The sequence below is a fragment of the Phyllobates terribilis genome, unplaced genomic scaffold (genome assembly GCF_046119375.1).
Source record: "Phyllobates terribilis strain yellow unplaced genomic scaffold, ASM4611937v1 Scaffold_8__6_contigs__length_399053987, whole genome shotgun sequence".
Taxonomy (NCBI): domain Eukaryota; kingdom Metazoa; phylum Chordata; class Amphibia; order Anura; family Dendrobatidae; genus Phyllobates; species Phyllobates terribilis.
The window spans coordinates 181,861,431-182,005,609 of NW_027362768.1; the positions used below are offsets into that span (position 1 = coordinate 181,861,431).

The 144,179-nt window shown below is 47.7% G+C and overlaps 1 long non-coding RNA gene across 1 annotated transcript; it reads right to left on the reverse strand.

Annotated features, from left to right (window-relative positions):
• Nucleotides 1-7,612: 7,612 nt before the first annotated feature.
• Nucleotides 7,613-89,757, reverse strand: LOC141156476 (uncharacterized). Its single transcript, XR_012247633.1, has 3 exons — nt 89,666-89,757; nt 15,883-16,034; nt 7,613-7,732 (listed from the first exon to the last, which is right to left on the reverse strand). It is a non-coding gene; the product is annotated as an uncharacterized lncRNA (long non-coding RNA).
• Between the last annotated feature and the right edge of the window lie 54,422 nt (nt 89,758-144,179).

The following is a 144,179-nucleotide window of genomic DNA, read 5'->3' on the forward strand; positions in this document are numbered from 1 at the left end:
AGTTGTTTCACACTTTTTTGTTAAGTATATAATTCCACATGTGGTAATTCATAGTTTTGATGCCTTCAGTGTGAATGTACAATTTTCATAGTCATGAAAATGCAGAAAAATCTCTATAAATGAGAAGGTGTGTCCAAACTTTTGGTCTGTACTGTATATATATATATATATATATATATATATATATATATATATTGTTGCTTGATCTTTAAAAAAAAATTGCAAAAAAAATTGGCTTCAATCATCCCATTATACAGTGGTGTGAAAATGTATTTGTCTTCTTCCTGATTTCTTATTCTTTTGCATGTTTGTCACACTTAAATGTTTCAGATCACAAAACAAATTTAAATATTAGACAATGATAACACAAGTAACCACAAAATGCAGTTTTTAAATTAAGGTCTTTATTATGAAGGGAAAAAGAAATCCAAACCTACAGGGCTCTGTGTGAAAAAGTGATTGCTCCTCCCCCTTAAAACATAAATTAACTGTGGTTTATCACATCTTTAGGAGAAGGAATTCACTTTCCCTAGCCACACACAGGCCTGATTACTGCCACATCATTCTCAATCAAGAAATCACTTAAATAGGACCTGCCTGACAAAGTAAAGTAGACCAAAAGATTCTCAAAGGCTAGACATCATGCTACGATCCAAAGAAATTCAGGAACAAATGAGAAGCAAAGTAATTGCATTCTATCAGTCTGGAAAAGGTTATAAAGCCATTTCTAAATATTTGGGACTCCAGCGAACCACAGTGAGAGCCATTATCCACAAATGGCGAAAACTTGGAACAGTGGAGAACCTTCTCAGGAGTGGCCGGCCAAACAAAATTACCCTAAGAGCACAGTGAAGACTCATCCAAGAGGTCACAAAAGACCCCACAACAACATCCAAAGAACTGCAGGCCTCACTTGCTTAAGTTAAGGTCAGTAAGGTCAGTGTTCATGACTCCACCATAAGAAAGAGACTGGGCAAAAATGGCATGCATGGCAGAGTTCCAAGATGAAAACCACTGCTGAGCGAAAAGGACATAAAGGCTCGTCTCAGTTTTACCAGAAAACATCTTGACGATTGCCAAAACTTTTGGGAGAAGACTCTGTGGACTGAAGAGACAAAAGTTGACATTTTTGGAAGGTATATGTCCAATTACATTTGGTGTAGAAGTAACACAACATTTCAGAAAAGGAACATCATACCAACAGTAAAATATGGTGGTGGTAGTGTGATGGTTCTTTTGCTGCTTCAGGTCCTGGAAGACTTGTTGTGGTAAATCGAACCATGAATTCTGCAGTCTCCCAAAAAATCCTGAAGGAGAATGTCCGCCCATCCGTTCGTGACCTCAAGCTGAAGCGCACTTGGGTTATGCAGTAGAAGAATGTTCCAAAACACACCAGCAAGTCCACCTCTGAATGGCTTAAAAAACACAATTAAGACTTTGTAGTGGTCCAGTCAAAGTCCTGACCTTAATTCAATTTAAATGCTGTGGCATGACCTTAAAAAGGCGGTTCATGCTCGGAAACCTCCAATGTGGCTGAAGTACAACAATTCTGCATTCTGAGCGGCCAAAATTCCTCCAGAGCGTTGTAAAAGACTCTGCCAGTTACCGCAAACACTTGATTGCAGTTGTTGCTGCTAAGGGCCCAACCACTTATTAGGTTTAGGGGGCCATATTTTTTTTTATTTTTTTGGCTAATAGAGTTGAACAGGAGCTTGTATTTTTGTGGGGAGAGCTGTAGTAATTTGCTTTACAGATAAAATGGGGATCATTTAAACTTTTACATTTTGCATGTATTAGAAATATTTTTACTTTTTTTTACATGCTCCATTAGTCTCTTTTGAGGACTTGAACCTATACAACGCACTGTTATACTAGGCTTTATAGGAGCAGTAATATGGCGGACTCAGGGGCAATCGTCACTCTGCATGTCAAGAGTGGGGTGAGTGGGGGGGGTCTCAAGACATTGGAAGAGACCACCTCTACCAATGCTAACCTCCTAAATGTCACTGCCACAATTACCACTGGCACCTAAGGCGTAAAAATGTTGCAGTCGGAGCTGGCTAGCATTATACAGCCGACACCCACACTGTATAGATCAACCTCAGCTCCTGAGCCTGCTCCATATAGTGGCGGCACACTGATGGGATTTATGAAGGGAAATATTAAATTTGATAAGACGAGAGCAGTAGTATAAAAGGGGCATTATAGATGGGGGTCCTGGTGTATGTTTTGCATTGGGTCCAAGAGGTTAATGTTGCCCCTCTAAATCCAGGTAGAACAGAAGCCATATTATGAATACTTGTATAGCCATAATGGAGAGGAGCAGTAGAGAGAAGCATCTCTCCAATCTGCACTACCCAGCTGAATTATGGACTACCAGTGCTTGGTATCTGGCTGAAAGGCTTCTAGACACCACCAGATGCTACTTCTCATTCCTGATTTATATTTTTGAGTGACGAGTGCTTCTCTTTCTGACACAGAGCACCAAAGCCCCTACAACTACCACTAGACGAAGCGTAAGAGCTCAGTGCGCACTGCATGACCATTGAGCAGAGATGCACAAATCCATCCATGGCTAATCAAACTATTTGCAAAAATTTCAGATTTTGGAGTATTTTTGGAATTCAATTCGCATAACCCGCCGGCTGCCATTTTGATGTCCACTTTAGAGGGCCGGGAATGGGGTTAAAATAATGAAGCACATTATACTCACCTGTCGTAGGTTCTCACCTCTCTTTCTCCACTTCCACTGTCTTCTGCTCCAGTCTTCAGTTCTTCCATTGATTCCTCTTTGGCACTAAAGCCAGTGATAGTTCTGGCGCAGTCATGTGGGAGATGATGCATGTCATGATGTGAGTCACCCCCACCCTTCTCCATCCATATTTTATTATTTTTTAACCCCTTCCATCCCATTAATTAATTATGCTCTGGAGAGATTTCAGAGCATACTATCGTCTTTTTACAAAAATCGAGGCACTTTTGATTTGGACGGAATCTAACCTGAAGGCCAAATTGAGTGAATTTTTCCCTAAACAAATTTCTGGTAATTCGCTCATTATTCAGTATAATATGTATGCAGTAAGCTCATAAACTCCCCCTAGTGGTGACTGAAGGAAGACAGAAATGTATCAGTATATTTAGTATAATATGTATGCAGTAAGCTCATAAGCTCCCCCTAGTGGTGACAGAAGAAAGACAGAAATGTATCAATGAACTCTATGGAGATGCAGGGGATTTGACGCTCCGTTTTAGAAAAAAGATAAACCTAAAAGATACATTAAGAAATGAATCCGGACGTGTTTTTGTATTTATTCATATTCTAACCTATTATTTACCTATAAATAATCTACAGAACTGGAGCCAAAGCAGCAAGAATAATTATCAGGGCAGACTTAAAAATAACAATAAATGGCTCAATATTGTTTTTTTTTCTGAAATATTGAGCGGTTTTCACATCTTGGTTGATTTCCAAACTTCATAAATTGTATCAGAGCAGAAGAAAACTGGTTCTAATCTATATTGTGCTAATCACGGCGTCTGTGCACGTCTCCTTCATTGACAGAGAATATTTTGCACCATATGCTGCGATTATCCACGTTCTGGCATTGTCCATACAATGGTTATGGGATCAGTAAATAAATTGCATTTTGAACCCAATCCAATTTGTGCGACAGTCTGACCTGAAAGGATTAAGATTTGGGAAGCTAAATCCGCAGTAATTACTTTGAGTTGTTTTACCTAGTTATTTACCAGAAGTCGAAAACATTGAAAACATGCAGATGTCCTTCAGCACCAACTTATCATAATCCCCCCAGTGATGTGAGGGGACGAGAGGACGGTACTGGAAACTGGACATGAAATTAGGCTCTGGTAGAAACTTTCTATGCTTTTATCGCTCTTCTAATACAGTTGAAACCATTAGTTTCCATCCACTATATAAAAGACACATCTGCAGGTTTTTCTCAGTATCTGACATGAAATCAGAATAAACCTTTCCCGTTTTAGGTCAGTTAGGATTACCATAATTTTTAATATTTGCCAAATGCCAGAATAATGAGAGAGAGAGAATGTTTTAAGGCATTTTTATTACTTACTGCAAAGTCAGAAGTTTCCATACATTTCATTAGTATTTGGTCCCATTGCCCTTAACCTGAATGACTTGGGTCACACGTTTGGGATCTCTTTCCACAAGCTTCTTACAATAGTTGGTGGAATTTGGGCCCATTCCTCCTGACAAAACTGGTGTAACTGATCCAGGTTTGTAGGTCGTCTTGCTCGGCGCTCGCAGCCTTTTCAGCTTTGCCCATAAATTTTCAATAGGATTGAGATCAGGGCTTTGTGATGGCCGCTCCAAAACATTGACTTTGTTATCCTTAAGCCACTTTGTTACCATTTTGGCAGTATGCTTCGGGTCATTGTCCGTTTGGAAGACCCATTTCGGCCCAAGCTTTAACTTCCTGGCTGATGTCTTCAGATATTGCTTCAGTATTGCCACATAATCTTCTTTTCTCATGATTCCATCTATTTTGAGAAGAGCACCAGTCCCTCCTGCAGTAAAACAACCCCACAACATGATGCTGCCACCCCGGTGTTTCACAGTTGGGATGGTGTTCTTAGGTTTCCAAGCTTCTCTCTTTTTCCTCCAAACGTAAGGATGGCCATTATGCCCAAAAAGTTCAATTTTAGTTTCATCAGATCACAGGACATGTCTGCAAAAATTAAGTTCTTTGCTCCTGTGTGCATTTGCAAACATTAATCTGGCTTTTTTATGTTTCTTTTGGAGTAATGGCTTCTTCCTGGCAGAGTGGCCTTTCAGCCCATGTTGGTACAGTACTCGTTTCACTGTGGATATTGACACAATCTTACCAGCTTTCGCCATCATCTTCACAAGGTCTTTTGCTTTTGTCCTTGGGTTGATATGCACATGTTGGACCAAAGCACGTTTGTGGCACCCCAGGGGTCTGGTTGCCACAGTGATAGAAATATCACGTCTGAGAGCAAGTGGGAGGTTCCCTGGTCAGGAGCCCTTGAACATGCAACACCTCCTGTCCCAGACCAGATAGGGGAGGAACCTGCCCTATATAAACTGGATCTGGGGCAGGGTTAGAGCAGAAAGAGTGAGACAGGGAAAGCAACAGCTAGGAGCTCTGTAGGAGCAGGAGCTGAGTGCCAGGGACTGGAAGCAGATATTGCTCGTCCTGGCTGAAGACACTACGACCGGACAATGGAGTCCAAGGCTGTGAGGACCTCTAAGTCCAGCAGCAGAAACCAGCCGGCAGGGGATTCCAGGTCCTCTGGCCATAGAAGCCCGGAGGCTCAGTCACAAGCAAGGGACCAGCACCGCCATCGAGGAGCGGAGGCTATCAGAAGGCCCCAAGTCGCCAGCCATACGGGTGAGCACTACACGGTATACTCAGGGACGTGGGCTACTTCCACTCGCTTACAGCAAGGTAGCCAGGAAGAGTGCAGATAGACGGGGAGGCCTACAACTCCACCTGGCCAGGGGAACTCCAGTTTGCTCACAGACTGACCAGGCCTCTTATGCTAGCCAGTACTCCCGGGAGGGTCTGCCTTATCATCATCAGTAAAGACCCTGAACTGCACTGCAAAGCCTCTGAGTCGTTCCTGCTGCGCCCGTGCACCATCACTCCCAACATCCACATTCCCTTCCCTGAGGCTATACTCTTCCCGTGGGGAGTTATCCCATCCATTGCTGCGCACACCACACCAGCCTCAGCGGTCTGCCTCGCAGCGGCGGTACACCCTGACCGCAATCCACGGGTGGCATAGTCGGACATTAAACCATAAAAACCCTATAAAAGACTGCCATTAGTCTGACCTCCCTGAGCCACGGGACCGGGTTGCCACTACTACCCCCCAGCATCGTACAGAGGCCCGGTTACGGGTGCCCCACGGCCCAAGGGGCGAGTCACGTTCATCTCTGGGACACAGAACCCGTCTCCTTCCTGAGCGGTATGATGGCTGGACATTCCCATCTTGTTTGTACTTGTGTATAATTGTACAGATGAAAGAGGCACCTTCAGGTATCTAGAAATTGTAACCAAGGATGAGCCAGACTTGTGCAAGTCCACAATTCTCTTCCTGATATCTTGGCTGATTTCTTTAGGCTTTCCCATTTTGCTACACAAAGAAGCAGTGTGATTCAGGTGTACATTAAAATACATCCACAGGTGTGTCTCTTATTAACTCAGATGTTGCCAAAAAACCTATCAGAAGCTTCCAAACGCATGACATCATATGGGCAGTCCAGAATTGTTTAAGGGCATAGTAATCTTAGTGTATGTAAACTTTTGACTTTGCAGTAAGCAATAAAAATGCTTTAAAACATTCTCTCTCTCATTATTCTGGCATTTGGCAAATATTAATCATTATGGTATAATCCTAATTGACCTAAAACAGGAAAGGTTTATTCTGATTTCATGTCAGATATTGAGAAAAACCTGCAGATGTGTATGCAAACTTCTGGTTTCAACTGTAGATATGTGTGACGCGCCCCTGGGCCTGTGTCGCGCTGCGTTGCGCACGCGGGAGCTTACCCGGAGCCGGATCTGTTGAGGGTTGTAGTCTCGTGGCGGTGACCCGGTCCGTGCCCAGGGAGTCAAACTGAGCGGCGATGTATCAGCGGTAGATGTTGGACGACTACGCCACCCGTCGAGTACAGCTAAGGAGCTGCTGCTGCAGGGCAGACCGCTGAGGCCGGTGGTAGGATTGTGCAGCGTGATAGTATAACCCCCAATGGGAGGGGTATGGCCTCAGGGCAGCCGACGTGGATGATGGGGGTAGCAGGAACCACTCGGAGACGGTACGGTGTAGTTCAGGGTCTTTACTGGTGACAAAGATAGACCCTCCCGGAGTACTGGCTAGCGATTGGGGCCTGGTCAGTCCTTGAGCAGATGGGATCTCCCCTGGCCAGGCGGAGTTGTAGGCCTCCCAAACTAACTGTACTCTTCTGGCTACCTTGCTAGAGGTGGGTATAAGTAGCCCACGTCCCTCAGTGTACCGTGTGGTGCTCACCCGTATGGCCGGTGACTCGGGGCCGTCAGGTTTCTTGGCCAGAGGACCTGGAATCCCCTGCCTGACGGATTCTGCTGCTGGGTAGGAGTTAGTCCCCACAGCCTCGGACTCCGGGTCCGGTAAGAAATCTTCTCAGTCAGGGCGAGCTCTGCAGCTGCCAGCCCCTGACTCCTTGTAACACTGCTCCCACAGAGCTCCTGATGTTCTGTTCCTATATTTGCTTCTTTTCTCTGTCTCTACTTCTTCTCTACTCACTAACCCTGCCTCAGCCCTAGGTTTATATAGGGGAAGTTCTTCCCCTCCCAGGACTGGGCAGGAGGTGTGGCATGCATAGGATTCCTGACCAAGAGACCTCCCACCTGCTCTCAGACGTAATATCTCTATCACTGTGGCAACCAGACCCCTGGGGTGTCACATTCCCCCCTAGTGAAATTTAGTACTCCGGGACTAAACATATTTTAGAAAAACATAACAAGATATAACAATAACAATACAATAAAGAAACACATAAAGGTGGTCACGGCATGTCCGTAACCGGGTGCAGTCTTTGAAGAAAGCAAGGTGTCCATTTCACCAAAACAGGGAGACGTAACCAGGTAGGGGTCTGTCCTGCCCCGAGTCCTTAACAGTCTTTAGTCCGTCCTGGGTTACGCTCCAACTATGTACACAGGATTCCCGGTAAACCCACCAAAGACTCCTATAAACAAATAGAAACACATAATTATACACAAGCAACAAGAAAAACAGGTAACCACAAATAAAACAATTTATACACTTCAAATCCTCCAACGTGCGGGTAACTGGCCTCTAGTGGCCCTAGTGGACCTACGGAGCTGACTGTCTGGCCCTTAACTACAGGGTGTAGGAGCTGTCAAGGGTAAATTGGGCAGCTGTCTACGGGCCCCTTGGCTCACTAGGGATATGGCAGGCTCACTGCAAGCAGAGGGTTGATCCTCCTGATCTGCTGGTGTGGGGTCTTCTGCCTCCTGGACCGGCTGTTCTTCCAGCTCTACCTGTTGCTCCGTAGGTGCTTGGGATGCTGGTTGGAGGAAGGTGAGTACGGGTACCACAACTGCACCATTGACTTGAGTCCAAGACCGAGGGAAGTCTCCAAGCACAGTACTAACCATATCTTCCCTTTCCTCTACGGGTCGATGGTCTTCTTGTTCCTCTTCAGGGTTCCGTAGCTGTTCAGGACACTTCTTCAGGTGATCCCGGGATACAATGGCTGTGGTCTCCCCTCCGTCTTTACTGATGGTACAGACCTTCGGGTTCTCGTGGCTTGAGGGCAGTACGGTGTACGGGTCCTTCTCCCACTGGTCGTCCAACTTGTGGAGCCGTCTTTTCCTCTTCAAGACCTGCTCTCCGGGCACCAGGGGAACAGCGGGAGCATACTGGTTGTAAGTTTTCTCTTGTCTCTCCCTAGCCTGACAGAGACTTCGCTCCACGCTCTCCTGTACTTTCCGGTACTGCTGCTGCCTCTCTGTGTCCCAGTCTGCTTCTGGTGAAGTGTCCTCGGGTGTCAGGACTCCCATTTCCAGGTCAACAGGTAACTTACCAGGTCTCGCCCTCATTAGGTAAGCCGGGGTACAGTTGGTGGAACCTACCGGGATGTGGTTGTATAGGTCCACCAGATCGGGCAGCTTCTCAGGCCACAGACTGCGTTCTTCCAGGGGCAACGTTTTCAGAAGATCCATTACCACCTGGTTCATTTTCTCACAAAGTCCATTAGTTTGCGGATGATAGGGTGTCGTCCTTATCTTCCGGCAGCCATACAGATTGCAGAATTCCTGGAAGACCTCCGCTTCAAAGGCAGGTCCCTGGTCCGTCAGCACTTGGTCCGGGTACCCGTGTGGACGGCAGAAGTGCTGCTGGAAGGCTCTAGCTGCTGTTTGAGCCGTTAAGTCCTTGACGGGGACGACAACCAAGAACCGGGAGTAATTATCCACGATGGTTAACGCGTAGACGTAGCCACTTCTGCTTGGGGTCAGTTTTACATGATCCAAGGCTACCAGTTCCAACGGCTGCCGGGTGACGATGGACTGCAGGGGAGTCTTCTGGCTGGCACGGTCCTTCCTCCTCAGGTTGCACGGGCCACAGTCTCTGCACCACCTCTCGATGGTTCCCCTCATGCCTACCCAATGGAACCGCCCGCGCAGCAGGAACTCCAGCTTCTTCCATCCGAAATGCCCAGCTCCATCGTGGTATGCCTCCATCACCATGGCTGCGTCTCGTCGTGGCACCACTACTTGCCAGATTAGTTCATGCGTCCGGGAGTTAACCATCCTGCGGCACAACTTCCCCTTGTAAAGGAACAGTCTACTCTTTTCTGCCCACAGTTGCTTGGCTTCCTCCGGAGCGTCTGGGTCAAGGCGAGCCTCTGGCCGAGTCAGCATCTCCTTCACCAGCCGGACGGCAGGGTCACTGTCTTGCGTTTCCGCCCAGTTGTTGTGAGGTAAGGGGTTAAGCGTAGCGCCTTGCTTACTCCTTACCCGATGGGAATACTGGATAGTCCCATGACGGTGAAACGCGGGGAGTTCGACTTCTTCCAGTCCCTCTGGATCTTCTCCTACGTCCGGTAGGTTTGGCATCCTGGACAGGGCGTCCGCGTTGGTATTGGAGCGTCCTGCCCGGTATTTGATGGTGAACTCGTAGTTGGACAGGCGGGCCATCCATCTCTGCTCTAGGGCACCGAGTCTTGCCGTGTCCAGGTGTGTCAACGGGTTGTTATCCGTGTACACGACGAACCGGGAAGAAGCGAGGTAGTGCTTAAAGCGTTCGGTGACTGCCCACACCACTGCCAGGAACTCTAGCTTAAATGAGCTGTAATTCTCAGGGTTTCTTTCGGTGGGTCGCAGTTTTCGGCTGGCGTAAGCGATTACTCGCTCTTTCCCCTGCTGGATCTGGGACAGCACGGCTCCTAGCCCGATGTTACTTGCGTCGGTGTAGAGGATAAAGGGCTGGCTGTAATCCGGGTACGCCAGGATTTCATCCCCCGTGAGGGCCATTTTCAGCTGGCGGAAGGACTCTTCTTCCAACTTCTCCCATCTGAAGGGCGGCTTCTGGTTCTTGGCCTTCCGGGACTGGCCTATCAGGAGGTCCTGCATAGGAGCTGCCTTTTTGGTGAAACCGGGGATGAACCTGCGGTAGTAGCCTACCAACCCGAGGAACTGCCGCACTTCCTTTACACTGGAGGGACTTGGCCATTCCTTAATTGCGGTGATCTTATCAGGGTCGGGAGCCACTCCGTCAGCGCTCACCACGTGTCCCAGGTACTGCACCTTTGGTTTCAGGAGGTGACACTTGGAGGGTTTCACCTTTAGGCCGTAGCTTGCCAGAGCTTCGAACACTTCCGCCAGGTGTTTCAGGTGGTCCTCATAAGTCTTAGAATATACGATGACATCGTCCAGGTACAACAGGACCGTCTCGAAGTTTCTGTGGCCCAGACAGCACTCCATTAATCGTTGGAAGGTTCCTGGTGCGTTGCAGAGTCCGAACGGCATACAGGTAAACTCGCTAAGTCCCATCGGGGTGGTGAATGCGGTCTTCTCCCGGTCCGCCTCTGCTACAGGAACCTGCCAGTACCCACTAGTGAGATCCAAGGTAGAGAAGAAGTTAGCAGATCTTAAAGCAGCCAAAGACTCCTCTATCCTTGGTAAGGGGTACGCATCCTTGTGTGTGATACGGTTGATTTTCCGGTAATCTACACACATCCTCATGGTGTTGTCTTTCTTTTTGACTAAGACTAGTGGAGCTGCCCAGGTGCTACAGCTATCCCTGATCACCCCAGCCTCCTTCATGTCTCTAAGCATCCCCTTGGCGTGTTGGTAGTGTGCAGGGGGTACGGGTCGATACCTCTCTTTTATGGGAGGATGGTCTCCCGTGGGGATGTGGTGTTCTACCCCCTTGACTCGCCCGAAGTCTAACGGGTGTTTACTAAACACTCTCTCGTACTCTTGAACCACCCGATAGATTCCCTGTTTCTGGTGTGAGGGAGTGGAGTCAGTACCCAAATGTAGTTGCTGACACCAGTCCTCCATTGTTTTCTTAGAGCCGTTACCTTCCTCCGGGTGAGATGGAGGCAAGGGTTCCACAGATTGTATAGCATTTTGGTTAATGGTATATAATTTGGCTAGCGTGGCATACCGGGGCAGGTACACTTCCCTCTTCCTGATATTGATTATGCGAACGGGCACCCTCCCATGGCGTACATTAACCACCCCCCGTGCTGTCAAGATGGTGGGCCTACTGTCTGAGTAAACTGGTTCTACCATTGCCTGGTAATCTCTACCTCTCAGACCAATAGCTGCCCGGCACCAAATCATCATTTCACTTTTTGGGGGCATGGCAATAGGGAAAGGGTCACACATTCTCACGCTACCAATCTCACCGCCGGAGAGTTCCACCTGTTGCCGTCGCATCAGTGCCCGGATCTCTTTTTGGAGCACTCGCTGCTCGCCGGAGCTGGCGTTCTTGGCAACCTGCTGTAAAAGGAAAATCACCTCTGCAAGACAATTTTCAATTACATTAGTTCCTAGAGTTATCTTTGGGTGACTCTCGTGTTTGTCAATGTCTACAATGATCAGTCCCTGTGCTGCCAGTTCGACTCTACCGATTTTAATGGTCACCTCTTTAAATCCAATCTGTGGCACGGGCTGACCATTGCTGGCGATGATACTCAAGTCGTCGTCAGGGTAGCGGGTGATATCCGAGTCATTCCAGTACTGCTTGAAGAGCACGTACGGGATGGTGGTGACCTGTGACCCGGTGTCCAGTAGGGCACTCATAGGAATGCCATCCAGTACCACGGGTAAGACTGGACGTCCTCCCACATATTTGTCGCGCCAGTTCGATGGGCCTGGTGATCTTTTTCCTGGGGGTTGGCCCTCTACCCCAGGTTGTGCCAGTTTAAAGGACAGTACCTTGCCATATGTCCGGGTTGATTGCAGCGGCGGCAGATGGGTCGTCCGTCCTCGTTGTATCGGTCGCTGGGTCTTCCTCTGGCCGGTGGGGTCCTCCTTGGTCGACGCCACGGGATGTCCTCCGGTCCGGATGCCAGCTGGATCTTCCCTGGAGTGGAAACCTGTAAAGACTGCACAGTTCGGGTTAGCGCAGCAACGCTTTTAGCTAGCTCTTGGACCTGATGGTGCAGGTCTGGAGCCGGGTCATTGTTCAAAGCCTGCGCATCAGCTCCCACAGGCCCTGCCGACAAGGGCGCCGCCTCCTGGTGGTAAGTGGTAGTGGGGCGTCTGGGGGTCACAACGCCACTTGGTGCCGGTTCTCGAAGCACCCGGATGGCTCTGTCCTTGAACTGTGCAAATCCCAGATGAGGGTCCTGTAAGGCCATTGCCCGCAACTGGGTTCGGTGGGCATTGCAATATAAACCCTCTATAAATTGTTCAGTCAACAGCCTGTCCTCGTCTCCCACGCCGTCAGGGTCGGTCTGCTTAATGGCTCTCAGGGCCTCTTGTAGGTTCAGGGCATAGTCCCTTATACTCTCGTGTGCTCGCTGCTTGCACCCGTAGAATCTAAGCTTGATCTCGGCTGAGGTGCGGCTATCAAAGGTGTCCCTCAGCCGGGTTAGTATCCCTGCGACAGTCCTCCCCCCAGGTGGCCAGGACTTTACCTCCCTTCGGGCTGCCCCAGTTAATTGGGCCACCAGGATGCTCACTTTTTGCTCTTCTGTGAGGGGGTACACCTGGAAGAGGCTATCCAGCTTTTCTCTAAAGTCATGCAGGGTATGTGACTCCCCTGAGTACTGGGGTAGCCAGGCCGCTCCCGGGATATAGGGCATGGTGAAAGGCATGACTGCAGCAGCGGTGGCGCTGGCGGGGGTTGAGGCAGTGAAGCTCTCCTCCGTATCCGACATCCTCCTCCCCCCTAGTGGACCGTGGCCTACCTTGCGATGATCCTCTTCCGTAGGCCGCGGCTCCGCAGTAGATCGTCAGCGTTGAGGACCTTCCGTCGCGCTCCTGTGACGTCGGCGTCTGCTGGGCTCCTTCCAGGACCTTACGCGACGTCCGGACGTGAGGCGGGGCTTCAGTTCTCGCGCGCTTTCGGAGTCCACGCCCCTCTTCTTCCCGCGCGACGTCTTCAAGATGGCGTCCAACGGCGGGAAAACTCCACGGAAGGCGGGAAGAAGGCTGAAAATGGCGCCGGATGGCGGGAATCTTCACCGATGGCGGGAAGAAGGCTGAAGATGGCGCCGGATGGCGGGAATCTTCACCACAGGTAAGTTTGAACAGTCTTTTTCAGGCACGCAGTACCCGGTGGTTGCGGGCACGAAATCCTGCCGACTACGCCAAAAGTTGACGCGCCCCTGGGCCTGTGTCGCGCTGCGTTGCGCACGCGGGAGCTTACCCGGAGCCGGATCTGTTGAGGGTTGTAGTCTCGTGGCGGTGACCCGGTCCGTGCCCAGGGAGTCAAACTGAGCGGCGATGTATCAGCGGTAGATGTTGGACGACTACGCCACCCGTCGAGTACAGCTAAGGAGCTGCTGCTGCAGGGCAGACCGCTGAGGCTGGTGGTAGGATTGTGCAGCGTGATAGTATAACCCCCAACGGGAGGGGTATGGCCTCAGGGCAGCCGACGTGGATGATGGGGGTAGCAGGAACCACTCGGAGACGGTACGGTGTAGTTCAGGGTCTTTACTGGTGACAAAGATAGACCCTCCCGGAGTACTGGCTAGCGATTGGGGCCTGGTCAGTCCTTGAGCAGATGGGATCTCCCCTGGCCAGGCGGAGTTGTAGGCCTCCCAAACTAACTGTACTCTTCTGGCTACCTTGCTAGAGGCGGGTATAAGTAGCCCACGTCCCTCAGTGTACCGTGTGGTGCTCACCCGTATGGCCGGTGACTCGGGGCCGTCGGGTTTCTTGGCCAGAGGACCTGGAATCCCCTGCCTGACGGATTCTGCTGCTGGGTAGGAGTTAGTCCCCACAGCCTCGGACTCCGGGTCCGGTAAGAAATCTTCTCAGTCAGGGCGAGCTCTGCAGCTGCCAGCCCCTGACTCCTTGTAACACTGCTCCCACAGAGCTCCTGATGTTCTGTTCCTATATTTGCTTCTTTTCTCTGTCTCTACTTCTTCTCTACTCACTAACCCTGCCTCAGCCCTAGGTTTATATAGGGGAAGTTCTTCCCCTCCCAGGACTGGGCAGGAGGTGTGGCATGCATAGGATTCCTGACCAAGAGACCTCCCACCTGCTCTCAGACGTAATATCTCTATCACTGTGGCAACCAGACCCCTGGGGTGTCACATGTGTATATATGTATATATATTATGTATAGTTCAGGACATGCAATGTTTAGAGCAAAATTAGGGAAAATGGTTCCAAATTACGAAGAATGAATCTGACAAAATTTGAATTTGACGATTGGCTTGAATCAGGTCAGGAAATTTTGATTCACACTGAATCAATTTGATGTAATTTTTTTTTATGTTTTAAGATCTCTCTAGACCCCAGAACATAAAAATATGTGAAACAAAATAAAAAAAATATTCTCAACTAACCATCATCTGCCTCGGGGGAAGCAGCTCTTGTCTGGTTCAGTTGTATAAGGCTACTGATGCATCTTTGGCACCAACAGTGTTGTGCAATGTCTTCACGTGGAGGGGCGATGCAAGTACGGACATGACTGGTTCTACTTAGCACCATAGATGACAAAGTTCCCTTTGAAGAGACCACACTGAAGAATACGACCAGCCCAGACCATCGTTGGCAAAATTGGAGAGGGACAGTTGAGTATAACGTTTTAATTCCTACCTGAAAATTGACTGTCTTGTGCCACATGCTGGAACTGGTCACCCTTTAAGTCAGTGTTGACCCTATAATGATCCTTAACAAATGATATAGGATAATCAGCCAAACCAGTAACCTACCAGTATCGTCATGAGTGGCTAGACCCCAAAACAACTGTTTGCACATGGAGGTCTTATCCTGGTTCACCCGGATATCATAAGTGACATGGCAAAGACTCATTATAGGGTCAATATTGACTTATAGGGTGGATATGTCCAACAGGTGGCACTAGACCGCCATCATTTATGCTCCTGGAAAAGACCTATTTGCATTTTCCTTTTCTCCAAGGTGAAACCTATTTGTCTCTCTACGCCAACCTGGTGTTCTGCTTAAGAAGAAAATTTAGCCCCTAGGACCTTTTTTTTAAAAATCCCCAATTCCACATGTTTTCCAGAAATGTTTTGAAGGTATAAAATAAAGATCCAATCCCACCTCTTACCATAAACAATCCAATATCAATGTATCCATTTCATTACAAACCTATTTATCTAGCCTCATCTTACAGGAAAAAGAAAACAAAAGGAGAAAATAAATATTACGTCTCGATCAGTTTTCGAAACTATCGCTCCGATCTTCGTGATTTGTGATTCTTTTTCTAAAAAATAAAAAAAATAAAAAGCTAAAACTGTTCAAATGAGCTTTTTTTTTTTAACAAAAGCATCTACTTTCACTGAACAGAATGTTTCCCGTGTTCCTCCTATGAGACTGTGATCATTATTAAATGCTCCTTCTCGAGTGCACATTGTATCTGCTGGCGGAGAGATCTACTGTTACATTATCTCCACGATATTCTGAAGATGTACACAACCTAAAGCAAAGAAAATCCAGCCAGATGGCACAATAGAACATTGCAACCTCATTCTTTCCATTATCCTAAAGATACAAAGTAACATCACTTATCTTCAGGAATATTGTGATACTGAACAAAAAAAAATCAAAAAACATTTGTCAGCCGAGCCAGATAATGCAGAGCTCTGCTACTCCGCACACAGATCAGCAATCAAACCTCCTTTACTAAAGCATCACACAATGAATGAAACATCTCACAAACCTTGATTTATATTTGGCGCGGCCGGGCATCCAGACGTCCACACAGAGGTATCCTACCGATCACAAAGAAAGTTATATTTTCTGCTATCGACCTCTGACCTTTATTTTGTTATATTTTCTTCTGTGATAAAAAATACCCCTCGGATATAACTTCTGAAGGAAAAAAAAAAAGGTTTCCACAATATATCTTACTGTAAAAGTTAGGGACAAAGGCTAAATTACAGATGTATATACAGTGAAGGAAATAAGTATTTGATCCCTTGCTGTTTTTGTAAGTTTTCCCACTGACAAAGACGTGAACAGTTTATCATTTTAAGGGTAGGTTAATTGTAACATTGAGAGATAGAATATCCAAAAAAAATCAAGAAAGTCACATTCTATAAATTAGATAAATCGAGGGATCGGTGGCGGCGATAGCGGCAGTAGATGGCGGCGGCGGAGCCAGCAGGCGGCGGCAGCAGAAGAGGTATCTGCCTGGGAGAAGGGGCCTTGCCTGGTACCAGGGCCGGTTTCTTGATGTGAGCGGCGTGAGCTGCTTCCGGTGCGCGTGGCCATCTTTCTGAAGTTGATCTACAAGAAAATGGCCACCGGAGCCGGCACATGCGCTCTGCTACGCCGGCGGCCATTTTCCTGTAGATCTCAGCTTCAGAAAGATGGACGCGAGCATCGGAAGCCGCTCACGCCGCTCTGCCACGCTACTCACAGCAAGACAACGGCCCCGGTATAAGGCCCCAGGGCCCCAGCCACCTCTCACCCAGGCCACAAACCCCAAGCCCCCAGCCACCACTCACCCAGGCCCCAAACCCCAGCCACCACTCACGCAGGCCCCAAGCCCCAGTGCCAGCCATCACTCCCACAGACCCCAAGCCCCCACTCACCCAGGTCCCAAGCCCCCAGCCACCACTCACCCAGGTCCCAAGCCCCCAGCCATCACTCCCCCACGCCCCAAGCCCCAGTGACAACTATCACTCACCCAGGTCCCAAGCCCCCAGCCACCACTCACCCAGGTCCCAAGCCCCCAGCCATCACTCCCCCACGCCCCAAGTCCCAGTGACAACTATCACTCCCACAGGCCCCAAGCCCCCACTCACCCAGGCCCCAAGCCCCCAGAGCCAGCCACTACTCACCCAGGCCCCAAGCCCCAAGCCCCCAGAGCCAGCCACTACTCACCCAGGCACCAAGCCCCCAGCGTCAGCCACCACTCACCCAGAGCCACCAGGTGCTCAGTGCAGGCCACCAACACCAGGCACCCAGGCCACCAGGCACCCAGCCCCAGGCCACCAGGTGCTCATTAGAGGCCACCAGCACCAGGCAGCCATGTCACCAGGCCCCCAGCCCCAGGCCACCAGCGCCAGGCACCCAGGCCACCAAGTGACCAGCGCAAGCCACCAGCGCCAGGCCCGGCTTCCTGAAGGACCTTGCCTCCTGTGCCCCAGCTATACGGCCCATCCAGGTAAGATACCTATTCAGACTATAAGATGGACCCCCATCTCATGAAAAAATTTTTTTTCCTATTTTCCACCCCAAAATTTGGGGTGCGTCTTATGGTCCGGTGCGTCTTATAGTCTGAAAAATACGGCAATTTATGCAATGTGATTTTCTTGATTTTTTTGGGGACATTCTATCTCTCAATGTTAAAATTAACCTTCCCTTAAAATTATAGACTGTTCATATCTTTGTCAGTGGGCAAACTTACAAAAACAGCAAGGGATCAAATAATTATATCTTTCACTGTAGATATTTTGGACTAAATATAATAGAACAGTAGTCATCCCCGGAAAATAGCTGCAATGTCATCTGCTGTACAGGTGTATCATTGCAAAATAAAAAGTAGGATGAGTTTGTACCTGTATTTAACATTAATTATCCTGTACTGACCCTGAGTTATATCTTGTATTATACTCCAGAGCTGCACTCACTATTCTGCTGGTGCAGTCACTGTGTACATACATTACATTACTGATCCTGAGTTACCTCCTGTATTATACTCCAGAGCTGCACTCATTATTCTGCTGGTGCAGTCAATGTGTACATACATTACATTACTGATCCTGAGTTACCTCCTGTATTATACTCCAGAGCTGCACTCACTATTCTGCTGGTGCAGTCACTGTGTACATACATTACATTACTGATCCTGAGTTACATCCTGTATTATACTCCAGAGCTGCACTCACTATTCTGCTGGTGCAGTCACTGTGTACACACATTACATTACTGATCCTGTACTGATCCTGAGTTACATCCTGTATTATACTCCAGAGCTGCACTCACTATTCTGCTGGTGCAGTCACTGTGTACATACATTACATTACTGATCCTGAGTTACCTCCTGTATTATACTCCAGAGCTGCACTCATTATTCTGCTGGTGCAGTCACTGTGTACATACATTACATTACTGATCCTGAGTTACCTCCTGTATTATACTCCAGAGCTGCACTCACTATTCTGCTGGTGCAGTCACTGTGTACATACATTACATTACTGATCCTGAGTTACATCCTGTATTATACTCCAGAGCTGCACTCACTATTCTGCTGGTGCAGTCACTGTGTACACACATTACATTACTGATCCTGTACTGATCCTGAGTTACATCCTGTATTATACTCCAGAGCTGCACTCACTATTCTGCTGGTGCAGTCACTGTGTACATACATTACATTACTGATCCTGAGTTACGTCCTGTATTATACTCCAGAGCTGCGCTCTCTATTCTGCTGGTGCAGTCACTGTGAACATACATTACATTACTGATCCTGAGTTACATCCTGTATTATACTCCAGAGCTGCACTCACTATTCGGCTGGTGCAGTCACTGTGTACATGCATTACATTACTGATCCTGAGTTACATCCTGTATTATACTCCAGAGCTGCACTCACTATTCTGCTGGTGCAGTCACTGTGTACATACACTACTGATCCCGAGTTACATCCTGTATTATACTCCAGAGCTGCAGTCACTATTCTGCTGGTGCAGTCACTGTGTACATACATTACATTACTGATCCTGAGTTACATCCTGTATTATACTCCAGAGCTGCACTCACTATTCTGCTGGTGCCGTCACTGTGTACATACACTACTGATCCTGAGTTATATCCTGTATTATACTCCAGAGCTGCAGTCACTATTCTGCTGGTGCAGTCACTGTGTACATACATTACATTACTGATCCTGAGTTTCATCCTGTACTATACCCCAGAGCTGCACTCACTATTCTGCTGGTGCAGTCACTGTGTACTTACACTACTGATCCTGAGTTACATCCTGTATTATACTCCAGAGCTGCACTCACTATTCTGCTGGTGCAGTCACTGTGTACATACATTACATTACTGATCCTGAGTTACATCCTGTACTATACCCCAGAGCTGCACTCACTATTCTGCTGGTGCAGTCACTGTGTACTTACACTACTGATCCTGAGTTACATCCTGTATTATACTCCAGAGCTGCACTCACTATTCTGCTGGTGTAGTCACTGTGTACATACATTACATTACTGATCCTGAGTTACATCCTGTATTATACTCCAGAGCTGCAGTCACTATTCTGCTGGTGCAGTCACTGTGTACATACATTACATTACTGATCCTGTACTGATCCCGAGTTACATCCTGCATTATACTCCAGAGCTGCACTCACTATTCTGCTTGTGCAGTCACTGTGTACATACACTACTGATCCTGAGTTACATCCTGTATTATACTCCAGAGCTGCAGTCACTATTCTGCTGGTGCAGTCACTGTGTACATACATTACATTACTGATCCTGTACTGATCCCGAGTTACATCCTGTATTATACTCCAGAGCTGCACTCACTATTCTGCTTGTGCAGTCACTGTGTACATACACTACTGATCCTGAGTTACATCCTGTATTATACTCCAGAGCTGCAGTCACTATTCTGCTGGTGCAGTCACTGTGTACATACATTACATTACTGATCCTGAGTTTCATCCTGTATTATACCCCAGAGCTGCACTCACTATTCTGCTGGTGCAGTCACTTTGTACATACACTACTAATTCTGAGATACATCCTATATTATACCCCAGAGCTGCACTCACTATTCTGCTGGTGCAGTCACTGTGTACATACATTACATTACTGATCCTGAGTTACCTCCTGTATTATACTCCAGAGCTGTAGTCACTATTCTGCTGGTGCAGTCACTGTGTACATACATTACATTACTGATCCTGAGTTTCATCCTGTATTATACCCCAGAGCTGCTCTCACTATTCTGCTGGTGCAGTCACTGTGTACATACACTACTGATTCTGAGATACATCCTGTATTATACCCCAGAGCTGCACTCACTATTCTGCTGGTGCAGTCACTGTGTACATACATTACATTACTGATCCTGAGTTACCTCCTGTATTATTCTCCAGAGCTGCACTCACTATTCTGCTGGTGCAGTCACTATGTACATACATTACATTACTGATCCTGAGTTACCTCCTGTATTATTCTCCAGAGCTGCACTCACTTTTCTGCTGGTGCAGTCACTATGTACATACATTACATTACTGATACTGAGTTACCTCCTGTATTATTCTCCAGAGCTGGACTCACTATTCTGCTGGTGCAGTCACTATGTACATATATTACATTACTGATCGTGAGTTACCTCCAGTATTATACTCCAGAGCTGCACTCACTATTCTTCTGGTGCAGTCACTGTGTACTTACATTACATTACTGATCCTGAGTTACCTCCTGTATTATTCTCCAGAGCTGCACTCACTATTCTGCTGGTGCAGTCACTATGTACATACATTAGATTACTGATCCTGAGTTACCTCCTGTATTATTCTCCAGAGCTGCACTCACTTTTCTGCTGGTGCAGTCACTATGTACATACATTACATTACTGATACTGAGTTACCTCCTGTATTATTCTCCAGAGCTGGACTCACTATTCTGTTGGTGCAGTCACTATGTACATATATTACATTACTGATCCTGAGTTACCTCCAGTATTATACTCCAGAGCTGCACTCACTATTTTGCTGGTGCAGTCACTATGTACATACATTACATTACTGATCCTGAGTTACATCCTGTATTATATTACAGAGCTGCACTCACTATTCTGCTGGTGCAGTCACTGTGTACATACATTATATTACTGATCCAGAGTTACATCCTGTATTATACTCCAGAGCTGCACTCGCTATTCTGCTGGTGCAGTCACTGTGTACATACATTACATTACTGATCCTGAGTTACATCCTGTATTATTCTCCAGAGCTGCACTCACTATTCTGCTGGTGCAGTCACTGTGTATATACATTACATTACTGATCCTGAGTTACATCCTGTATTATACTCCAGAGCTGCACTCACTACTCTGCTGGTGCAGTCACTGTGTACATACATTACATTACTGATCCTGAGTTACATCCTGTATTATACTCCAGAGCTGCACTCACTACTCTGCTGGTGCAGTCACTGTGTACATACATTACATTACTGATCCTGAGTTACATCCTGTATTATTCTCCAGAGCTGCACTCGCTATTCTGCTGGTGCAATCACTGTGTACATACATTACATTACTGATCCTGAGTTACCTCCTGTATTATTCTCCAGAGCTGCACTCACTATTCTGCTGGTGCAGTCACTGTGTACATACATTACATTACTGATCCTGAGTTACATCCTGTATTATACTCCAGAGCTGCACTCGCTATTCTGCTGGTGCAGTCACTATGTACATACATTACATTACTGATCCTGAGTTACATCCTGTATTATTCTCCAGAGCTGCACTCACTATTCTGCTGGTGCAGTCACTGTGTACATACATTACATTACTGATCCTGAGTTACCTCCTGTATTATACTCCAGAGCTGCACTCACTATTCTGCTGGTGCAGTCACTGTGTACATACATTACATTACTGATCCTGAGTTACATCCTGTATTATACTCCAGAGCTGCACTCACTATTCTGCTGGTGCAGTCACTGTATACATACATTACAATACTGATCCTGAGTTACATCCTGTATTATACTCCAGAGCTGCACTCACTATTCTGCTGGTGCAGTCACTGTGCACATACATTACATTACTGATCCTGAGTTACATCCTGTATTATACTCCAGAGCTGCACTCACTATTCTGCTGGTGCAGTCACTGTGCACATACATTACAATACTGATCCTGAGTTACATCCTGTATTATACCCCAGAGCTGCACTCACTATTCTTCTGGTGGAGTCACTGTTTACATACATTACATTACTGATCCTGAGTTGCATCCTGTATTATACTCCAGAGCTGCACTCAGTATTCTGCTGGTGCAGTCACTGTGTACATACATTACATTACTGATCCTGAGTTACATCCTGCACTATACTCCAGAGCTGCACTCACTATTCTGCTGGTGCAGTCACTGTGTACATACATTACATTACTGAACCTGAGTTACATCCTGTATTATACTCCAGAGCTGCACTCACTATTCTGCTGGTGCAGTCACTGTGTACATACATTACATTACTGATCCTGAGTTACATCCTGTATTATACTCCAGAGCTGCACTCACTATTCTGCTGGTGCAGTCACTATGTACATACATTACATTACTGATCCTGAGTTACATCCTGTATTATACTCCAGAGCTGCACTCACTATTCTGCTGGTGCAGTCACTGTGTACATACATTATATTACTGATCCTGAGTTACATCCTGTATAATACTCCAGAGCTGCACTTGCTATTCTGCTGGTGCAGTCACTGTGTACATACATTACATTACTGATCCTGAGTTACATTCTGTATTATTCTCCAGAGCTGCACTCACTATTCTGCTGGTGCAGTCACTGTGTACATACATTACATTACTGATCCTGAGTTACCTCCTGTATTATACTCCAGAGCTGCACTCACTATTCTGCTGGAGCAGTCACTGTGTACATACATTACATTACTGATCCTGAGTTACATCCTGTATTATACTCCAGAGCTGCACTCACTATTCTGCTGGTGCAGTCACTGTGCACATACATTACAATACTGATCCTGAGGTACATCCTGTATTATACTCCAGAGCTGCACTCACTATTCTGCTGGTGCAGTCACTGTGCACATACATTACATTACTGATCCTGAGTTACATCCTGTATTATACTCCAGAGCTGCACTCACTATTCTGCTGGTGCAGTCACTGTGCACATACATTACAATACTGATCCTGAGTTACATCCTGTATTATACCCCAGAGCTGCACTCACTATTCTTCTGGTGGAGTCACTGTTTACATACATTACATTACTGATCCTGAGTTGCATCCTGTATTATACTCCAGAGCTGCACTCAGTATTCTGCTGGTGCAGTCACTGTGTACATACATTACATTACTGATCCTGAGTTACATCCTGCACTATACTCCAGAGCTGCACTCACTATTCTGCTGGTGCAGTCACTGTGTACATACATTACATTACTGAACCTGAGTTACATCCTGTATTATACTCTAGAGCTGCACTCACTATTCTGCTGGTGCAGTCACTGTGTACATACATTACATTACTGATCCTGAGTTACATCCTGTATTATACTCCAGAGCTGCACTCACTATTCTGCTGGTGCAGTCACTATGTACATACATTACACTACTGATCCTGAGTTACATCCTGTATTATACTCCAGAGCTGCAGTCACTATTCTGCTGGTGCAGTCACTGTGTACATACATTACATTACTGATCCTGAGTTTCATCCTGTATTATACCCCAGAGCTGCACTCACTATTCTGCTGGTGCAGTCACTTTGTACATACACTACTAATTCTGAGATACATCCTATATTATACCCCAGAGCTGCACTCACTATTCTGCTGGTGCAGTCACTGTGTACATACATTACATTACTGATCCTGAGTTACCTCCTGTATTATACTCCAGAGCTGTAGTCACTATTCTGCTGGTGCAGTCACTGTGTACATACATTACATTACTGATCCTGAGTTTCATCCTGTATTATACCCCAGAGCTGCTCTCACTATTCTGCTGGTGCAGTCACTGTGTACATACACTACTGATTCTGAGATACATCCTGTATTATACCCCAGAGCTGCACTCACTATTCTGCTGGTGCAGTCACTGTGTACATACATTACATTACTGATCCTGAGTTACCTCCTGTATTATTCTCCAGAGCTGCACTCACTATTCTGCTGGTGCAGTCACTATGTACATACATTACATTACTGATCCTGAGTTACCTCCTGTATTATTCTCCAGAGCTGCACTCACTTTTCTGCTGGTGCAGTCACTATGTACATACATTACATTACTGATACTGAGTTACCTCCTGTATTATTCTCCAGAGCTGGACTCACTATTCTGCTGGTGCAGTCACTATGTACATATATTACATTACTGATCCTGAGTTACCTCCAGTATTATACTCCAGAGCTGCACTCACTATTCTTCTGGTGCAGTCACTGTGTACTTACATTACATTACTGATCCTGAGTTACCTCCTGTATTATTCTCCAGAGCTGCACTCACTATTCTGCTGGTGCAGTCACTATGTACATACATTAGATTACTGATCCTGAGTTACCTCCTGTATTATTCTCCAGAGCTGCACTCACTTTTCTGCTGGTGCAGTCACTATGTACATACATTACATTACTGATACTGAGTTACCTCCTGTATTATTCTCCAGAGCTGGACTCACTATTCTGTTGGTGCAGTCACTATGTACATATATTACATTACTGATCCTGAGTTACCTCCAGTATTATACTCCAGAGCTGCACTCACTATTTTGCTGGTGCAGTCACTATGTACATACATTACATTACTGATCCTGAGTTACATCCTGTATTATATTACAGAGCTGCACTCACTATTCTGCTGGTGCAGTCACTGTGTACATACATTATATTACTGATCCAGAGTTACATCCTGTATTATACTCCAGAGCTGCACTCGCTATTCTGCTGGTGCAGTCACTGTGTACATACATTACATTACTGATCCTGAGTTACATCCTGTATTATTCTCCAGAGCTGCACTCACTATTCTGCTGGTGCAGTCACTGTGTATATACATTACATTACTGATCCTGAGTTACATCCTGTATTATACTCCAGAGCTGCACTCACTACTCTGCTGGTGCAGTCACTGTGTACATACATTACATTACTGATCCTGAGTTACATCCTGTATTATACTCCAGAGCTGCACTCACTACTCTGCTGGTGCAGTCACTGTGTACATACATTACATTACTGATCCTGAGTTACATCCTGTATTATTCTCCAGAGCTGCACTCGCTATTCTGCTGGTGCAATCACTGTGTACATACATTACATTACTGATCCTGAGTTACCTCCTGTATTATTCTCCAGAGCTGCACTCACTATTCTGCTGGTGCAGTCACTGTGTACATACATTACATTACTGATCCTGAGTTACATCCTGTATTATACTCCAGAGCTGCACTCGCTATTCTGCTGGTGCAGTCACTATGTACATACATTACATTACTGATCCTGAGTTACATCCTGTATTATTCTCCAGAGCTGCACTCACTATTCTGCTGGTGCAGTCACTGTGTACATACATTACATTACTGATCCTGAGTTACCTCCTGTATTATACTCCAGAGCTGCACTCACTATTCTGCTGGTGCAGTCACTGTGTACATACATTACATTACTGATCCTGAGTTACATCCTGTATTATACTCCAGAGCTGCACTCACTATTCTGCTGGTGCAGTCACTGTATACATACATTACAATACTGATCCTGAGTTACATCCTGTATTATACTCCAGAGCTGCACTCACTATTCTGCTGGTGCAGTCACTGTGCACATACATTACATTACTGATCCTGAGTTACATCCTGTATTATACTCCAGAGCTGCACTCACTATTCTGCTGGTGCAGTCACTGTGCACATACATTACAATACTGATCCTGAGTTACATTCTGTATTATACCCCAGAGCTGCACTCACTATTCTTCTGGTGGAGTCACTGTTTACATACATTACATTACTGATCCTGAGTTGCATCCTGTATTATACTCCAGAGCTGCACTCAGTATTCTGCTGGTGCAGTCACTGTGTACATACATTACATTACTGATCCTGAGTTACATCCTGCACTATACTCCAGAGCTGCACTCACTATTCTGCTGGTGCAGTCACTGTGTACATACATTACATTACTGAACCTGAGTTACATCCTGTATTATACTCCAGAGCTGCACTCACTATTCTGCTGGTGCAGTCACTGTGTACATACATTACATTACTGATCCTGAGTTACATCCTGTATTATACTCCAGAGCTGCACTCACTATTCTGCTGGTGCAGTCACTATGTACATACATTACATTACTGATCCTGAGTTACATCCTGTATTATACTCCAGAGCTGCACTCACTATTCTGCTGGTGCAGTCACTGTGTACATACATTATATTACTGATCCTGAGTTACATCCTGTATAATACTCCAGAGCTGCACTTGCTATTCTGCTGGTGCAGTCACTGTGTACATACATTACATTACTGATCCTGAGTTACATTCTGTATTATTCTCCAGAGCTGCACTCACTATTCTGCTGGTGCAGTCACTGTGTACATACATTACATTACTGATCCTGAGTTACCTCCTGTATTATACTCCAGAGCTGCACTCACTATTCTGCTGGAGCAGTCACTGTGTACATACATTACATTACTGATCCTGAGTTACATCCTGTATTATACTCCAGAGCTGCACTCACTATTCTGCTGGTGCAGTCACTGTGCACATACATTACAATACTGATCCTGAGGTACATCCTGTATTATACTCCAGAGCTGCACTCACTATTCTGCTGGTGCAGTCACTGTGCACATACATTACATTACTGATCCTGAGTTACATCCTGTATTATACTCCAGAGCTGCACTCACTATTCTGCTGGTGCAGTCACTGTGCACATACATTACAATACTGATCCTGAGTTACATCCTGTATTATACCCCAGAGCTGCACTCACTATTCTTCTGGTGGAGTCACTGTTTACATACATTACATTACTGATCCTGAGTTGCATCCTGTATTATACTCCAGAGCTGCACTCAGTATTCTGCTGGTGCAGTCACTGTGTACATACATTACATTACTGATCCTGAGTTACATCCTGCACTATACTCCAGAGCTGCACTCACTATTCTGCTGGTGCAGTCACTGTGTACATACATTACATTACTGAACCTGAGTTACATCCTGTATTATACTCTAGAGCTGCATTCACTATTCTGCTGGTGCAGTCACTGTGTACATACATTACATTACTGATCCTGAGTTACATCCTGTATTATACTCCAGAGCTGCACTCACTATTCTGCTGGTGCAGTCACTATGTACATACATTACATTACTGATCCTGAGTTACATCCTGTATTATACTCCAGAGCTGCACTCACTATTCTGCTGGTGCAGTCACTGTGTACATACATTATATTACTGATCCTGAGTTACATCCTGTATAATACTCCAGAGCTGCACTTGCTATTCTGCTTGTGCAGTCACTGTGTGCATACATTACATTACTGATCCTGAGTTACATTCTGTATTATTCTCCAGAGCTGCACTCACTATTCTGCTGGTGCAGTCACTGTGTGCATACATTAAATTACTGATCCTGAGTTACATCCTGTATTATACTCCAGAGCTGCACTCACTATTCTGCTGGTGCAGTCACTGTGTACATACATTACATTACTGATCCTGAGTTACCTCCTGTATTATATTGCAGAGCTGCACTCACTATTCTGCTGGTGCAATCACTGTGTACATACATTACATTACTGATCCTGAGTTACCTCCTGTATTATTCTCCAGAGCTGCATTCACTATTCTGCTTGTGCAGTCACTGTGTATATACATTACATTACTGATCCTGAGTTACCTCCTGTATTATACTCCAGAGCTGCACTCACTATTCTGCTGGTGCAGTCACTGTGTGCATACATTAAATTACTGCTCCTGAGTTACATCCTGTATTATACTCCAGAGCTGCACTCACTCTTCTGCTGGTGGAGTCACTGTGTACGTACATTACATTACTGATCCTGAGTTACATCCTGTATTATACTCCAGAGCTGCACTCACTATTTTGCTGGTGCAGTCACTATGTACATACATTACATTACTGATCCTGAGTTACATCCTGTATTATATTACAGAGCTGCACTCACTATTCTGCTGGTGCAGTCACTGTGTACATACATTATATTACTGATCCAGAGTTACATCCTGTATTATACTCCAGAGCTGCACTCGCTATTCTGCTGGTGCAGTCACTGTGTACATACATTACATTACTGATCCTGAGTTACATCCTGTATTATTCTCCAGAGCTGCACTCACTATTCTGCTGGTGCAGTCACTGTGTATATACATTACATTACTGATCCTGAGTTACATCCTGTATTATACTCCAGAGCTGCACTCACTACTCTGCTGGTGCAGTCACTGTGTACATACATTACATTACTGATCCTGAGTTACATCCTGTATTATACTCCAGAGCTGCACTCACTACTCTGCTGGTGCAGTCACTGTGTACATACATTACATTACTGATCCTGAGTTACATCCTGTATTATTCTCCAGAGCTGCACTCGCTATTCTGCTGGTGCAATCACTGTGTACATACATTACATTACTGATCCTGAGTTACATCCTGTATTATTCTCCAGAGCTGCACTCACTATTCTGCTGGTGCAGTCACTGTGTACATACATTACATTACTGATCCTGAGTTACATCCTGTATTATACTCCAGAGCTGCACTCGCTATTCTGCTGGTGCAGTCACTATGTACATACATTACATTACTGATCCTGAGTTACATCCTGTATTATTCTCCAGAGCTGCACTCACTATTCTGCTGTTGCAGTCACTGTGTACATACATTACATTACTGATCCTGAGTTACATCCTGTATTATACTCCAGAGCTGCACTCACTATTCTGCTGGTGCAGTCACTGTGTACATACATTACATTACTGATCCTGAGTTACATCCTGTATTATACTCCAGAGCTGCACTCACTATTCTGCTGGTGCAGTCACTGTATACATACATTACAATACTGATCCTGAGTTACATCCTGTATTATACTCCAGAGCTGCACTCACTATTCTGCTGGTGCAGTCACTGTGCACATACATTACATTACTGATCCTGAGTTACATCCTGTATTATACTCCAGAGCTGCACTCACTATTCTGCTGGTGCAGTCACTGTGCACATACATTACAATACTGATCCTGAGTTACATCCTGTATTATACCCCAGAGCTGCACTCACTATTCTTCTGGTGGAGTCACTGTTTACATACATTACATTACTGATCCTGAGTTGCATCCTGTATTATACTCCAGAGCTGCACTCACTATTCTGCTGGTGCAGTCACTGTGTACATACATTACATTACTGATCCCGAGTTACATCCTGCACTATACTCCAGAGCTGCACTCACTATTCTGCTGGTGCAGTCACTGTGTACATACATTACATTACTGAACCTGAGTTACATCCTGTATTATACTCCAGAGCTGCACTCACTATTCTGCTGGTGCAGTCACTGTGTACATACATTACATTACTGATCCTGAGTTACATCCTCTATTATACTCCAGAGCTGCACTCACTATTCTGCTGGTGCAGTCACTGTGTACATACATTACATTACTGATCCTGAGTTACATTCTGTATTATTCTCCAGAGCTGCACTCACTATTCTGCTGGTGCAGTCACTGTGTACATACATTACATTACTGATCCTGAGTTACCTCCTGTATTATACTCCAGAGCTGCACTCACTATTCTGCTGGTGCAGTCACTGTGTACATACATTACATTACTGATCCTGAGTTACATCCTGTATTATACTCCAGAGCTGCACTCACTATTCTGCTGGTGCAGTCACTGTGTACATACATTACATTACTGATCCTGAGTTACATCCTGTATTATACTCCAGAGCTGCACTCACTATTCTGCTGGTGCAGTCACTGTGTACATACATTACATTACTGATCCTGAGTTACCTCCTGTATTATTCTCCAAAGCTGCATTCACTATTCTGCTGGTGCAGTCACTGTGTACATACATTACATTACTGATCCTGAGTTACATCCTGTATTATACTCCAGAGCTGCACTCACTATTCTGCTGGTGCAGTCACTGTGTACATACATTACATTACTGATCCTGAGTTACATCCTGTATTATACTCCAGAGCTGCACTCACTATTCTGCTGGTGCAGTCACTATGTACATACATTACATTACTGATCCTGAGTTACATCCTGTATTATACTCCAGAGCTGCACTCACTATTCTGCTGGTGCAGTCACTGTGTACATACATTATATTACTGATCCTGAGTTACATCCTGTATAATACTCCAGAGCTGCACTTGCTATTCTGCTGGTGCAGTCACTGTGTACATACATTACATTACTGATCCTGAGTTACATTCTGTATTATTCTCCAGAGCTGCACTCACTATTCTGCTGGTGCAGTCACTGTGTACATACATTACATTACTGATCCTGAGTTACCTCCTGTATTATTCTCCAAAGCTGCATTCACTATTCTGCTGGTGCAGTCACTGTGTACATACATTACATTACTGATCCTGAGTTACCTCCTGTATTATACTCCAGAGCTGCACTCACTATTCTGCTGGTGCAGTCACTGTGTGCATACATTAAATTACTGATCCTGAGTTACATCCTGTATTATACTCCAGAGCTGCACTCACTATTCTGCTGGTGCAGTCACTGTGTACATACATTACATTACTGATCCTGAGTTACCTCCTGTATTATATTGCAGAGCTGCACTCACTATTCTGCTGGTGCAATCACTGTGTACATACATTACATTACTGATCCTGAGTTACCTCCTGTATTATTCTCCAGAGCTGCATTCACTATTCTGCTTGTGCAGTCACTGTGTATATACATTACATTACTGATCCTGAGTTACCTCCTGTATTATACTCCAGAGCTGCACTCACTATTCTGCTGGTGCAGTCACTGTGCACATACATTACATTACTGATCCTGAGTTACATCCTGTATTATACTCCAGAGCTGCACTCACTATTCTGCTGGTGCAGTCACTGTGCACATACATTACATTACTAATCCTGAGTTACATCCTGTAGATCTTTTATTATAAAAATGAAAAACATAACAAAATTAATAACCAGAAAATAAACAATGTAATGAACTGGTCCAGCCGCTCCCTCTCTCCTCACACACATATTATACATATATACACAATAATAACTACCTACACTGTGACATCTGGTTCGGTTACCAAACAAATAATAACAATATAATAAACAATAACCGACAAATTATATACAAACTAATATATACATTCTTTTTTTTTTTTTTTTAATTAATATAAAATAAATACTAACTATATAAATATATACAAGACAAAACAAAACCCCCCACACTCGAGCCCACCAGTCCCTCCCCGGCACTGACCTGAGAGCTGGTCCTGCGTCTCATGCCTCAGTCCATGTCCAACGTCCATAGGCCAGATCAGGCAGTGCCAGTTTTTCACCCAAATAACCAGTGTCCCACAAGATGAACCCACCTCCCCCCTTTTCCCTCCACCCAACCTAACACCTACACCCAAACCCATATATACAATATATACAGAAACCAACAATACAATAATCACAACTGACAAAGCCCAAGTTCGGCGCCTGCAGCCCTACATCACTGTCTACTGATGAAAACAAAACAAAAATCTATGGTGTCAGCAGCAGCCCACCACCAGGAGAGGAGATGACCAGACTAGGGCACACTAAAAGAAAAGCCCCTCCAGAGGAGAGCGGCCCTCCGTGTACCCAGTCTCTCATACTCCAGAGAGCGCACCTTCACCAGGTCACCGAGTATGGTCCTAAACACATCGTCCACTGGGAGGATTTTCCGCTGCGTCGATACTAAGCACCGTGCGTTCCACGTGTGATACCTAACCACTGCGCTAACTAGAAATAAGGTGCAGCGGTCCCGACCACCCAGGTCCCCGAATGCTCCATAGGCCCATTCCGCATAAGAGAGACCGGCCAGCCGGGGCCAGCCAATGGAGGCGCCCACCCTGTTGTACACCTCTGTGTTAAAGGGACAACGAAGCAGGAAGTGGTCCATGCTTTCAAGCATGGTACCACAATGCTCCCGAGGACAGTTCCTGTCCTCAGAGCTCCTACACTTCAGATTGTCCCTCACACACAGTTTCCCATGGAAGCAGCGCCAAGCCAAGTCCCAAATCTTCGAGGGGATCCTGATAGAATTCAAAAGATGCAGACCCACCCCAAGATCCCGACTTGGGCAATCTCTGAGCGCCAGAGGCCTCTGAAAATGGGTCAACAGAACCCTTTTGTCAAGGAGCTTCCTTGGCAGAGTCCTGACCTCCCACATTCCCAGACCCCACCGGCGAATTACCTTCAGAACCACGGTAGCGTAAGCCGGGAGATGTCCATGCGGTGTGCGGAGATCCTTCACTTGCCCTCCTGCCTCCCATTCCTGGAAGAAAGGCTGAAACCATCCCTTACAGGAGAATACCCACGGAGGAGCCCTCTCTTTCCAGAGGTCTGCAATATTGATCTTAATGAAGGTATTCACAAGGAATACCACAGGGTTGACCATACCCAACCCTCCTAGTCTCCTCGTACGGTAAGTAACCTCCCTCTTGACCAGGTTCAGTCTATTCCCCCATAACAGTTGGAAGAACAAACTGTAGACCCGAGTCCAGAGAGGCTCCGGCAAGATGCACACACTGCCCAGATAGATCAGCAAAGGGAGCAGGTAAGTTTTGATCAGGTTTCCCCTTTCCCTTAGGGTCAAAGACCAACCCTTCCATTGGTTCACCTTCTGAGTGGCGATCTCTAGCCTGCTGTCCCAATTTTGTTTGGGGTAATCCCCCTGGCCAAATTCGATGCCAAGAACTTTTGCAGAGACTTTGGGTTCTGGAAGGGTGTCCGGGAGATCAAAACCAGGATCTCCTCCTCCCAGCCAGAGACTCTCACACTTATCCAGGTTGATCTTAGACCCGGATGCCTCCGAGTAGCGATTTACCTCTGACATCAGCCATTCTGCCTCCCCATCAGAGGAAACAAAAACGGTGACGTCATCGGCATATGCCACCACTCTCAGAGTGGCTTCCGGTGCTGCCCGGTCCATCCCGATCCCAGCCAACGGTCCACGCTCCACCCTCCTAAGAAGTGGGTCAATCGCAAACACGTACAGTAGCGGGCTCAAGGGACAACCCTGGCGAACACCACACCCAACCTCAAAAGAGCTGCCAATCCAACCGTTCACAAGCGGGAAACTCTCTGCCCCAGCGTACAAGGTCTTAAGCCAATCAACGAACCCCCCCAGCAGGGCATACCTCAGAAGGACAGACCAGAGGTACTCATGATTAACCCGATCAAACGCTTTTGCCTGGTCCAATGACAGCATGTACCCCTTCCAGTGACCAGCCCTACCCTGCTCCACCGCCTCTCGGACACAGAGTACAGCACTAATTGTACTGCGGCCCGGAACACAGCAATGCTGGGCCCCCGAAAGGAGTTGGGGCGCAAGTTTCACCAGCCGATTAAACAGCACCTTTGCCAAAACCTTCCTGTCTGCATTGAGAAGCGCTATGGGACGCCAGTTCTCAATGCAAGATGGGTCCTTACCCTTTGACAAGATGATCAGGGCAGACCTCCTCATTGACTTTGGCAGAGTGCCCGAGGAAAGACACTCATTGAATACCTCAGTCAAGAGGGGAACCAAGGCGTCCTTAAAGGTCTTATAGAATTCAGATGTTAAGCCATCTGGACCGGGAGATTTCTTTAGGGCAAGCCCTTCAAACACCAACTTAACTTCCTCTTCCCTGATCATCTCTGTCAAAACGCCAAGAGAGGGATCTACCCCTGTTTCGGGGACGGCTTCAGCCAGAAAAGCCGACATCTCATCCCAATCCAGATCCCTCTTCCCCAAGAGGTGCGAGTAGAAGGATCTGACGACCTCCAGGATCCCTGATCTGGATCTTTTCAGGGACCCCGCAGTGTCAACCAGTCCTGTAACAACTTTACTATTCACTGACATCTTGCAGTTTCTGTAAGGGTCGGGCGAGCGGTACTTCCCGTAATCCCTCTCAAAAACCAAAGATGCGTGTCTATCATACTGACACCTCATTAGCAAAGATTTCACTCTGGAGATCTCCTCGCGGCTACCTCCAGTTGAGACAAGATGCTCGAGTTTCCTCCTCAGGCCCTGATACAGGCGGTACCTGTCCAGGCTCCTGAGGCTCGAGAGCTGGCGGAAGAATCTCGCCACCCTTTTCTTAAACATCTCCCACCACTCTGACTTACTACTACAAAGATCCAGTAAGGGTACCTGGCTCTGAAGAAAATCCTCAAAGGACTGTCTTATCTCCGCTTCTTCCAAGAGAGACGAATTGAGCCTCCAAAAGCCTCTTCCCATTCGGGGGGTCTCTGTAACATTCAGGGAAAACAAAATCATACAGTGATCGGAGAACTCCACCTCAACAACAGATACTGCTGAAGAGACGGCTTCCTCCTTTAAATAAAACCTGTCTATCCTGGACCTACAGTTACCTCTATGATAGGTGAACCCCTCGTGGCCTGCGGTGTGCCGGATGTGGACATCCACCAGGCGAGCCTCACTAGCTATACTATTAAGGGCGACGCTATCATAAGTCAGCTTGTCTCTCTAACCTCCTCTATCCCGGGGCCTCGTGACAGTGTTGAAGTCCCCTCCAAAGACGACCTGCCGACTCGTAAAAAGGTAGGGCTTGATCCTCGTAAAGAGACACTTCCGGTCCCACTTAGATTTGGGACCATAGATGTTAATGAGCCGGAGCTCTTGTCCCTTCATGAGGACATCTAATATCAGGCACCTCCCCATTTCTAACACAATAACCCGTCAGCATTCTACCGGTGCGGTAAAAAGGACCGCCACTCCGCTATACGGCTCGGCCGCAAGAGACCAATAGGAGGGCCCGAGTCTCCACTCCCTCTTAGCTATAAACACCTTTGCCATATTTGGCAGCCTGGTCTCTTGCAAAAAGAAAATGTCAGCTTCAATCCGGCTGAGAAAATCAAAGGCCGCAAATCTAGCCATATTTGACTTAATGCTGGTGACATTAATGGACGCCAGCGTCAACGGAGTGGGTACCGCCATCATTGGTGATTAAGTTAGACAGCTTTCTTCTTCCCACTCCCCTTATCCTCTGCCTCAGACGAGGAATCCTTCCCCCTCTTTAATGACATAGAGGTGTCCATTTCAGCATTTTTCCTTCTTTTCTCGTCCTCGTCTCCGGACTCTGGGCCAGTCCCTCCCCCCAAGGACCTTGCATCCCCAGGAGAAGGAGACTCGGCGCCCCCTGTAAGCTCCGCTGAAGCCGGAACCTCACCCTCAGCCTCCTCCTCAGAGGAACAGATGTTATCAAGGGCTTGGAACCGGTTAGAAAGACCAACCAGAGGGGAGTCGGTTTTACCTTCCTTAGGTACCTTGGTCAGAGCGGGAGAAGATGTTTTATCTCCCTTCTTTTTCTTCTTTTTGGTGCCGAGCTTACGCTTGTTCTCTAGCCACCGCTTATTATCCTCATCCATACTTTCATAATGGGAGGATTCTGAGGCAGAGGCAGTTTCCTCCCTGTGGATCCTCCTGACCTCCTCATCCAACTCATCATCCCTCGGGGCCTCAGCAGCAAGACTGGCATCCAGGACAGGGGCTGCCCCGGTAGTCTGGGGCTCGCCCCGCTCCCTCTCCTGTCTGCGCTTGTCTAGACGCCTCAGCTGGGCAGGCGTCTTTTTATTGCTTTTCTTCCCTGGCCCCTCAGCTCCCCCACCCCTGCTAGTCCCCTCCCCAGCAGAATCGGCCTCACGGCTTTCTCCCACCGGGGTCTCGACTGCATTAGCGACGGAGCGAGGACAACGGCTGAATGGGTGACCTAACTCACCACACAGGTGGCACCTAATCTCCACACAAGAGGCAGCAAGATGGCCGACACCCCCACACAACGCGCATTTCTGCACAGTGCAGTTTGCACTGAAGTGTGTGGGGTCGCCACACCTGTGACAGAGCTTCGGTTGCCCCTGGTAGAAGACCAGGATACGATCCCTACCCAGGAAGGCAGACGATGGAATGTGGGCAACCGTACCACCTGAACGCTTAAGTTTTACCATAAACATCCAGGCCCCTGACCAGATACCAAACTCGTCGCGGTTTTTCTTTGGCATCTCCACCACCTCTCCATACCGACCAAGCCACGTCATGATGTCATAGCAAGAAAGCGACTCGTTACGAGTCATCACGGTCACTTTCTTGATCTGGTTTTGGCGAGACACTGCCTGAACGGCAAAGTCTCGCCAGCCGGGCTCATTTTTTGCCAACTCATAATTCGCCCAGAAGAGCTCAAGCCCCTCCGGCCGAACAAAGCTGACATCAAACTCAGGCATGGAATAGGGATGTATCAAGGCGTAGATGTCAATCGCCTTGAAGCCCATCCTCAGCAGGAGCTCCACAACTTTAGACCTTGGAGGACATGCATCACTGCCACTCCACCAAAGACGTACCACATTCCTACGCACACTGCCTGGCCCGGCTGTTGGGAGGGACCACACTGTATCCCCCCCTTTTTGCTCTCGGAAGGCCCCGAGGCCATGCCTCTCTATCCAGAAGGATAGATCAACCTCTCGACCCTCTACCATTAGTGATCTCTCCCCCTTCTTTAGAGCCTCCAGAAGGCGCCGTTGCAACATGCCATCTCCAAAGCCCGGAGACCAGGAGGATGCCCTATTTGCCCCGGAGGTGACACTGGCATAACTCTGGACAGGTGTTGCCACCCCCGGGGGGGCAACCGGACCAGTGACCACATCAGCCCCAACAGCATCACCATTACCCACCTCCATCTCACCCTCCACCAAACCAGCAACCACACCACTAGACAATGAATTAGCCTCATTCACCCCCACCACCACATTCATTCCTGCTGGACCAGTAACAATGGCAGATGACATTTTGACCTCCGCATCAGGCACAAGGGGCTCAGTCACCTCCATAGAACTGGAGACGACCTCACCCCCGGTCTTATGTGTGCCCTCCACATCATTGGTCGGTAATTTCCGCTGTTTGTCATTCGGTATAATGTGCCGCTGATCTTTAGCTGCTGTTAGGCGCCGCTGATCTTTAGCATCAGGATCTTCCGGACCAGCGACGCCAACACAAAATAGCACTTTGGTGGGAGGACCGGAACGCTCAGCCCCGACAGCCCCCTCACACTGCCGCCGCTTCTCAACTAAGTGATCAGCGGCAACAGCATTCAGAGGTGCCGAGGCTACCGGAGCTGCCCCTGACACTGGGCTGCTCCCCCCTCCCACTGAGGAGTGCACCACAGCATCGTGGCCTGATGGAACGCCCGCCGCCTGGCCGCCCTCACTGTCCAGCCTCTCGGCTGATGCACCTCCTGCTACGTCCCCACTACTACAAGCAGAGACGGAGCTCTGCGCCTCACTACCGCGCTCTGTAATCTCCCCGCGCCTTTGCACCGGATCCACAGCAGAACCCGGGCTGGGCTGGGCAACGGGGCTTATACAGCGAGCTGAGCCTGCCGCCGACTCAGGGGGTACAGGGAGGGGGGCATATACGTTTCTTACCGCTTCCTGCAGCTTTGGCTTGGTCTTCTTTGCCTTTTTGTGGCCCCCAGGTGCCTCTTCTGGTAGATCGTCACCAAGATGGAAGTTTTGGAGGCACACTGGGGACTCCAGGAGCTTAATCTCCACCATTAGCGCCCCTCCCTGGCCGCTGCTGTCACTGTCCTCCCCAGAGCCAGTAGAACTGCGACCGGATGTCACTGTCGCCTGTCCTGCCGGGAGCTCGCTGCACGTGGCCTGCGGGTGACTTTGCAGGCTGCCAGGTGGGGCTTCCTGCTGGTCATCATCACTCTCATCACCCACCTGGCTGTCAGGCTGCAGCCCCATCTGCGTTTGCTCTCTGGTATCAGCCATTTCTCTGTAGCGGTCTTCATTTATTAGTTTTTCTTTGAATGGACCACTCTGCTCTCTGATGGTGGCTTTCCTTATTTCCAGCAGGTGAATCTCACTGGTCAGCCTCTTTACTTCAACCTGGAGCTTGGCCTTCCTTGGTTTGGAGGCCCCTGCAGCTTTTGCGCTTGTGCAGCGCAGCTCCTCCCGGAGCCTCCTGATGAGCTTACTGGCATCTTCATACTCACGGAGGTGGATCATGACCCGGGAGGCATAGGTGGACACAGACTCCCGGGGTCCCTGCAGCGCCCAACCCCCCTCAGAGAGGTCGGCCTCACCTCCATGAGCACTCAGCTTTCCTCCGGAAGGAGCGCCATCGTGCACGCCGCTGTCAGGCTTTTCCTCCATGCTGGAAGCCTTGCGGCTTCTAGGGGTCTCCACAATCCCGGGGGGAGTAGGAGCCACATTGCTGCGACTCCTGGTGCAGCGTCTCACCCCCGAGTCCTCTGATGTGCAGGCCGGTTGCTGGTTTCTTCTGCCCCCCGCCAGCCTGGTTCGGGAAGCAGAAGCCTGGGACTTGGCTCCTTCACTCATCCCAGAAACCCGCTCTCTCTCTGGTAAAGAGAGAGAGCAGGTCCCCAGGTGGAGAGGTGTTGGTTTCTCAGAGATCAGGAGCTCACAGCAGGATCTGCAGCCACCACACCCGTAATCAGCACACTGACTAGCAGCTGATCAGAGCTGCACCCAGTATGCTGCTAGTGGAGTCACTGTGTACATACATTACATTACTGATCCTGAGTTACCTCCTGTATTATACTCCAGAGCTGCACTCACTATTCTGCTGGTGCAGTCGTTATGTTCATACATTACATTACTGATCCTAAGTTACATCCTGTATTATACCCCAGAGCTGCACTCACTATTCTGCTGGTGCAGTCACTGTGTACATACATTACATTACTGATCCTGAGTTACATCCTGTATTATACTCCAGAGCTGCACTCACTATTCTGCTGGTGCAGTCACTGTGTACATACATTACATTTCTGATCCTGAGTTACCTCCTGTATTATATTGCAGAGCTGCACTCACTATTCTGCTGGTGCAGTCACTGTGTACATACATTACATTACTGATCCTGAGTTACATCCTGTATTATACTCCAGAGCTGCACTCACTATTCTGCTGGTGCAGTCGTTATGTTCATACATTACATTACTGATCCTAAGTTACATCCTGTATTATACTCCAGAGCTGCACTCACTATTCTGCTGGTGCAGTCACTATGTATATACATTACATTACTTTTTTTGGAAGATTCATCAAACAACAGTTGCTCAAAAATGTTACGACTTTTGGCGCTGTCACATTTGGTCCGATCAAGTGGGTAGAGCTTCGCCAGTGGGGGGAGGGGATGACGGAAATGTCATAATAATTTACATATGAAAAGTGGCATAAACTATGATAGTAACATATTCAAATATATTTGGTGATGCACAGCAGCAGAATGTTGCACCTCTGAATGGATTTGGAGCATCTATTTGCCATGCGTATATTATTATTATTATTATTATTATTATTATATTTTTATCAGGGCTTTGTGGATCGATCCTGAGATACATTTACATCTATGTATCTTTCTCATTTATCTCCTGTTTTTTTTCAGTGATCAGAAAGAAGCACTAAATAGATTTATTTTTTTACATTGACCAGTTGGAGATGCAGCTTCTCCGGGGGGAGGACACAAGCCGGGACGTTCTGATTCTTGGTGCGGAGAAGCACAATGTTTGTACGCAGCATTAATGCACGAGATAAAAGCTGACAGCTGAAGAAGAAACACTGGAGGCAAAATCTTCTGCGGAGTCTCCTGGTCATCAAGTCTCATCTATTATTCCCTGGTACGTCACCCACTGCTGTAAAGACAATGCACGGAAACTACGGCGTCTGTGCAGCGCGTAATGTAATGTATGCTGGTGTGTACAGGAACGGCCACAGTCCAGGCTCTGGTTGAGTCCCCCCAAGCACATGTGACTTGCACACTTACTCACACTTAGTCACGTACTGACGAGCTGCTCTCCCTAATTCTCTCTTCTAATTGCATATGAGTGAAGTGGCCATGTGATGACTGAAGGAACCTGCAAGCAGAGCTGAATCCTGACAGTGAGGATATTACACGCCGTTAGGATTGGCTACAGGGCTTCATTTTACAAATAAAGGGCTCGTCCAGGTTTGAGATGAAAGTCTGCAGTAACTCTATGTGACTGCAGGCTTCTGAATTCTCACAGCGCATGCACTACACACTTTTAGGACTCTGCCAGTGACAATGGACGGTCATGTCAGCACAAGTATGTGATTTGTATACTTCACATTGCTCAGTTCATTGTCATTGAGTGAGGCCACACATGTCTAGTCGGCATGTGACCGCATGTATGCAAATCACCGACACCAGAGAATCCTGACAGCGTGCAGTGCGCACAGTGAGAATTCAAAAGTCTGCAGTCACATAAAATGACTGCAGACTCATCACACTCCCCCCTCCTTGGCATATTGTTCCCTCCTTGCTGTGCCCTTACACTGTACTCCCATGCTACCCCCCACCACACTACTCAGTCTTTATTCTGTGCCCACTCACACTTTTCTCCCCCTATACTGTCTCCACACTATTCCCCTCAATAGTCTCCTTACACATTTTGCCCTCCCTCCTCATACTGTCTGCTTTCACATCCCCCCTGTTAACCATACTGTCTCCTCTTATATTTACCCCCACACTCTCCATACTACCTCCTCACACATGCCATCGAGTCTCCATACTGTGTCTGCACACATCCCATCACCCTTGCTCCCCATACTGTGTCCACATACATGTTTCCTCTCACTACTCATACTGTGTCTGAACCCATATCCCCACTCGCTCACTCCCCATACTGTCTGCATACATTCCCCCCCTTTACTCTCCATACTGCGTTCGTACCCATCCCCCCACTGACCATACTGTGTTTGCACTCACCCCCCCACTCATCATACTGTGTCAGCGCCATCCCCCCATACTGTTTCCTCATACATGCCCACCATTCCACCCCTTGCTCCTCATTTTGTGTCTTCAATTTTCTCCAGCTCCCAATATTGTGTCTGCACCTGTTCCTTCCTTGCTCCCCAAACTTGTGTCCTCAAATCTTCCCCACTCCCATTACACTAACTCTCCACCAACCCTCCACCCACACTAAATCTCCCCAACACATTAAATACACCCATCCCCACGCTAAATACCCTCATCCCCACACTTAATCTTCTGTGTCTTTAGCTCCAATGGAGCACTTACCACTAATGCGCCCCTCTGCAGTGTCGGTGAGTGACGTCAGCAGTGTGATCACATGACTTGATCACGCTGCTGACGTCGCTCTGACCCAGTGTTCACAGCTTCAATTTTACTCTCGTCTGAAACACACGAGTACAATTGATCACTGGGAGCCGGCGCACTGCATGTTCTGTGAGCTGGTTCAGAGAATGGCTGACTCCCAGTCCGGGGGGGGGGGGCATCAAAATGCAGCAGCCGAGGAGACACTTTGAACCGCCGCATTAGGTGGCCCGTCGTCGCCCCCCTGCTGGCTGCACCAGGGGCATGTGGTCCCCCCCTAGATCCGCCTCTGCTCCATCCAGTGTCAGTTGCAAAGGGCATGTGCAGTGAGCAGAGTCCATGTTACTGAGCAGTGGCTACAGATGGGTAGTGGGAACATCTTGGAACTGTGTTGCACCAGGTTACAGAGGGAAGACTGCTTCTGTGTCTGTCCCGATAGTGAGTGTAACACTGATCAGGGGTATATATAGAAATCATGGGGTCCCATAGCAGAAGTCCTAATCATTGCCCCCCCCCCACAAAAAAAAAAAAATTAAAAATAATATTCAGTGGGGCCCAGCCAGAAGAGCAGATCTCACAACTCTGCAGCCCTTGCAGAGTAATTTTCCTCCTATTGAAGCCCTAGATTCCCATTTAATATCCCCCATAAAGTTTGATGCCCACAAAAGTGCCTCCCAAACAGTATGATACTCCTTCAGTGAACTCCTACACAGCACCCTCCAGATTCACAGTATGATGACCCTACTGTGATCAAAACACAGCCCTCAACACAATATGATGGCCACACATAGCCCTTAATATAGTATAATGGCCCCCACACAGGATGATGCACCCCACACAAACCTCCACACTGTATAATGCCCCCAACATAGCCCTCCAAACAGTACGATTGCCTACACATAGCCCTACAAATAGTATAATGGCCCCTACATAACCCTCCACAGAGTATGATGGACCCCACACAGTATAATGGCCCTCAAACAAATCTCCACATTATATAATGGTTCCCGCATAGCCCTCAAAACAGTATAATGGCCCCTACATAGCCCTATAAACTGTATAAAGGTCCCTACATAGCCCTACAAACTGTATAAGGGCCCCGTCACACTAAGCGATGCAGCAGCGATCCCAACAACGATACGACCTGTCAGGGATCGTTGCTGCATCGCTAATACATCGCTGGTGAGCTGTCAAACAGGCAGGCTCGCCAGCAATCAGGGGAGCAGCGATATCGTGGAAAGAATCGTTCCACGATGTCCTGCTCCCGTTACCAGCCTGCTGCAAGCAGGAGCAGGCTGGTAACTATGGTAAACATCGGGTTACTAAGTACGCGTGTGCCCCTAGTAACCCGCTGTTTACCATGGATACCACTCTGCTACGGTGCGCGGGAGCCTCCGCGCACCGTAGCAGAGTGGTATCCATGGTAAACAGCGGGTTACTAAGTGCGCGTGTGCCCCTAGTAACCCGATGTTTACCATAGTTACCAGCCAGATCGTTGGTCCCGCTGGTCACACACAGCGATGTGTGCTGGCCAGCGGGAGGCCAGCGACCAAAAAATGGTCCAGGACACTTTGCAACGATCGGCGACCTCACAGCAGGGGCCTGATCGTTGCAAAGTGTCACACACAGCGACATCGCTGGTGAGGTCGCTGGTGAGTCACCAAAACCGTGACTCAGCAGCGATATCGCTAGCGATATCGCTATGTGAGACGGGGGCTTTATAGACGACACATAGTCCTTTAAACAGTATGATGGCCCCCACATAGCCCTCCAAACAGTATGTTTGCCAACATATAGCCCTGCAAACAGTATAATGTCCCCCACATAGCCTTCCAAACAATATAATGTCCCCCACATAGCCTTCAAAAAAGTGTAATGGCCCCACATAGCCTTCCAAAAAGTGTAATGGTCCCAAATAGCCTTCCATATAGTACAGTGGGCTTATGTAGCACCCCGAGGGCTCGGCTGCTACAGGGGTATTGCACCTCAGTCCAGAGGTGTGATATTCCACTCCCGGGTAAGGATGGAGTGTGGACCGGGGCTCAGTAGGCTGCATGCACCACACACACCCCATTTCCGAGGAACAGACCAACGGTGCTCCCACTAGACAGAGTGCAGGCACGACAGCTTCTGTTCCTGGCTGGAGTGGGGAGGGGGAGGAAAACCCAGTCGTGTAGGAGCAGATAGGGGTGGGTTTCTGGGCATAGGTAGGAGCCCATTGGTTGCTAGTCACCTGGGCTCGGGTGTCAGAAGGAGGTATATAAGGTGGGCACCATCTTAGGTCAGTGGTCAGTTCAGAGAGGAGCTCAGCCAGAGAGGGCTGACAGGGAGCTGTGGCTCAGTCTGGGCCCAGCTCCAGAGCCAGGCCTGGAGTAGAGGCCTGAGACAGCAGAGAGGGAGAGAAGAGAAGGAACAGCAAGGAGAGTAAGAAAGGAACTGAAACAGAGGAGAAAGGAGGCGAGGAACACAGAGAAGCTGGACAAAGGTGGGTCACTGGTGAGGACGGCCAGTAGAAAGGAAGAGAGGGGAGCTCTGAACCGCACTCTGGAATTGCCTGGGAGTTGACCGAGTCCCTCACCTGGTGGACGCAGCACGGCTCGGGCGGTCACTGCTGGCCGAAGTGATCTGAACAACAACAGTGAGTAAAGCTTTGGAAACTGCACCTCCCGTCTCTGTGATTCCTTGCCGCTCTTGCACCATTAGCACTGGGACCCTCGCACCATCACTCCCATCATTATCCACACTAGCTGCCCTGAGGCAATACTTCTCCCGTGGGGAGTTATCCCATACTCGGCTGCGCAAACAACATCAGCCTTAGCGGTCGGCAGGGCAGCGGCGGTCCCCACTGACCGCAATCCACGGGTGGCGTAGTCGGACATTTGCTATTACATTAAGACTGCCACTGGTTTGACCACCCTGGGCACGGACCGGGTCACCGCCACGGAGAACTACAACCCCCAGCGATCCGGCTCCGGGTATTCCCCCTGCACCGCAGAAGCAGCACAGGCCCAGGGGGCGCGTCACTTACATAGTCCTCCATATAGTATAATGACCCCAAAGTGCCTTCCATATAATATAATGGGCCTTACATTGCCATCCACATAATGTTATGGCCCCACATAGCCTTACATATAATGTAATAGCCCCACATAGCCTTCCATATAATATAATGGTGCCACATAGCCTTCCATATAATGTAATGGCCCCACATAGTCTTCCATATAATGTAATTGTAGCACCCTGAGGATTCGGCTGCTACAGGGGTATTACACCTCAAGCCAGAGGTGTGGTATTCCACTCCCGGGTAAGGATGGAGTGTGGAACTGAGCTTAGTAGGCTGCATGCACTACATACATCCCATTTCCGGGGGACAGATCAACGGTACTCCCACCAGTATATGTGCAGGTACGACAGCGTCTGTCCCTGGCTGGAGTGGGAGGGGGGTGGAACATCCCAGTAGTGTAGGGGCAGATAGGGGGAGTAGTCTGGGTAAATGTAGGAGCTCATTGGGTGCTGGTCACCTGAGCTCACACATAGAGGGAGTATATAAGGTGGGCACCATCTTAGGACAGGGTCAGTCAGTCAGTCAGTTAGTGAGTCTGCGAGTCAGCAGTACTCCAGGAGAGGAGAAGGAAGAGGGACCCAGAGGCGCAGGACGAGAGGGGACCCCAAGAGCCCGTATGAGAGCTGATAAGGGTGAAGGGTCGGCAAAAGGGTACCGGATCCCAAGCTGGCGGAGGCAAAAGCAAACCTTAGCCAGGAACCGGAGGTCGTGGGCAAGATTTGCCACGACCCTCACCAAATCCACCAGAATGGCACACCGAGCATAGGGTCAGGGAAGCCAGAGAAGGTTCAACCACCAAGAGACCCGAGGGAGCCGGACACAGGTGGATCCCTGGTGGGAACAGCCAGAGAGAGAGAGAAGAAGGGAGCTCAGGACAATACTCAGGAATTGCCCGGGAGTTGACCGAGTCCCGCACCTGGTGGACGCAGCACGGCTTGGGTGGTCACTGCTGTACAGAGTGACCCGAGCAACACCAGTGAGTAAAAACCCTGAACTGCATTTCATGCCTCTGAGTCTCCTTGCTGCACCTTCACAACCACCATCCTCTACGTCTGACCCCCTGAGGCTATACCCCTCCCGTTGGGGGTTATACTACCACAGCTGCACACACACCACCAGCCTCAGCGGACCATCCTGCAGCGGCGGCCTTTTGACCGCAAATCAACGGGTGGCGTAGTCGACACTAAGAACATCTGCAAGGACTGCCGCACACTGAGTTTGACACCCTGGGCACGGACCAGGTCACAGCCACTCGGAGACTACAACCCCCATCTGATCCGGCTCCGGGTATCCCTAACAACATGGCCCAGGGGGCGCGTCATAATGGCCCCACATAGTCTTCCATATAATGTAATGGCCCCAGATTGTGTTCCATATAATGTAATGGCCCCACATAGCCTTCCATATAAAGTAATAGCCCCACATAGCCTTCCATATAATATAATGGTGCCACATAGCCTTCCATATAATGTAATGGCCCCACATAGTCTTCCATATAATGTAATGGCCCCACATAGCCTTCCATATAATATAATGGTGCCACATAGCCTTCCATATAATGTAATGGCCCCACATAGCCTTCCATATAATGTAATGGCCCCACATAGTCTTCCATATAATGTAATGGCCCCACATAGCCTTCCATATAATGTAATGGCCCCACATAGCCTTCCATATAATGTAATGGCCCCACATAGCCTTCCATATAATATAATGGTGCCACATAGCCTTCCATATAATGTAATGGCCCCACATAGCCTTCCATATAATATAATGGTGCCACATAGCCTTCCATATAATGTAATGGCCCCACATAGCCTTCCATATAATATAATTGTGCCACATAGCCTTCCATATAATGTAATGGCCCCACATAGCCTTCCATATAATGTAATAGCCCCACATAGCCTTCCATATAATGTAATAGCCCCACATAGCCTTCCATATAATATAATGGTGCCACATAGCCTTCCATATAATGTAATGACCCCACATAGCTTTCCAGATAATGTAATAGCCCCACATAGCCTTCCATATAATATAATGGTGCCACATAGCCTTCCATATAATGTAATGTCCCCACATAGTCTTCCATATAATGTAATGGCCCCACATAGCCTTCCATATAATATAATGGTGCCACATAGCCTTCCATATAATGTAATGGCCCCACATAGCCTTCCACATAATATAATGGTGCCATATAGCCTTCCATATAATGTAATGGCCCCACATAGCCTTCCATATAATGTAATGGCCCCACATAGCCTTCCATATAATGTAATGGCCCCAGATTGCGTTCCAGATAATGTAATGGCCCCACATAGCCTTCCATATAATGTAATGGCCCCACATAGCCTTCCATATAATGTAATGGCCCCACATAGCCTTCCATATAATGTAATGGCCCCACATAGCCTTCCATATAATATAATGGTGCCACATAGCCTTCCATATAATGTAATGGCCCAACATAGCCTTCCATATAATATAATGGTGCCACATAGCCTTCCATATGATATAATGGCCCCACATAGCCTTCCATATAATGTAATGGCCCCCCATAGCCTTCCATATAATGTAATGGCCCCCGATAGCCTTCCATATAATGTAATGGCCACACATAGCCTTCCATATAATATAATGGCCCCATATAGACTTCCATATAATGTAATGGCCCCCCATAGCCTTCCATATAATGAAATGGCCCCTCATAGCCTTCCATATAATGAAATGGCCCCCCATAGCCTTCCATATAATGTAATGGCCCCACATAGCCTTCCATATAATATAATGGCCCCACATAGCCTTCCATATAATGTAATGGCCCCACATAGCCTTCCATATAATATAATGGTGCCACATAGCCTTCCATATAATGTAATGGCCCCACATAGCCTTCCATATAATGTAATAACCCCACATAGCCTTCCATATAATATAATGGTGCCACATAGCCTTCCATATAATGTAATGGCCCCACATAGCCTTCCATATAATATAATGGTGCCACATAGCCTTCCATATAATGTAATGGCCCCACATAGCCTTCCACATAATATAATGGTGCCACATAGCCTTCCATATAATGTAATGGCCCCACATAGCCTTCCATATAATGTAATGGCCCCACATAGCCTTCCATATAATGTAATGGCCCCAGATTGCGTTCCAGATAATGTAATGGCCCCACATAGCCTTCCATATAATGTAATGGCCCCACATAGCCTTCCATATAATATAATGGTGCCACATAGCCTTCCATATAATGTAATGGCCCCACATAGCCTTCCATATAATATAATGGTGCCACATAGCCTTCCATATGATATAATGGCCCCACATAGCCTTCCATATAATGTAATGGCCCCCCATAGCCTTCCATATAATGTAATGGCCCCCGATAGCCTTCCATATAATGTAATGGCCCCACATAGCCTTCCATATAATATAATGGCCCCATATAGACTTCCATATAATGTAATGGCCCCCCATAGCCTTCCATATAATGAAATGGCCCCTCATAGCCTTCCATATAATGAAATGGCCCCCCATAGCCTTCCATATAACGTGATGGCCCCACATAGCCTTCCATATAATATAATGGCCCCACATAGCCTTCCATATAATGTAATGGCCCCACATAGCCTTCCATATAATATAATGGTGCCACATAGCCTTCCATATAATGTAATGGCCCCATATAGCTTTCCAGATAATGTAAAAGCCCCACATAGCCTTCCATATAATATAATGGTGCCACACAGCCTTCCATATAATGTAATGGCCCCACATAGTCTTCCATATAATATAATGGCCCCACATAGCCTTCCATATAATGTAATGGCCCCACATAGCCTTCCATATAATGTAATGGCCCCACATAGCCTTCAGTATAATGTAATGGCCCCACATAGCCTTTCATATAATATAATGGCCCCACATAGCCTTCCATATAATGTAATGGCCCCACATAGTCTTCCATATAATGTAATGGCCCCACATATCCTTCCATATACTGTAATATAATGGTGCCACATAGCCTTCCATATAATGTAATGGCCCCACATAGCCTTCCATATAGTATAATGGTGCCACATAGCCTTCCATATAATGTAATGGCCCCACATAGCCTTCCATATAATGTAATAGCCCCACATAGCCTTCCATATAATTTAATGGCCCCACATAGCTTTCCAGATAATATAATGGCCCCACATAGTCTTCCATATAATGTAATGGCCCCACATAGTCTTCCATATAATGTAATAGCCCCACATAGCCTTCCATATAATATAATGGTGCCACATAGCCTTCCATATAATGTAATGGCCCCACATAGCCTTCCATATAATATAATGGCCCCACATAGCCTTCCATATAATGTAAAGGCCCCACATAGCCTTCCATATAATATATTGGTGCCACATAGCCTTCCATATAATGTAATGGCCCCACATAGCCTTCTATATAACATAATGGTGCCACAAAGCCTTCCATATAATGTAATGGCCCCACATAGCCTTCCATATAATATAATGGTGCCACATAGCCTTCCATATAATGTAATGGCCCTACATAGCCTTCCATATAATGTAATGGCCCCCCATAGCCTTCCATATAATGTAATGGCCCCCCATAGCCTTCCATATAATGTAATGGCCCAACATAGCCTTCCATATAATATAATGGTGCCACATAGCCTTCCGTATAATGTAATAGCCCCACATAGCCTTCCATATAATGTAATGGCCCCCTATAGCCTTCCATATATTGTAATGGCCCCCATAGCCTTCCATATAATGTAATGGCCCCACATAGCCTTCCATATAATATAATGGCCCCACATAGCCTTCCATATAATGTAATGGCCCCACATAGCCTTCCATATAATGTAATGGCCCCAGATTGCGTTCCAGATAATGTAATGGCCCCACATAGCCTTCCATATAATGTAATGGCCCCACATAGCCTTCCATATAATATAATGGTGCCACATAGCCTTCCATATAATGTAATGGCCCCACATAGCAATCCATATAATATAATGGTGCCACATAGCCTTCCATATGATATAATGGCCCCACATAGCCTTCCATATAATGTAATGGCCCCCCATAGCCTTCCATATAATGTAATGGCCCCCGATAGCCTTCCATATAATGTAATGGCCCCACATAGCCTTCCATATAATATAATGGCCCCATATAGACTTCCATATAATGTAATGGCCCCCCATAGCCTTCCATATAATGAAATGGCCCCTCATAGCCTTCCATATAATGAAATGGCCCCCCATAGCCTTCCATATAACGTGATGGCCCCACATAGCCTTCCATATAATATAATGGCCCCACATAGCCTTCCATATAATGTAATGGCCCCACATAGCCTTCCATATAATATAATGGTGCCACATAGCCTTCCATATAATGTAATGGCCCCATATAGCTTTCCAGATAATGTAAAAGCCCCACATAGCCTTCCATATAATATAATGGTGCCACACAGCCTTCCATATAATGTAATGGCCCCACATAGTCTTCCATATAATATAATGGCCCCACATAGCCTTCCATATAATGTAATGGCCCCACATAGCCTTCCATATAATGTAATGGCCCCACATAGCCTTCCATATAATGTAATGGCCCCACATAGCCTTTCATATAATATAATGGCCCCACATAGCCTTCCATATAATGTAATGGCCCCACATAGTCTTCCATATAATGTAATGGCCCCACATATCCTTCCATATACTGTAATATAATGGTGCCACATAGCCTTCCATATAATGTAATGGCCCCACATAGCCTTCCATATAGTATAATGGTGCCACATAGCCTTCCATATAATGTAATGGCCCCACATAGCCTTCCATATAATGTAATAGCCCCACATAGCCTTCCATATAATTTAATGGCCCCACATAGCTTTCCAGATAATATAATGGCCCCACATAGTCTTCCATATAATGTAATGGCCCCACATAGTCTTCCATATAATGTAATAGCCCCACATAGCCTTCCATATAATATAATGGTGCCACATAGCCTTCCATATAATGTAATGGCCCCACATAGCCTTCCATATAATATAATGGCCCCACATAGCCTTCCATATAATGTAATGGCCCCACATAGCCTTCCATATAATATATTGGTGCCACATAGCCTTCCATATAATGTAATGGCCCCACATAGCCTTCCATATAACATAATGGTGCCACAAAGCCTTCCATATAATGTAATGGCCCCACATAGCCTTCCATATAATATAATGGTGCCACATAGCCTTCCATATAATGTAATGGCCCTACATAGCCTTCCATATAATGTAATGGCCCCCCATAGCCTTCCATATAATGTAATGGCCCCCCATAGCATTCCATATAATGTAATGGCCCAACATAGCCTTCCATATAATATAATGGTGCCACATAGCCTTCCGTATAATGTAATAGCCCCACATAGCCTTCCATATAATGTAATGGCCCCCTATAGCCTTCCATATAATGTAATGGCCCCCCATAGCCTTCCATATAATGTAATGGCCCCACATAGCCTTCCATATAATATAATGGCCCCACATAGCCTTCCATATAATGTAATGGCCCCACATAGCCTTCCATATAATATAATGGTGCCACATAGCCTTCCATATAATGTAATGGCCCCACATAGCCTTCCATATAATGTAATAACCCCACATAGCCTTCCATATAATATAATGGTGCCACATAGCCTTCCATATAATGTAATAGCCCCACATAGCCTTCCATATAATATAATGGTGCCACATAGCCTTCCATATAATGTAATGGCCCCACATAGCCTTCCACATAATATAATGGTGCCACATAGCCTTCCATATAATGTAATGGCCCCACATAGCCTTCCATATAATGTAATGGCCCCAAATAGCCTTCCATATAATGTAATGGCCCCAGATTGCGTTCCAGATAATGTAATGGCCCCACATAGCCTTCCATATAATGTAATGGCCCCACATAGCCTTCCATATAATGTAATGGCCCCACATAGCCTTTCATATAATGTAATGGCCCCACATAGCCTTCCATATAATATAATGGTGCCACATAGCCTTCCATATAATGTAATGGCCCCACATAGCCTTCCATATAATATAATGGTGCCACATAGCCTTCCATATGATATAATGGCCCCACATAGCCTTCCATATAATGTAATGGCCCCCCATAGCCTTCCATATAATGTAATGGCCCCCCATAGCCTTCCATATAATGTAATGGCCCCACATAGCCTTCCATATAATATAATGGCCCCATATAGACTTCCATATAATGTAATGGCCCCACATAGCCTTCCATATAATGTAATGGCCCCAGATTGCGTTTCAGATAATGTAATGGCCCCACATAGCCTTCCATATAATGTAATGGCCCCACATAGCCTTCCATATAATGTAATGGCCCCACATAGCCTTCCATATAATGTAATGGCCCCACATAGCCTTCCATATAATATAATGGTGCCACATAGCCTTCCATATAATGTAATGGCCCCACATAGCCTTCCATATAATATAATGGTGCCACATAGCCTTCCATATGATATAATGGCCCCCCATAGCCTTCCATATATTGTAATGGCCCCCCATAGCTTTCCATATAATGTAATGGCCCCCCATAGCCTTCCATATAATGTAATGGCCCCACATAGCCTTCCATATAATATAATTGCCCCATATAGACTTCCATATAATGTAATGGCCCCCCATAGCCTTCCATATAATGAAATGGCCCCTCATAGCCTTCCATATAATGAAATGGCCCCCCATAGCCTTCCATATAACGTAATGGCCCCACATAGCCTTCCATATAATATAATGGCCCCACATAGCCTTCCATATAATGTAATGGCCCCACATAGCCTTCCATATAATATAATGGTGCCACATAGCCTTCCATATAATGTAATGGCCCCACATAGCTTTCCATATAATATAATGGTGACACATAGCCTTCCATATAATGTAATGGCCCCACATATCCTTCCATATAATATAATGGTGCCACAAAGCCTTCCATATAATGTAATGGCCCCACGTAGCCTTCCATATAATGTAATGGCCCCACATAGCCTTCCATATAATCTAATGCCCCCTCATAGTCTTCCATATAATGTAATGGCACCACATAGCCTTCCATATAATGTAATGGCTCCACATAGCCTTCCATATAATATAATGGTGCCACATAGCCTTCTATATAATGTAATGGCCCCACATAGCCTTCCATATAATATAATGGTGCCACATAGCCTTCCATATAATATAATGGCCCCACATAGCCTTCCATATAATGTAATGGCCCCACATAGCCCTCCATAGAATGTAATGGCCCCACATAGCCTTCCATATAATATAATGGCCCCACGTAGCCTTCCATTTAATATAATGGTGCCACGTAGCCTTCCATATAATGTAATGGCCCCACATAGCCTTCCATATAATGTAATGGCCCCACATAGCCTTCCATATAATGTAATGGCCCCCTATAGCCTTCCATATAATGTAATGGCCCCACATAGCCTTCCATATAATGTAATGGCCCCACATAGCCTTCCTTATAATATAATGGCCCCACATAGCCTTCCATATAATGCAATGGCCCCACATAACCTTCCATATAATGTAATGGCCCCATATAGCCTTCCATATAATATAATGGCCCCACATAGCCTTCCATAAAATATAATGGTGCCACATAGCCTTCCATATAATGTAATGGCCCCACATAGCCTTCCATATAATGTAATGGCCCCCCATAGCCTTCCATATAATGTAATGGCCCCCCATAGCCTTCCATATAATGTAATGGCCCCCCATAGCCTTCCATATAATGTAATGGCCCCACATAGCCTTCCATATAATATAATGGCCCCACATAGCCTTCCATATAATGTAATGGCCCCACATAGCCTTCCATATAATATAATGGTGCCACATAGCCTTCCATATAATGTAATGGCCCCACATAGCCTTCCATATAATGTAATGGCCCCACATAGTCTTCCATATAATGTAATGGCCCCACATAGCCTTCCATATAATGTAATGGCCCCACATAGCCTTCCATATAATGTAATGGCCCCACATAGCCTTCCATATAATATAATGGTGCCACATAGCCTTCCATATAATGTAATGGCCCCACATAGCCTTCCATATAATATAATGGTGCCACATAGCCTTCCATATAATGTAATGGCCCCACATAGCCTTCCATATAATATAATTGTGCCACATAGCCTTCCATATAATGTAATGGCCCCACATAGCCTTCCATATAATGTAATAGCCCCACATAGCCTTCCATATAATGTAATAGCCCCACATAGCCTTCCATATAATATAATGGTGCCACATAGCCTTCCATATAATGTAATGACCCCACATAGCTTTCCAGATAATGTAATAGCCCCACATAGCCTTCCATATAATATAATGGTGCCACATAGCCTTCCATATAATGTAATGTCCCCACATAGTCTTCCATATAATGTAATGGCCCCACATAGCCTTCCATATAATATAATGGTGCCACATAGCCTTCCATATAATGTAATGGCCCCACATAGCCTTCCACATAATATAATGGTGCCATATAGCCTTCCATATAATGTAATGGCCCCACATAGCCTTCCATATAATGTAATGGCCCCACATAGCCTTCCATATAATGTAATGGCCCCAGATTGCGTTCCAGATAATGTAATGGCCCCACATAGCCTTCCATATAATGTAATGGCCCCACATAGCCTTCCATATAATGTAATGGCCCCACATAGCCTTCCATATAATGTAATGGCCCCACATAGCCTTCCATATAATATAATGGTGCCACATAGCCTTCCATATAATGTAATGGCCCAACATAGCCTTCCATATAATATAATGGTGCCACATAGCCTTCCATATGATATAATGGCCCCACATAGCCTTCCATATAATGTAATGGCCCCCCATAGCCTTCCATATAATGTAATGGCCCCCGATAGCCTTCCATATAATGTAATGGCCCCACATAGCCTTCCATATAATATAATGGCCCCATATAGACTTCCATATAATGTAATGGCCCCCCATAGCCTTCCATATAATGAAATGGCCCCTCATAGCCTTCCATATAATGAAATGGCCCCCCATAGCCTTCCATATAATGTAATGGCCCCACATAGCCTTCCATATAATATAATGGCCCCACATAGCCTTCCATATAATGAAATGGCCCCCCATAGCCTTCCATATAACGTGATGGCCCCACATAGCCTTCCATATAATGTAATGGCCCCACATAGCCTTCCATATAATATAATGGTGCCACATAGCCTTCCATATAATGTAATGGCCCCATATAGCTTTCCAGATAATGTAAAAGCCCCACATAGCCTTCCATATAATATAATGGTGCCACACAGCCTTCCATATAATGTAATGGCCCCACATAGTCTTCCATATAATATAATGGCCCCACATAGCCTTCCATATAATGTAATGGCCCCACATAGCCTTCCATATAATGTAATGGCCCCACATAGCCTTCCATATAATGTAATGGCCCCACATAGCCTTTCATATAATATAATGGCCCCACATAGCCTTCCATATAATGTAATGGCCCCACATAGTCTTCCATATAATGTAATGGCCCCACATATCCTTCCATATACTGTAATATAATGGTGCCACATAGCCTTCCATATAATGTAATGGCCCCACATAGCCTTCCATATAGTATAATGGTGCCACATAGCCTTCCATATAATGTAATGGCCCCACATAGCCTTCCATATAATGTAATAGCCCCACATAGCCTTCCATATAATTTAATGGCCCCACATAGCTTTCCAGATAATATAATGGCCCCACATAGTCTTCCATATAATGTAATGGCCCCACATAGTCTTCCATATAATGTAATAGCCCCACATAGCCTTCCATATAATATAATGGTGCCACATAGCCTTCCATATAATGTAATGGCCCCACATAGCCTTCCATATAATATAATGGCCCCACATAGCCTTCCATATAATGTAATGGCCCCACATAGCCTTCCATATAATATATTGGTGCCACATAGCCTTCCATATAATGTAATGGCCCCACATAGCCTTCCATATAACATAATGGTGCCACAAAGCCTTCCATATAATGTAATGGCCCCACATAGCCTTCCATATAATATAATGGTGCCACATAGCCTTCTATATAATGTAATGGCCCCACATAGCCTTCCATATAATATAATGGTGCCACATAGCCTTCCATATAATATAATGGCCCCACATAGCCTTCCATATAATGTAATGGCCCCACATAGCCCTCCATAGAATGTAATGGCCCCACATAGCCTTCCATATAATATAATGGCCCCACGTAGCCTTCCATTTAATATAATGGTGCCACGTAGCCTTCCATATAATGTAATGGCCCCACATAGCCTTCCATATAATGTAATGGCCCCACATAGCCTTCCATATAATGTAATGGCCCCCTATAGCCTTCCATATAATGTAATGGCCCCACATAGCCTTCCATATAATGTAATGGCCCCACATAGCCTTCCTTATAATATAATGGCCCCACATAGCCTTCCATATAATGCAATGGCCCCACATAACCTTCCATATAATGTAATGGCCCCATATAGCCTTCCATATAATATAATGGCCCCACATAGCCTTCCATAAAATATAATGGTGCCACATAGCCTTCCATATAATGTAATGGCCCCACATAGCCTTCCATATAATGTAATGGCCCCCCATAGCCTTCCATATAATGTAATGGCCCCCCATAGCCTTCCATATAATGTAATGGCCCCCCATAGCCTTCCATATAATGTAATGGCCCCACATAGCCTTCCATATAATATAATGGCCCCACATAGCCTTCCATATAATGTAATGGCCCCACATAGCCTTCCATATAATATAATGGTGCCACATAGCCTTCCATATAATGTAATGGCCCCACATAGCCTTCCATATAATGTAATGGCCCCACATAGTCTTCCATATAATGTAATGGCCCCACATAGCCTTCCATATAATGTAATGGCCCCACATAGCCTTCCATATAATGTAATGGCCCCACATAGCCTTCCATATAATATAATGGTGCCACATAGCCTTCCATATAATGTAATGGCCCCACATAGCCTTCCATATAATATAATGGTGCCACATAGCCTTCCATATAATGTAATGGCCCCACATAGCCTTCCATATAATATAATTGTGCCACATAGCCTTCCATATAATGTAATGGCCCCACATAGCCTTCCATATAATGTAATAGCCCCACATAGCCTTCCATATAATGTAATAGCCCCACATAGCCTTCCATATAATATAATGGTGCCACATAGCCTTCCATATAATGTAATGACCCCACATAGCTTTCCAGATAATGTAATAGCCCCACATAGCCTTCCATATAATATAATGGTGCCACATAGCCTTCCATATAATGTAATGTCCCCACATAGTCTTCCATATAATGTAATGGCCCCACATAGCCTTCCATATAATATAATGGTGCCACATAGCCTTCCATATAATGTAATGGCCCCACATAGCCTTCCACATAATATAATGGTGCCATATAGCCTTCCATATAATGTAATGGCCCCACATAGCCTTCCATATAATGTAATGGCCCCACATAGCCTTCCATATAATGTAATGGCCCCAGATTGCGTTCCAGATAATGTAATGGCCCCACATAGCCTTCCATATAATGTAATGGCCCCACATAGCCTTCCATATAATGTAATGGCCCCACATAGCCTTCCATATAATGTAATGGCCCCACATAGCCTTCCATATAATATAATGGTGCCACATAGCCTTCCATATAATGTAATGGCCCAATATAGCCTTCCATATAATATAATGGTGCCACATAGCCTTCCATATGATATAATGGCCCCACATAGCCTTCCATATAATGTAATGGCCCCCCATAGCCTTCCATATAATGTAATGGCCCCCGATAGCCTTCCATATAATGTAATGGCCCCACATAGCCTTCCATATAATATAATGGCCCCATATAGACTTCCATATAATGTAATGGCCCCCCATAGCCTTCCATATAATGAAATGGCCCCTCATAGCCTTCCATATAATGAAATGGCCCCCCATAGCCTTCCATATAATGTAATGGCCCCACATAGCCTTCCATATAATATAATGGCCCCACATAGCCTTCCATATAATGTAATGGCCCCACATAGCCTTCCATATAATATAATGGTGCCACATAGCCTTCCATATAATGTAATGGCCCCACATAGCCTTCCATATAATGTAATAACCCCACATAGCCTTCCATATAATATAATGGTGCCACATAGCCTTCCATATAATGTAATGGCCCCACATAGCCTTCCATATAATATAATGGTGCCACATAGCCTTCCATATAATGTAATGGCCCCACATAGCCTTCCACATAATATAATGGTGCCACATAGCCTTCCATATAATGTAATGGCCCCACATAGCCTTCCATATAATGTAATGGCCCCACATAGCCTTCCATATAATGTAATGGCCCCAGATTGCGTTCCAGATAATGTAATGGCCCCACATAGCCTTCCATATAATGTAATGGCCCCACATAGCCTTCCATATAATATAATGGTGCCACATAGCCTTCCATATAATGTAATGGCCCCACATAGCCTTCCATATAATATAATGGTGCCACATAGCCTTCCATATGATATAATGGCCCCACATAGCCTTCCATATAATGTAATGGCCCCCCATAGCCTTCCATATAATGTAATGGCCCCCGATAGCCTTCCATATAATGTAATGGCCCCACATAGCCTTCCATATAATATAATGGCCCCATATAGACTTCCATATAATGTAATGGCCCCCCATAGCCTTCCATATAATGAAATGGCCCCTCATAGCCTTCCATATAATGAAATGGCCCCCCATAGCCTTCCATATAACGTGATGGCCCCACATAGCCTTCCATATAATATAATGGCCCCACATAGCCTTCCATATAATGTAATGGCCCCACATAGCCTTCCATATAATATAATGGTGCCACATAGCCTTCCATATAATGTAATGGCCCCATATAGCTTTCCAGATAATGTAAAAGCCCCACATAGCCTTCCATATAATATAATGGTGCCACACAGCCTTCCATATAATGTAATGGCCCCACATAGTCTTCCATATAATATAATGGCCCCACATAGCCTTCCATATAATGTAATGGCCCCACATAGCCTTCCATATAATGTAATGGCCCCACATAGCCTTCCATATAATGTAATGGCCCCACATAGCCTTTCATATAATATAATGGCCCCACATAGCCTTCCATATAATGTAATGGCCCCACATAGTCTTCCATATAATGTAATGGCCCCACATATCCTTCCATATACTGTAATATAATGGTGCCACATAGCCTTCCATATAATGTAATGGCCCCACATAGCCTTCCATATAGTATAATGGTGCCACATAGCCTTCCATATAATGTAATGGCCCCACATAGCCTTCCATATAATGTAATAGCCCCACATAGCCTTCCATATAATTTAATGGCCCCACATAGCTTTCCAGATAATATAATGGCCCCACATAGTCTTCCATATAATGTAATGGCCCCACATAGTCTTCCATATAATGTAATAGCCCCACATAGCCTTCCATATAATATAATGGTGCCACATAGCCTTCCATATAATGTAATGGCCCCACATAGCCTTCCATATAATATAATGGCCCCACATAGCCTTCCATATAATGTAATGGCCCCACATAGCCTTCCATATAATATATTGGTGCCACATAGCCTTCCATATAATGTAATGGCCCCACATAGCCTTCCATATAACATAATGGTGCCACAAAGCCTTCCATATAATGTAATGGCCCCACATAGCCTTCCATATAATATAATGGTGCCACATAGCCTTCCATATAATGTAATGGCCCTACATAGCCTTCCATATAATGTAATGGCCCCCCATAGCCTTCCATATAATGTAATGGCCCCCCATAGCCTTCCATATAATGTAATGGCCCAACATAGCCTTCCATATAATATAATGGTGCCACATAGCCTTCCGTATAATGTAATAGCCCCACATAGCCTTCCATATAATGTAATGGCCCCCTATAGCCTTCCATATAATGTAATGGCCCCCCATAGCCTTCCATATAATGTAATGGCCCCACATAGCCTTCCATATAATATAATGGCCCCACATAGCCTTCCATATAATGTAATGGCCCCACATAGCCTTCCATATAATATAATGGTGCCACATAGCCTTCCATATAATGTAATGGCCCCACATAGCCTTCCATATAATGTAATAACCCCACATAGCCTTCCATATAATATAATGGTGCCACATAGCCTTCCATATAATGTAATAGCCCCACATAGCCTTCCATATAATATAATGGTGCCACATAGCCTTCCATATAATGTAATGGCCCCACATAGCCTTCCACATAATATAATGGTGCCACATAGCCTTCCATATAATGTAATGGCCCCACATAGCCTTCCATATAATGTAATGGCCCCACATAGCCTTCCATATAATGTAATGGCCCCAGATTGCGTTCCAGATAATGTAATGGCCCCACATAGCCTTCCATATAATGTAATGGCCCCACATAGCCTTCCATATAATGTAATGGCCCCACATAGCCTTTCATATAATGTAATGGCCCCACATAGCCTTCCATATAATATAATGGTGCCACATAGCCTTCCATATAATGTAATGGCCCCACATAGCCTTCCATATAATATAATGGTGCCACATAGCCTTCCATATGATATAATGGCCCCACATAGCCTTCCATATAATGTAATGGCCCACCATAGCCTTCCATATAATGTAATGGCCCCCCATAGCCTTCCATATAATGTAATGGCCCCACATAGCCTTCCATATAATATAATGGCCCCATATAGACTTCCATATAATGTAATGGCCCCACATAGCCTTCCATATAATGTAATGGCCCCAGATTGCTTTTCAGATAATGTAATGGCCCCACATAGCCTTCCATATAATGTAATGGCCCCACATAGCCTTCCATATAATGTAATGGCCCCACATAGCCTTCCATATAATGTAATGGCCCCACATAGCCTTCCATATAATATAATGGTGCCACATAGCCTTCCATATAATGTAATGGCCCCACATAGCCTTCCATATAATATAATGGTGCCACATAGCCTTCCATATGATATAATGGCCCCCCATAGCCTTCCATATAATGTAATGGCCCCCCATAGCCTTCCATATAATGTAATGGCCCCCCATAGCCTTCCATATAATGTAATGGCCCCACATAGCCTTCCATATAATATAATTGCCCCATATAGACTTCCATATAATGTAATGGCCCCCCATAGCCTTCCATATAATGAAATGGCCCCTCATAGCCTTCCATATAATGAAATGGCCCCCCATAGCCTTCCATATAACGTAATGGCCCCACATAGCCTTCCATATAATATAATGGCCCCACATAGCCTTCCATATAATGTAATGGCCCCACATAGCCTTCCATATAATATAATGGTGCCACATAGCCTTCCATATAATGTAATGGCCCCACATAGCTTTCCATATAATATAATGGTGACACATAGCCTTCCATATAATGTAATGGCCCCACATATCCTTCCATATAATATAATGGTGCCACAAAGCCTTCCATATAATGTAATGGCCCCACGTAGCCTTCCATATAATGTAATGGCCCCACATAGCCTTCCATATAATGTAATGGCCCCACATAGCCTTCCTTATAATATAATGGCCCCACATAGCCTTCCATATAATGCAATGGCCCCACATAACCTTCCATATAATGTAATGGCCCCATATAGCCTTCCATATAATATAATGGCCCCACATAGCCTTCCATAAAATATAATGGTGCCACATAGCCTTCCATATAATGTAATGGCCCCACATAGCCTTCCATATAATGTAATGGCCCCCCATAGCCTTCCATATAATGTAATGGCCCCCCATAGCCTTCCATATAATGTAATGGCCCCCCATAGCCTTCCATATAATGTAATGGCCCCACATAGCCTTCCATATAATATAATGGCCCCACATAGTCTTCCATATAATGTAATGGCACCACATAGCCTTCCATATAATGTAATGGCTCCACATAGCCTTCCATATAATATAATGGTGCCACATAGCCTTCTATATAATGTAATGGCCCCACATAGCCTTCCATATAATATAATGGTGCCACATAGCCTTCCATATAATATAATGGCCCCACATAGCCTTCCATATAATGTAATGGCCCCACATAGCCCTCCATAGAATTTAATGGCCCCACATAGCCTTCCATATAATATAATGGCCCCACGTAGCCTTCCATTTAATATAATGGTGCCACGTAGCCTTCCATATAATGTAATGGCCCCACATAGCCTTCCATATAATGTAATGGCCCCACATAGCCTTCCATATAATGTAATGGCCCCCTATAGCCTTCCATATAATGTAATGGCCCCACATAGCCTTCCATATAATGTAATGGCCCCACATAGCCTTCCTTATAATATAATGGCCCCACATAGCCTTCCATATAATGCAATGGCCCCACATAACCTTCCATATAATGTAATGGCCCCATATAGCCTTCCATATAATATAATGGCCCCACATAGCCTTCCATAAAATATAATGGTGCCACATAGCCTTCCATATAATGTAATGGCCCCACATAGCCTTCCATATAATGTAATGGCCCCCCATAGCCTTCCATATAATGTAATGGCCCCCCATAGCCTTCCATATTTTGTAATGGCCCCCCATAGCCTTCCATATAATGTAATGGCCCCACATAGCCTTCCATATAATATAATGGCCCCACATAGCCTTCCATATAATGTAATGGCCCCACATAGCCTTCCATATAATATAATGGTGCCACATAGCCTTCCATATAATGTAATGGCCCCACATAGCCTTCCAAATAATATAATGGTGCCACATAGCCTTCCATATAATGTAATGGCCCCACATAGCCTTCCATATAATGTAATGGCCCCACATAGCCTTCCATATAATGTAATGGCCCCCCATAGCCTTCCATATAATGTAATGGCCCCCCATAGCCTTAAATATAATGAAATGGCCCCACATAGCCTTCCATATAATGTAATGGCCCCCCATAGCCTTCAATATAATGAAATGGCCCCACATAGCCTTCCATATAATGTAATGGCCCCACATAGCCTTCCATATAATGTAATGGCCCCCCATAGCCTTCCATATAATGTAATGGCCCCCCATAGCCTTACATACAATATAATGGCCCCACATAGCCTTACATATAATGTAATAGCCCCACATAGCCTTCCATATAATATAATGGTGCCACATAGCCTTCCATATAATGTAATGGCCCCACATAGCCTTCCATATAATATAATGGTGCCACATAGCCTTCCATATAATGTAATTGTTACAACTCTCCTGTTAGTTTTTTTTTTAGTTTGCTTGTCACATGACCATTTTACCTATTTAATCCGGCCCCGCCCTCCTGGTTTTGCTGGACTTCATTTGTATTTACTACTGTTGAGCTAGCTTGTTGCTCTGTTGCCGTTCTCTGTTAGTTTTGCTAGGTCTTCTGACCCCTATGCCTTTTTGTTGTGTGTTTGTCTTTGACTGCTACTATTTCTGCTAGGAGGTGTCCAACTTTTCCCAGTCCCTAGATCTTGTAGGGATCCCTCCCTCACATCTATAGGTCTGCATTCAGACTAGCCGAGGACTTTAGCGGGTCTGATCGCAGGATCAGGTTCCCCGTTACATCGTAGGGATCTAGTTTAGTTCTATTGTAGGGACAGATCTCCTCTCTTTCCTTAGTCTCTGTAGCAGATCATAACAGTAAGTCCAGCCATAAAAAAAAAAAAAAATTCTAAGGAAAGACCTCCAGTTTTCCATCATGGTCTCGGTGCAAGATTTGGCTCAACTCTTGCAGGGTGTTATGCACACGCCCGGACTGACTGGCGTGTGCGGGTGTTGTGGTTCCACTGGACCATGGACCGGAGAGTGCCTGGAGGGGAGTGACTAAGTATCTGGCCGATCCGACCAAGGTGGCACGACGGCATACGACGCCAGTGCACCAGGGAGAAACCGGGCAGAGGGACCAGGTGCTACTCCAGGTCAAACTCCGGACACGGGGGTTGACCCACACTGGGATTACTGGAACCGGCAGGTTAGGCTGGCACAGACTGGTGGATGTAAGCAAACACGGCAGGTATGCAGATGGGTGGATACAGGTGAGTATGCAGGCAGGGAGGTACTGGCCGAAAGGACGGGCTGGAGCACAGAGAGGTTAAGACCCAGTACAGACTGGGTCACAGAACCGCAGATGCGGTAGACAACCACAGCAGAGAGGGAACGCCCGAAGCGGTGGGCAAGAACAGAGCAGGACGGGGCTGCAGGAGCAGCGAGCACAAGCAGGGCAGGACAGGACTGCCGGAGCAGCGGGCAGAAGCAGGGCAGGGCGGAAACCGCAGAAGCAGTAAGCAAGATAAGAGCAGAGCAGAAACCGCAGGAGCGGCAAGCAAGGCAAGAGCAGAGTGAAAACCGCAAGAGCGGCAAGCTAAGCAGGAGCAGAGCGGACACCGCAGAGCGGTAAACAAGGCAGGAGCAGAGCAGAAACCGCAAGAGCGGCAAGCTAAGCAGGAGCAGAGCGGACACCGCAGAGCGGTAAACAAGGCAGGAGCAGAGCAGAAACCGCAAGAGCGGCAAGCTAAGCAGGAGCAGAGCGGACACCGCAGAGCGGTAAACAAGGCAGGAGCAGAGCAGAAACCGCAAGAGCGGCAAGCTAAGCAAGAGCAGAGCGGACACCGCAGGGCGGTAAACAAGGCAGGAGCAGAGCAGAAACCGCAAGAGCGGCAAGCTAAGCAGGAGCAGAGCGGACACCGCAGAGCGGTAAACAAGGCAGGAGCAGAGCAGAAATCGCAAGAGCGGCAAGCTAAGCAGGAGCAGAGCGGACACCGCAGAGCGATAAACAAGGCAAGGGGATAGGACTCTGTTCACAAAGAACAGACGGAGAAGGAAAGGCAGAACCAGAAGCACGCACAGTACTTACATAGAAGTAGCGAGCGTACACTAAATTCACAACAGAGGTACAGAGACGACGAGAAGGAATTTAGGAGCGGGTTCAGACTCTGCAGAAAGACGCAGAAAACAGACATAGAGGGAAAAGGGAGACAAGGTTAAAGTAGAAACGAGGCACAGACAACAGGGAACAGAGGAACGGGAACAGAGACAGCAAGGCAGGAACACAAACAGGACTCTGTTCAGACGGGAACAGATACCGCCAGGCAGGAACACAAACAGGACTCTGTTCAGACGGGAACAGATACCGCAAGGCAGGGACACAAACAGGACTCTGTTCAGACGGGAACAGATACCGCAAGGCAGAGACACAAACAGGACTCTGTTCAGACGGGAACAGATACCGCAAGGCAGGGACACAAACAGGACTCTGTTCAGACGGGAACAGATACCGCAAGGCAGAGACACAAACAGGACTCTGTTCAGACGGGAACAGATACCGCAAGGCACAGACAGGCAGATCTAGGAATACGGCCCCTAGAAGGCGAAAGAACAGGCAAGAAGCGTGTTCACAAGAACAGACCACAGTTCAGACACAGAACTGGAAAACAGGCAGGAAAACAGGATAGGACCTGGCATGTCAGAGACAAAAAGCCAACTGACAAGAAACAATGCTCAGGCTCCATCTTGAGGAAGAAGGTGGTATAAATACCCAAAGATGGACAGCAATAGGCTGAAGGTGCAACAGGGGCGTGTCCGCAGCAGGTACAAGAAACAGGAAGTTCAGCGGGCGTCGCCCTATGCAGCCAAAGTGGAGCAGAGCAGAGCACAAGGAAAGAAGCCAGACCAGGAAGCTGGGCGGGAGATGAAGTTTGCGATCTTGCATGATGAGAGATGGAACACCATGCAAGAACGCCGCCAGGTATGCTACAGTACCCCCCCCCCTTACGCCCCCTCTTCTTCAGGCCTGCAAGGATCTTCCGCAGGGAATTTGGGGGCCAATCCCTCTCTTCAAGGAGAATACTTCTATTGTCCACAGGAGGAGACAAAACTGGTCTTATAATCTGGATGGCTAGGATGCGACTTCCCATCCAGCCATCTTCAGCAACAGATGAAACGGGTGAAGTACCAGAAACAGCACACAAAAAAGTCTCTCTACATTTATTTTTAGGCAGCACCCCAAAAAGTTCAGGAGACAACTGGAGGTCCTCTGCCGGGTTGGAGGGGTGCAGAGACTCGGGGGTAGCCTCTGCTTCGGGGTACATCTTGTCAAGCTCACAGGATGAAATGGGCAAAGTATCAGGTACAAGGTGTAGAGAAGACACTGCCTCTTTGTTATGTGGTGGTACCCCGGAGGATTCAGGAAACAACTGGGGGTCCTCCGCCAGGTTGGAGGGATACCGAGACTCGAGGGTAACCTCTGCTTCGGAGTACACAAGGTCAGACTCACTGGAAGAAGCGGGCGAGGTATCAGGTACCGAGTAAAGGAGAGTCTCTGTCCATTCGCTATCAGGTAGCATCCCGGAGGGTTCAGGAGACGACTGGAGGTCCTCCGTTTGGTCGGAGGGGTGTAGAAACTCGGGGGTAACCTCTGCTTCGGAGTACACTAGGTCGGACTCACTGGAAGAAGCGGGCGAGGTATCAGGTACCGAGTAAAGGAGAGTCTCAGCCCATTCGCTATCAGTTATTACCACAAAAGTTTTTTACCAGGATATATAAAGATTACCCAGTAAAACATGAAGTACCAAAATAATTTTAAAATAAATATTTTATTTAGACATATTAAAATCAGAATTAAATCATAAAAAGAGAAAGGTACCAAACATGAGGAGGCAGGAGAAACAACACTGAAATCTTAGGAAAGTTTGAGCAGTCTTATAATAATTTGATTATGCTATGAATGAAGCACTAATCACAAATGAAAAGAGTGTAGTGGTGTAATATATAGCAGCATAGGATGTCAAAAAGAAATTAATTCATCATGCCACACATTGGATCAAATCAACAGGGCAGCAGTGCTGTGGCATACTAGTGCTCTCGTGCATACAGATGTATAGACCCGCATTATTCATTAATTGCGTGGACAGCACCTGCGGCCGAAGTGATCGATTCAGTGCATATAAATAAATAAGAGATCTCCTGCTGTCACTAACACCTAATACTAGATGGATATATTCAATACATAAGCATATCTAAACAATGAGATGTAAGAAACTTATTCCATACCAGTGTGGATGCTCCTGCTTCCTGCCCCGACGCGCACGTTTCGCATTAGCTTCTTCGGGAGGCGTGTCACACTGAAGGGTGTGCTCGTTTTTTATATGGCAATCAGCCAATGGGGGGATAGTGGGCGGAGATAAAACCAATGCTGCTAACAGCGTGGACCCAATGGCGCGTGCGAAGACTGAGGCGGCGTCCTTGAAAAGAGTCCCGTGACCAGCGGTCACATGCTGGATGACGCTCACGCCCCCACCAACCAGTGAAAGCGAGGCGTGATCCGCATTAAAAGACCACGGTATTCAAGACTCGGGGCCGCAACAGTCCGCGCATGCGCACTCACCACAAAGAGAGCAGATCATGGATAGAGACGATGAGGAATGAAATGAATGAAGTAAAAGTAAGAACAAATGAAAGAAAAGATGATAAATGAATAAAAGGGAAATAACATGAGGCTGAATGGATGTATGTGTAGAAATGAAAGATGATAGAAAGAAAGAAATAAGGAATAAGATGAAAAGAAAAAAATATATAAATATAAAATATATGAACTCAAACAGAATACAGGTAAATACTAATATCGCAGATGAAAGTGTAATGATTAGCAGATAATAACCCAGCCAATAAATTAATAACACAGTCAGTGGTATGAAGTGACAATACCCACTAAAAAAGTATAAAATAAGTGCTAATGTCATAAAGTGCATGTATATAAATGTATACTTAAAAATCAAATGTTATGATGACATAAAGTGACTGTGCATTACTGACATGGAATCACCATTATGAAGTGGCAATGTGTTACTCATAATACTTAGACATTATAAGGTGACAATGCAAAATAAATTAATTAAAAATGGATAATATAAAGTGGCAGTGCAAGCACAAACAGATAAATAAATACTGGCATTGTGATATGCCTATGTATACTTTTACACTTAAAAATAAGGTGCAATAACAATATAAAGTGACTGTGCCATAATTACATCACATAGACATTATAAGATGATGATGCCGAGAACGTCAGTAAAGAATATAGTAGATAGTCCAAAAAAGGATTATAATAATTATTCCATCCGGATTCTTCATCATTTCGTACACCAACCATGATTGGCATCTATCCATCACGGTCTCATCTCCATCCATATGTACTAGACCCCGGGTACCAAATACTAAAAATTAAAAGAATAAAAATTAAAATCAAAACAAAACGGCACACATCAAATATACAGTTTCAAATCTCATATGTCTCAAATAACTCATATAACTCACAGAAAGACCCCAAACCCAAAACTCTCATTTAAGCCTTGAGGGGCCAGAGAACCCAACCGATATATCCATCTACTCTCGGTTTTTGCTAATCTTTTGTGTAAATCACCCCCTCTGATGCCCATAGTGACTACATCAATGCCCCTAATTTTTAATAAATGAGGGTTACAGTTGTGATATCTCTTAAAATGTTTGGGGATCGTTTTAAGAAGAGAGTCATTGGTATTAGTTTTGGCTTTCTCAATGTCTAGGCAGTGCTCACGAGTCCTTACCTTGAGTTCTCTACTGGTCATTCCAACATAGATTTTATTGCAGGGACATTCGGCCAGATAGATGACACCCTTGGATGCACAAGTGATGTGATGGCGAATTTCAAATGTCCGAGATCCATCATGGTTTCTGAAGTTTGTTGTTTTAGTTAAATTGCCACAAGCTTTGCATAGACCGCAAGGAAAAAAACCATTTTTGTATTTAGATGTCTTCTGGGTCTTTGGTTCATAATGGCTGTGGACCAAAATATCATTTAGATTACGAGAGCGTTTAGCAATAATCTGAGGTGAATCAGGTAGGATTTGTTTGAGAATTGGGTCAGTGGAGAGGACATCCCAATGTTTCAAAATTATATTTTTAAATTCCGTCCATTGAGAGTGGTAATTGGTAATCAGGCGTACTTGATTGTCAGCCACAGATGCTTTTTTGCTGAGTTGATTATTGTAGAGCAAAGAATTCGTAGGAGTGATTTTGGCCCGTTGATAGCCTCTCCTAATAGCTCGATGGCTATATCCTCTGGCCCTGAACCGTTCCGATAGTTCATGTGATTGAATTTCAAATTGTTCCTCATTTGAACAAATCCTTTTAATACGTAAGAATTGTCCAATTGGAATGCCATTGATGGTGGATTGTAAATGTGATGACGATGCATGAAGCAAAGAATTTGTTGCTGTGGATTTCCGGAACAAAGTGGTGGATATCTGGCCATCTGGGTTAGTAGAAATTAGAATATCTAAGAATTCAGCAGTTCGGCCAAATTTATATGTGAGCTTGATATTGTATTCATTACAATTCAGGCTATCCATAAATATTTTCAGTTCCTCACTGGAGCCCTCCCAAATAAACATAAGGTCGTCAATATAACGAAGCCAGTTGTGGATTTTGTCGATACCAGGTCTTGTCTCATCTTGCAATATTTGACGTTCCCAAAACCCCATGAATAGATTGGCGTAAGCAGGAGCACAAGATGCCCCCATGGCGGTCCCCTGTAGCTGTAAATAAGTTTTATTGTTGAAAGTAAACACATTATGAGTTAATATGAATTCCAGCAAAATCAAAATGAGTTTAGTTAGAGAACGATCAATATTGCTGGATTGAAGAAACCAAGAGACCGCTATGAGGCCATCACTGTGTCTTATAGAGGTATACAAGGCCTCTACATCTGCTGTCACAATCAGCATATTATCATTTAATTGTATATTGTCAAGGCGACGTAGGACCATGGTGGTATCCTTAACAAATGAAGGTAATTCAGAGACAAGTGGTTTAAGATAAAAATCCACAATCTTGCTTATAGTCTCACAGAGACTTTCATTTCCGGAGACTATCGGTCTCCCTGGAGGATCCAACGTATCTTTATGTATCTTAGGAATCAAGTATAGTGTAGCCAATCTAGGGTTCAGATTCCTATACAGATCCAGAAGTTTTTTGGGGATAATGTGGTCCTCAAAGGCTGATGACAAAAGGCCAATAAGTTCAGAGTGAAATGCGCTGGTAGGATTAAAGGTCAATTCTTTGTAGCATTTACGATCACCAAGTAATTTATTAGCTTGTTTCTCATACATTGAGTTAGGCCATACCACCACATTACCACCTTTGTCAGCCATTTTGAAGACCACATCATCCCAATCCTTCATTTCATCTATAGCTTTTCTTTCTCTGAAACTCAAATTAGATTGGCCTCTAGATTCAAGGGCCAGTTTTTCAAGATCACGTGATACTATTTTAGTAAAAACTTCAACAGCCGGTACAAGAGATAGAGCCGGGAATTTTTTGGTTTGACCTACCAGATGTATAGGAAAAGCATTCACATCTGCAGAGCTTTCTTCAGCTAAAGATTGCAAGGTAGCCAAAGCCTCCTGTTCTTCCATACTTGGAAACATATCAAAAACATCAGTTTTGTAGTGAAATTTCTTCAGAATTAATTTGCGGGCAAATAGATGTATGTCCTTTATGGCCGTAAATGTGTCTAGATGAAATGAGGGAGAGAACGTTAAGCCTTTCTGTAGGACAGACATTTGAGTATCAGATATGGAATGAGAAGACAGATTAATTACCTTCAAAGAATCCTCACGGGAGTTTTTATTATACGTTCTCGTATTCGGTCTCCTCTTTTGAAATTGTCTTAGATTAGATCCCGTTTCAGAATCAGTTTCAGAACTAAAGTCCCCCGAATGGGAGGACAGAGACTGACTAGATAGGTTTCTAGATAAATTCCTTTTGTTCGTATTTTTCCTTAACTGCCATTTAAAGATAGTACCACTCTGAAAATCATTAATGTCCCGTTCATACTTTTTGTGCTTATCCAGACTAATATTTTTCTCCCATTTTTCAAAGTCCTTGTCTAAGTTTTTTAGGATTTCCTGAAAAGTGTCGCTTGACATCTCTTGTTGTAATTTCCGTTGAAGAGTCTCAATCTCTTCCTCGATGGATTTAATTGTTTGATCATTTTTATCAATTATAATTTGGATGAATTGTGAAGAACATGTGTTGGCCGCATTAATCCATCTTTGGATGAGGACCTCATCATCAAGATCAAAAGCAGGAAAGGTGTGAATCCTCAAGCCTCGCGGGATTATTTTTTGATCTAAATAATTATGTAGTGACGTCCTCGTCCACCATAGTTTGGTCTTTCTGTAGAGTAAATTCTTATATTTTTTGAGATTCTCCTGATTGGAGTGTGAAACAGAGCGTGACTCAGGACTAGTACCTTTCCTGAATATATTAGTAGCTTTAGCTAACCAGGAAATTTCCTTGGCTTTAAAATCCATATTGAGGACAATCTGTTAGGATAACAGTAATAGTAAATTTCACAAGAAGTATCCAGATTAAATTAATAGTACTTCCGAACATTCAATTATTACCACAAAAGTTTTTTACCAGGATATATAAAGATTACCCAGTAAAACATGAAGTACCAAAATAATTCGCTATCAGGTAGCACCCCGAAGGGTTCAGGAGACGACTGGAGGTCCTCCGCCTGGTCGGAGGGGTGTAGAGACTCGGGGGTAACCTCTGCTTCGGAGTACACTAGGTCGGACTCACTGGAAGAAGCGGGCGAGGTATCAGGTACAGAGAATAGGAGAGTCTCTGTCCTTTCGCTACCAGGTAGCACCCCGAAGGGTTCTGGAGACAACTGGAGGTCCTCTGCCTGGTCAGAGGGGTGTAGAGACTCGGGAGTAACTACCACTTTGAGGCACCCATTGTCAGGCCCACAGGACTGAGCGGACGAAGTATCGGGTACCGGGTGTAGGGAAGTCTCTCTCCAATTGTCATCGAGTGGTATCCCGGAGGATTCAGGAGGCAACAAGGGGTCCTCCGCCAGGTAGTAGAGGTGTACAGACTCGGAGTTAAACACAGCTTCGGAGCATCCTGGGACATGCACACTGGTTAAAGTGGGTGTAGAATCTGATGCCAGGTGCAGGAAGCTCTCCTGTGTGGACTCTGGATGGGTAGCAGTCTCTTCTGGCTGGAGAACTGGTGCACCACCCACGCACATCACCCGCTGGGGCTTCTCCGGGATACAGGAAGATGAAGCTTCAGTAGGGACTTCAAGGTTGGGGTCAGGAGGTCTCAGGGAGGACAGACCCTGGCGTGACGGCTTGCCTCTGCGTCTAGCACGTCTGGACTGCCTCTTGAGGTTGGGAGCAGTATTCCGGAGAGTGTAGTCATCCTGAGTGGATTCAGGGCAAGCAACAGTCTTTTCGGGCAGGAGAACTTGTGCGCTACCTATGCACATTACCCGTCGGGGCTGCTCCGGGATACAGGGAAGTGAAGCTTCAGCAGGGGCTTCAGGGTTAGGATCATCGAAAGCCAAAAGGAAGGCCACCAGGAAGGCCTGTAGGTCAAGAACGATAGGATCCTGTGCTTCCCATAGGGGGTTGATCCATTCCAAGGCATCACCCGCTAGGTTGGACATTATAAATCCCACCTTAACCCGATCAGAAGAATAGGCATTAGCATAGAACCGGAACTGCAGCAAGCATTGCCACACAAACGCACGGCATTGTTTTGGATCCCCGTAGTACCGTGGTGGATCCGCGGGAGCAGGTGCAGCTTCAGCAGGGACTCCAGGGTTGGGGTCATCGAAGACAATTAGGAAGGCCACCAGGAAGGCCTGCAGGTCAAGGACGATAGGATCCCAAGCTTCCCATAGGGGGGTGACCCACTTCAAGGCATCCCCCGCTAGGTAGTCAATTATAAATGCCACTTTAGACCAATCAGAAGGAAAAGAAAGAGGGTAGAACTTGAAGTGCAGCATGCATTGCTCCACAAATGCACGACTTTGTTTTGGATCCCCATAGTACTGGGGCGGATCCGCAGGAACGGGTGCAGAAAGCTCCATCTGGACGGGTGCGAAATTAGCCTGGAACTCAGCTAGAGAAAAAAAAAAAATTTTATTTATTTATTTTTAATGCACGTATTAGCTGGAAAACGTCTCAGAGAGCGAAGGCCGTGGGGCTCAACGGGAACCATGGCCTGAGCATGCTGTTATGCACACGCCCGGACTGACTGGCGTGTGCGGGTGTTGTGGTTCCACTGAACCATGGACCGGAGAGTGCCTGGAGGGGCGTGACTAAGTATCTGGCCGATCCGACCAAGGTGGCACGACGGCATACGACGCCAGTGCACCAGGGAGAAACCGGGCAGAGGGACCAGGTGCTACTCCAGGTCAAACTCCGGACACGGGGGTTGACCCACACTGGGATTACTGGAACCGGCAGGTTAGGCTGGCACAGACTGGTGGATGTAAGCAAACACGGCAGGTATGCAGATGGGTGGATACAGGTGAGTATGCAGGCAGGGAGGTACTGGCCGAAAGGACGGGCTGGAGCACAGAGAGGTTAAGACCCAGTACAGACTGGGTCACAGAACCGCAGATGCGGTAGACAACCACAGCAGAGAGGGAACGCCCGAAGCGGTGGGCAAGAACAGAGCAGGACGGGGCTGCAGGAGCAGCGAGCACAAGCAGGGCAGGACAGGACTGCCGGAGCAGCGGGCAGAAGCAGGGAAGGGCGGAAACCGCAGAAGCAGTAAGCAAGATAAGAGCAGAGCAGAAACCGCAGGAGCGGCAAGCAAGGCAAGAGCAGAGTGAATACCGCAAGAGCGGCAAGCTAAGCAGGAGCAGAGCGGACACCGCAGAGCGGTAAACAAGGCAGGAGCAGAGCAGAAACCGCAAGAGCGGCAAGCTAAGCAGGAGCAGAGCGGACACCGCAGAGCGGTAAACAAGGCAGGAGCAGAGCAGAAACCGCAAGAGCGGCAAGCTAAGCAGGAGCAGAGCGGACACCGCAGAGCGGTAAACAAGGCAGGAGCAGAGCAGAAACCGCAAGAGCGGCAAGCTAAGCAGGAGCAGAGCGGACACCGCAGAGCGGTAAACAAGGCAGGAGCAGAGCAGAAACCGCAAGAGCGGCAAGCTAAGCAAGAGCAGAGCGGACACCGCAGAGCGGTAAACAAGGCAGGAGCAGAGCAGAAACCGCAAGAGCGGCAAGCTAAGCAGGAGCAGAGCGGACACCGCAGAGCGGTAAACAAGGCAGGAGCAGAGCAGAAACCGCAAGAGCGGCAAGCTAAGCAGGAGCAGAGCGGACACCGCAGAGCGGTAAACAAGGCAAGGGGATAGGACTCTGTTCACAAAGAACAGACGGAGAAGGAAAGGCAGAACCAGAAGCACGCACAGTACTTACATAGAAGTAGCGAGCGTACACTAAATTCACAACAGAGGTACAGAGACGACGAGAAGGAATTTAGGAGCGGGTTCAGACTCTGCAGAAAGACGCAGAAAACAGACATAGAGGGAAAAGGGAGACAAGGTTAAAGTAGAAACGAGGCACAGACAACAGGGAACAGAGGAACGGGAACAGAGACAGCAAGGCAGGAACACAAACAGGACTCTGTTCAGACGGGAACAGATACTGCCAGGCAGGAACACAAACAGGACTCTGTTCAGACGGGAACAGATACCGCAAGGCAGAGACACAAACAGGACTCTGTTCAGACGGGAACAGATACCGCAAGGCAGGGACATAAACAGGACTCTGTTCAGACGGGAACAGATACCGCAAGGCAGAGACACAAACAGGACTCTGTTCAGACGGGAACAGATACCGCAAGGCACAGACAGGCAGATCTAGGAATACGGCCCCTAGAAGGCGAAAGAACAGGCAAGAAGCGTGTTCACAAGAACAGACCACAGTTCAGACACAGAACTGGAAAACAGGCAGGAAAACAGGATAGGACCTGGCATGTCAGAGACAAAAAGCCAACTGACAAGAAACAATGCTCAGGCGCCATCTTGAGGAAGAAGGTGGTATAAATACCCAAAGATGGACAGCAATAGGCTGAAGGTGCAACAGGGGCGTGTCCGCAGCAGGTACAAGAAACAGGAAGTTCAGCGGGCGTCGCCCTATGCAGCCAAAGTGGAGCAGAGCAGAGCACAAGGAAAGAAGCCAGACCAGGAAGCTGGGCGGGAGATGAAGTTTGCGATCTTGCATGATGAGAGATGGAACACCATGCAAGAACGCCGCCAGGTATGCTACACAGGGACTCTCTCTGGAGGTGGCCAAGCTCCAACAACACGTGAGTAGCTGTTCTGGAGCGCATTTTGTGGAACCTAAGGTACGTCTGGCTGATCTATTTTTTGGCGAACAACAAGATTTTTTTTCTTTTAAAAATGCTTGTCTATTATATTTTCGTTTGAGACCCGGATCCTCTGGTGATGAATCACAGCGCATAGGGATTATAATGTCACTTTTGCGCAAAGATCCTCAGGGATGGGCCTTCTCTCTCCAACCTAGTGATCCGTGCTTTAGATCAGTGGATAGTTTTTTTTCTGCTTGGGTTTGTTGTATGATGATCCTGATCGTGTCTCATCTGCTGAGTCTGAATTAAGACGTTTGAGGCAGGGATCAGGTAATGTGGAAAAATATTGTTCTCACTTCCGTCGGTGGTCTGCCCAGGTGGGGTGGAACGATTCTGCTTTGAAAAGCTTGTTTCTTGCAGGGCTGTGTGAAAGGGTAAAGGATTTACTGATTGCTTATCCCACACCTGGAAACTTGCAGGAGGCAATGCAATTAGCTATACGGGTGGACAGGAGACTGCGTGAAAGGGTTAATGAGAGCAAATCCTCTGCTATGTCAGCTCCGAGTCTTGAGAGGGTCTGTGCTGACACTGGAGAGCCGATGGAGATTGGGGCGATGCCACCCCGCTCTCAGGAAAAAGACCGCAGGCTTTCTGAAGGTTTGTGTTTCTATTGCGGAAATTCTGGTCATTTTATTAAGAGCTGTGTGCTTCGTAAGAAGAAAGAAAAAAAAATGGTCAGTCATGCTCGTATTGCTTGTTTAAATTCTAAGGGAGTATTCCTATCTGCCACTACTGCTGCTCAGGATGAATTAATTGAATTTCGGGTATTTGTGGATTGTGGATCTACTCTGAATGTGATTGATGGGGGATTCTTGGAAAAACTTAGATTAGAACCTAAAACTTTGTCATCCCCTATTGCTGTGGTTTCTGTCGATGGCTCTCCCTTGAAGAGTGTTACTCACAAGGTCTGTGAATTTCCCCTCACTATTAATGGTATTCATCAAGAGAATTTGGATTTGGTGGTATTGGATAATTTGCCTTCTCCAGTAATATTGGGGTTACCCTGGTTAAAATTGCACAATCCTGTACTGGATTGGTCTACCAATGAAATTAAGTCCTGGAGCCCTAAGTGTTATGACAAGTGTTGTAACGGGCGCATTGCTGCTGTGGATAGAGGGGAATTGCCTGTACCTATTCAGGATTTTTGGAGAGTTTTTTCTGAGGAGGAGTCGCAGGTTTTGCCTCCCCATAGAGACTATGATTGTACCATTGAATTTGTCCCTGGAGCGACTCTTCCTAAAAGTCGTTTATTTAATCTTACTATTCCTGAGAGAAAGGCTTTGGAGGAATACATACAGACAAGCTTGGCCGCCGGTCACATTAGGCCTTCCAAGTCTCCTGTGGCTGTTGGATTTTTTTTTGCAAAAAAAAAAGATGGCGGTTTACGTCCTTGTCTGGACTTTCGTGAGATTAATAAAATTACTGTACGCAATCCTTACCCACTGCCATTGATTCCTGATTTATTTAACCAGTTAGTGGGGGCCAAGTGGTTCTCTAAAATTGATCTCCGGGGGGCATACAATTTGTTGCGCATGAAGGAGGGTGATGAATGGAAGACTGCTTTTAACACTCCTGTGGGTCATTTTGAGAATCTGGTTATGCCTTTTGGTCTTACTAATGCTCCTGCATTTTTTCAGAATCTTATTAATGACATCCTTAGACCTTTAATCGGCAAAAATGTGGTTGTGTATTTGGATGACATTTTGATTTATTCGCCGGATCTGGAGTCTCATTGGCGGAGCGTACGTGAGGTATTACAGTTATTAATGGACAATTCGCTTTTTGCTAAGCTGGAGAAATGTGAGTTCGCTGTACAGAGAATTAGTATTTTGGGCTACATTATCTCCACTGAAGGTTTTGAGATGGACCCGGTTAAAGTTCAAGCTGTGCAGGAATGGCCTAGGCCTATTGGTTTGAAATCGATACAGAGGTTTTTGGGTTTCGCCAATTATTACAGAAAATTCCTAAAAAAAATTTCTATTATTGTCAAACCGCTGACCGATCTCACCAGGAAAGGTGCTAATGCGGCTCAGTGGACTTCTGAGGCCATTGAAGCTTTTGTGTTTCTAAAGGAGAGGTTCACCTCTGCTCCCATCCTTATGCAGCCTGATGTGACTAAGCCGTTTTTGGTTGAGGTTGATGCTTCTTCGGTGGGGGTTGGTGCGGTGTTGTCTCAGGAAAACAAGGATGGAGTACACCCCTGTGCCTTTTTTTCAAAAAAATTTTCCGAGACTGAACTTAATTACGATATTGGTAATCGGGAATTGCTGGCGATTAAACTCGCATTTGAACACTGGCGTCACCTCTTGGAAGGTGCTGAATTTCCCATTCAGGTTTTCACTGATCATAAAAATCTGATCTATCTTGATGCTGCCAAGCGCTTGAATGCCCGTCAGGCTAGGTGGGCACTTTTTTTCTCGCGGTTTAATTTTTCCGTTACTTACATCCCGGGTACCAAGAATGTTAAAGCGGATGCTTTGTCTCGCAGCTTTTCTCCCATGGTCGGTGTTGAGGAGGAAGAGGAGACCATTTTAGAAGAAGGTGTTGTGATTGCTGCTTTGGACTCCGTTTTGGAGGATGAGATTCTTAAAGCTCAGGAGAATGCCCCATCTAACACTCCCCATGGGAGGTTGTTTGTGCCTAGGACCTTTAGGAGAGATTTGTTTGTTGAGTGTCATGAGTCTCGGTTGGCAGGTCATCCAGGAATTTCTGAGACCAAGAGACTTGTGGGTCGCAGTTTTTGGTGGCCTGGATGGCAAAAGGAAGTCATTAAGTGGGTGCGCCAATGTACTGTGTGTGCAAGATCCAAGTCTTCGCATGCTCCTGCTGAGGGGTTGCTTTGCCCTCTGGAGGTTCCTAGTGCACCTTGGACACATCTGGCTATGGACTTTATTACTGACCTTCCTCCCTCTGAAGGGTTCACGGTCATCTGGGTGGTCGTGGACCGTTTTAGCAAGATGTGTCACTTGGTTCCCTTCATCAAACTGCCTTGCGCTAAGACACTCGCCAAGGCCTTTGTCAAGGAAATTGTCAGACTACATGGTGTTCCTACTGACATTGTTTCTGATAGGGGACCTCAGTTCGTGGCTCGTTTTTGGCGTGCCTTTTGTGACAGGTTGGGAGTTCATTTGTCGTTTTCATCCGGATATCATCCTGAGTCTAATGGCCAGACAGAAAGGAAGAACCAGGATGTTGAGCAGTTCTTGCGTTGTTTTGTGGCAGACAATCAAGAGGGGTGGTCTGAGTTTCTGCCACTTGCTGAATTTGCTCTTAACAACCATACATCCTCTTCTGCTGGGTGTTCGCCTTTTTTTTGTTGTTCTGGGAGACATCCGTCTTTTGGGTCATTTTCCAAATTGGTTTCGGCTGTGCCTGAGGAGGAGAGTTTTTCCGGTGATTTGGAGAGAGTTTGGACGGATGTGCGTGGTAATCTTCAGGAGGCTAACAAGAAATCTAAGAGGTACTTTGATAGGAAACGGCAAGAGGTTTTGTTTGCTGTTGGTGACATGGTTTGGTTGTCCTCTAAGAATCTGCGATTGAGGATTCCTTCTAAAAAATTGGGTCCCAAGTTCGTAGGGCCCTTTAAGGTGCTTCAGATAGTTAACCAATCTGCTGTTAGGTTGGAGGTTCCTACGTCCTGGAGGATTAATCCGGTGTTTCATGTTTCTCTGTTGAAAAAAGCTGATGTGTCGGATGGTGACGCCTCTGCCACTGTTCCTCCGGTGGTGGAGGACGGGGAATATGAAATTTCCCGCATCCTAAATTCTAGACGGTATAGAGGGAGTTTGCAGTATCTCGTCGCTTGGAAGGGTTTCGGACCTGAGGATAACTCATGGGTGAGGGCGGATGATGTTTCTGCTCCCAGACTTGTCCGAGCGTTTCACAGGAGGTTTCCTGGTAAGCCTGGGCCTAGGGGATCCGGAGGATCCTCTTAGAAGAGGGGGTACTGTTACAACTCTCCTGTTAGGTTTTTTTTAGTTTGCTGGTCACATGACCATTTTGCCTATTTAATCCGGCCCCGCCCTCCTGGCTTTGCTGGACTTCATTTGTATTTACTACTGTTGAGCTAGCTTGTTGCTCTGTTGCCGTTCTCTGTTAGTTTTGCTAGGTCTTCTGACCCCTATGCCTTTTTGTTGTGTGTTTGTCTTTGACTGCTACTATTTCTGCTAGGAGGTGTCCAACTTTTCCCAGTCCCTAGATCTTGTAGGGATCCCTCCCTCACATCTATAGGTCTGCGTTCAGACTAGCCGAGGACTTTAGCGGGTCTGATCGCAGGATCAGGTTCCCCGTTACATCGTAGGGATCTAGTTTAGTTCTATTGTAGGGACAGATCTCCTCTCTTTCCTTAGTCTCTGTAGCAGATCATAACAGTAATGGCCCCCCATAGCCTTCCATATAATGTAATGGCCCCCATAGCCTTCCATATAATGTTATGGCCCCACATAGCCTTCCATATAATATAATGGCGCCACATAGCCTTCCATATAATGTAATGGCCCCACATAGCCTTCCATATAATGTAATGGCCCCCCATAGCCTTCCATATAATGTAATGGCCCCACATAGCCTTCCATATAATGTAATGGCCCCACATAGCCTTCCATATAATATAATGGCCCCACATAGCCTTCCATATAATGTAATGGTGCCACATAGCCTTCCATATAATGTAATGGCGCCATATAGCCTTCCATATAATATAATGGTGCCACATAGCCTTCCATATAATGTAATGGCCCCACATAGCCTTCCATATAATATAATGGTGCCACATAGCCTTCCATATAATGTAATGGCCCCACATAGCCTTCCATATAATGTAATGGCCCCACATAGCCTTCCATATAATGTAATGGCCCCCCATAGTCTTCCATATAATGTAATGGCCCCACATAGCCTTCCATATAATGTAATGGCCCCACGTAGCCTTCCATATAATATAATGGTGCCACATAGCCTTCCATATAATGTAATGGCCCCACATAGCCTTCCATATAATATAATGGTGCCACATAGCCTTCCATATAATGTAATGGCCCCACATAGCCTTCCATATAATGTAATGGCCCCACATAGCCCTCCATATAATGTAATGGCCCCACATAGCCTTCCATATGATATAATGGCCCCACGTAGCCTTCCATATAATATAATGGTGCCACATAGCCTTCCATATAATATAATGGTGCCACATAGCCTTCCATATAATGTAATGGCCCCACATAGCCTTCCATATAATATAATTTCCCCACATAGCCTTCCATATGATATAATGGCCCCACGTAGCCTTCCATATAATATAATGGCCCCACATAGCCTTCCATGTAATGTAATGGCCCCACATAGTCTTCCATATAATGTAATGGCCCCAAATAGCCCTCCATATAATATAATGGCCCCACATATGGCCTCCCATGAGCACTTCATCGCATTCAAACAGTCCCTCACTACCTTCAAGTCCACACTCACTGCAGCAAAACAAACATACTTTGCATCTCTCATATCCTCCATGTCTCACAACCCTAAACAACTATTCAACACCTTCAATTCTCTCCTCCGTCCCCCAGTGCCTCCTCCTCCTCCTTATTTCAGCCGAAGAGTTTGCCTCATTCTTCAAGCAGAAGATTGACACCATCAGACAAAGCTTTTGCCTAAAGTCCCCACCGCCCCTCCCCACACCTACTCAACCCTCCTCCTCCAAAACTACATTCTACACCATTTCTGAAGATCAACTTTCCTCCTTACTCTCCAAATCACACCTCACCACCTGTAAACTTGACCCAATCCCGTCCCACCTCATCCCAAACCTTACCACTATCTTCATCCCAGCCCTAGCCCACCTCTTCAACCAGTCATTAACAACTGGTGTTTTCCCCTCATGCTTCAAACATGCCTCAATCACACCCATCCTCAAAAAGCCCTCCCTTGACCCTTCCTCTGTGTCTAGCTATCGCCCCATATCACTTCTCCCCTATGCCTCAAAACTTCTGGAACAACACGCCCATTCTGAGCTGTCTTCCCACCTCTCCTCCTGCTCCCTCTTTGACCGCCTACAATCTGGTTTCCGACCGCACCATTCTACTGAAACTGCACTGACTAAAGTCACAAACGACCTACTAACCACCAAATCTAAGCGACACTACTCTGTCCTCCTCCTCCTAGACCTGTCATCTGCCTTTGACACAGTGGACCATTCCCTCTTACTACAGACTCTCTCATCTCTCGGCATCACAGACTTGGCCCTATCCTGGATCTCCTCATACCTAACAGACTGGACATTCAGTGTCTCCCACTCGCACACCACCTCTTCATCTCGCCCCCTATCTGTCAGTGTCCCCCAAGGTTCAGTTCTAGGACCCCTGCTCTTCTCCATCTACATCTTAGGCCTGGGACAGCTCATAGAGTCTCATGGGTTTCAGTATCACCTCTATGCCGATGACACACAGATCTACCTCTCTGGACCCGATATCACCTCCTTATTAACCAAAATCCCACAATGTCTGTCTGCTATTTCATCCTTCTTCTCTGCCAGATTACTAAAACTTAACATGGACAAAACAGAATTCATCATCTTTCCGCCATCTCATTCAACCCTCCCAACTGACCTATCTATCAACGTCAATGGCTGCCCACTCTCCCCAGTCCCTCAAGCTCGCTGCCTTGGGGTAACCCTGGACTCGGAACTCTCCTTCAAACCACATATCCAAGCCCTTTCCACTTCCTGCCGACTCCAACTCAAAAATATCTCCCGGATCCGCACATTCCTAAACCATGAATCTGCAAAAACACTAGTGCACGCCCTCATCATCTCCCGCCTTGACTACTGCAACCTCCTGCTCTGTGACCTCCCCTCTAACACTCTCGCACCCCTCCAATCTATCATAAACTCTGCTGCTCGACTAATCCACCTGTCCCCCCGCTATTCCCCGGCCTCTCCTCTCTGTCAATCTCTTCACTGGCTCCCCATTGCTCAGAGACTCCAGTTCAAAACCCTAACCATGACATACAAAGCCATTCACAACCTGTCTCCTCCATATATCTCCGACCTAGTCTCCCGTTACATACCTGCACGCAACCTCCGATCCTCACAAGATCTCCTTCTCTACTCCCCTCTTATCTCCTCCTCCCACAACCGTATACAAGATTTCTCCCGTGCTTCCACCCTACTCTGAAACTCTCTACCCCAATATATCAGACTCTCGCCTACCGTGGAAACCTTCAAAAGGAACCTGAAGACCCACCTCTTCCGACAAGCCTACAACCTGCAGTAACCACCGCTCCACCACACCGCTGCACGACCAGCTCTACCCTCACCTACTGTATCCTCACCCATCCCTCGTAGATTGTGAGCCCTCGCGGGCAGGGTCCTCGCTCCTCCTGTACCAGTCGCTGTCACATTGTGTTCAAGATTATTGTAATTGTTCTTGTATTATACCCCTTTTTCACATGTAAAGCGCCATGGAATAAATGGCGCTATAATAATATATAATATAATAATATAATATAATAATATATATAATACATAGCCTTCCATATAATGTAATGGCCCCACATAGCCCTCCATATAATGTAATGGCCCCACATAGCCTTCCATATGATATAATGGCCCCACATAGCCTTCCATATAATGTAATGGCCTCACATAGCCTTCCATATAATATAATGGTGCCACATAGCCTTCCATATAATGTAATGGCCCCACATAGCCTTCCATATGATATAATGGCCCCACGTAGCCTTCCATATAATATAATGGCCCCACATAGCCTTCCATGTAATGAAATGGCCCCACATAGTCTTCCATATAATGTAATGGCCCCACATAGCCCTCCATATAATATAATGGCCCCACATAGCCTTCCATATAATGTAATGGCCCCAAATAGCCCTCCATATAATGTAATGGCCCCACATAGCCTTCCATATGATATAATGGCCCCACATAGCCTTCCATATAATGTAATGGCCCCACATAGCCTTCCATATGATATAATGGCCCCACGTAGCCTTCCATATAATGTAATGGCCCCACATAGCCTTCCATATAATGTAATGGCCCCAAATAGCCCTCCATATAATGTAATGGCCCCACATAGCCTTCCATATGATATAATGGCCCCACATAGCCTTCCATAAAATGTAATGGCCCCACATAGCCTTCCATATGATATAATGGCCCCACATTGCCTTCCATATAATGTAATGGCCCCACATAGCCTTCTATATGATATAATGGCCCCACATAGCCTTCGATATAATGTAATGGCCCCACGTAGCCTTCCATATAATATAATGGCCCCACATAGCCTTCCATGTAATGTAATGGCCCCACATAGTCTTCCATATAATGTTATGGCCCCACATAGCCCTCCATATAATGTAATGGCCCCACATAGCCCTCCATATAATGTAATGGCCCCACATAGCCTTCCATGTAATGTAATGGCCCCACATAGCCTTTCATATAATATAATGGCCCCACATAGCCTTCAATATAATGAAATGGCCCCAAATAGCCTTCCATGTAATGTAATGGCCCTCACAACGTTCTCATTGATTAAAATAAATAAATAAATAGTCACCTCTTCCCGTTTTCCTTCTGCTCTAGTCTCATCAACGTGTCTCCTGCAGCTCTGCACTGCTCAGTACAGATGGCGCGTTGTAATGACGTCATCACGCCCGCTGCAATGCTGATACAGTTGAAAGATGCAATGCCAGGGGGGAGGGGCACTGTCAGCACCCGGCCCCCCAGACTCATGGGCTCCATAGTGGTTGTGTGGTCTGCAGTCATTGGCCGCTGACACTGATAGAAGATAGGTTCTGGGGAAGGATATGCGTGCTGCCTGAAGTACATTGCTGTAAAACCAAAGTCTGGGTGAGCAGAACTGAGAGATTGCAAGTGAATGTTACCTGAAATAGCCAAAGCCAGGTGACAGCCATCAGTAAGCAACAGAGGAACAGAAAGCTGAACCTGAAGGAGACAGAGGGCCAATGACAGATGGAAGAGCCTAGAGATGCAGGTGGGTATTGTCCAGTTGTGCAAGTGGTTCTTTGAGAATGAGGGCCTGGAGTGCACACTCAGGAGGAGACAATCGGTAGTGTAAGCAAGCAACGTGAGGGCGAGTGCCCGGAGGGCAGAGAGCGACTGATGTGGAGAGCAGTAGCAATACCTGTGTGAGGGCGAGCCTCACTGTATGACGCGCCCCCTGGGCCGTGGGGTACCCGGTGCCGGGCCGATCGTTGCTAGGGGTGATGTCACAGTGGCGATGACCCGGTCCGTGACCCAGGGCGGTCAATCAAAAGGGGATTTTTATAGGGGATTTATATACAAAGTTCGTGACGACACCTGTGGTATGCGGCTAAGGGAGCCGCCGCTGCGGAGCAGGTCCTCTGGAGCGGATGTTACTGCAGCAGGGATGGTGTGGCTCTCCACAGGTAGAGCTAGATCCAGGGCAGTGTAGATGTTATAGGTTATGCAGGGCGTTGTAGTGTAGGGGGTGATGGCGCAGGCAATAATCACAGAGACAGTGAGGTGCAGTCTTCCAAGTTTACTCACAGCTTACAGCCTCCCACGTCGCGCTGCGTTCACCAAGCAGGGGTTCAGCAATCCCCCAGATAATTCAGGAGCACTTAACGGGACCCCTTTCTGTGTGCCTTTCTCAGTCGTCTTCCTGCGCTGGCTCTCACCATCCTGCCCTGCGCCTCGCAACCAGTGTCCCAATCCGATAGCCTCGGGTCTTGTCGGGCGACCTGCAGTCCCCTGGACCCTCTGTGGCCACCTTCTCGGCGATATAGTTGCGGATGTGGCCACTGTGTAGCACCCCGAGGGCTCGGCTGCTACAGGGGTATTGCACCTCAAACCAGAGGTGTGATATTCCACTCCCGGGTAAGGATGGAGTGTGGACCAGGACTCGGTAGGCTGCATGCACCACACACACCCCATTTCCGAGGGACAGCTCAACGGTGCTCCCACTAGACAGAAGTGCAGGCACGACAGCATCTGTCCCTGGCTGGAGTGGGGCGGGGGGAGGAAAACCCAGTGGTGTAGGAGCAGATAGGGGTGGGTCTCTGGGCATAGGCAGGAGCCCATTGGTTGCTAGTCACCTGGGCTCGGGTGTTAGAAGGAGGTATATACGGTGGGCACCATCTTAGGACAGGAGCCAGTTCAGAGAGGAGGAGAAGAAGACAGGAGCTCAGCCAGAGAGGGCTGACAGGGAGCTGTGGCTCAGTCTGGGCCCAGCTCCAGAGGCAGGCCTGGAGTGGAGGCCAGAAACAGCAGAAAAAGAGAGGAGAAGGAACGGAAAGGAAAGTAAGAAAGGAACTGGAACAGAGGAGAAAGGAAGCAAGGAACACAGAGAAAGCCCAGAGACACGAGGACAGAAGGAACCCCATATGCCCAGGAGATACAGGGTGAAGGGTTGGCAGAGCAAGGTACCGGAACCCAAATTGGTGGAGGCGACTAATCCTCAGCCAAAACCGGAGGTTGTGACCACATCTTGGTGCGATCCCTCACTACATCCACCAGGAAAGCATACCGCATAGGGTCAGGGGAACTGGAGAGAGGTTTCGCCGACAGAAGGCCCGAGGAAGCTGGACAAAGGTGGGTCACTGGTGGGGACGGCCAGAGAAAGGAAAGGAAGGGAGTCCTGTGCCACGCTCTGGAATTGCCTGGGAGTTGGTCGAGCCCCTTGCCTGGTGGACGCAGCACGGCTTGGGCAGTCACCGCCGGTACCGAGGTGACTAGGACCAGTAAAGAACTGTGAGTAAAGCATTGGAAACTGCAACCACACGTCTCTGTGTTTCATCGCCGCACCAGCACCATTAGTACTGGGACGCTCACACCATCACTACCATCATCTACTCTAGCTGCCCTGAGGCAATACTTCTCCCGTGGGGAGTTATCCCATTCTTGGCTGCGCATATAACATCAGCCTCAGCGGTCTGCAGCGCAGCGGCGGTCCCCACTGACCGCAATCCACGGGTGGCGTAGTCGGACACTTATTATAACACCAATAGACTGCCACTGGTTTGACCACCCTGGGCACGGACCGGGTCACTGCCACACGGAGACTACAACCCCCAGCGATCCGGCTCCGGGTAGCCCCCTGCACAGCACAGGCCCAGGGGGCGCGTCAACTTTGGCGTAGTCGGCAGGATCATTACCAACCCGCCACAAGCGGGTATTGCGTGCCTGAAGAAAACTGCACATGTACCTTAAAAAGAAGTCTCCCGCCATTTCCAGAAGTTTCCCGCTGTCCGGAGTCGTTTCCCGCCATCCGGAGCCGATTCCCGCCATCAGACGCCATTTTGGACCGTTTCCCGCCATCTTCATCCGTTTTTCCCACCCTGGCAGAGCGGACGCCATTATGTGCGCACCAAAAGACAGCAGGAAGCCACCTCCCATCGTGGGCCAGGTCCCAGAATGGCGCCAAAGGAGGAGCCCGCCCCCACCAGCAATGAATGCAGCAGTGGGGATGTCCATCAACATGGGGGGGCTGCCCCTGAAGGTGATTGTCAGCAGATGCCCCCAAGACCAACCCCTATGGGGGCGGATAGGAAAGAAAACTGAGGGGCTGGGTGCGGCCTGGATCAGTCTGGACCCACTGCACCCGGAGATGGAGGGAGCAGAGAACTCCACCAGCACCCTGGCCTGCAGCCTGCTGCAAGCTGAGCCACCCTGCAGCCTGACAAAGTTGCTAGCCCAGCTGCCCAGGGAACCGGACTGTGCGCGAGCGGCGCTAGAAGACCTGAACAGAAGGATGGTCCGGGCGCAGCGGGATGTGTTTGCCGGGTGGAGAGAGGAATTGGCCCGGCAGCACGAAGACAGCCAGCAGAGGACCCCGCAGGGACCGGGCAGAGCGCTTACTGCTGGGTGCGGAGAAGAGGGACCGGCAGCTGCAGACGACGCCGCGGAGAAGGCCACGGAGACCGAGGCAGGTAACGGGGACGCCACTACCCCAAGCCCTGAGGCCACCAGCCTGCCCCCACCCTCCATTACGGGACCCGAAGCCCCGGGGACCGTACCTGAGACCACGCCTCCACCGCCGCCAGCTAGGCCTCAGGCTGCAAGCATCGCCGTCACGCCCCGCCCCGCGCTGTGCCCTCTGAACCTGAGCGCCGTAAAGCGGGAGACGTCACAGGCCAGGACGCAAGGCCCAGCACGCCCGGGCGCCGCTGCCTCACCAGCGCCCCCTACCTTGGCGGTGCCACCCCCGGGCGCAACCAACAAGCGACCACCGGCCTGGTCGCAAGGTCGAGTGCCAAGAGGGCCCGGACGGGTCTGAAGAGTACGAGGAAGGAGCATCAGGAGGACACCGTTACCAGTAAGCGGTAAAATGGAACTGTTCCCGTTTGTGAAAGTGTGGTCCCTGTTGGGACAAATAGTGAACTGTTGACTGTTTAAAAATTGCCCCTAATCCCTAACCAGGCTGAGGACTGTGAGCAGCCATTCTCCTATCCCCACTGGCCGAGGACTGAGAGCGGCCGCCCCTGTAAATAGTTGCGCTTCTTAAGGCGCCCCCTACTGGTTTTATAAAAGAACTGCAACGTCTACCTCAAGGCGGATTAAATGGACTGTTGCACCTTTACCTGGTCGCAAGTTGCACAGCGGCCAGAATTCAAGAATCTGTTTGAAAATGTTTTACTTGAAAATGTCTTAAATGGAAAAGTTTAATATGCTGCTAAAATAATAATGCCAAAGTTTTATATAGTATTTTATAAAAGAGTTCCGGTGGCATTAGTAAAATGTTTTATACCAGTAACGTTGGAAAGAAAAGAGTGCCTCCCATAAAGGGATGGGTGAAAAGTTAATGTCTTATATGCGAATGCATTCTAAAAATTTGTATGTTTTCAAATTGTTTTGTTCTCTTCCAGCCCGAGGACGTGCTGTGGTTTACCAGGGGGGAATGTAGCACCCCGAGGGCTCGGCTGCTACAGGGGTATTGCACCTCAAACCAGAGGTGTGATATTCCACTCCCGGGTAAGGATGGAGTGTGGACCAGGACTCGGTAGGCTGCATGCACCACACACACCCCATTTCCGAGGGACAGCTCAACGGTGCTCCCACTAGACAGAAGTGCAGGCACGACAGCATCTGTCCCTGGCTGGAGTGGGGCGGGGGGAGGAAAACCCAGTGGTGTAGGAGCAGATAGGGGTGGGTCTCTGGGCATAGGCAGGAGCCCATTGGTTGCTAGTCACCTGGGCTCGGGTGTTAGAAGGAGGTATATACGGTGGGCACCATCTTAGGACAGGAGCCAGTTCAGAGAGGAGGAGAAGAAGACAGGAGCTCAGCCAGAGAGGGCTGACAGGCAGCTGTGGCTCAGTCTGGGCCCAGCTCCAGAGGCAGGCCTGGAGTGGAGGCCAGAAACAGCAGAAAAAGAGAGGAGAAGGAACGGAAAGGAAAGTAAGAAAGGAACTGGAACAGAGGAGAAAGGAAGCAAGGAACACAGAGAAAGGCCCAGAGACACGAGGACAGAAGGAACCCCATATGCCCAGGAGATACAGGGTGAAGGGTTGGCAGAGCAGGGTACCGGAACCCAAATTGGTGGAGGCGACTAATCCTCAGCCAAAACCGGAGGTTGTGACCACATCTTGGTGCGATCCCTCACTACATCCACCAGGAAAGCATACCACATAGGGTCAGGGGAACCGGAGAGAGGTTTCGCCGACAGAAGTCCCGAGGAAGCTGGACAAAGGTGGGTCACTGGTGGGGACGGCCAGAGAAAGGAAAGGAAGGGAGTCCTGTGCCACGCTCTGGAATTGCCTGGGAGTTGGTCGAGCCCCTTGCCTGGTGGACGCAGCACGGCTTGGGCAGTCACCGCCGGTACCGAGGTGACTAGGACCAGTAAAGAACTGTGAGTAAAGCATTGGAAACTGCAACCACACGTCTCTGTGTTTCATCGCCGCACCAGCACCATTAGTACTGGGACGCTCACACCATCACTACCATCATCTACTCTAGCTGCCCTGAGGCAATACTTCTCCCGTGGGGAGTTATCCCATTCTTGGCTGCGCATATAACATCAGCCTCAGTGGTCTGCAGCGCAGCGGCGGTCCCCACTGACCGCAATCCACGGGTGGCGTAGTCGGACACTTATTATAACACCAATAGACTGCCACTGGTTTGACCACCCTGGGCACGGACCGGGTCACTGCCACACGGAGACTACAACCCCCAGCGATCCGGCTCCGGGTAGCCCCCTGCACAGCACAGGCCCAGGGGGCGCGTCAACTGCACCTTGCAAGTACAGCAGCCTCCGGTTCCTAGCTGAGCCTTGTAGTTCTCCACTAGTTAAGGGTCCGGTCCCCTCTGCGGCTTGATCCCTCCACTGCCTGGGGCGTATGGGTGGCCTCCAGCACTTCCCGTACCCCTAGGATCCCCTCTTTCCTTCTGGAGCCTTCCTTCTGCTCCTTTCTCTCTCTCTTCAGACTTGGGCCTCACTGGCTAGGCCCGCCTCTGGAACAGAGCTCCTGCAGAGCCTCTGCTCCCCTCACTTTCCTCCTCTGACTGACCACACTCTCTAAGATGGCTCCCCTCTTTATACAGCTTCTGAAGTGCTCCCCTGATCTACGTCCTCCACCCACACCCACTACATGGTTCTCCTTCACTTGGTTCTCCCCCACTCCAGCCAGGGAAGGGGCTCAGCAAGAACCAGAGGCATCTTGCCCCCCTCCTGCTGGCCTGGAGTGGTGTGTTGGATGCAGGTGTTAGGGTCCCGGGCAGTACTCCATCCTTACCTGAAAGTGAGATACCACACCACTGGGTGAGATGCAGTACCCCTGTGGCGACTGAACCCGCAGGGGCGCCACATACCCCCTTGGTAAAACACAGCACGTCCGCGGCCTGAAACAGATTAAAAACAGGGTATGTTACAGACATGCAAATTTTTAGATGCATCACATAGAAGATCATAAACATAACATCTTTTCTTCCCTTTATGGGAGGCACTTTTTCTTGAACGTTACTGGTTACGTTTTTATCAAAGCATTATGAGATTTTTTAAAGAACATCTTTCTTTACACTTATAAAACATTTCTTCATATAAAACATTTTCCAAGCAAATAGGACATTTCTCATCTCAAACATTTTTAATCAACTGCAGTGAAATTTATAGCCGGATGTCCTTTTCACTGGTAAAGGTGCAACAAAAGCAGCAAGAGGTACCCGTCCAAAAAACCCTCAACGTAGGCCCTGGGTGTGGCTGCAGGGCAGAGGTGATCCAGGTGTTGGACCACGTCTTCGGCCACGCCAAACGGGTTTTTGTTCTGAGGTCATTTGTTGATACATAAAACCAATAAGGGGCACTTTAAGAATTGCAATTATATACAGTGGAAAGTTTTTAAGGAGATCACCGTCCTCTACCTTAATGTCTCTATACCCTTACCGGGTAACTGGGTAACACACACAAACTCTATTAACTTGCAGTGTCTCTGCTATACCTTTCCAGGTAACTATATACAGTCTCCATAATACGTAGTTCAATAGTGGGGTTCCCGCCGGGGGAACTCCTGATTCTTACCGACTGATCCAGCCGGGTCTTCAGCTTAGTGCGGGGGCATGCCCTTTCTCTCCTTCGCCACCTTGTAGACTTGGAGGGCATACCACCCGCGCTCTCCCTTGTGACGGGTGAAGGTGACACGGTCACCGGGATAGAGGTCTTGGCAGGGATGCCCCTGTTGGAGGTGGGGTTCTACGTCCCGCCGGTTGACGAAGACGTCTCGATCCATCTGCGGCTCTCGGATGAAGCCCCACCCAGCGTCCAAGTCAAACTTCACTATTATCCCCTCCAGACGGGGACTGGGTGTTGTGGACTTTACCTGGCGGGCCCGGGCCTTGGCCGCCATGTTTCTGGCCTCCATGTGCTCCCACCGCACCTGACGGTCATAAGTGCTCTTCCCTCCGGAGTACCTGGGCCTGCGTCTCCTTCGGGAACCCCATGAGGTCCCCTTCCCGGTCATCCCACCGGAACTCCTCTCCTCCTGGGCAGGCGACCGGGGGTTCAGGCGTGGGCGTCAGAGGGAGTCCTCCCTGGTCGTCGTTCCTGTCGGACCAATCATACGTGGGGCCTCCGTAGGCCCACTCAGGTGCATGGGCTGGTGGCTCCGGTAGGGGGCCCAGGAGCAGGTCAGCTGAGCAGGCGCCCGGGTGGTATGAGGATTCCACCAGGGGATGGCGGAGCGGATCAGCAGGGCGGGCCAGATGGTATACGGATTCCGCCAGGGGATCGAGGAGCGGATCGGTGGAGCTGGCCAGGTGATAGGGGGATTCTGCCACGGGATCGCGGAGCTGGTTGGCGGAACAGGCACCCGGCGTAGTGGATTCTTGGCCTGGGAGCAAGTCGGGAGCGTGCTCGCTCGGGTATGGAGGCGCCGCGAGGGGGCCCAGGAGCAGGTCAGCGCGGTCTGCGCCCGGGACAGGGAAACTCTTCCTACCTGCTCCTGCGGCCGCTCCTTGGCTGCTCTCTGCCTCCTGGTCCTGGTTTGGCTCCGCCGGGGCTGGGGCACTGTCGGTGGAACACGGGACTCGCTGCCGCCTGGCCTGTATCTTCCCCAGCACCTCCTCCTTCCAGCCGGCGATGGCTGTCCTCTCGGCCTCACCTACCCGCCAGCTGAGCTCACGCATCTCGGCATGGAGGAACTCCGCATTCTCCAGGGTCAACTTGTAGATCACCTCTGCCAGGGTAAGAGGTGTCTCGCTTGGCTGAAGGCTCACCTCCTTCCATCTTGCCTGCCAGGTGTGGTCTGTCTGGTCTGCTGGAGACCATGCCCTGTTTCCCAGTTTTATTTTCCCCTCTCCCCTTTCTGGGGCGGTCCCATGGCTGCTTGCTGTCGGTCACACCTGGGGGCGTCTTCCCCACCTTGATGGACACATCTATGTGTATGCCCACAGTTGCAGGGGGCGGGTTACGCTTTTGGCGCCATTCTGGGACCCGGCCCACGATGGGAGGTTCTGTATTGTTGTCTTTGATCACGCACATAATGGCGCCCTTTCTTCTGGGGCGGGCGCCACATTCAGTATTAGATACAGTCTCTAGGCGCACAATACCTGGTGATAACGGGTGGGTTACATATCCTGATCGTGACGCCAAATATGACGCGCCCCCTGGGCCGTGGGGTACCCGGTGCCGGGCCGATCGTTGCTAGGGGTGATGTCACAGTGGCGATGACCCGGTCCGTGACCCAGGGCGGTCAATCAAAAGGGGATTTTTACAGGGGATTTATATACAAAGTTCATGACGCCACCTGTGGTATGCGGCTAAGGGAGCCGCCGCTGCGGCGCAGGTCCTCTGGAGCGGATGTTACTGCAGCAGGGATGGTGTGGCTCTCCACAGGTAGAGCTTAGCTCCAGGGCAGTGTAGATGTTATGGGTTATGCTGGGCGTTGTAGTGTAGGGGGTGATGGCGCAGGCAATAATCACAGAGACAATGAGGTGCAGTCTTCCAAGTTTACTGACAGTTCTTAAGTTCCTCAGGTTGCACTGTCCAGCATCTTGCCCCTTCCTGCTGGCCTAGAATGGTGTGTTGGATGCAGGTGTTAGGGTCCCGGGCAGTACTCCATCCTTACCTGAAAGTGAGATACCACACCTCTGGGTGAGATGTAGTACCTCTGTGGCAACTGAACCCGCAGGGGCGCCACATATGCGTGCAGTCTGAAGTACATTACTGTAAAACCAAAGTCTGGGTGAGCAGAACTGAGAGATTGCAAGTGAATGTTACCTGAAATAGCCAAAGCCAGGTGACAGCCATCAGTAAGCAACAGAGGAACAGAAAGCTGAACCTGAAGGAGACAGAGGGCCAACGACAGATGGAAGAGCCTAGAGATGCACTTGGGTATTGTCCAGTTGTGCAAGTGGTTCTTTGAGAATGAGGGCCTGGAGTGCACACTCAGGAGACAATCTGATAGTGTAGTCAAGCAACGTGAGGGCGAGTGCCCGGAGGGCAGAGAGCGACTGATGTGGAGAGCAGTAGCAATACCTGTGTGAGGGCGAGCCTCACTAGAACCAAAGACAAGTGACTGCATGTGACAGAGTCGATGTAACGACCAGTGGCAACACAATTTCATATGCACCAGGAAAGGTGGAGAGACAAGTGCTGACGTGTCTGTAAATAAAGTGTTGTTGAATTGTTCTTTTATACAGACTGAGTACTTGGCATTTGCAGTCTTAAACCACTCCCCAAAGTGCGGCCACTAAGTGTCTTCCTTCTGTGTAACCTAATGATCACTTCACCTCTTGAGCAGCAGGAAATGGGGGTCGGACTTTGTCTTTCTAATAGAAATGGGGGCAGGTCTTTGTCTCTCTACAGGAAGTGGGGTTAGGTCTTTGTCTCTACAGGAAGTGTGGCGAGTTTTTGTCTCACTATAGGAAGTGGGGCAGGTCTTTGTCCTTCTACATGAGGTGAGGGGCAGGTCTTTGTTTCTACAGGAAGTGGGGGCGGGAATTTGTCTCTACAGGAAGTGGGTGGAGGTCTTTGTCTCTCTACAGGAAGTGGGGGCAGGTCTTTGTCTTTCTACATGAGGTGAGGGGCAGGTCTTTGTCTCTACAGGAAGTGGGGGCAGGTTTTTGTCTCTACAGGAATTGGGTTGGATCTTTGTCTCTCTACAGGAAGGGGGGGCAAGTCTTTACCTCTACTAAAAGTGCGGGCAAGTCTTTGTCTCTAGAGAAAGTGGGGGCAGGTTTTTGTCTCTACAGGAAGTGGGGGCCGGTCTTGGTCACTACAGGAAGTGGGGGCAGGTCTTTGTCTTTCTACATGAGGTGGGGAGCAGATCTTTGTATCTCTACAGGAAGTGGGGGCAGGTCTTTGTCTCTCTACAGGACGTCGGGTCAGGTCTTTGTCTCTACTGGAAGTTGGGCGAGTATATTTCTCTCTATAGGAAATGGGGCAGATCTTTGTCTTTCTACACGAGGTGAGAGGCAGGTCTTTGTCCCTACAGGAAGTGAGGCCAGGTCTTTGTCTCTACAGTAAGTGGGAGCAGGTCTTTGTCTCTACAGTAAGTGGGGGTAGGTCTTTGTCTCTACAGTAAGTGAGGGCAGGTCTTTGTCTCTACAGTAAGTGGGGGCAGGTCTTTGTCTCTACAGGAAGTGGGGGCGGGTCTTTGTCTCTTGTCTCTACAGGCAGTGGGTGCAGGTCTTTGTCTCTCTATAGGAAGTGGGCGGGTCTTTGTCTTTCTACATGAGGTGAGGGGCAGGTCTTTGTCTCTACAGGAAGTGGAGGCAGGTTTTTTTCTCTACAGGAAGTGGGTCGGATCTTTGTCTCTCTACAAGAAGTGGGGGCAGGTCTTTGTCTCTACTAGAAGTGCGGGCAGGTCTTTGTCTCTATAGGAAGTGGGGGCGGGTCTTTGTCTCTTGTCTCTACAGGAAGTGGAGGCAGGTTTTTTCTCTACAAGAAGTGCGGGCAGGTCATTGTCTCTACAGGAGGTGCAGGCAGGTCTTTGTCTCTATAGGAAGTGGGGGCAGGTCTTTGTCTGTACAGGAAGTGGGGGCGGGTCTTTGTATTTCTACATGAGGTGGGGAGCAGATCTTTGTCTCTCTACAGGAAGTGGGGGCAGGTCTTTGTCTCTCTATGGGAAGTGGGGTCATGTCTTTGTCTCTACAGGAAGTAGGGTGAGTATATTTCTCTCTAGGAAATGGGGCAGGTCTTTGTCTTTCTACATGAGGTGAGAGGCAGGTCTTTGTCGCTACAGAAAGTGGGGGCAGGTCTTTGTCTCTACAGGAAGTGGGGACAGGTCTTTGTCTCTACAGGAAGTGGGGGCAGGTCTTTGTCTCTGCAGGAAGTGGAGGTGGGTCTTTTTCTCTACAGGAAGTGCAGCCAGGTCTTTGTCTCTACAGGAAGTAGGGGCAAGTCTTTGTCTCTACAGGAAGTGGGGGTAGGTCTTTGTCTTTCTACATGAGGTGGGGAGTAGATCTTTGTCTCTCTACAGGAAGTGGGGGCAGGTCTTTGTCTTTCTACATGAGGTGTGGAGCAGATCTTTGTCTCTCTACAGGAAGTGGGGGCAGGTCTTTGTCCCTCTACAGGAAGTGGGGTCAGGTCTTTGTATCTACAGGTAGTGGGGCGAGTATATTTCTTTCTACAGGAAATGGGGCACGTCTTTGTGATTCTACATGAGGTGAGAGGCAGGTCTTTGTCGCTATAGGAAGTAGGGGCATGTCTTTGTCTCAACAGGAAGTGGGGGCAGGTCTTTGTCTCTAATGGAAGTGGATGCAGGTCTTTGTCTCTGTAGGAAGTGGGTGCGGGTCTTTGTATTTCTACATGAGGTGGGGAGCAGACCTTTGTCTCTCTACAGGAAGTGGGGGCAGGTCTTTGTCTCTCTATGGGAAATGGAGTCATGTCTTTGTCTCTACAGGAAGTGGGGCAAGTATATTTCTCTCAATAGGAAATGGGGCAGGTCTTTGTCTTTCTACATGAGGTGAGGGGCAGGTCTTTGTCTCTACAGGAAGATGGGCAGGTTTCTGTCTCTGCAAGAAGTGGGGTGGATCTTTGTCTCTCTACAGGAAGTGGGGGCAGGTCTTTGTCTCTACTAGAAGTTCGGGCAGGTCTTTGTCTCTAAAGGAAGTGGGGGCGGGTCTTAGTCTCTACAGGAAGTGGGGGCAGGTCTTTGTCTCTACAGGAAGCGGGGGTGGGTCTTTGTCTCTACAGGAAGTGGGGGCGGATCTTTGTCTCTACAGGAAGTGGGAGTGGGTCTTTGTCTCTACAGGAAGTGCATCCAGGTCTTTGTCTCTACAGGAAGAAGGGGCAAGTCTTTGTCTCTACAGGAAGTGGGGGCAGGTCTTTGTCACTACAGGAAGTGGGGGCGGGTCTTTGTCTTTCTACATGAGATGGGGAGCAGACCTTTGTCTCTCTACATGAAGTGGGGGCAGGTCTTTGTCTCTCTATGGGAAATGGAGTCATGTCTTTGTCTCTACAGGATGTGGGGCAAGTATATTTCTCTCTATAGGAAATGGGGCAGGTCTTTGTCTTTCTACACGAGGTGAGAGGCAGGTCTTTGTCGCTACAGAAAATGGGGGCAGGTCTTTGTCTCTACAGGAAGTGGGGGCAGGTCTTTGTCTCTACAGGAAGTGGGGGCGGGTCTTTGTCTCTACAGGAAGTTGGGGCGGGTCTTTGTCTCTACAGGAAGTGGGGGCAGGTTTTAGTCTCTCCACGAAATCGGGCGGATCTTTGTCTTTCTACATGAGGTGGGGGCAGAGCTTTGTCTCTCTACTGGAGTTGGGGAGCAGATCTTTGTCTTTCTCCAGGAAGTGGGGGCAGTTCTTTATCTCTCTACAAGAAGTGGGGTCAGGTCTTTGTCTCTACAGGAAGTGGGGCGAGTAAATTTTTCTCTATAGGAAGGGGGGCAGGTCTTTGTCTTTCTACATGAGGTGAGGGGCAGGTCTTTCTCGCTACAAGAAGTGGGGGCAGTTCTTTGTCTCTACAGGAAGTTGGGGCTGGTCTTTGTCTCTACAGGAAGTGGGTGCAGGTCTTTGTCTCTACAGGAAGTGGGGGCGGGTCTTTGTCTCTACAGGAAGTGGGTGCAGGTCTTTGTCTCTGTATAGAAAGTGGGGCGGGTCTTTGTCTTTCTACATGAGGTGAGGGGCAGGTCTTTGTCTCTACAGGAGGTGGAGGCAGGTTTTTGTCTCTACAGGAAGTGGGGCGGATCTTTGTCTCTCTACAGGAAGTGGGAGCAGGTCTTTGTCTCTCTATAGGAAGTGGGGCAGGCCTTTGTCTCTCTACAGAAAGTGGGGGCAGTACTTTGTCTCTACTAGAAGTGCGGGCAGGTCTTTGTCTCTACAGGAAATGGGGGTGGGTCTTTGTCTCTACAGGAAGTGCAGCCAGGTCTTTGTCTCTACAGGAAGTAGGTGCAGGTCTTTGTCTCTACAGGAATTGGGGACAGATATTGGTCACTACAGGAAATGGGGGCAGGTCTTTGTCTACATGAGGTGGGGAGCAAATCTTTCTCTCTCTGCAGTAAGTGGGGGCAGGTCTTTGTCTATCTACAGGAAGTGGGGTCAGGTCTTTGTCTCTACAGGAAGTGGGGCAAGTATATTTCTCTATATAGGAGATGGGGCAGGTCTTTGTCTTTTACATAAGGTGAGTGGCAGGTCTTTGTCTCTACAGGAAGTGGGGGCAGGTCTTTGTCTCTACAGGAAGTGAATGCAGGTCTTTGTCTCTCTATAGGAAGTGGGGCAGGTCTTTGTCTTTCTACATGAGGTGAGGGGCAGGTCTTTGTCTCTACAGGAAGTGGGGGCAGGTTTATGTCTCTACAGGAAGTGGGGCTGATCTTTGTCTCTACAGGGAGTTGGGGCAGGTCTTTGTCTCTACCAGAAGTGCGGGCAGGTCTTTGTCTCTACAGGAAGTGGGGGCGGGTCTTTGTCTCTACAGGAAGTGCAACCAGGTCTTTGTCTCTACAGGAAGTAGGGGCAGGTCTTGGTCACTACAGGAAGTGGGGGCGGGTATTTGTCTTTCTACATGAGGTGGGGAGCAGATCTTTGTCTCTCTACAAAAAGTGGTGGCAGGTCTTTGTCTCTCTATGGGAAGTGGGGTCATGTCTTTGTCTCTACAGGAAATTGGGCGAGTATATTTCTCTCTATAGTAAATGGGGCAGGTCTTTGTCTTTTTACATGAGGTGAGAGGCAAGTCTTTGTCGCTACAGGAAGTTGGGCCAGTCTTTGTTGCTACAGGAAGTGGGGGCAGGTCTTTGCCTCTACAGGAAGTAGGGGCAGGTCTTTGTCTCTACAGGGAGTGGGGTAGGTCTTGATCTCCACAGGAAGTGGGGGCGGGTTTTTGTCTCTCTATAGGAATTGGGGCGGGACTTTGTCTTTCTACATGAGGTGAGGAGCAGATCTTTGTCTCTCTACAGGAAATGGGGGCAGGTCTTTATCTTACTACAAGAAGTGGGGTCAGGTCTTTGTCTCTACAGGAAGTGGGGCGAGTATATTTCTCTCTATAGGAAGTGGGGCAGATCTTTGTCTTTCTACATGAGGTGAGTGGCAGGTCATTGTCGCTGCAAGAATTGGGAGCAGGTCTTTGTCGCTACAGGAAGTGAGGGCAGGTCTTTGTCTCTACAAAAAGTGGGGGCGGCTCTTTGTCTCTACAAGAAGTGGGGCAGCTCTTTATCTCTACAGGAAGTGGGGGGGTCTTTGTCTTTACAAGAAGTGCGGGCGGGTCTTTGTCTTTACAAGAAGTGCGGGCAGCCCTTTATCTCTACAGAAAGTGGGGGCGGGTCTTTGTCTTTACAAGAAGTGCCGGCCGCCCTTTATCTCTATAGGAAGTGGGGGCAGGTCTTTGTTTCTACAGGAAGTGGGGGCGGGTCTTTGTCTCTACAGAAAGTGCAGGCAGGTCTTTGTCTCTACAGGAAGTGGGGGCAGGTCGTTGTCTCTACAGGAAGTGGGGGCAAGTCTTTGTCTTTCTACATGAGGTGGGGAGCAGATCTTTGTCTCTACAGGAAGTGGGGGCAGGTCTTTGTCTCTCTATAGGAAGTGGGGCAGGTCTTTGTCTTTCTACTTGAGGTGAGGGGCAGGTCTTTGTCTCTACAGGAAGTGGGGGCAGTTTTTTGTCTCTACAGGAAGTGGGGCGGATCTTTGTCTCTCTACAGGAAGTGGGGGCAGGTCTTTGTCTCTGCAGGAAGTGGGGGCGGGTTTTTGTCTCTACAGGAAGTGCAGCCAGGTCTTTGTCTCTACAGGAAGTAGGGGCAGGTCTTTGTCTCTACTAGAAGTGCGGGCAGGTCTTTGTCTCTACAGGAAGTGGGGTGCAGGTCTTTGTCTTTCTACATGAGGTAAGGAGCAAATCTTTGTCTCTCTACAAGAAGTAGGGGCAGGTCTTTGTCTCTCTACAGGAAGTGGATGCAGGTCTTTGTCTCTCTATAGGAAGTGGGGCAGGTCTTTATCTTTCTACATGAGGTGAGGGGCAGTTCTTTGTCTCTACAGGAAGTGGCGGCAGGTCTTTGTCTCTACAGGAAGTGGGGCGGATCTTTGTCTTTCTACAGGAAGTGGGGGAGGTGTTTGTCTCTACTAGAAGTGCAGCCAGGTCTTTGTCTCTACAGGAAGTAGGGGCAGGTCTTTGTTTCTACAGGAAGTGGGGGCAGGCCTTGGTCACTACAGGAAGTGGGGGCGGGTCTTTGTCTTTCTATAGGAACTGCAGCGGGTCTTTGGCTTTCTACATGAGGTGAGGTCAGGTCTTTGTCTCTACAGGAAGTGGGGCGAGTATATTTCTCTCTATAGGAAGTGGGGCAGATCTTTGTCTTTCTACATGAGGTGAGGGGCAGGTCATTGTCGCTACAAGAAGTGGGAGTGACGCGCCCCCTGGGCCGTGGGGTACCCGGTGCCGGGCCGGTAGATGCTGGGGGTTGTAGTCACTGTGGCGGTGATCCGGTCCGTGACCCAGGGAGGTCAATCCAAGGGGAATTATATATGGGTTTTATTAAGGAGTCCGACTACGCCACCTGTGGAGTGCGGCTAAAGGGGGCCGCCGCTGCAGAACAGTCCTCTGAAGCTGGTGGTTTTGCAGCAATGATGGTATAACTCCCCACAGGAAGAGTTAGCTTCAGGTCAGTGTGTGGATGATGGTGGTTGTGCGGGTTGTGCTGGGCGTTGTAGTGCAGTGAGGGATGGCGCAGCAAGGAACACAGAGACAAGATAGTGCAGTCCCATGGTCTTTACTCACGGTTATTGCAGTTCAAGTTACAGGTACCAGAGCAACTTCCCTCGGCGTGGTGTGCTTACTCAGTGAGGGGCTCAGTCCACCCCCAGATAGCTCCGGAGTACTTATCAGGACCCCCTTCTGTGTCCTTTCTCTGGCCTCTTCTCTGCACCTCACACCTAGTGACTCCAATCCGGTACCCGCGGGCCTTGGCGGGCGACGTATGTTCCGTCCCCTGGGTCCTATGTGGCTACCTTCTCGGTGAGACTGGTGTGGACTTGTGGCTACAGGACATAAAGTTCTGCAGCCTCCGGTTTCTAGCTGAGACTTGCAATCTTCTACTAGTTGAGGGATTCGGTTCCCTGTGTGTGACCTGACCCTTCCACCTCCCGGCAGATTCGGGCGTACGGGTGGCCTCCAGCACTGTTCGTACCCCTGGGATCCCTTCTTCTCCTGGAGCCTTCCTGCTCCCTCTTCTCTCCTTCTCCTCTCAGATTTGGGCCTCACTGGCTAGGCCCGCCTCTGGAGCAGAGCTCATACAGAGCCTCTGCTCCTGTCACTTCTCCTCCTCTGACCAGTCTGTCTTTCTAAGATGGTTCCCTCTTTTATACTCTCCCTGTCATGTGCTCCCCTAAGCTTCTTTCTCCACCCACATCCACTACATGTCCCCTCCCGTCAGCTAGGAACTCGGGACTGTGCTCTCCCTTAGGAGCAATCTCGCCCTACCCCCGCTGCAGGATGTGTTGGATGTAAGTATTGGGGTCCTGAGCCATACTCTTTCCTTACCTGAGAGTGAGATAGCACACCTCTGGGTGAGATGCAGTACCTCTGTGGCGACTGAACCTTCAGGGGCACCACAGGAGCAGGTCTTTGTCGCTACAAGAAGTGAGGGCAGGTCTTTGTCTCTACAGGAAGTGGGGGTGGCTCTTTGTCTCTACAAGAAGTGCGGGCAGCTCTTTATCTCTACAGTAAGTGGGGGCGGGTCTTTGTCTTTACAATAAGTGCGGGTGGGTCTTTGTCTCTACAGGAAGTGGGGGCAGGCTTTGGTCACTACAGGAAGTGGGGGCAGGTCTTTGTCTTTCTACATGAGGTGGGAAGCAGATCTTTGTCTCTCTACAGGAAGTGGGGACAGGTCTTTGTCTCTCTATAGGAAGTGGGGCAGGTCTTTGTCTTTCTACATGAGGTGAGAGGCAGTTCTTTGTCTCTACAGGTAGTGGGGGCAGGTATTTGTCTCTACAGGAAGTAGGGCGGATCTTTGTCTCTCTACAGGAATTGGGGGAGGTGTTTGTCTCTACTAGAAGTGTGGGCAGGTCTTTGTCTCTACAGGAAGTGCAGCCAGGTCTTTGTCTCTACAGGAAGTAGGGGCAGGTCTTTGTCTCTACAGGAAGTGGGGGCAGGTCTTGGTCACTACAGGAAGTCAGGGCGGGTCTTTGTCTTTCTACATGAGGTGGGGAGCAGATCTTTGTCTCTCTACAGGAAGTGGGGGTAGGTCTTTGTCTCTACAGAAAGTGGATGCAGGTCTTTGTCCCTCTATAGGAAGTGGGGCAGGTCTTTGTCTTTCTACATGAGGTGAGGGGCAGGTCTTTGTCTCTACAGGAAGTGGTGCGGATCTCTGTCTCTCTACAGGAAGTGGGGGCTGGTCTTTGTCTCTACTAGAAGTGTGGGCAGATATTTGTCTCTACAGGAAGTGGGGGCAGGTCTTTGTCTCTCTACAGGAAGTGGGGTCATGTCTTTGTCTCTACAGTAATTGGGGCGAGTATATTTCTCTCTATAGGAAATGGGGCAGGTCTTTGTCTTTCTACATGAGGTGAGAGGCAGGTCTTTGTCGCTACAGGAAGTGGGGGCAGGTCTTTGTCTTTACAGGAAGTGGGGGCAGGTCTTTGTCTCTACAGGAAGAGGGGGAGGGTATTTGTCTCTACAGGAAGTGATAGTGGGTCTATGTCTCTCTACAAGAGGTGAGGGGCAGGTCTTTGACTCTACAGGAAGTGGGGGCAGGTCGTTGTCTCTACTAGAAGTGTGGGCATATCTTTGTCTCTACAGGAAGTGCAGCCAGGTCTTTGTCTCTACAGGAAGTGCAGCCAGGTCTTTGTCTCTACAGGAAGTAGGGGCAGGTCTTTGTCTCTACAGGAAGAGGGGGCAGGTCTTGCTCACTACAGGAAATAGGGGCGGGTCTTTGTATTTTTACATGAGGTGGGGAGCAGATCTTTGTCTCTCTACAGGAAGTGGGGACAGGTCTTTGTCTCTCTACAGGAATTGGGGTCATGTCTTTGTCTCTACAGGAATTGGGGCGAGTATATTTCTCTCTATAGGAAATGGGGCAGTTCTTTGTCTTTATACATGAAGTGAGAGGCAGGTCTTTGTCGCTACAGGAATTGGGGCGAGTATATTTCTCTCTATAGGAAATGGGGCAGGTCTTTGTTTGTCTACATGAAGTGGGGGCGGGTTTTTGTCTCTACACGAAGTGGGGCCGGGTCTTTGTCTTTATACATGAGGTGAGGGGTGAGGGGCAGGTTTTTGTCTCTGCAGGAAGTGGGGGCGGGTCTTTGTTTTTCTATAGGAAGTGGAGCGAATCTTTGTCTCTCTACAGAAAGTGGGGGCAGGTGTTTGTATCTACAGGAAGTGAGGGCAGGTCTTTGTCTCTACACTAAGTGGGGCTGGGTCTTTGTCTTTATACATAAGGTGAGGGGCAGGTTTTTGTCTCTACAGGAAGTGGGGGTGGGTCTTTGTCTTTACAAGAAGTGCGAGCTGCTCTTTATCTCTACAGGAAGTGGGGGCGGGTCTTTGTCTTTACAAGAAGTGCGAGCTGCTCTTTATCTCTACAGGAAGTGGGGGCGGATCTTTGTCTTTACAAGAAGTGCGAGCTGCTCTTTATCTCTACAGGAAGTGGAGGCGGATCTTTGTCTTTACAAGAAGTGCGAGCTGCTCTTTATCTCTACAGGAAGTGGGGGCGGGTCTTTGTCTTTACAAGAAGTGCTGGCAGCTCTTTATCTGTACTGGAAGTGGGGGCGGGTCTTTGTCCTTACAAGAAGTGCGAGCTGCTCTTTATCTCTACAGGAAGTGGGGGCGGGTCTTTGTCTTTACAAGAAGTGCGAGCTGCTCTTTATCTCTACAGGAAGTGGGGGTGGGTCTTTGTCTTTACAAGAAGTACGAGCTGCTCTTTATCTCTACAGGAAGTGGGGGCGGGTCTTTGTCTTTACAAGAAGTGCTGGCAGCTCTTTATCTGTACTGGAAGTGGGGGCTGGTCTTTGTCTCCACACTAAGTGCCGGCAGGTCTCTACAGGAAGTGGGGGCTGGTCTTTGTCTCTACACTAAGTGCCGGCAGGTCTCTACAGGAAGTGGGGGCGGGTCTTTGTCTCACTATAGGAAATAGGGGAGGGTCTTTGTCTCTCAACATTTCCTGGAAGCCTTAGTAGCATTGGTCTAAAGAGCTGGAATATAATAAAACCTTATAGTCAATGCAATTAAATCATTATATTTTATTGAACTGCAGGCACAGAGCAGACTGTGTGATGTTCTCTGTATTGCCTCCAGGTGGCAGTATTGTGACCGCTGCGCATAAAGACCCCATGGCGCGATGTTGGATCCGCTTCAGCCAGTGGCATACAGTTATCCCTAATCACTTTGTAATTTCTACCTCCATGATATAAATGTAATGTGTTATAGCTGCCCGTAAATTGAAAACTACTGCTGACTTTCATCTAATTGAAGCCAGCAAGCAACCAATTAAAATTCTGGATTTTTTTTCTTTATACAATATATTTCTATTTTCCATTAACATAAAAATGAACTGTGGTTTTCGATCATAAGGCGTAAAAAAAGAGGAAAAACGGGAATTCAGGTGATACTTACTAATGCTATAGCCCCGGGATGGAGCATATAGAGGAGACACGTTACATTACTGAAGCTTCATATTTGCAGTAATCCGGTCACAGCGCGAAATTCATCCATCGCCCCAAGGTGGGGTCGTCTATAATATTAGGCAGCTATGCGCAATCTCTGTCTATTGGCTGTAAAAGTGGCCAGAGGTGAAGAGGTGGGAAATCCTGGGCTGAGATACTGGAGAAGAGAAGCCAGGTATGCAGGTTTGCTCAAATCTAGATAGGTATAATAGAGGAGGAATTGTGGACAGATAGATAGATAGATAATAGATGGATGGATGGATAATAGATAGATAGATAGATAGATAGATAGATAGATAGATAGATAGATGATAGATATGATGCAAAAAATGGCAGCACTCCCAAGATTCAAGTAAAAAGACAAAGTTGTGACTTTATTAAGCCATGTGGTTACAGTAATGTTTCAGTTCCTCCTGGAACCTCTGCTTCATATTTACATGTGGATCTAATTGAAGTCCTGGGATTTGCACCCTTTACAACTACAGTGTTGCTTCAGCTTTCCTTTGCCTAGGTCAGAGGTCAGGAAAGTCTGGCACTTATGGTCCACAATGATCTTTTCTCTGGCCCCCGGGCAGATTCCTGGGGACTGCAGTGCTGGGGCAGGTGGCCAGCAAAATGGGTCCTTTTAATTCCTCCTTGCACTGCGAGCATGTGCATGCAGCATTCACTACTGAACACTGCAGCACATGCAATGAAGGATTACGTGAGCAGAATTATTGCGCGATGCGTTCCCGTCACACTGATGAAGTCAGCAGCAACTTTCACTAAGTATCTGCTCCAGCTACCCTGTCTCCTATGTGATGTATATACTCCAGCCCTGGTGTCTCCTATGTGATGTATATGCTCCTGCCCCACCGTCTCCTGTGACATATATGCTCCAGTGACTCCTGTGTGATTTATATACTCCAGCTCTAGTGTCTCCTATTGTATATACTCCAGTGCCAGTGTGTCCTGTGTGATGTGTATACAACAGTCCCTGTTTCACCTATGTGACGTATACACAGCAGTCTCAGTGTCTACTATGTGATGTATATACAACAGTATCAGTGTATCCTATGTGATGTATATACGGCAGTCTCAGTGTCTCCTATGTGATGTAAATACAGCAGTCTCAGTGTCTCCTGTGTGATGTATATACAGCAGTCTCAGTGTAACCTGAGATGTATATATGTGACACCCCAGGGGTCTGGTTGCCACAGTGATAGAGATGTTATGTCTGAGAGCAGGTGGGAGGTCCTTTGGTCAGGGATCCTGTGCATGCCACACCTCCTGCCCAGTCTTGGGAGGGGAAGAACTTCCCCTATATAAACCCGGGGCTGAAGCAGGGTTAGGAGTCAAGGAGAGTAGAGACAAGAGACAGTCATAGGAAGAAACAGCTGGAGCTCAGTGGGAGCAATACTACTACGAGTCAGGGGCTGGCAGCTGCAGAGCTCGCCCTGACTGAGAAGCTTTCTTACCGGACCCGGCGTCCGAGGCTGTGGGGACTAACTCTTACCCAGCAGCAGAAGCCGACCGGCAGGGGATTTCAGGTCCTCAGGCCCAGAAACCTGAAGGCTCGGTCACACGTGTGGGACCAGCACCGCCATCGTGGAGCGGAAGCCAATAGAAGGCCCCGAGTCACCGGCCATACGGGTGAGCACCACACGGTACACTCAGGGACGTGGGCTACTTATATCCGCTTCTAGCAAGGTAGCCAGAAGAGTACAGTCAGTTTGGGAGGCCTACAACTCCGCCTGGCCAGGGGAGATCCCATCTGCTCAAGGACTGACCAGGCCCCGTTCGCTAGCAAGTACTCCGGGAGGGTCTATCGTTGTTACCAGTAAAGACCCTGAATTACACCACACCGTCTCTGAGTGGTTCCTGCTACCCCCATCTTCCACGTCGGCTGCCCTGAGGCCATACCCCTCCCGTTGAGGGTTATACTATCACGCTGCACAATTCTACACCGGCCTCAGCGGTCTGCCCTGCAGCGGCAGCTCCATAGCTGCAAATCAACGGGTGGCGTAGTCGACACTCAAATAACATCTATCAAGACTGCCACACACTGAGTCTGACCCCCTGGGCACGGACCGGGTCCCCGCCACTCGGAGACTACAACCCTCATCTGATCCGGTTCCGGGTAAGCCCCCGTGCGCGAGACGCTGCGCGACACAGCAGGCCCAGGGGCGCGTCAACTTTGGCGTAGTCGGCAGGATTTCGTGCCCGCAACCACCGGGTACTGCGTGCCTGAAAAGCAAAGACTGTTCAAACTTACCAGTGGTGAGGTTTCCCGCCATCCGGCGCCATCTTCTGCCTTCTTCCCGCCATCCGCGAAGTTTTCCCGCCATCCGGCGCCATCTTCGGCCTTCTTCCCGCCATCCGTGGAGTTTTCCCGCCGTTGGACGCCATCTTGAGGACGCCGCGCGGGAAGAAGAGGGGCGTGGACTTCGAAAGCGCGCGAGAACTGAAGCCCCGCCTCACGTCCGGACGTTGCGTAAGGTCCTGGAAGGAGCCCAGCAGACGCCGACGTCACCGGAGCGCGACGGAAGGTCCTCAACCCTGACGATCTACTGCGGAGCCGCGGCCTACGGAACAGGATCATCGCAAGGTAGGCCACGGTCCACTAGGGGGGAGGAAGATGTCGGATACGGAGGAGAGCTTCACTGCCTCAACCCCCGCCAGCGCCACCGCTGCTGCAGTTATGCCCTTCACCATGCCCTATATCCCGGGAGCAGCTTGGCTACCCCAGTACTCAGGGGAGTCACATACCCTGCATGACTTTAGAGAAAAGCTGGATAGCCTCTTCCAGGTGTACCCCCTCACAGAAGAGCAAAAAGTGAGCATCCTGGTGGCCCAACTAACCGGGGCAGCTAAAAGGGAAGTAAAATCCTGGCCACCTGGGAGGAAGACTGTCGCAGGGATACTAACCCGGCTGAAGGATACCTTTGATACCCGCACCTCAGCCGAGATTAAGCTTAGATTCTACGGGTGCAAGCAGCGAGCGCATGAGAGTATAAGGGACTATGCACTAAACCTACAAGAGGCCCTGAGGGCCATTAAGCAGACCGACCCTGATGGAGTGGGAAACGAGGACAGGCTGTTGACTGAACAATTTATAGAGGGACTGTATTGTAATGCCCACCGAACCGAGTTGCGGGCGATGGCCTTACAGGATCCCCATCTGGGCTTTGCACAGTTCAAGGACAGAGCCATCCGGGTGCTCCAAGAACCGGCACCGGGTGGCGTTATGACCCACAGGCGCCCAGCTATTACTTACCACCAGGAGGCGGCGCCCTTGTCGGCAGGGCCTGTGGGAGCTGATGCGCAGGCTTTGGACAATGACCCGGCTCCAGACCTACACCATCAGGTCCAAGAGCTAGCTAAGAGCGTTGCTGCGCTAACCCGAACTGTGCAGTCTTTACAGGTTTCCACCCCAGGGAAGATCCAGCTGGCATCCGGACCGGAGGACATCCCGTGGCGTCGACCAAGGAGGACCCCACCGGCCAGAGGAAGACCCAGTGACCGATACAGCGAGGACGGACGACCCATCTGCCGCCGCTGCAATCAACCCGGACATATGGCAAGGTACTGTTCTTTAAACGGGCACAACCTGGGGTAGAGGGCCAACCCCCAGGAAAAAGATCACCAGGCCCATCGAACTGGCGCGACAGATATGTGGGAGGACGTCCAGTCTTGCCGGTGGTACTGGATGGCATTCCCATGAGTGCCCTACTGGACACCGGGTCGCAGGTCACCACCATCCCGTACGTGCTCTTTAAGCAGTACTGGAATGACTCGGATATTACCCGCTACCCTGACGACGACTTGAGTATCATCGCCAGCAATGGCCAGCCCGTGCCACAGATCGGATTTAAAGAGGTGACCATCAAAATCGGTAGAGTCGAACTGGCAGCACAGGGACTGATCATTGTAGATATTGACAAACATGAGAGTCACCCAAAAATAACTCTAGGAACTAATGTAATTGAAAATTGTCTTGCAGAGGTGATTTTCCTTTTACAGCAGGTTGCCAAGAACGCCAGCTCCGGCGAGCAGCGGGTGCTCCAGAAAGAGATCCGGGCACTGATGCGACGGCAACAGGTGGAACTCTCCGGCGGTGAGATTGGTAGCGTAAGAATGTGTGACCCTTTTCCTATTGCCATGCCCCCAAAAAGTGAAATGATGATTTGGTGCCGGGCAGCTATTGGTCTGAGAGGTAGGGATTACCAGGCAATGGTAGAACCAGTTTACTCAGACAGTAGGCCCACCATTTTGACAGCACGGGGGGTGGTTGATGTACGCCATGGGAGGGTGCCCGTTCGCATAATAAATATCGGGGAGAGGGAAGTGTACCTGCCCCGGTATGCCACGCTAGCCAAATTATATACCATTAACCAAAATTCTATACAATCTGTGGAACCCTTGCCTCCATCTCACCCGGAGGAAGGTAACGGCTCTAAGAAAAACAAGGAGGACTGGTGTCAGCAACTACATCTGGGTACTGACTCCACTCCCTCACACCAGAAACAAGGAGTCTATTGGGTGGTTCAGGAGTACGAGAGAGTGTTCAGTAAACACCCGTTAGACTTCGGGCGAGTCAAGGGGGTAGAACACCACATCCCCACGGGAGACCATCCTCCTATAAAAGAGAGGTATCGACCCGTACCCCCTGCCCACTACCAACACGCCAAGGGGATGCTTAGAGACATGAAGGAGGCTGGGGTGATCAGGGATAGCTGTAGCCCCTGGGCAGCTCCACTAGTCTTAGTCAGAAAAAAAGACAACACCATGAGGATGTGTGTAGATTACCGGAAAATCAACCGTATCACACACAAGGATGCGTACCCCTTACCAAGGATAGAGGAGTCATTGGCTGCTTTAAGATCTGCTAACTTCTTCTCTACCTTGGATCTCACTAGCGGGTACTGGCAGGTTCCTGTAGCAGAGGCGGACCGGGAGAAGACCGCATTCACCACCCCGATGGGACTTAGCGAGTTCACCTGCATGCCGTTCGGACTCTGCAACGCACCAGGAACCTTCCAACGACTAATGGAGTGTTGTCTGGGCCACAGAAACTTCGAGACGGTCTTGTTGTACCTGGACGATGTCATCGTATATTCCAAGACGTATGAGGACCACCTGAAACACCTGGCGGAAGTGTTCGAAGCTCTGGCGAGTTACGGCCTAAAGGTGAAACCCTCCAAGTGTCACCTCCTGAAACCAAAGGTGCAGTACCTGGGACACGTGGTGAGCGCTGACGGAGTGGCTCCCGACCCTGATAAGATCACCGCAATTAAGGAATGGCCAAGCCCCTCCAGCGTAAAAGAAGTGCGGCAGTTCCTCGGGTTGGTAGGCTACTACCGAAGGTTTATTCCCGGTTTCACCAAAAAGGCAGCACCTATGCAGGACCTCCTGATAGGCCAGTCCCGGAAGGCCAAGAACCAGAAGCCGCCCTTCAAATGGGAGGAGTTGGAAGAAGAGTCCTTCCGCCAGCTGAAGATGGCCCTCACGGGGGACGAAATCCTGGCGTACCCGGATTATAGCCAGCCCTTTATCCTCTACACCGACGCCAGTAACATCGGGCTAGGAGCCGTACTGTCCCAGATCCAGCAGGGGAAGGAACGAGTAATCGCCTACGCCAGCCGAAAACTGCGACCCACCGAAAGGAACCCCGAGAATTACAGCTCATTTAAGCTAGAGTTCCTGGCCGTAGTATGGGCAGTCACCGAGCGCTTTAAGCATTACCTCGCTTCTTCCCGGTTCACCGTGTACACGGATAACAACCCGTTGACACACCTGGACACGGCAAGACTCGGTGCCCTGGAGCAGAGGTGGATGGCCCGTCTGTCCAACTACGAGTTCACAATCAAATACCGGGCCGGACGCTCCAATACCAACGCGGATCCCCTGTCCAGGATGCCCAACCTGCCGGACGAAGGAGAAGATCCGGAGGGACTGGAAGAAGTTGAACTCCCTGCGTTCCACCGTCATGGAACTATCCAGTATTCCCACCGGGTAAGGAATAAGCAGGCTGCTACGTTGAACCCCTTACCTCACTACAACTGGGCGGAAACGCAAGACAGCGACCCTGCCGTCCGATTGGTGAAGGAGATGCTGACTCGCCCGGAGGCTTGCCTTGAACCAGACGCTCCGGAGGAAGCCAAACAACTATGGGCAGAGAAGAGTCGACTGTTCCTTTACAAGGGGAAGTTGTGCCGCAGAATGGTTAACTCCCGGACGCATGAACTACTCTGGCAAGTAGTGGTGCCACAAAGAGACGCAGCCATGGTGATGGAGGCATACCACGACGGAGCTGGACACTTCAGGTGGAAGAAGCTGGAGTTCCTGCTGCGCGAGCGATTCCACTGGGTAGGCATGAGGGGAACCATTGAGAAGTGGTGCAGAGACTGTGGCCCGTGCAACCTGAGAAGGAAGGACCGTGCCAGCCAGAAGACTCCCCTGCAGTCCATCGTCACCCGGCAACCGTTGGAACTGGTAGACTTGGATCATGTAAAACTGACCCCAAGCAGAAGTGGCTACGTCTACGCGTTAACCATCGTGGATCATTACTCCCGGTTCTTGGTTGTCGTCCCCGTCAAGGACTTAACGGCTCAAACAGCAGCTAGAGCCTTCCAGCAGCACTTTTGCCGTCCACACGGGTACCCGGACCAAGTGCTGACGGACCAGGGACCTGCCTTTGAAGCGGAGGTCTTCCAGGAATTCTGCAATCTGTATGGCTGCCGGAAGATAAGGACGACACCCTACCATCCGCAAACTAATGGACTTTGTGAGAAAATGAACCAGGTGGTAATGGATCTTTTAAAAATGTTGCCCCTGGAAGAACGCAGTCTGTGGCCTGAGAAGTTGCCCGATCTGGTGGACCTATACAACCACATCCCGGTAGGTTCCACCAACTGTACCCCGGCTTACCTAATGAGGGCAAGACCTGGTAAGTTACCTGTTGACCTGGAAATGGGAGTCCTGACACCCGAGGACACTTCACCAGAAACAGACTGGGACACGGAGAGGCAGCAGCAGTACCGGAGAATACAGGAGAGCGTGGAGCGAAGTCTCTGTCAGGCTAGGGAAAGACAAGAGAAAACTTACAACCAGTATGCTCCCGCTGTTCCCCTGGTACCCGGAGAGCAGGTCTTGAAGAGGAAGAGACGGCTCCACAAGTTGGACGACCAGTGGGAAAAGGACCCGTACACCGTACTGCCCTCAAGCCACGAGAACCCGAAGGTTTGTACCATCAGTAAAGACGGAGGGGAAACCACAGCTATTGTATCCCGGGACCACCTGAAGAAGTGTCCCGAACAACTGAGGAACCCTGAAGAGGAACAAGAAGACCATCGACCCGTAGAGGAAAGGGAAGATATGGTTAGTACTGTGCTCGGGGACTTCCCTCGGTCTTGGACTCAAGTCAATGGTGCAGTTGTGGTACCCGTACTCACCTTCCTCCAACCAGCATCCCAAGCACCTACGGAGCAACAGGTAGAGCTGGAAGAACAGCCGGTCCAGGAGGCAGAAGACTCCACACCAGCAGATCAGGAGGATCAACCCTCTGCTTGCAGTGAGCCTGCCATATCCCTAGTGAGCCAAAGAGCCGGTAGACAGCTGCCCAGTTTACCCTTGACAGCTCCTACACCCTGTAGTTCAGGGCTAGGCAGTCAGCTCCGTAGGTCCACTAGGGCCACTAGAGGCCAGTTACCCGCACGGTGGAGGATTTGAAGTGTATAAATTGTTTTATTTATGTTTACCTGTGTATTGTTGCTTGTGTATAATTTTGTGTTTCTAGTTATTTGTAGGAGTCCTTGGTGGATTTACCGGGAATCCTTGTACATAGTTGGAGCGTAACCCAGGACGGACTAAAGACTGTTAAGGACTCGGGGTAGGACAGACCCCTACCTGGTTACGTCTCCCTGTTTTGGTGAAATGGACACCTTGCTTTTCAAAACTGCACCCGGTTGCGGACACGCCGTGACCATCTTTATATGTTTTTCTTATTGTACTATTATTGTTTATACCTTGTTATGTTTTTCTAAAATATGTTTAGTCCCGGAGTACTAAATTTCACTAGGGGGGAATGTGACACCCCAGGGGTCTGGTTGCCACAGTGATAGAGATGTTATGTCTGAGAGCAGGTGGGAGGTCCTTTGGTCAGGGATCCTGTGCATGCCACACCTCCTGCCCAGTCTTGGGAGGGGAAGAACTTCCCCTATATAAACCCGGGGCTGAAGCAGGGTTAGGAGTCAAGGAGAGTAGAGACAAGAGACAGTCATAGGAAGAAACAGCTGGAGCTCAGTGGGAGCAATACTACTACGAGTCAGGGGCTGGCAGCTGCAGAGCTCGCCCTGACTGAGAAGCTTTCTTACCGGACCCGGCGTCCGAGGCTGTGGGGACTAACTCTTACCCAGCAGCAGAAGCCGACCGGCAGGGGATTTCAGGTCCTCAGGCCCAGAAACCCGAAGGCACGGTCACACGTGTGGGACCAGCACCGCCATCGTGGAGCGGAAGCCAATAGAAGGCCCCGAGTCACCGGCCATACGGGTGAGCACCACGCGGTACACTCAGGGACGTGGGCTACTTATATCCGCTTCTAGCAAGGTAGCCAGAAGAGTACAGTCAGTTTGGGAGGCCTACAACTCCGCCTGGCCAGGGGAGATCCCATCTGCTCAAGGACTGACCAGGCCCCGTTCGCTAGCAAGTACTCCGGGAGGGTCTATCGTTGTTACCAGTAAAGACCCTGAATTACACCACACCGTCTCTGAGTGGTTCCTGCTACCCCCATCTTCCACGTCGGCTGCCCTGAGGCCATACCCCTCCCGTTGGGGGTTATACTATCACGCTGCACAATTCTACACCGGCCTCAGCGGTCTGCCCTGCAGCGGCAGCTCCATAGCTGCAAATCAACGGGTGGCGTAGTCGACACTCAAATAACATCTATCAAGACTGCCACACACTGAGTCTGACCCCCTGGGCACGGACCGGGTCCCCGCCACTCGGAGACTACAACCCTCATCTGATCCGGTTCCGGGTAAGCCCCCGTGCGCGAGACGCTGCGCGACACAGCAGGCCCAGGGGCGCGTCATATACAGCAGTCTCAGCGTATCCTATGTGATGTGTATACAGCAGTCTCAGTGTCTCCCATATGCTGTATACCGAAGAGTCTTGGTGTCACAGCAGTCTCAGATTATCCTATGTGATTTTTGTGCAGCAGTCTTGATGTCTCCTATGTGATATATATATAGCAGTCTCAGTGTCTCCTATGTGATGTAAATACAGCAGTCTCAGTGTCTCCTATGTGATGTATAGACAGAAGTCTCAGTGTATCCTATGAGATATATATATTGCAGTCTCAGTGTATCCTATGTGATGTATACCGCAATTTTGGTGTCTCCCATGTGTTGCATACCGAAGAGTCTTGGTGTCACAGCAGTCTCAGTGTGTCCTATGTGATTTATGTGCAGCAGTCTCGATGTCTCCTATGTGATGTATATACAGCAGTCTCAGTGTGTCCTATGTGATGTATATACAGCAGTCTCGGTTTCTCCTATGTGATGTATATACAGCAGACCTCCCACTGCTTGAGCAGTCCTGAATTTTGCACTGTGCGGAGACCTACAGTGCAATATACATCTGTGATTGAAACGACTTACTGTTCCGAGTTTTTTACAGAACTTATCGCAGAGTCGCCTGCGCTCCAAACTGATGCAAATGTGGAATAGCAGTTGTGAGTAACAACATCATCCATACCACCTACCATCACACCAAAGAGAAGCAGCTCCAGACATCACATTAGGGGGACGGTAATTAAATGTTTGACCAAATATAGTAGGACCATTTTTAAGCTGATAATTTTGTACGGCCCCCACATTATGTTATATACATCCTAATGGCCCTTGGCAGAAAAAAGGTTCCAGACCCCTGATCTAGGTAAGTAGATAGAGAGATATGAGAGAAACATATAGAGTGAGATTGTCTGGGGTCTGATATTTAATATAGGGGTGTGATCTGTTATAAATAGATATATAATATATACATAGATCATTTAAGATCTTCTATAAACCTCAGTCCCCATGATCTGACGTTTTATCTTAGGACATAGATGTCGTCTTTGCCAGGAATCATAATGCCGGCAATGAGACCTGACATCTATTGGTGGAGACCCCGGGTTTTGTGCAGAGTTTTGTTCTGAACACGGAAATAAAAAATCAGTTGTTCCAGCAGAATCCACGTCTCTTCCTTATGATCTAATTACAGAAAACAGTGATGTTTAAAGCAAATTTGCAGACTATTTTTGAGAGGTGTTAAATCATTCCCATCCATCATGGAGCGGCAGCATGGTTCCCAGACTCGGCTTTCAATCAGCTCCTGCGCTCCTGGAGACTGCTGCGTCCTATGGGCAGAATACTAAACCTGCGCCGTGTCAGGCTGTAAAATAGAGGTAAATCAATTACAGCAGACGAAAAACATGTAAACACAATGTGCAATATCTGCTCCGCATCCTTCATCGTCTAAATCAGTTATGCCGCTGTTTTGTCTATTGGATGCACCAGCAGGTGACGGCTCCGCCAGGAAAACACTCCTGCGTTATACCCACGTCTTGTGTCCTATGTGATTAGGTAAAACTCTGCTTTTATACTGGTTTATCTCAAAACTCGTCATTGCCAAAATATTACTGATGGGAAAATCTGACGAAATACAAATATCAGAGATTCACTCGAATTCGGACAGAAAATTCAATTTGCATCAAAGTTATTGGTTGTGAGTTGTTTATTCCTTATGTTCTGTGATCTCTGCAGACTTCAGAGCATAATAAACCTCCCCACTCAGGGGTCCCTCCGCTGCAGCCCCCTGCTCCGCTCCTTCCGGTACCTCGTGTGTGAGATCCTCTCCCGTCCTTCCAGCACCTATAACCAGCGCCTCCGGAACACGTGTCACAGTATCAGATGCCTATTTGGTGCCTGAATCTCCAGCGCCAAGTGAGGATGCCGGAAGACCCAAGTGTTAGAACCCTCCTGTTTGTTTTTTCCATCTTGTGTTTTGCGGTCACGTGACCATCTGCCTTTATATTCCAGCTCCGCCCTTTTGGCTTGGCTGGACTTCAGTGTTGTTTGACTGTTTCTCTAGCCAGGTGCTTCGGTGCCTTTCACTGTCAGTTCGCTTGGTCCTTCTGGGTCCTCTAGTACCTTTTTGTCAGTTTATCTTCTTGTGTTCTGCAACAGCCTTCTCTGTTCAGGAGGTGTCCCATTTTTGTTCCAGTCCTTAGTTCTTTTAGGGACCCCTTCCTCTATGCTATAGGTCTTCATTCAGACTAGCCGAGGACTAAGGCGGGTCTGTTCGCAAGGAACAGGCAGCCCACTACATCATAGGGATTTAGCTTAGTCTTACTGTAGGGATAGCTTTCGCCTTTCTTTCCTTAGTACTTGTTGCAGATCATAACAGTAAGTCCAGCCCAAAAAAACTAAAAGGAAAGAAATTCGGGGATCAGTATGGCTTCCGTCCAGGATTTGGATCAATGTTTGCAGGGATTGACTCTGGAGGTGGCCGAGCTCCAGCAACACGTGAGTAGCTGTTCTGGAGCGCATTTTGTGGAACCCAAGGTAGGACTGCCTGATGTTTTTTATGGTAAACAGCAAGATTTTTTTTCCTTTAAAAATGCTTGTTTGTTATATTTTTGTTTGAAACCAAGGTCCTCTGGGAATATATCACAGCGCATTGGTTTTATTATGTCATTTTTGCGAAATGAACTACAAGGGTGGGCTTTTTCTCTTCAACCTAATGATCCATGCTTAAGGTCAGTAGAAGATTTTTTTTCTGCTATGGGTCTATTATATGACGATCCTGATCGAATCTCATCTGCTGAGGCAGAACTCAGGCGTTTGAATAAGGGGTCAGATGATGCTGAGATTTAGTGCACACACTTTAGAAGGTGGGCTTCAGAAGTCAAATGGAATGATCCTGCTCTGAAATGTCTATTTCTTGCTGGTCTGAGTGAAAGGGTTAAGGATTTGCTAATTGCATTCCCTGCACCTGAGACTCAGCAGGATGCCATGCAATTAGCTGTTCGTGTGGATAAGAGGCTGAGATCTAGGCAGAATGAGGTAAAGACTCTTGTAATGTCAGGTCCTAGTCCCAAGAAAATCGTCTCAGACGGCGGAGAACCAATGGAGGTTGGGGCGATGTCGCTCTGCTCTTAGGAAAGAGACCGGAGGTTCGCCAAGGGATTGTGTCTTTATTGTGGTAAAGCTGACCATTTGATTAAGTATTATGAGCTTCGTTTAAGTAAAGAAAAAAAAAAGATCAGGTACTCCCGTATAGCTTGTTTACGCTCTGAAGGAGTATTTCTTTCTGGGAGTACTACTTTACAGGAAAATTTGATTGAATTTCAGGTATTTGTGGATTGAGGTTCAACATTTAATGTGATTGATAAAGGGTTTTTGGAAAAACTTAAATTGAAATCCAAACCTTTGTCATCTCCTATTTCTGTGATTGCAATTGATAACACTCCCTTGAAATGCATTACTCACAAGGTTGCTGCATTTCCCCTCACTATCAATGGAGTTCACCAAGAAATTTTGGACTTGGTTGTATTAGATAATTTACCCTCTCCGGTCGTTCTAGGATTGCCTTGGTTAAAACTGCACAATCCTTTGCTGGACTGGTCTACTAATATGATAAAGTCTTGGAGTCTGAAGTGCTATGATTGTAATGGTCGCATTGCGGCTGTGGAAAAAGGGGAATTACCTGTACCTATTCAAGATTTTTGGAGGGTTTTTTCGGAGGAGGAGTCACAAGTTTTACCTCCTCATAGGGATTATGATTGCGCCATTGAGTTTGTTCCGGGAGCTACTCTTCCCAAGAGTCGCTTGTTTAATCTGACTATCCCTGAAAGAAAGGCCTTGGAGGAATACATACAGACTAGCCTGGCTGCTGGTCACATTAGACCTTCTAAGTCGCCTGTGGCAGTCGGATTCTTCTTTCTTAAAAACAAGGACGGCGGTTTACGTCCATGTCTGGATTTTCGTGAAATTAATAAGATTACCGTACGCAATTCCTACCCATTGCCGTTAATTCCTGACTTGTTTAACCAGTTAGTGGGGGCCAAGTGGTTCTCTAAGATTGATCTCCGGGGGGCATACAATTTGTTACGAGTGAAGGAGGGTGATGAGTGGAAAACTGCTTTTAAAACCATTTCGCAACCTTGGGTTTTGTCGTTTTTGCATTTTCGTTTTTTGCTCCCCTTGTTCCCAGAGCCATAGCGTTTTCATTTTTTGGTCAATATGGCCATGTGAGGGCTTATTTTTTGCGGGACGAGTTGTACTTTTCAACGCCATTACTAGTTTTACCATATCGTGTACGGGAAAACGGGAAAAAAATTCCAAGTGCGGTGAAATTGAAAAAAAAGTGCAATACCACAGTTGTTTTTTATTTATTTTTTTTACCACATTCACTGAATGCTAAAACCGACCTTCCATTATGATTCTCCAGGTCATTACGAGTTCGTAGACACCAAACATGTATAGGTTCTTTTTTATTTAAGTGGTGAAAAAAAATTCCAAAATTTGGTAAAAAAAAAAAAAAAATAGCGCCATTTTCTAAGACCTGTAGCATCTCCATTTTTCGTGATCTGGGGCTGGGTAAGGGCTTATTTTTTGCATGCCGGGCTGACGTTTTTATTGATAACATTTTGGGGTAGATCCGATGTTTTGATCGCCCGTTATTGCATTTTATTGCAATTTTGCGGCAACCAAAAAACGTAATTCTGGCATTTAGATTTTTTTTCTCGTTACGCCGTTTACCGTTTGGATTAATTCTTTTTTTATAATGATAGATCGGGCGATTCTGAACGCGGCGATACCAAATATGTGTATGTGGGGTTTTTTTTTTAATATTTTATTTTGAATGGGGCGGAAGGGGGGTGATTTAAACTTTTATATATTTTTCATTTTCTTTATATTTTTAAAAACTTTTTTTTTTCACTTTTTGCTTGCTTCTGTAGTCTCCATAGGAGACTAGAAGCAGCAACTGTTCGATCGCCTCTGCTACATACAGAGGATCAGCAGATCCCCTGTATGCAGCAGAAATGGTCCTGTGCTATGAGCTCCGACCACTAGGTGGTGCTCATAGCGACCAGCTCATGACAACCGCAGGCGTCTGCTGCAGACCCTGGGTTGTCATGCCCACCCATCGGTGACCCGCGATCACGTGACGGGGACGCCGATGGGCGGGGCTTAGGACGCGTTTCCCGGAAGCGCGCGTTAAATGCCGCTGTCGGTGATTGACAGCGGCATGTAACATGTTAACAGCCGCGGGTGGATCGCGATTCCACCTGCGGCTGTTGCGGGCATATGTCAGCTGTAAGAATCAGCTGACATGTGCTCCGTTCAGTGCGGGCTCAGCGCCGGAGCCCTCACTGAACCGGGGGAGGTAGCCTGTGACGTACTAAGACGTCACAGGTTGTAAAGGGGTTAACACTCCGGTAGGTCATTTTGAGAATCTGGTGATGCCTTTTGGTCTTACCAATGCACCTGCATTTTTTCAGAACCTTATTAATGACATCATGAGACCTTTGATTGGTAACAATGTGGTTGTGTATTTAGATGACATTTTGATTTATTCACCAGATCTGGAGTCTCATTGGCGGAGCGTACGTGAGGTGTTGCAGTTATTGAGTGATAATTCACTCTTTGCTAAGCTGGAGAAATGTGAGTTCGCTGTGCAGAGAATTAGTTTTTTGGGCTACATTGTCTCCAGCGAGGGCTTTGAGATGGACCCTGTGAAGGTTCAGGCTGTGCAGGAATGGCCTAGGGCTATTGGTTTGAAATCTATACAGAGATCTTTGAGTTTTGCCAATTATTACAGGAAATTCATTAAGAATTTTTCTGTAATTGTTAAGCCTCTAACCGATCTCACCAGGAAAGGTGCGAATACGACCCAGTGGACTACTGAAGCCATTGAAGTGTTTGAGTATCTCAAAGAGCGGTTCAGTTCTGCCCCTATCCTTATGCAGCCTGATGAGACCAAGCCTTTTTTGGTTGAGGTCGATGCTTCATCGGTGGGGGTCGGAGCAGTTTTGTCTCAGGAGAACAGGGGTTGAGTACATCCTTGTGCCTTCTTTTCGAAAAATTTTTCGGAAACCGAACTGAATTATGATGTTGGAAATCGGTAGTTGCTGGCTATTAAACTCGCGTTTGAACATTGGCGTCATCTTTTGGAAGGCGCTAGATTTCCTATTCAGGTTTTCACAGATCATAAGAATTTGATCTATCTGGATGCTGCCAAGCGCTTGAATGCCCGTCAAGCTAGGTAGGCACTTTTTTTTTCTTGGTTTCATTTTTCTGTTACCTATATCCCTGGTACTAAGAATGTTAAAGCTGATGCTTTATCTCACAGCTTCTCTCCTACGGTTGGTGCCGAGGAGGAGGAGGAGAGCATTTTACAGGAAGGTGTTGTGATAGCAGCATTGGACTCCGTTTTGGAAGATGGGATTCTGAAAGCCCAGGAGGATGCCCCATCTAACACTCCCCATGGGAGGTTATTCGTGCCTAGAACCTTTAGGAAAGATTTGTTTGTGGAGTGTCATGAGTCTCGGTTGGCAGGTCATCCAGGAATTTCGTAGACTAAGAGACTTATCAGTCGCAGTTTTTGGTGGCCTGGATGGCAGAAGGAAGTCATCAAGTGGGTGCGTCAGTGTACGGTGTGTGCTAGGTCAAAGGCTTCACATACTCGTGCTGCGGGGTTGCTTTGCCCTCTGGAGGTTCCTAGTGCACCTTGGACGCATCTCACAATGGATTTTATTATTGATCTTCCTGTGTCCGAGGGTTTTACTGTCATCTGGGTGGTCGTGGACCGTTTTAGTAAGATGTGTCATTTGGTTCCATTCATTAAGTTGCCCTGCACCAAGACACTCGCTAAGGCGTTTGTTAAGGAGATTGTCAGGCTCCATGGCGTTCCCACAGATATTGTTTCTGATAGAGGACCTCAGTTTGTGGCTCGCTTTTGGCGTGCTTTTTGTGACAGGTTGGGAGTCCATTTGTCATTTTCGTCTGGTTATCATCCTGAGTCTAATGGACAGACTGAAAGAAAGAACCAGGATGTTGAACAGTTTTTGCGTTGTTTTATGGCGGACAATCAAGAGGGGTGGTCTGAGCTTCTGCCTCTCGCAGAATTTGCTCTTAACAACCATACATCCTCCTCTGCTGGGTGTTCTCCTTTTTTTTGTTGTACTGGGAGACATCCGTCTTTTGGTTCGTTCTCCAAATTGGGGTCGGCGGTGCCGGAGGAGGAGAATTTTTCCAGTGATTTGGAGAGAGTTTGGACTAATGTACAGTACAGACCAAAAGTTTGGACACACCTTCTCATTTAAAGATTTTTCTGTATTTTCATGACTATGAAAATTGTACATTCACACTGAAGGCATCAAAACTATGAATTAACACATGTGGAATTATATACTTAACAAAAAAGTGTGAAACAACTGGGACCTCTAGTACCTTTTTGTCAGTTTATCTTCTTGTGTTCTGCAACAGCCTTCTCTGTTTAGGAGGTGTCCCATTTTTGTCCCAGTCCTTAGTTCTTTTAGGGACCCCTCCCCTTATGCTATAGGTCTTCGTTCAGACTAGCCGAGGACTAAGGCGGGTCTGTTCGCAAGGAACAGGCAGCCCGCTACATCGTAGGGATTTAGCTTAGTCTTACTGTAGGGACAGCTTTCCCCTATCTTTCCTTAGTACTTGTTGCAGATCATAACACCAAGGAGAGTGTTGCGCTCTGTGTTGGTGGTTGATGCGCTGAGGATTAGCCGGGGGGCTTTGGCGGTGGGACAGATGAATGCTGAGCAGAGTATTTTTATTTTTGCACCACTTTCTGGTCCTTTGGAAATAAGAAAAATGGCAGCCGGACAGATGCAATTTTGCTGAATTTGCACGAAGCGAGCCACAAAAAAAATTGGATTTTGGTGAATACAAATTTTTTTTTGCAAAATTAGAAACAAATTCAAATGATTTCAAACCAATTTGCTCATCTCTACTAAATGTCCAATCACTTTAGTGGCTGAGGTCAGTTCTATGAAAAAACATCAATATTCATAGATATAAAAATGGAGAAGGGACTGGAGGACTTTGTAGCCACTTGAATATAATGTGAAAACTGTCAATCATCTTGCTGATAGTTTCCCATTGTTCTCAATAGAAGCTGCATAAATTTGTATGCAGAGAGCTCCCTCTAGAGGTGACTGAAAGTAAGCAGAACATTACAATAAATGGTTTAGTGCCGGATCCCACTCATTATATTCTAACATAGTAACACCAACTTTTTGAACAAGTTCTGGCCTTAAAGCTAAGAAAAAAAACAACTTATTTTCTGATTTAGATCTTTTTTATATATCTTAATTGGCCATTCTTAGTTAAAGGAGATCTGTCCCTCATTTGTGAGCTCAATGACCTCATAAACCAGAATGGAAATCAAGCACATCTCTTTCACTGGAGGTCCCATAGTGATCCAGGCAGCCCATTGATTACACAAGTAATTGTGTAATACTTTATTTCACCTGCGGTGGTGCTGCAGGAAAGTGAAACAGGTTCTTTCATTGATTGTTATTGATTACGAAGGTTCTCAAACTTATTTTTTCAGGATTTGCTTCTAACAAAGAAAGTGTAAAAAGTTGACATGCCCTTAAAATTATTTATTTATTTTCAGCTGCATTACATATATACAGACTTTTCGATGCAGTAACCGAGAAATGTATTTACCAAAAAATATGGGAAAAAAAAAAATGAAACCCTTTAATGAACAATTTACCCGTCAAGCAGGAACTTTCTCCATTTCCAGAAGCGGTTCCACAGCATTATACAAAGTATCTGGCTCCAAGCCCAGGAACCAGCAGGAAGTAAAGGAGCTGTGAAAAGGCAAAGGAGGGATGAATGAAGTCGAGGACCAGCCGGGACAATCAGCATCCCTCAATGCCGAGAGTCAGTATATAACTATCAGCTCTCCCGCCACAAATGCAAAACAAGGACCTGCGTTTAAAGACCCTTAAAAAACAATTGATTTGGTGCCTTTGCAGTACTAAGTACAACCAGCAGGGTGCAGCACTAACCACTGTGGTTGAAAGTTGATTATTGTACTGACCCGATTCTCCATAGTGTCATTTGCTTAGTGGAGTTATAAGGAGTGACAAAGCCAGGAATTGCAAGACAGCCCCTGCTAATGAGGGGCCAATTGGCCCCCGATGTTAGTAATTTCCACTCAGTGGAAGAGGTCTGACTCATTCACATTTAGTTTTTTTTGCGGTAATAATACAAAATGCATTATTAAATGTATTAAATGACATCAACTGAAATTAATTGCAGATATAAATTATGTGTTTGGTTCAAGTCCTTTCATGCAAAAGCAGCCTGGCTAATAGAGGAAAGTCATGAGTAACAGGCTAAATCTCTGAATAATATGCACTATTTAAAAAAAAAAAAGAATTCTGATTCCCTGCAGTCACCACTAGAGGGAGCCCACAGCATACAGATTTAGTGTTGACTTCAGTGGTAGTTGTATAAATCTGCCTTCAAATGAGCTCCCCCTAGTGGCTGCTTCAGGCCACCAGGATTTTATTATTTAAAGGTTTGTCAAGTATTCAACAATTTTCTCCTAGCAGCAGGAAATGTTATAAAATAATAAAATAATTAATCCTTATCTGTAACTACTGAAAAAAGGACATAAATCAATGCAATAAAATACATCAATGAAAAAAGGCAGCCATACTTACCAATACCAGGATGCAGCAAGCTCCAATGATAACCGCGGGGGCAGCACAGGTGTTAAATACTAATGACACAACCACTTACTAACCCACCAAACCCACCTAATAGCAGGAAATGCTATAAAATAATAAAATAATGAATCCTTATCTGTTGCTGCCATGTTTACTCTAGCTCCATTGCTGCTGTGATTTGCTGATGTTCATCTTCTGAACTTTCACGACTACTGCAACCAATTAGTGACACCTGTGATTTTGTGCAGTACATAATGGCATCACTAATAAGTGCAGTGATTTGCTGCAGTGGTGAAAAGGATGATCGCTGCTGCAGAGGAAACTAGGCTGACAGGGGTCACAGCAGCAGTGGCGCAGAGGAAACTAGGCTGACAGGGGTCACAGCAGCAGTGGCGCAGAGGAAACTAGGCTGACAGGGGTCACAGCAGCAGTGGCGCAGAGGAAACTAGGCAGACAGGGGTCACAGCAGCAGTGGCGCAGAGGAAACTAGGCTGACAGGGGTCACAGCAGCAGTGGCGCAGAGGAAACTAGGCTGACGGGTCACAGCAGCAGTGGCGCAGAGGAAACTAGGCAGACAGGGGTCACAGCAGCAGTGGCGCAGAGGAAACTAGGCTGACAGGGGTCACAGCAGCAGTGGCGCAGAGGAAACTAGGCTGACGGGTCACAGCAGCAGTGGCGCAGAGGAAACTAGGCTGACAGGGGTCACAGCAGCAGTGGCGCAGAGGAAACTAGGCTGACAGGGGTCACAGCAGCAGTGGCGCAGAGGAAACTAGGCTGACAGGGGTCACAGCAGCAGTGGCGCAGAGGAAACTAGGCAGACAGGGGTCACAGCAGCAGTGGCGCAGAGGAAACTAGGCAGACAGGGGTCACAGCAGCAGTGGCGCAGAGGAAACTAGGCAGACAGGGGTCACAGCAGCAGTGGCGCAGAGGAAACTAGGCTGACAGGGGTCACAGCAGCAGTGGCGCAGAGGAAACTAGGCAGACAGGGGTCACAGCAGCAGTGGCGCAGAGGAAACTAGGCTGACAGGGGTCACAGCAGCAGTGGCGCAGAGGAAACTAGGCAGACAGGGGTCACAGCAGCAGTGGAGCAGAGGAAACTAGGCAGACAGGGGTCACAGCAGCAGTGGCGCAGAGGAAACTAGGCAGACAGGGGTCACAGCAGCAGTGGCGCAGAGGAAACTAGGCAGACAGGGGTCACAGCAGCAGTGGCGCAGAGGAAACTAGGCAGACAGGGGTCACAGCAGCAGTGGCGCAGAGGAAACTAGGCTGACAGGGGTCACAGCAGCAGTGGCGCAGAGGAAACTAGGCTGACGGGTCACAGCAGCAGTGGTGCAGAGGAAACTAGGCAGACAGGGGTCACAGCAGCAGTGGCGCAGAGGAAACAAGGCTGACAGGGGTCACAGCAGCAGTGGCGCAGAGGAAACTAGGCTGACGGGTCACAGCAGCAGTGGCGCAGAGGAAACTAGGCTGACAGGGGTCACAGCAGCAGTGGCGCAGAGGAAACTAGGCTGACAGGGGTCACAGCAGCAGTGGCGCAGAGGAAACTAGGCAGACAGGGGTCACAGCAGCAGTGGCGCAGAGGAAACTAGGCTGACAGGGGTCACAGCAGCAGTGGCGCAGAGGAAACTAGGCTGACGGGTCACAGCAGCAGTGGCGCAGAGGAAACTAGGCAGACAGGGGTCACAGCAGCAGTGGCGCAGAGGAAACTAGGCTGACAGGGGTCACAGCAGCAGTGGCGCAGAGGAAACTAGGCTGACGGGTCACAGCAGCAGTGGCGCAGAGGAAACTAGGCTGACAGGGGTCACAGCAGCAGTGGCGCAGAGGAAACTAGGCTGACAGGGGTCACAGCAGCAGTGGCGCAGAGGAAACTAGGCAGACAGGGGTCACAGCAGCAGTGGCGCAGAGGAAACTAGGCAGACAGGGGTCACAGCAGCAGTGGCGCAGAGGAAACTAGGCAGACAGGGGTCACAGCAGCAGTGGCGCAGAGGAAACTAGGCTGACAGGGGTCACAGCAGCAGTGGCGCAGAGGAAACTAGGCAGACAGGGGTCACAGCAGCAGTGGCGCAGAGGAAACTAGGCTGACAGGGGTCACAGCAGCAGTGGCGCAGAGGAAACTAGGCAGACAGGGGTCACAGCAGCAGTGGAGCAGAGGAAACTAGGCAGACAGGGGTCACAGCAGCAGTGGCGCAGAGGAAACTAGGCAGACAGGGGTCACAGCAGCAGTGGCGCAGAGGAAACTAGGCAGACAGGGGTCACAGCAGCAGTGGCGCAGAGGAAACTAGGCAGACAGGGGTCACAGCAGCAGTGGCGCAGAGGAAACTAGGCTGACAGGGGTCACAGCAGCAGTGGCGCAGAGGAAACTAGGCTGACGGGTCACAGCAGCAGTGGCGCAGAGGAAACTAGGCAGACAGGGGTCACAGCAGCAGTGGCGCAGAGGAAACTAGGCTGACAGGGGTCACAGCAGCAGTGGCGCAGAGGAAACTAGGCTGACGGGTCACAGCAGCAGTGGCGCAGAGGAAACTAGGCTGACAGGGGTCACAGCAGCAGTGGCGCAGAGGAAACTAGGCTGACAGGGGTCACAGCAGCAGTGGCGCAGAGGAAACTAGGCAGACAGGGGTCACAGCAGCAGTGGCGCAGAGGAAACTAGGCAGACAGGGGTCACAGCAGCAGTGGCGCAGAGGAAACTAGGCAGACAGGGGTCACAGCAGCAGTGGCGCAGAGGAAACTAGGCTGACAGGGGTCACAGCAGCAGTGGCGCAGAGGAAACTAGGCAGACAGGGGTCACAGCAGCAGTGGCGCAGAGGAAACTAGGCTGACAGGGGTCACAGCAGCAGTGGCGCAGAGGAAACTAGGCAGACAGGGGTCACAGCAGCAGTGGAGCAGAGGAAACTAGGCAGACAGGGGTCACAGCAGCAGTGGCGCAGAGGAAACTAGGCAGACAGGGGTCACAGCAGCAGTGGCGCAGAGGAAACTAGGCAGACAGGGGTCACAGCAGCAGTGGCGCAGAGGAAACTAGGCAGACAGGGGTCACAGCAGCAGTGGCGCAGAGGAAACTAGGCAGACAGGGGTCACAGCAGCAGTGGCGCAGAGGAAACTAGGCAGACAGGGGTCACAGCAGCAGTGGCGCAGAGGAAACTAGGCAGACAGGGGTCACAGCAGCAGTGGCGCAGAGGAAACTAGGCAGACAGGGGTCACAGCAGCAGTGGCGCAGAGGAAACTAGGCAGACAGGGGTCACAGCAGCAGTGGCGCAGAGGAAACTAGGCTGACAGGGGTCACAGCAGCAGTGGCGCAGAGGAAACTAGGCTGACAGGGGTCACAGCAGCAGTGGCGCAGAGGAAACTAGGCAGACAGGGGTCACAGCAGCAGTGGCGCAGAGGAAACTAGGCTGACAGGGGTCACAGCAGCAGTGGCGCAGAGGAAACTAGGCTGACAGGGGTCACAGCAGCAGTGGCGCAGAGGAAACTAGGCTGACAGGGGTCACAGCAGCAGTGGCGCAGAGGAAACTAGGCTGACAGGGGTCACAGCAGCAGTGGCGCAGAGGAAACTAGGCTGACAGGGGTCACAGCAGCAGTGGCGCAGAGGAACCTAGGCTGACAGGGGTCACAGCAGCAGTGGCGCAGAGGAAACTAGGCTGACAGGGGTCACAGCAGCAGTAGCGCTGAAGCAGAGGTCAAATTAACATGTGAGCATTATTGTTTTATAGCATTCTTTGCTATTTGGAGAAAATGTGTGAATCCTGGACAAACCCTTTAACTCTATGATTGGGTGAAGGGATTTGATTCTCTTACTCTTCCTTTGCAGACTACTAAACCTTTGCTGAATTTAAAGGGAATCTTTTAGGATGATTTTACTTATTAAACTAGTGGCATGGCTGTGTAGGGCTGAGAGCAACAATAAAAACGATACCTGACTTGTAGCAATCCGATGTGCCAGTGCTGAGAAATCAAGCTTTGAAATAGCATGCAAATAGTTTGGGGGCGTGTCCATGTCCTCTGAGTGCACTGACACGCCCCTAATGTACAGCACTTCCAGGTTAATTTTCATAGACTTTAAAGCTTAATTTCTCAGCCCTGGCACATCTGATTAATACACAAAAGGTATCATTTTGTTCCTTGCTTTAGGACCAGTACAGCCATAGTACTAGCATCAGTAGTAAAAGGTTCCCTTTAAGGGGCAGTCAGTAACCTAAATCCACAAGGTCATGTGATATGTGTGTATCCTACTGTGACCTGGTCCTGATCTCATGATGCCATCATCCCGGCTATATGTATATTTCTCAACTAACATCGTCTCTGTTTTTACATTGGTTGTAAAAGCGAGACGGATTTAATATTTCATCTGAAGAATATTGACATTCGCGTCTGTGTTTCAAGAAATGTTCTCGAGCTCAACGAAGAGCATACGTTTCCCTCTGCCTCAGCAGATGGGATCGGTTGAAAGGAAAAACTAAATTAAGACAGTTGTTTTATGACGAGAATCCCACTCTAACAACCGGGATGCGTAAGAATGTATTCGGTTCACGCGGCGACGTTTCTTATGCTAAATTCATGGCTTTTTTGCTGTGTAACAATGATTTTATCTCGGGTTCAGCATCCGCGCTATGTTGCGATGCCTCATTAGCTTCATTATTAAATTTTAATGTCTAACCTTTCGAGACTGTAGCGCGAGCTCACATCAAAGCCTTGAAGCTGGGTTACTTCAGTGCGCTCTCTGATACCCAAACTAGGCGGCGAGTAACGACCTCATCAGCTAAATTATTCCTGGCAAGAAGATTCATGTAGATGATATGAGGTGGATACATATAGCAGAAGATTAGATACACTGACCAAGTACGGGGCATTTACCTTCCCATGGCTTTTCTCTCGATGGATCGGGTTGACTGCGCCTTCATGCAACTTCCAGGAAGCAAACCGCATTTGTATTCTAATTTTCTCTTAGACATGATTTAGAAGTACGAGGATCTCAGGATTCAGAAGGTTTTACTCCTCCCCCCACCCCCCAAAAAAAAAAAAAGTTTCTGGCTCTTTAGCTCATATTAGGTGGAGAGATCAATTAGTAGATAAAAACAATTGAAGTCATGGAAGACCCAGGATCCATGGTCACCCTAAACCCACTTTCTACCCCATAATTTTCATAGTAATTCTTTCAATATAAGACTTAAATTTGGATACATTGTATAGAGTACAGAGTAAAAAAAAATGTGTAATACTTTATTTCACCTGCGGTAGTGCTGCAGGGAAATCTAACACTTCCACATACCCCCCTCGATCACTATTGATCAAGTTGGTTTCAACCTTTAATTTGTTTCGTTTTAGAGGATCCTTTTAACAAAGAGATGGTAAAAGGTGATAAGTTTTGTAAATGAGATGATGTTATTTAAAAAAAAAGCTTCATTTTTAATATATATAATAATAACAACCCCTTTAAGGTCCTCCAGATGGTGCAGGAGCACAGAGCTCCTACATCAGCACGTGCACAGCATTGTATGTGTAGACTTCCTGCTCAGCTTGCGCTCACTTGTGTTGGCTGAGCACTTCTACTTAGAGAATTGAGCACATTTTCTCAGTGGTTGCCTTGATTAAAGGGGGTTTCAGGACCCGAATATCAACCGATCTGTGATTGTAAACAGATTTGTTTATAAAAAAAAAAACAGCTTTTTTCCTAGAGATAGCGCCAATATTGTCCATGGCCAATTCTGGCATTGCAGCTCAGCTTCTGGACACGGTTGCATTATTTCTGGCAAAAATATATCAACGTTTTGATTAGAAGCCGCTTTAACTTCTAACTAGAGATGAAGGATTTGCAAATCAAATGCACCTTGAATTTCACAAAAAAATTGGATTCAACAGAATCTGAAAAGGGGGTAAAAAATATTTTAAAAAATGAACTCACCGGTCCTTTACCTGTCCTGTTACTCATCCTCGTCCCAGTTCAGTGGTCTGGTTTGATGCAGTCAATGTTATAGTCCTCATTGGGCCATCTTCATTGGCTTCTAGTCCCCGACACTTTTGATGTATTTTGGCATCTGGCACCTTCCTAGTCTTATACACGACAAGGCTTTAACGTCATGGCGTCACAGCCTAATCAGCACAGGAGACGGCGAAGATGTTGAGTGCCAGAAGATGCCAAACATGCCAGAAGGCAATGAAGATGGCCCAATGAAGACCACACCGGTGAATGCACCAAACACCACCGAATAGGACCCGGGCTGTGCAGGTAAGGCAATAAGTAAGGGCAGGTGAGAGCCACGCGTTTTTCTTATATGTCTGTAACGCCCCGGGGTCTGGAGAGAAAACACAACATAATATTGTTGTTTTGATTCGTTTCAAATTATTTCGATGCAATTTGAATTTCCTGCTGAAAATTTGAATGAGTTGCAAAATTAAAATTTTCTCTGATTCGCCCATCACCACTTGTATCTGATAAATATTTCATCTGAGTCAGATTTCCTCGCTCTCGAGTCTGTGCACATGTGAACCCTTCACAGAAATGTGCAGTAATAAGACGGAGGCTGCTCTCTTAGCATTGTCTGTGAGTGGCGCAGCTCGACACTTAGAGCTGCAGATCTGTAATATTATCTTTCATAATGCAGAACTAAACACATAAAATGACATCTGTGGTAACCCGGCAATGCCACCTGCACATCGCAACCTTCATGTGTTGGTAACATGTTTCCAATCATCGCATTAACTCTTCTAACAGCCAGAAATGTAATTCATGTAACACATATTTAATGCATGCTAAAAAGAAGACAATGTATCTATTCATAATAATGCAATGTAATGTTACACTTTGTAATACGCTTCATTAGAAATATTCCACCGTTTTGTGTATGCAGCTCCTATGCACAGTGGGTACGGAAAGTATTCAGACCCCTTTAAATTTTTCACTCTTTGTTTCATTGTCGCCATTTGGTACATTCTAAAACGTTCATTTTTTTTCTCATTAAAGTGCACTCTGCACCCCATCTGGACTGAGAAAAAACAGAAATGTAGAAATGTTTGCAAATTTATTAAAAAAGAAAAACTGAAATATCACATGGTCATAAGTATTCAGACCCTTTGCTCAGTATTGAGTAGAAGCCCCCTTTTGAGCTTTTGAGTCTTCTTGGGAATGATGCAACAAGTTTTTCACCCCTGGATTTGGGGATCCCCGGCCATTCTTCCTTGCAGATCCTCTCCAGTTCCGTCAGGTTGGATGGTGAACGTTGGTGGACAGCCATTTTCAGGTCTCTCCAGAGATGCTCAATTGGGTTTAGGTCAGGGCTCTGGCTGGGCCAGTCAAGAATGGTCACAGAGTTGTTCTGAAGCCACTCCTTTGTTATTTTAGCTGTGTGCTTAGGGTCATTGTCTTGTTGGAAGGTGAACCTTCAGCCAAGTCTGAGGTCCAGAGCACTCTGGAAGAGGTTTTCATCCAGGATATCTCTGTACTTGGCCGCATTCATGTTTCCTTCAATTGCAACCAGTCGTCCTGTCCCTGCAGCTGAAAAACACCCCCATAGCATGATGCTGCCACCACCATGTTTCACTGTTGGGATTGTACTGGGCAGGTGATGAGCAGTGCCTGGTTTTATCCACACATACCGCTTAGAATTATCACCAAAAAGTTCTATCTTTGTCTCATCAGACCAGAGAATCTTATTTCTCATAGTCTGGGAGTCCTTCATGTGTTTTGAGCAAACTCTATGCAGGCTTTCATATGTCTTGCACTGAGAAGAGCCTTCCGTCGGGCCACTCTGCCATAAAGGCCCGACTGGTGGGGGGCTGCAGTGATAGTTGACTTTATGGAACTTTGTCCCATCTCCCTACTGCATCTCTGGAGCTCAGCCACAGTGATCTTGGGGTTCTTCTTTACCTCTCTCACCAAGGCTCTTCTCCCACGATTACTCAGTTTGGCTGGACGGCCAGGTCTAGGAAGAGTTCTGGTGGTCCCAAACTTCTTCCATTTAAGGATTATGGAGGCCACTGTGCTCTTAGGAACATTGAGTAATGCACAAAATTCTTTTGTACTCTTGGTGTGATCTGTGCCTTGCCACAATTCTGTGTCTGAGCTCCTTGGCCAGTTCCTTTGAGCTCATGATTCTCATTTGGTCTGACATGCACTGTGAGCTGAGAGGTCTTATATAGACAGGTGTGTGCCTTTCCAAATCAAGTCCTATCAGTTTAATTAAACACAGCTGGACTCCAATGAGGGAGTAGAATCATCTCAAGGAGGATCACAAGGAAATGGACAGCATGTGACTTAAATATGAGTGTGTGAGCAAAGGGTCTGAATACTTATGACCATGTGATATTTCCGTTTTTCTTTTTTAATACATTTGCAAAACTTTCTACATTTCTGTTTTTTTTCAGTCAAGATGGGGTGCAGAGTGTACTTTAATGAGAAAAAAATGAACTTTTTAGAATTTACCAAATGGCTGCAATGAAACAAAGAGTGAAAAATTTAATGGAGTCTGAATACTTTCCGTACCCACTGTATATCTACCAACTTGCCAACTTGAGGCAGGTTATCTCTGTGTAATCTGATCTTGTAGTTGTGTGTTACTTCCCTGCTTCTTGCTAATCACTTTGGAAGCAATGGAATCTCAGCAAGTCATTGTCAATCAGACACAGTGGATTAGATTTACTCCCATTTTGCACATCCAAGTAAATAAGAGGGAAGAGGAGGAGAAGCAAAACTATGATCAGGAAGAGAAGGAGCGAAGCTGTAGAGGGAACACCCACTGAGCTCTGAACTTGCAGTCCCACAAGCAGGCATGTCAGAGAATACATTTAGCAATTTCTGGAATTTTGGGTAAGAATTCAGATCTTTATGGCATATCCTTTGAATGTGCCATGACCGTGGAAGATGTGGAGTATCCCTTTAAAGGGAATCTATCACCAGGCTTTTTTATATGTAATCTGAAAGCAGCATGATATAGGGGCAAAGACCCTGATTCCAGCAATGTGTCACTTACAGGGTTGCTTGCTGTCATTTTGAGAAAATCCCTGTTTACTCTGCTGCAGATCTAGCGGTTCTCTGAATGCTGAGCTCTGTATAATCCCACCCACTCTACTGATTGTCAGTTATCTGTACACTGTGCATAGGCAGAAAGCTGCCAATCATTGTTGGGTGTGAGGTTTACTAGTCCTCTAGAGATAATCTCCTGCTGATAAAACAGTGATTTTTATCTAAACTGCAGCAAGCAGCCCAGTAAATGACACATCACTGGAATCAGGGTCTCTGTCCCTACATTATGCTGCTCTCAGATTAGGTAGCAATAAGCTGGTAACAGAATCCCTTAAGAGTTTGCCGAAGCACAAAGTTTATTAATGATCCATGTTGGTTAAGTCACACAAGACCATAAGTCATACAGGCGTGACGGGCGCGGCTACAGTCACCGCTCACAGCACTGTCAGCAGCGGCAGCACGCCCCGGCACTGACTGACAGCCGGATTGGCATTGATGTACTATTAATCATGGCCTACGCACTTGTTACATATAAATTCTTAGCGAGTCTGGGTCTTCATGGTAACTTTTGGCCATGACACAGGGCGTGAGGTTTAAGATCGCGCTGTGCCGTCGCACATGTCAGTGCAATGCAGATGGGTCACACTGCAACCTGTCAGGTACAGCGGGCGGCAAGTTGCACAAAGTCGTAACCAGCTGGAGTTCCTTGGAGTTTCTTGTTGCAGTCGCAGTACCATGCAGGACACAATGTCACCCAGTTTACCTGCATTACGTTGCGATGTAGCAGCAGCACCGAACGATCTTAGTCCCAGCCAATGTCCCTGTGCAGCCCCCGTCTGAGCGTTGGGATACGATTGACATCATTAGCGCGGTGTCCTTTGCAGATTGACTGTGCAGCTGAGTAAAGCCTTGGGGACGTTGAGCTCCAGGATTCGCTGCGCAGACGCCGCCGGCCGCGGGTGGCCGCTTTTGTTGGTAACTTTAAGACTTTTATCTCCAATGTTCAGGTAAAGTAAAAGAAAGGTAAAAAGAGGCTCCAAACTTTGTGCGGCTTTCAATGTTCCCCGAGCCAGTGCTCTTCTCCATGACATAATTGGAAATCACAGAGAAAAGAGCTATCCTTTCAGATTTTACAGCTTCCAAATCCTAATGAAGCATTGATACCTCCCGCCGAGTGCACCGAGACTCCGCCAATAAAGCGGCTCATTACCATCAGGAGGCAGACAACGCTCAGGTCTAAAATCTTCCCTAAAGAGTTTGTGAAAGAGAAGTAAAAACTGAGCAGAGACTGGGACTTAAAAAGGATCCATCACCGGATTTCACAATATCTAAAATGTTTAGATTATATTTTAGACCTGATAAGGCTGGTGTCTTTACTCTGGAAATACATGTCACAATGGCTATATAACCCCAACATTAAAATATAAATTTTATGTTCCAGTGAGAAAGCTCATTAGTCCATGTGTATTGGATTTCTGCCCACTGATCCTGACTGGGAGCTGCAGCTTATTCTGAGCGGCACTGAGTTTTTAGCAGCAGCAGGGAAGAGGGACACTGAGGAGCTTTATTATGCCTAATGTGTGCTTTAGACATGCTTACTTGCACACTGAGTAGCTGACAATCAGAATAGTTGGGTGGTGACTAAGCAGCGGAAGGAAGGAGGGACACTGAAGAACGGTCAATCAGACTAGGTGGGCGGAGACTAAACAGCAGCAAAGAGGAGGGATTAGAGGAGTTATCAATGAGATAAGATGAGCTGAGATGAAGCAGCAGGAGGGATGGGCACTGATGAGCTGTCAATCAGGCTAGGTGGGTGGAGACTAAATAGCAGCAGGATTCAGGAGAAGCATGGAGGAGGGACACTGAGGAGCTGTCAATCAGACTGAGGCAGTGGAGACTAAACAGCAGCAGGGAGGAGGGACACTGAGGGGCTGTCAATCAGACTAGGTGGGTGGAGACTAAACAGCAGCAGGATTCAGGAGCAGCATGGAGGAGGGACACTGAGAAGCTGTCAATCAGACTGAGGGGGTGAAGACTAAACAGCTGCAGGGAGGAGGGACACTGAGGAGCTGTCAATCAGACTGAGAGGGTGGAAACTAAACAGCAGGGAGGAGGGACACTGAGGAGCTGTCAATCAGACTGAGGGGGTGGAGACTAAACAGCAGCAGGGAGGAGTGACACTGAGGAGGTGTCAATCAGACTGAGGGGGTGGAGACTGAACAGCAGCAGGGAGGAGTGACACTGAGGAGCTCTCAATCAGGATAGATAAGTGATGACTAAACTGCAGCAGAAAGGAGGGACACTGAGGATCTGTCAATCAGACTAGATGGGCAGAGATAAAGTAGCAGCAGGGAGGAGGGACACTGGGGATCTGTAAGTGAGATTAGTTGAGCTGAGACTAAGCACTATGGACCTTTCAATCGGGCCAGGTTGAGTTGTAACATTCAGAGAAGGATTATACAGCCATTCTGGTATGCATTTTCAATGTAAGTACACCAGACTCATCAGCTATAAGAGATCTACTTAATATTGCATGCAGTTTGCATTGTGAAATCTTGAGACAGATCAAGAGGTCCCAAACATTACAGTTACTGATACAATAAGGTGGACTGGTGGCGGTCATGTTGCTTCTTCACTTCCATACATTGAAGTCTATACACATTCTTTCTGAACTTCCCAGTGCCAGGCCTTTTGGGTTACGTGCACCTGGCACCAGTGTTGCCCATTGTGGGTGTTTCTCCTGGTGCGCCTGGTGTCTTGATGCCAGCTATCATCATATTCCATTGCATCAGCGACCTTTTTCATTATCTGGTGATACCCCCATTATATTCAGAGTCTTGCAACACCCTCCCATTAGTGTGGAACTGGGGACCCTCGAGTTGTCTGGGGCCCCAAGCTCATCTCAATGGGGAAAGGGGATGTTAAAATCTTATCAATAAGATCTCAGGGGAACAGTCATGGCGCCATACACAACAGTACATATCAAACTGAAAATGAAGGTTTGGCTAAATTTTCTCTTATGTGTACAGCCAAAAGGTGCCGTACAGGATATAAATAATCTTTTTTAAAAGGTGTTGTCCACCTTGGGAGAAAATGTATTTTTCTTACTAAAATGCATGTATTTGTAATTCGTTTTAGTGAAATTTTTGCACCATTTACCTTCTACAGCCTCTGTGCTGCAGTCTATTGCTGGCTGCAGAATGGGTGAACTGAGAATATGTCAGTGAGCTCGACCTGACAGTCTAACAGGAAAGTTTGTAACTCTTATTTGTCTTTTTCTCAGCTCCTTTCAGCTGATTTATGACCACAGACCACATCAAAGTGGAATGTGCAGGGAATCATAAAGCCTGTAAAAGCCAAACTATGTAAAATTTGAAATAAAACCAATTTGCAAAAATAGTTCTTAACTATATTTACGAAAAAAATGACCCAATGGTAGACAGCCCCTTTAAGGAAAGAAATATATTATAATAAAAAATTAGCCCTTTTGCTCTGCGGGGAGGTTCTGGCTTTAGCGTATTACATGTGTACCTGCCACAGATTTAGCAGTCACTGCCTGTCTAGGTTTAGTCGCCTGACAGCATGAGCTCTGCAGCCAATCATTGGTCTCGATAATGATGCCTATATGTATATGAGAACAGCACAGCTCAATACACCGTGTAGTGGCAGTTTTTGGTACTGCAGCTCAGCTCCTGTTGAAGTGGATATGATCTGAGCTGCAGCACCGAGAATGACCACTACAAAGAGTATGGCGCTACTGTTCTCCTCCGTACACTGTGTACTTGCTCTATGGGGCAACTGAGCTCTGGAAGTGCTGGGCGTTGGCCCCCCATTAATTTGATATTGACTATACAATAGAGTATCTTAGTCCCGGACATTAAGAAAGAGTCTAGCTGGCAATGCTCCATGGCAAAAACATGCAAATTAGCTCTCTCCCAGAATGAAAGAAGCCAGCACTCGGAGAATAACAGCCGGGTGCTCGTGATCCTGATCGAGGGGATTGCAGTGATCTGCTATCACAGATTGCAGGTTTGCAACGCGATGGTGTCAAGCAGCTCCTGAAAGGGGCCACATCCTAATCTTTGCTACAGGTCCCACCGTCCTCCACATCCACCTCTGAGATAATGGAGATTTACCCGAATACCCTTGAAGATTTCAAGACATAATCTTACTCCGCTTCTTGTGAATGCAGCTATATGGGAATAATTAGCAGGAAAGTAGAAAGTTCTGCTCTTACAGACACGTGAACGCTCCTGGGAATTACAGGAAATTGTGTCTCGAAAATGGGACATTTTATCAAACATCTAAATTATCGCCCAAGGAAGTCTCCATACACGAGGCGGAACCTTCCTGATTGTCTGATCATCAGATTCCACTTTGCTTTATTCATTTTTATCTCTGACTTTACAGACAATAACATTTATCATCATCACGCGAAACATTTGTGTAGAGAACACAAAATCTCCGAACTCATAGAAGAACTGTCACGGCCTCGGGTTACACCGAGCGATAATAGATCTCCGGGACAATGCGGAGTATGAAACAGGAGAGAACGGATCCGGAGAGAAGGAAGGCGGAAGATCACGTCGTCAGGTGAGAACATGAGAATTATGCGTCTATATATATTACTATATTATGTACATATTTATATTATACACGCGGTGACATTGTAACACCAAGGAAAAGTGGTGGAATGATGGAAATCACAAGATGGAGACGTTACTGATCTGCAAATGGAAACAAAATATCCAACAACTGGATTTCTCCAGTCTGGAATCTGAGCCTCGTGTAGCTTCGGCTGCAATCAGTCAGGTTATTAATGTCTGAGGAAGGTTCTGCTGCTGAATGCAATCATCAAGATCCTCTGCTGGCAGCTCCTGTTTAATCACCGACCAATGGAGTCCTCGATGGGAGACAAGTCCAGTGACGTTGAAGCCACGGGAGCAGGTTAAGGCCACACAGGCTGCTCACAGTAGCTCCAGCATCTTGCGCTTAGTTGGTGCCGTGTTCCACCACCAAATCAATGTAACACCGAGCTTAGTGACCTGGAAGGAAGACTAGAGGAATCCAGCTATTCTGCATTACGCCCCCTCACACCATAATCCTGGGAGTAGGACAGGTGTGTTTCTACCTCGTGAAGGTTTCTTCATGGGTTGCCCACATGGTCTCCAAATGGTGACCAGAGGTTGAAATGGAGGTCTGTACTCTGCAGTGATGAGTTTCAGTTTTATCTTGGATGCAATGATAGCTGAAGATTGATCTGGAGACCATGAGGGTAACGCCATGAAGAAGCCTCCATGAGGGAATGTCACACCAGTCTTATTCCTGGGATTATTGTCGGGGCATAATGTACAGAAGCTGGACCTATCTAGTCTTCAGTCCAGGTGCACTAATGGCTCGGTGTTACATTGATTTGTCTGTGGAACCAGTGGTGCGGCCATTTCTCCAAAGTGTTGCAGGAGCTGTTTTTCACCACAACAACCCCAGGTCGCATGTTCCTCATGTTACTGTGAGCGGCCTACGTGGCCTAAACCTGCTCTCATGGCCACAGCGTCTCCAGACTTGTCTCCCATTGGCCCGATGGTAGAACAGCTACCTCCTATCTATCTAAATGGAAAAAAAAGCAGGCAGCACACTGTAGGAATATCAAAAAAGTGGACAAACTTTTCATTAGCCATGTGTGCAAAAAAAAAGCAACGTTTCGGCTCCAAAGAGCCTTTATCAAGCTTGATAAAGGCTCTTTGGAGCCGAAACGTTGCTTTATTGCACACATGGCAAATGAAAAGTTTGTTCACTTTTTTGATATTCCTACAGTGTGCTGCCTGCTTTTTTTTCCATTTAGATAGATAGGAGGTAGCTGTTGTACCGTACATTTCTCTCCTCCCCAGACTCCTTACTATCATCATATATAATAACACATACGTTTGGCGCGGTCATCATTTTGCTGTGCATTTGATTCTGAGATCACAGGCCGCGGCGGCGGCGGCGTCCCTCGGTCACACGTCCGCTCATTAGCTCCTCACTAGAACAACATCGCATAGTCAGACTCCAGCGCTGATCCTCTTCTTCATGAAAATAAAAAGGCTGATAATTGAAGTCATCGGGACACACGGCGGCCCGGGCCTCGGCTTCATCCTTCCTTTTTCATTTATGTGACTTCCCAGACGACGACCTACTGAACCTGCCGTTTTGTGCAATTAATTTCCCCTTCATTATACCATTGCTAAAACAGATCGTGGATGAAAAAGGGACCTTGTTATATCCCGGATAATGGGCATATTGGGCGTAGCACGAGAAACAAAAACAAGTTGCCCATTAGAATTTCATGTTGATTGGAAGGTTAAGTATGGGCGCCGTGTCGTACGGCTGGCAGGTTGACAATTCTATTTTTTTTTATGAAATTTAATTTTTAATCATTTACAATTTTTTTTTTTTTTTGGGTTTGAGCACAAAATTGAATGTGAGTTGTGGGCTTTATATGATTCATGGATATTTTACACTATAAACCTGACTTTATCATTTACCTCTATATATTTTAGCTTTAGTTATTGCCCCAGGATGAATGTCTTATGACAGCACAGGATCCTCATGGGTGGAACCTGTCTTCATACTTCTTTTAATTAGCCAAATTAAAGATCTACTCTCACTCCGGAAAACTTGGTGCCACCATGTAGCACTACATTTCCAATAGTGTAAGTGGCAGCAACCCAATTCCCAATGATCGCCATCGGGGGTGTAGGTAAAGGTGGGCCCTCTACTTAGATAATGGGTGATTACAATTGCAGAGGCCCACTTTAATTATAGTGACTTTACCCCAGTGGCTCCTCAGCTATGAACTCCTGAATGATCTACAGAATACGGGGCTAAATTACTCAATGGGGTTGTCGCATCTTCAGCAAGAACGCAGAGCTGCACTGTCTCTCGTCTTCCTGCTTGCAGAGGAAGGGGGCCATGTGCAAGACTTGATTGACAGTTCATACCAGCTGTATTATTATAACATTGGTTCAAATTGTGCGCTCTGCAGTTCTGCATGTAGAGGCAGTTTTTGCCTCTGCAGCCTCGGGGGAGTGCATTGGTACTGCCAACTGCCAGATCCAGCGATTCTTCTAGCTTCAGAGCAGCGCTCTAGAGAAAGGTAAGTTGCAAAGTCGCTGGTTTTTACAAGCACTTTGCAATTTTTGTACTTCAAGATGACGAGACTAAGTAACCGCTGGCCTCAAGGGGGTAAGTACCTGCTGAGTTTCTTATTTTTTGCATTACATTCAGTTTTGGACCCACTTTCCTGGCAGCCTCTCATTCATACCTGTTAACTTTTATGAAGGCCCTACCCCATGAACATACCCTTCCATGCCCCTGAGACCCCCCTAAACACCTCCTGGCCTCCCTTATAGATCTTGCAGCCACAGCAATTGACGTGTGTATGGTTGCTGTGAGTCCATCAGATGAAATATCCTGAAGTCACCCACCATAAACACTCCAGAAGCCTTGCTTCCTAGAAGTTTTCAGATTCTTCGAGAGATTTACAAACTCATCCAGAGTCTAGGATGTTTCCCCCTTTTCTATGAGGAGGAGATTGCCCAGTTCCTCCAGAGTCTAGGATGTTTCCCCCTTTTCTATGAGGAGGAGATTGCCTGGGTTCTCCAGAGTCTGGGAGGTTTCCTCCTTTATTAAGAGGAGGAGATTGCCCAGTTCCTCCAGAGTCTGGGAAGTTTCTTACTTTTTTTTGGGAGGAGGAGTTTGCCCAGCTCCTTCAGAGTCTGTGAGGTTTCCCTCTTTATTGGGAGATGGAAAATTTCTAACTCCTCCAGATTCTGGGAGGATTTCGCTTTTTGGGGGGGGGAGCAGGATATGGCCCAATTCTTCCATAGTCTGGGAGGTTTCCCTCTTTTTTGGGAGGAGGAGAATTTCTAACTCCTCCAGATTCTGGGAGGTTTTCCCTCTTATTTTTTGGGAGCAGGAGATTGCCCAATTCTTCCAGAGCCTGGGAGAATTCTTACTTTTTTGGGAGTAGGAGTTTGCCCAGCTCCTCCAGAGTCTGGGAGGATTCCCCCTTTTTTGGGAGGAGGAGTTTGCCCAATTCTTCCAGATTCTGGGAGGTTTCCCCTCTTTTTTTGGGAGCAGTAGATTGCCCAGATCCTCCAAAGTCTGGGAGGTTTCTCCTTTTTTTGGGAGGAGGAGTTTTTTCCCAGCTCCTCCAAAGTCTGGGAGTCCTCCTTCTTTTGGGAGGAGGATTTTTTTCCCAGCTCCTCCAAAGTCTGGGGGGTTCCTCCTTTTTTGGGGCGCTTCCAGGACATTGTAAGTTAGCTGGCAAATTTGTTCTTTGCTATAGATACTTCAGTAGGCTGCAGGTTGTGTTGGGCACCAGGTGGTGGATAGATCAAATGCACAGGGTGACATAAAACAGCCATACATGTAGCCACCCCCTAGTCAGAAATGGCTGCTAACAGGGAATAATAGAGGCATATTCAATAACATATGGAGATGGCTTAGATGCAGTGTAGCTCACCAGAAGAGGAATGATTTATAGCTGCTTTTTGTAACCCAGCTGATTTATTGAGTTGACAGGTATCTCCGTCTCCTTCTGCAAACCCAAGTTGTTTGCAATCCCCCCTCTGCGGGATCCTCACCTGATTTACAATTCACAATCCAGAATTCAATTAAGTTGCAAATCCTTCTCTCCCCGCATGCAAAATTAAAGAGCTAATTTCTAATGATATTTATCTGATAAACTATGATCAAAGTTAATACCATGGAATTAATAAAATATCTTTCCAGCTTATCATTAGGATTTGTAAGTAACTTAGCCTCCGCAGATCTCCAGGACCAGTCAATGCGAAATTCCAGGCAAACAGATAATTTCCCGCATGGAAGTATCAGGATCAGAAAATTACCTGATTCTAAGCACTGACGTCCGGTCGCCTGAAGCAAGGGAGAATATATGATTAATGGATCGCACCTTGCTGGGACCGGCGCGCGCTTAGATATTAGCACAATGCAAGCACATCAGGCGTCACCGGCAGTTTACCCAATTATGAAGCTGGAAACCTATTACCGATATCAAAGTGATTAATACCATTCTAGTAGGAGAGTAATAAGCTTAAATATTGCATGAAGGAAAGAGGGAGACCAAGAGTCTGCCCATCAGGTGGGGGAGATAATGGCTCGCAGGGCGCATAGAGATTAGTCATCTATAGTGGCTGGGAGAGTGGAGAGGGCGCCACAAAAATATCAATGTCAGCATTCTTGTTGGCGACATAGGAATTTGTAGTCCTGCCTTCGGTCCCACCCCACACTCATAAAGCAACACCCATTTGTGGTCAGGGTTCTTGTAAACCCCACCTTTTTGGTCAGGACCCCATAAATTTGCTGGGATTGTTTCCAAAAAATCAGGACAGTCTCAACAAATTTGGGACAGTTGGCATCTGTGAAGTTAGATCTCTGCTTCTGGTGTTGGACGTCTGCATCAAACCCCAAGGGATATGCCTCTTAATACATGCCGTTAAAAGGTTATAATAACGAGGTGCTTCCAAAAAGTAATAATGCCCACTAATACCCACCTAGAGTGACAATACTCACTAAGTGGCCTCTAAACAAAAAATATGGCAAAGTGCCCTCTTACAGTAGGAATGTCCCTTAAAGTAGGAATGCTCCTTGTGAAGGATATTCTAGAATAATCACATGTCCCCTTGTTGTCAGGTCTCCAAACACAGCGTAACCCGACTCCCAGCTGTCATAGAGAAGGAAGGGGTCTTCAGTGTGAGTGTCCCTCTGCAGCGTGAGCTGAGCTGACAGGCAAGCTCCCTGCCAAGATCCTCTCTTTGTTCTCAACATGTGCTCTGTTGTGTAAGGTACTATATTTCTACACTGAGCTGTGGAAGAACTATATGTCCCAGCTCTTCACAAAATGGATTTTCTAGCTCAGGGGAAGATAGCGAACTCCAGGCTGCATCCTAGCCCACTCTAGCAGGTAGGGACGAGGAGATACACGTCCCAGCCTTTTGGATCCTCCTACAACTGCTGTGTTTGGTACCCACACGTAGCAGGGGCCCGGCCGGGTCCATTGACACCAGAACCGGTTCCCTGGGACCATCCAGTAAGGAGGTATGGGCCACATTATTTCTGGGAGTCTCTTAGCCAGGAAGGAACAGGGGGTGGAGACTTGGTCTGAACAGGGGGCGGGAGTGGGAGTTCCCAGAGAGTTTAAAGGTCTCTGTAGTGTGACAATGTCATATGTTATATGTGAGGGGAGGTATGTGTCACTCAGGATGCTCTCCTGTGTGAACTAAGACCTACTTTATTTTTCTGCCAGCATGTTATATGCTGGTAGATTTACTCTGTTAAAGGGTGTGCGGTTTTATGGGAATGGCAAAGAGGGCGGGACGCCATTCCCCCTTTCTCCCCTCAGGGTGTGGCTGAGCAATGTGTAAAAGCTCAGTCCTGTTTTTTTTTTCCTGTGAAGTGTGGTCTGGAGAGGGAAGTCTCCAGACAGTATTGTGGAAGCTGCAGAGCTTGTTACCTGTGCAGTCTATGCTGCCGAGAGCTGGCGGAACCCGCTCAACTATGGACTGAGCTATACTTTGTTTTGTTTTTCCGTTTAACCCAGAGGGGTCTTGTTTATTTTTTCTGCGAAACCCTGCATGAGTTTATGCCAGACAATAAACCAGCAGAAAGGTAACCTGAGAACGTGTGTCCTGAGTCTGCCTCCTGGAGAGCCGAGCAAGTCGTCTTGCCACAGTTGGTGTGAGAGTGCGTGCAGGATTCCAGGAACACTTGTACCTGCCACAAAGACCGGTGGATGTCCTGGGTGAAGGCTGCCAGCCAGCCAGAGAAGTCCAGCAGCATGGAGGAGCTCGTTAAGCACCTGGTCCAGGCCCAGCAGAGCATGCAGCAGCAATACCTACAGGCCCAGCAGAGCATACAGCAGGAGCACCAGGCGACAACCAAACTGTTGCTTCAGCAAATCCAGTTGCAGCAAAAGTAGCAGCAGCAGCACCAGCAGGAGGCGCAACAGCAGATACAGCTTTTGGCGGACGCCATCCAGAGCAGGGCGGCCGCCCCACCCCCAGGGCCGACTGATGATTCTCACGTCAGGAAGGCGGTAAGGCGGGCCATGCAGAAGATGACCCCTGGGGATGATGTAGAAGCATTTCTGACTGTTTTTGAGAGGGTGGCTGATCGGGAGAGACTTCCACCAGCACAGTGGGCAGAGGTTCTTGCGCCATATTTATCGGGTGAACCCCAGAAGGTGTATTTTGACTTGGCGCTGCAAGATGCTAAGGAGTATCCCAAACTAAAGACAGAGATCTTAGCACGTCTGGGAGTAAGTATGGCGGTGAGAGCCCAACGAGTTCATCACTGGGCGTATGCTAGCGACAAACCCCCTCGCTCGCAGATGTTTGACCTCCTGCATCTGGTTCAGAAGTGGCTACAACCGGAGTCCTCCACTCCGGCCCAGATGGTTGAGCGGGTGGTGATTGACAGATTCATGCATTCCCTTCCCAAGCCAGTACAGACCTGGGTTGCCCAGGGTGATCCCCAGAATGCAGATGACTTCATCGGCCTGGTAGAGAGGTACCAGGTAGTCGAGAGATCTCTTGGGAAACTGGATGCAGTCACTTCTCCCTACTGGGATACCCAAAGGGGGGCGGGTTCACCACGGAAGGGGTCTAGAGCCACCACTGGGGGGCGTCCCACTCCCACTGAAGGTGCCGTTAGAACAGTTGGTAAAGATATAGTTTGCTGGCGGTGTCACAACCCTGGACATGTAGCCGGCAGGTGTCAAATATCCCCTGAGCCCATGGACTGCAGCCTAGGCAGACGGGTCTCCTATTATGCCTATCCAGCCTGTAGCGTGGACTGTCGACCCCGTGAGGGGCCGCAGGCATGTGCAGTGTCCATTAATGGAGTAAAAGTGCTTGGGCTGTTGGACTCCGGGAGTCTGGTGACCTTGATCAGAGCATCCCTTCCCCACCAGTTGATCCCTTCCAAAACCCTGGGCGTTCGGTGCATCCTTGATGACACCAAGGACTATCCCGTGGCCACAGTAACAGTGGGGACAGACTGTGGTGCCCATTCCCATGAAGTCGGGGTAGTAAAGGACCTGATACATCCCGTCATATTGGGCCATGATTTTTCCTTATTCTGGGACTTGTGGGGGAAGGGAACTGGACTAAGTAGCATGGGGAAAAGCCAGGTGTAACGGGTCTGGGAGGCGGAACCTCTGAGCTACTATACAAGGGGGCGGTCCTTGTAAGGGAGCGGGTGGCGACCAGGGAAGACGGGCAGGAAGTCACAGCAGGTGACCGGGACAGTCTCTGAGTGAACGGGCTGGAGGTCACGGCAAGTGACCGGGGCAGTCTCTGGATGAACGGGCAGATGGTCACGGCAAGTGACCGGGGCAGTCTCTGAATGAACGGGCAGATGGTCACGGCAAGTGACCGGGGCAGTCTCTGAATGAACGGGCAGATGGTCACGGCAAGTGACCGGGGCAGTCTCTGGATGAACGGGCAGATGGTCACGGCAAGTGACCGGGGCAGTCTCTGGGTAAAGGGTTGGTACGACCTGTGGCGGCTGATGATAGACGTGAGCTCCCAGGTGAGCAGGCGAGAGTCTCTGGATGAACGGGTGGTCACAGCATGTGACGGCGGAGCCTCCAGGAAGACCAACAGACAGGCGGCAGATGAGCGCTCCCAGGTGAGCGGGCAGAAGTCTCTGGACAGGCGGGTGGTCACAGCACGTGACGGCAGAGCCTCCAGGTAGGCTAGCAGACAGGCAGCAGATGAGCGCTCCCAGGTGAGCGGGCAGGAGTCACTGGACAGGCAGGTGGTCACAGCACGTGACGGCGGAGCCTCCAGGTAGGCTAGCAGGCAGGTAGCAGATGTGTGCTCCCAGGTGAGCAGGCAAGCTGGTCCATAGACAGACTGACAGGAGTTGGAAGGCAGACCGTCGGACCTCAGGCAAGCAAGCAGGTGGCTGAAGTGCGCTCCCAGGTGAGCGGACAGGCTGGTCCTTAGACAGACTGACAGGAGTAGTAAGGCAGACCGTCGGA